The sequence below is a fragment of the Sinohyriopsis cumingii genome, chromosome 4 (assembly GCF_028554795.1).
Source record: "Sinohyriopsis cumingii isolate HCF-2022 chromosome 4, ASM2855479v2, whole genome shotgun sequence".
Lineage (NCBI taxonomy): Eukaryota > Metazoa > Mollusca > Bivalvia > Unionida > Unionidae > Sinohyriopsis > Sinohyriopsis cumingii.
In genome coordinates, this window is record NC_142964.1 from 60,533,704 (window position 1) to 60,677,157 (window position 143,454).

General features: G+C 35.8%; 3 protein-coding genes and 1 long non-coding RNA gene across 4 annotated transcripts in view; 1 reads left to right on the forward strand and 3 right to left on the reverse strand.

The window, feature by feature from the left end:
* Positions 1-5,820, forward strand: part of LOC149801263 (uncharacterized) — an 8,010-nt gene extending 2,190 nt beyond the window's left edge. The window contains exons 3-4 of the mRNA XM_089955327.1: positions 5,031-5,100; positions 5,670-5,820. Coding sequence (XP_089811453.1) covers positions 5,031-5,100; positions 5,670-5,721 — 122 coding nt within the window. The 3' untranslated portion in view covers positions 5,722-5,820. The remainder of the gene's footprint in view (positions 1-5,030; positions 5,101-5,669) is intronic.
* Positions 5,821-16,942: 11,122 nt separating this feature from the next.
* On the reverse strand, positions 16,943-23,781 carry LOC149801264 (uncharacterized). The gene is made up of 4 exons (XR_016420624.1): positions 23,589-23,781; positions 22,047-22,097; positions 17,909-17,978; positions 16,943-17,078 (listed from the first exon to the last, which is right to left on the reverse strand). It is a non-coding gene; the product is annotated as an uncharacterized LOC149801264 (long non-coding RNA).
* A 14,481-nt stretch (positions 23,782-38,262) lies between these two features.
* LOC149801265 (uncharacterized) lies at positions 38,263-63,353 on the reverse strand. The gene is made up of 4 exons (XM_089955328.1): positions 63,241-63,353; positions 52,522-52,727; positions 49,361-49,796; positions 38,263-41,298 (listed from the first exon to the last, which is right to left on the reverse strand). The coding sequence occupies exons 1-4, from the start codon at positions 63,328-63,330 to the stop codon at positions 41,233-41,235; spliced, it is 798 nt and encodes a 265-aa protein (XP_089811454.1). The 5' UTR covers positions 63,331-63,353; the 3' UTR covers positions 38,263-41,232.
* An 18,773-nt stretch (positions 63,354-82,126) lies between these two features.
* Positions 82,127-98,397, reverse strand: LOC149801266 (uncharacterized). The gene is made up of 2 exons (XM_089955330.1): positions 98,109-98,397; positions 82,127-88,087 (listed from the first exon to the last, which is right to left on the reverse strand). Exon 2 carries the CDS (start codon positions 88,075-88,077, stop codon positions 86,791-86,793), a length of 1,287 nt encoding a protein of 428 aa, XP_089811456.1. The 5' UTR covers positions 88,078-88,087; positions 98,109-98,397; the 3' UTR covers positions 82,127-86,790.
* Between the last annotated feature and the right edge of the window lie 45,057 nt (positions 98,398-143,454).

Here is a 143,454-nt window from a genome sequence, read left to right on the forward strand (position 1 = left end):
TATAAACATACGCTCATGGTTTCTCATTTGGCGGCGTCGTTAAGGGTAGGGTATCCTCAGATGAAGACCACAATTATTCAGTCGCCTTCCCTCTGGTTTCTGAATGTAAATATCCCAATGACCTGCATCATTATATAACGAGTTCATCCCACCCCCATTGATCGCTCGAATAACTCGTTGCAGAACGACGGAATGCACAAATTCTTTAGAATATATTTTTTCAATAGATACGAAACTGGTGTTGCTACGAGTTAATATGCAGATCATGTTTATAACATACGACTTTGATCCGCTCATGTATCGCTGAATCTACTCCGACACATTTTAACGAAAGTTTCTCCAGCCTTGGATATTGCTTGCATAATTCTGGCATAAATCTCTTAAATAAGGGAACAATGTATCCACCATTTCAGAAAAAGTCAACAACGAGAGAGAGAGAGAGAGGGGGTGATTCTATTCAGACTCGATGCATTTCTCAGGAGAATGTAAACTTTGGTTGGTGGTCTACCCTTTTGGAAAAAGGAGATAGTGAAAATTATCGACAGGACCAGGACCTCTAAGATGTACTAGATTATGATAGTAGAAGCGTCACATTACATAAAGCCTATAAGTGGTTCTTTCGGTCTCCAAGGCTTAATATGTCGACATTTTTTGACGACAAAATAGAAGTCTTTCGTAAAAATAATGATCATTGTAGGAGTCATATGAGCTGCAGTAAAACGGGAAAATAGTTGGAAGAGTTATTTTTTTTTTTTAAAAGAATCCGTAATATATACGTCATGCAAGAAATGTGAAAGATAATTTGCACAATATTGATGAAATGTTTGAACATTCTTATAGGGAATAAGTACGAGTGTTAACAAGCAATTAGATAATGTAAGCAATTGTTCATCTCGATTGAATGATAGAGTGAGAGAAGAATACTCCAGAGATGAGTGAGACCATGAAAGCGGCAACCACTGTGAAAGACCTAACTGCTAAGTGCACAGCTGAATTCATAGTGAGATAAAGTCGTTGACTTCAACAAAGGTGGTAGCATGTCTTTCGCCGTGTCACCGGTACTTATTCTAAAAGAAACCAACATTTCTATTATTCTGATGACTGAACATAATTTCAGTCATTCGATGATCATTGAAAACTTTTCTAAATTTCTCCAAACGTGAATAGATGACTTAGTTATATAGCACAACTAGATCATCATATATTTCGTTTTAATACTCTATGGGAAGACGCTGTATTTATTCGTAGATCTAACGAAGAGTTATTAATGTTGCATATCAGGCCTATGCATAAAGCTTCAAAATATCCCTTATATTATATTATATATATATATATATATATATATATATATATATATATATATATATATATATATATATGTGTGTGTGTGTGTGTGTGTGTGTGTTTTCATTTATCACCCTTTAAATCGATTGAGTACGCTAGGAGCACCATTGCTGCGTCTGCCATTTCATGATTGCGAAGCACCGTAAAAAAACTGAAACTTACACTGAACAGTGAAATCTCTGAAGCGAGATGTTTAACGCTTGATGTATTTTTGCAATATAAATCAAGTGACAGACAACATGAGACAGTGGCCAAATGTCATGAAGACATTTACAACCATTTGATCTCATCGAAAGCAGTAGACGGAAGAAAAGAAAAAAAGAACTTTAAAGATTCCAAAGTTATAACTACTTCCAGATTGGAAATATGATACAATTTTGCACAATACATCGAACTTGGAGAATAAAATTATTACGAAAGGAGAAACACGCTCCTCATAGTCAGTAAACAAAGTAAACGCAGCTTATGTTATTTGTACCATGGAGGGGGCTATTGAGAATGGGCGGTGTACATATATGGCGTGCAAAGGACACTCTTGCAGTCATATCGGTGCTTTGTTGTGGAAAATTGAACATGCTATGAGAAATAATCTTAATGGAGCCAGTTGTACTGATACGACAGCTGAGTGGAAGAGGGGTACGAAGAGAAATGTTGAACCGACACACCTTGTAAATATTAAATTTCAGCAACCCCAAAATTGGTGACAGTCCCATTAATGATGACAAAGAAATAGTGCCTTTGCCCGAAACACACCATTTTTTGGGGAGAAATACAGAGTTTAAAACGGCTGTTGGTAATTCACCACTTAAAGCTTTATTTTAAATTAAAGGAACAACGATGAACACAAGTGAACCTTTGAACAGTACAGGTGATACTTCACTTTATGATCATAACAATCATTAAAGCTTATCTTCCTGTGAGAAATGTGTCTGGATGCAGATCATATTAATAAACTGTAAAAATGAAATGGTCAGCTAGTGTAAATGCCCTTTGTGTAGAGACTCTCGAAAATTATGAATTACAGTTAGAAGTGCACACAAAGTACCAATTAAAGAGACAACTCAATGTATCAGTTTCAAAAGGAATCATTTACATTCAAAATTTATTGGCAGCAAATTTACAATAATGTGAAACACAATGAGGTTAAAGCAAAACAATTTTTAAATTTAAATGTATATGTGCAAGCCATGAATGGATTTTAAATGGAGATACTTTGCTAGAAACTAAATTTCCATTTTTTTGTTCAAAATGGAATGCGTTAGAGCAACTATTTGCTAGTGGCAATGTGATATAACGAGTGAAAATGAAAATGTTGTATTAAAATTTAAAGGAGGCAAAGTATTTCATTTACAAGTTCAATTAACTATGTTTTGCACAGGGTTTAGAAAGTGTAAAGTTTGTAGATGTTCAATATGACGATCACTTTGTGAAATAAACATATTGCACCATTGTGAATTTTATTAAAAGAAGATGATGTCATGTTTAGTGAACTAGAACAGGACCATTTGTAGAGCATTAAAAAAATTCGTGAACCTTTAATTGGGATGAATACTGTCTGCTGATCTTTTGCATGAGAAATAAATGTATCGAAACTTTGAAAATGGATTTCTTTCAGTAGGCCATTCATCTAAAACCGTTCTGAGCAAACAGAAAACCTTTTTTGGTAGCATTTTTCTGTTTGAAGCTTTAGTCCACTCGAGTTTCAGAGGAACTAAACACGCGCATTCACTGGGTTTGTTTGTGTTTCACATAAGGATTTTTTCCATCAAATTTATTTTTCCTGAGGTGTTTGTACATCCATTGACTGCACAGAAGTTCCACTGCCTGTTTTATACTTTGCTTTTATATCCATCATAAAAATACATCAATACATGTACAGTCGAAAAACACTAAATGCAAACATAATGCAGCTGATACTGCGACAAACGAATTGTAGGAGTGTAGTTGCTAATGTATCACTGACAGAGAATGGCAACGCAAAAGAAAATTGGCTAAATGCCAGATAAACCTGTGATAAGCCTTGTCAAAATTACAGCCAATCGTCAGTCTTGCATACGAGGCAAACTTTGTGCGCTAAAATCTACCCAAGTATTTACATTATTATTATTATTATTATTAAAGTTCTTGTCAATTGTCTCGAAACACAATTAATTTATCATCTTTCCTTCAAAAGCTCCTTCCATAACTCTATCAGGAAGTAATTTCTGGCGTCGATCTCTGGCCACGCTTTGTCTGTGACCTTCGTTCGCAACTTAGAATTAGGTCAGACCATACTGCCTGGTTTGTTATGTGATAGACAAAAGAACCCGCTTGTCTGTTATTTCTGCACAGCTTTCTATTATTATAACTCTTACTGTAAATTGCCCCTTGTGATTCTAACGTGTAGGAAACACGGTACTAATTATATCGAAATATGGGAACCAACCTGGAAATGTGTGAGTATAAATGGTTTTGGCTGCCAGAATTGGTTAATAATGTAAGTTATGTTTTAAGCAAAAGAATCCTTTGAGAGCTTTTCCTAGTTGTAAGTGAAAAAATAGACATTGTTTTATTGATGGAATTTCCTTCATTAGCAGCCTTGAGTTCCGAACACTAATTACTAAAATTAGCACCTGATTCTTTGGTGCGGCATTTTTCAAACACATGCAGGTCCAGAAAATGCCGCGGCTCATATCCTTTCCTCTACACAGAAGCTGATATTCAGGTTTCATCTATACTGATAAATATAGGCTTGATCATCAGCACATAATTTTAAGTTATTGAATTTTTAATATCATGGTGTTTGCAAAGGTTTCCTATGGGAACTGAATTAGTACCGTGAGTCCTTTATGAGCCTAGAATTTGTTGCAAGATTTTGTGTTAAGTGTTTGCTTTGTATAAGTTGTTTTTAAAAAATGTCCCCTGACGTAATGATTGCTTAGCCCGATGTGTAAACCTTTTGAATATAAATAATTTGTCAATTCTCGTATAGTAGTAGCATGTTGGATTTTATATGCCTTTCCTAAGCATTCTTTGCACGATCATTTGGATTCACAAATGTCAATTCCATGTAGTCCGTGAGAATGCAATGAAGGTGCAGATGTGAGTGTGGGTCAGAGTGTATGTAACTATGAAAATTTGCATTATGCTAAAAATGTTATGCTATCTTCGTTAACATCTCCTTTAACGAAGAAGTTGATCGTAATCATAACCATCATCATTAACATAATTGATAAAATATGTGATTAATCACTCTGCAACACTTGTATTAACTCGGATTCACGGACACTCGATCACTGAAGCGCATTCGCAATACGGCGTCAAATTAGAGGGCTCTGGCTTGGAAATAAACAGAAACAAAAATCTCGTAAGCTTTAGATTGAGTGCCAATCAAAACTGACTTTATATTTGAAGACGTTTCTGGTTGGTCAAAAGTTTAGGCCGAGGCTTAAGCCCGGAGTTGTTTCATATTCTAATCAGAGATGAATGCCATTATTTAAACACTATGATAATGAAAACCGAAATCTTGGGCAACTACTACAACTGCTACCATTTGTTGTTGTTCTTCTCTTTCTTCTTCTTCTTCTCTTTTATTACTTGTGAATAATTCTACATATAACTGTTTGTATGGCGATAAATAGCCTAACAGTGATGACGCGCCGTAAAAATACAATCAATCACTCTTATTATTATTATTATTATCGTAGGATGCGTGATTGTGAATTGCTTTGCGGACCCTTGTATGTTTAAGCGCTGTCCACCAGGAACCATATGCAGGTAACTCTCTCTCTCTCTCTCTTTCTCTCTCTCTCACTCTCTCTCTCTCTCTCTCTCTCTCTCTCTGAACATCTAATTACACGCAAAATCAAGTCATATACATACAGTAACGTACTTAATTAAGAATGAAAAAAAAAACCGCTTTGACAGTGTTAACATTATCTTGTCTCACCTGCCATGAATATTGCAAAAGGACTGGTTCCGTGAATATAATGTAATGCTATGACCTCATATCGGATTGAATGGCATTTTCTATGATGGACACCCCCAAATGGCGTATTGCCAGACCAAAAGATAGCAGATTTAGTGAAAAGGTATTCTTTACTGAAATAATTTTAAATGAAGCAGAAAAAGAAGTGAATAGACAAAGTAGACAAACAAAGAACAAGTACAATAGAAGCAACATGGAGAAGGCAGAGAGAGAAGACAGATGACGACGATAATGATATTGATGATGATGATTAGTAGTATTAGGTCTTTTTAATTATTACAACTACTATGGATAATATAATTACTAAACAAATCACTACCTATGAGAAATACTAATACAACTACTACTACTATTACAGGGCAAACTACTGTGGCGGATGCAATGCTGATTGTGTACCATCCTATGGTTAAACCGGCGATCGGCTTGCAAAACATTCTGGATAGCACTTTAAAAAAAAACTGCTCATGTAATGTACAGTTTACAAATAAACATACATTTGTTACTGTCAAGGCTTTCTTTTGTTATTGTCTAATTGTCTTTTTTCCAACAACTTGCTGGTCACATATACTCACTGACACACACATACATACACACACACACACACACACACACACACGCATATATATATATATATATATATATATATATATATATATATATATATATATATATATATATATATATATATATATATATATAATCTGTGTATCCCTGGTACTTGAAAAGTATCCCCCTCTTGGGCTACATGGTGGGTGGGGAGCACGGGTGCTGAATTTTAAATAAAGCAACATAGATATTTCCACAACAAAATCAAAACAAACGCACCAAAACTCTATCTGACTCGGATGATGAACCATGTAGTGCGGAGTCATTTCCACGCTTCATGGTCATACAGTCTAAAGATGCCACAACATCACTTGCCTCACTATCTCCATTTGTCATCGAAAAGACTATCACAGTATCGATTGGCACACCAAAAAGTGTTAAAAAGTTGCCTTCTTATTGAGTGTGAGCGACGAGGTCAAACAGAAAACATCAAGAAAATGAAAACTTTCTTCGATATCCCAATGGCCTCGTTCGCTCATACCACACTCATTACGTCCAATGGCGCGATTCGCTGTCGTGACTTGGCTGGAGTCACCGACACAGATATCATTGAAGGGATGAATAACGAAGGTGTCACTGCAGTACGCATAATACATATTAAACGTGATAACAATCTGCAGGACACCAACACCATTGTACTCACCTTCAACAAACCAACTGTACTCAAAGTGGTCAAAGTTGGCTTTTTGCAAGTGAAGGTCGAGATCTATATTCCAAACCCCCTTCGGTGCTACAAGTGTCAGAAATACGGCCATCACGAAGATCGTTGCTCAAAAAGCCAAATATGTGGCCGATGCGGAGACAATTCTCATCATGAATCTGATTGTAGAGCAACTCCGCATTGTGTCAACTGTGGAAAGGAGCATCACGCCAATTGCAAGGATTGTGATACCTGGAAACAGGAGAAGGAAATACAGAGGGTAAAATATACATCTAATATACCCTATCCAGAAGCCAGAAAACTCGTTCAGGACAAAACAGCCCGTCCTGGCCCATCCTTCTCCACTGTAGTGAAAAACAATTCGAAAACAGCAAAGGACGCTCAAACACTAACAGATACACCCGAGTCAACACCAAGCTCTTACGCCCCACCCCGATTACCAACCACAAAAAAAAACACCGCATCTACTCAAACTACTTTCAGTAATACCCAACCACCAAAATCACCAAAGACTAAAAACAAATGTCATGGAAGCAGGCAACAAAAGGGGTCAGATGACCCCATCAAACTCTATAACAGGTTTGGAGACATTGAGAACATGGATGCAGAAGACACTGCTTCATGCGCTCAAGTAGCTCCAGACCTGCAAACAAAAGACCCGTACTTCCTCCAGAGAAATAACCACACAAATTGCCTCCGCGAAAGGTCTAACCTAGCTCCACAATCTTCAAATTAAACATATAATGAAGAACACCATCATGCAATGGAACTGTAGAGGACTTAAAGCCAACTACCATGATATTCTTCTGCTTTTAAACGAACATGATCCTGCAGTACTATGCCTTCAGGAAACATTCTTGAAAAATACAGATCACATCACACTTAAAAACTACTCCCTGTTTAACACCTACTCCCAGAATATTGACAGGGCCTCAGGAGGAGCTTCTGTTATTATAAACAACAGAGCCCCTCATAGCGTAATACATTTAACCTTAAATTTGCAAGCCATTGCTGTAAGAGTCACTCTACATCGAGTGATTATATTTTGCTCTATTTACATACCACCAAACGCTAACCTAGTACCAAACGAATTATACAAGCTTGTTTAACTTCTTCCCGCTCCATTTGTTTTACTCGGGGATTTTAATGCCTATAACTCTTTATGGGGATCGAATCACATAAGTGACAAAGGTCACAAAGTTGAAGACCGAATTGATACTATAAATATCACTCGCATTATAGAGTTCCTGAAACAGTGAATATTTACTCTGAACTCTAACTTTTATGCTATCACCTTGTGCAGTTTTATCCGATATATATACCGTCCCTTTTTAATACCTTTTCATCACTCTTCATTAACATACAACATTTACATCCGCCTTTGATCGGGAAGCTTTATTTTTCACCGTTACCATCTTACCGTTTTAATTTCAACTATTTGTTTTTTATATCGCTGGTCGATATGAGAATTTTTATAATTTTTAAAAGATTATACATATAACAATTTGTTTGGCGCTATTCGCTCCAAACTGGACTATGGTTGCGTTGTGTATGGTTCAGCCAGAAAATCATATCTTAAAATGCTTGATCCAATTCATCATCAGGGAATAAGACTGGCTCTGGGAGCATTTAAAACATCCCCGTGTGAAAGCCTTTTAGCTGAAGCGAACGAACCACGGTTATCACATCGTAGAGAAATGCTTTCCGCACAGTATACTCTCAAATTAAATTCAAGCCCTCTGAACCCTGCCTTTTCGGCTGTTTTTCAACCTAAATACTAAACCTTATACGAAAATAAACCAAATGCCATTCCTTCCTTTGACATTAGAATAGCATCCAGCCTTGACAGTACAAACATAGATCTTTCTAAAATTCAGAAAACGTCCATCCCCGAAACACCACCCTGGCTAATTAAACAACCAAAAGTACTTTTTACGCTACACGATGGAAAAATATCCGAGACAAATCCTTCCATCTTCCACAACTCTTAACATGAACTCCTCGCCGAATTTAAAAAATACACAAGAATTTACACCGATGGATCAAAGGATGAGGAAAAGGCTGTTGCAGCCTTCGTTTGTGGAAATCACACAACGCAAGTTCGCTTACCAAATGGTACATTAATTTTTTTAGCCGAAATCAGAGCAATAGCCCTTGCTCTGCAATATATCGAAAACAAACGTATTTTAAACAGCATCATCTTCTCCGACTCACTATCAGTACTTCAGTCACTACACAATAGAAAACTGGAGAACCCATTGCTGACCAATGTTCTCGTCAAAAGCTGAGTACCTCCCACAATATCGTATACTGCTGGCTACCTAGCCATGTTGGTATTAAAGGTAATGAAAAGGCAGATTGCGCTGCTAAAATAGCCCTATCTCATGAACCATATGATTTTAAAATACCGTATACTGATGTTAAACCTAGTATCAAAGAGACTTTACGTCAGAAGTGGCAGGCATCATGGAATGATGCAGTGAATAATAAACTTCACACCATCAAGCCAACCCTAGGAGAAAGGATTCCTTCCTACAGGATCATGCGTAGGAAGGAGGTAGTCATTGCAAGAATTCGAATTGGTCATACTTATATACCCCATTCCCACATGCTAAAAGGTGAAGACCCACCAGAGTGCGTTTCTTGCAATGACCCATTCATTGTTAATCACTTTATGATAGAGTGTTTCGACCTGCAACCTACGCGCGATCAGTATTACAATGTGCATGACATGAAGGAACTTTCTAATACAATAAACATCACTTGTATTATAGAGTCCCTGAAAGCAGTGAACAGTTACTCTAAACTCTAACTTTTATGCTATCACCTTGTGCAGTTTTATGCGATATACAGTCCCTTTTTAATACCTTTTCATCACTCTTCATTAACATACATCATTTATATTCCCCGTTGATCGGGAAGCTTTTTTTTTTCACGGTTACCATCTTATCGTTTTAATTTCAACTATTTGGTTTTGATATCGCTGGTTGATATGAGACTTTTTATAATTTTTAAAAGATTATACACATAACATTCTGTTTGGCGCTAAACAGCCTAACAGTGCTGATGCGCCGTTATAATACAACCAACCAACCAAAGGAAAACCCGATTACATCTGACAATTTTCTGTATTAGTGTAGCTAGTAATATAATAGATGTTGCCATTGACAGCATATGAGATTAACTACTCCCAATTAATGTTGCCATGGAAATCAGCTCAATCTTAAACTGTTTATTTTAAGTACGGAAAATGCTCAAACAACGAAGTATAATACCAGTGCTAATGGCAATATTGTAATTTCACATAAAGAACTGTAATCTCCGCTATAAAAACAGTGCTCATGGAAGTACTGCACTTTCAGGTAAAGAATTGGAAACCCCACTATAATACCAATTCTCATGGCAATGTTGTAATTCTACATGAAAAGCTTGGAACCGCCACTATAACACCAGTGCTCATGGAAGTATTGCAATTTCACATAAAGAATTGGAAACACCACTTTAATACCAGTGCTCGTAGCAATATTGTAATTCCACTTTTAGAAATTGTAAACTTCAGTTGCAATTTCGAACAGGCTATTACAGAACTTATCGTCCTTTCTGTAGAATTTATATTATTGTTGATGCATTTTCTTGCATGGTCTAGAAATCTTATCTTGAACATGCAGAATGCATGGTTCATGAATAATGCTCTAGGTATTGATGGAAAGCGTGCCTTTGTGGATATTACACTGCAGGGTAAAAGAAGCAAATCAGTTTGGTCTAGCTGAAAAAGTACGAGTTTTGTTGATCAGTCGTTTTTCATGAAACGTGATGAGCATGGGAAATGTACGGTCTGGTGATACTTTTATGCCAAATTCCTTTACCGGGAAGATGAAAGTATAAATGTCTACACTCTGTATTTCTCCTACCCCTCTTGATGAATAATTCACAATTTTAGAACTTTATCTTTAAAATTAGCTGAGTGATCACTATTGTCTTGATGTACCGTTGCACCTAGTTACATACATACTTACATGCAGCCATACGTATATACATACATATGTACGTACATACATACATACATACATACATACATACATGCAAGAATTCAGATCTTAACCGGTCTCGCAACTAACCAAAAGTTATCTAACCACAGCATTTTATGTTATAATATAGCTCTAATGACCTAATGTTTCTTATTATTCCATACAATTCGACTCTAAATAAAATTTGTCCATAGCTAAGTCTACTGTACCAAATCAAATAATGCAGATATCTGATCACAAATATATTGCAGTAAATTTGGAAATCATGCACCCAATAATCATCCCTTCATATGAATATCCATCAGCTGGAATGCTTAGCTGTGAAAGTACCACTCTTTAGGAGGAAACAGTTAAATTGTTGTATACGGCTCGCCTAACCTAACGTGAGTCAACTTTGTGACATCACACAGGTATTTCCAATGTTGAAAACAAAATGTTTTCGGCGTCAGATGTTCTTCTTATTTGAAAGGACGATTGCTCTTTCATTTATAACTGATCAAAGAAATTTACTTTTAACAGCTACTGGTTATAGAATTGCACATTATTAATTCAACTAGTGTCTGTGACTAGTTTTAAGCGCAACAAATGATATGTACATAGTCTTAGCCATAATGAAGGAAATTATTTCTTCTTCTTCCTCTCTAAACTATTTCCATTAAAATAAAAATATGTGGTAAAAATAATTTCATAAGGGTAATAATTTAATATTAAATTAAGGAAACTCTTTATTACCGTTCGAATAATGTGCAGGTTTTGCCCCCTAGGGCTAGCAAAAGATGGATATTATTAAACTCGTTCATAAATTTAACAATATATCATTGCCCATTTAGGATTACTTATGAATCGGGCCTTTTCTGGTTGCAAAAAAATGTATTTTGATAAAAGAGCATACATGAACCTATTAATCGCAATCAGATTTTCAAGGTCAAATTTTCCAATTTCTTTTCTATCCTATTTTAAAAATACCATTTACAATTAGTCTTCGACCCCTGTGTAATTGACTAAAGAAAGAATGAAAGAAAGAAAAAGGAAAGAAGTGAAGAGCTAAAAATGGTGGACTGGACATACATACATACACATAGATAACTAGGTCCCGAAAACAGTTTATCATTTAAAGCAAACAGTTTTCAGCAGATCTTCTTTGCCGTTTCTCAGAGATCCTATAACATGTAGTTTGTAGATATTTTGTCCTTGTCCTTTAGTTAAGATATTTTCATTATCGTTATAGTGAGTGGGGGTGGGGGCGTGTGGTCCAATGCGCTCGCCTTTACCAATCACTGCCATTTTACCTCTGTCCGCATGGGTTTGAGTCTTAGGCATGACAAATGTTATGCGATAAATTTTGCCAGTAGCTTCCCGGCAATGGTTCTTCACCTATATTGGTTCCAGGGTTCTTCCTCCTACATATATACTGACCTCTATGAATAGCCTATGATGTATTATCGTTAAACCCATTAAAAAAAAAAAAAAAAAAAAAAAAAAAAAAAAAAAAAAAAAACAGTATGAGTTAGAGTTGTATTCTCTTTGTCACTTTTTGTGCGCGTTTGCCTCCGGGTTATGTATTTCGTTGTTCCCTGGGAAGAACTTGCTTCAGGTCGAAACGGAAAATTTGTTAGTTTCCCCGCACCGTTCCACGCAATATATATAATAAATGTATAATAAATATGTATTTGATAAATGTGTTTGTTTGTCATCGCAGGATAGAGCTCAAGATAGCAGATATGTATGTTTTGTGTGAATTGATGGATCGATAGATTAATGTATGTATGAATGAAAGACTGTTTTTATTTCCTCTTGAAAAGAGAATACGTTCAGTTATTGTCATTAGTACATACTAGTATTATGAACACGATAGCGACATTAATGAATTTTAATGAATTCACTACACACTAAACACGTAAATATATTTACAAAAGTACAATGAATGCCATTAAGCTCGGTATTATGATTATATTTCCTGCCTCAATTTGGTCAATATCATTTCTAGCATGGAAAGCAAGGGAAATGGAAAAAATATAACTCATCTTACAGGTAAGATTTTTATATTTAGAACATATAAACAATTCAGACGTATGTATGCGGAACAACAGTATATGAAATATATATATATATATATATATATATATATATATATATATATATATATATATATATATATATACACATATATATATGCACACACACACACACACACACATATATATATATATATATATATATATATATATATATATACACACACACATATAAATATACATGTATATATACATATATACACACACACAGATATATATATATATATATATATTAAATTTCAATTATACATTGTATAGACTAGAAATACATGTTAAACATAAGACTATAATATACATGAAACACAAGGACGTTCTAAGTAAGTATTCATGTATGTGTAGATACGTATGTATCTTAATGTATAAGTGAATGCAATCAAAATAAACAGGTACAAGGTAGAAAAATACCCTAAAAATGGAAACAAATTTAGGAGAACGTACATATATAGTCACATGAGTGAAAAATCTCACCTGAAAGGACAATATCAAAGGAATAAAGATAACGAATAGCATGGTAAGGAGAATGCAAACATCTTCCAAGAGAAAATCTACACTTGACTAGTGTCTGAAATAAAATGCAGTTTCTACTTATGTGTCTATCTGACAACATGCTTGTTTATGTTGCTGCAGATATAACTTCTGCAGGTACACACAAGTAAGCGTCTCATAATGAGGGGAAATCTTGTATTACCGTGTGTGAAAATGTAAGGATAAATGTTTTACACGTACAAACAAAGAAATGAAAAGATATGAATATTATTTCGCCAATGAAATTTTAAATTGTATGATTAAGAAAGTAATTAAAGGCAAAGAGGAAAAGTAAAATTAAAGCACACATTTCTATTTATCAAATACAATATTAATTAATTTTTGATGTCTTTTGTGTGTGCTTTTATTAACAGAAAATAATACCAACTTTTGCATGAAAAGGTGCTAGAAGAAACTAACGTACATACTCCCTTTGTATGTGATTGCAAAGGAAATACCCCTCTCTTTGTGCATGTGTGACTGTATATTGATGTGTATGAAAACAAAATAAACCAAACCATCTTGAATTTCTGTATGATTGCTTGCATGAAAACATTATCGACTCTACTACCCCTTGTATACGATTAAAGGATTATCATGTTTATTTCATCTTGAACTTTGCTAACACACTATATATTAATGAGTCATTTTGTTCGTATAGAATCCAGCATCTGGAGTCAATTTGTATTCGTTGTAACAGTATACTGTTTCCCACAGACATACTTATGGGTCAAGGTTTTGACTTTGAATGACAGAACTGGGGTTGTGATAAAAAACTGAATTGAACCTTATAGCGAATATTTGATTCTGAACCTGCTTACTTCAACAACGAGAACAATTGGCAATATACCCTTTGTGCGTCACGAGTTGTGTTTTCAGGAGATTCACATTCTGAGGAATTCTGAGGAGATATTGCTCGGTAAAGTAAGCCAAATAAAATACGTTCGTAATTACTCCTAAAAGTTTTATAACATTTGTTTTCAGTTTCCTTTAATATGACGTGTTTTGTAATTATTTTTAAAATATGATTCCCGATAAGACGTCTTAAAGAGTCACATTTCGAAGGATGAGAATGGATGGGAATTATAGTTGAATAATAATAATAATAATGAAAATAATACAAAATTAATAATAAAAAGATGATCTGCAAACAAGAAACCTGGCGGTGTATCCAAACAAAGTGCTTATTTGTGTGATAACTATTATTCAAGTCAAAAATGAAATTGTTTAGAAAGTGACACGTGTACCACGCAGTCTCCTTGACAAGTCAAAATGTTATACCACTGAGGGTTTTGATTGTAATACTAGTGACTCCATGGTTGACGTAAATGCAAACAGTGTATTTGGTTGATGTTATGTTTTCATTCACTCAAACTCTTAAATAGAACGAACGTTGTTCACTTTCTACTTTGATCATAAATAATTCGGGACGGTAATATTCCACGGATAACAGGACACAAAAAACAACAAAACAACAACAACAAAAAAGAAATAAATTTAAAAAAGTATAGACATTGCGCGATATTGTCACTAGTTGTGTAAACTAGTGTTGCAGAATCCAGGGTAGAATAAGAGGGGCACGGCTGATTTTGAAGAAGAAAAAAAAAAAAAGAGTACAAAAACGCCATTTGCTTTGCTGTTTTATTGTTTAATGCTCTATATTTCTCCCTTTTGATAAATCGATTTCAGAAACAATAACGCTGTGTCATGCGACACATAAACAAAAGGGCAAATTTATAACCTTGTTTTGACAACGTACATGAATGCTGAGCGGACCGTTACATTTTAGCTAATCCAAATGTGGTTCATATCTGTAATTATTCTGCAGTATTAAATTTTCATAATGTCCAATAGCACAATGACCCTTTTTAACATGGATTTCTCATAATATTTCATAACGACCCAACCGTAATGCTAAATTCTGGTATATATCTTCTTTATCAACGAAGCTTTAGATCTCCTCTAGTACCTTTTTGTCTTGATTTGGACAACATTCACTAAAATCTAATTTGAAATTGACTTTCATATTTTAGGTTTAAATGTTGTACACGTAAAAGGTAGAGAATTTATTGTACATTAAAATGAGGGGGGGGGGGAAGGTGCAACCTAAATAAAATTCATCACTTATTTTGTAAACAAAAACAACACACATGGGGCTGCAAAGAAGGGTAACGGAGTGGACTGGAACAGAATGAATTACGAAACATGTTTTGCACTGCTGCCTCTGATGCTTATTCATAACTCGGTGAGCAGATGGAACCACTTGGGTGTCTGTGACTCTCTGCATTTAATTTTCATTTTAGGAAACGGTATGTGCTTGGACACCTATACAACAAAATCATTTTGCTTTGTAAGCGTATGTGTGTTTGCATGTATAAACAAATTACGCATATTGGATTGTATTGAGATGTGTTCAAAAATATATTCACCATAACACTAGTCATCAATGTACAGTGTACAGCACATCGAAGACGTCTACAGGACCAAAGAGCCATGCATCCACAGCGATGATGCCTACAGGTCGAAAACATTATTCGTGTACATGTTTGCAAACATGACAACCAACGGTTAATACGTGTGTATGCCAACACATATTGGTGAGTATGGAGTGACTGAGATGTATACACATACGGATAAATATTATAGATACCAGTTTTGCGCATTTTTCAGATCCATATCTCTACTATAGCAGCATCCAGGAGTTCAAAGATGAACTCCAGTCATGGTTAAGACCACATATTTATCATCCAGCATTTACTCCAAGCGCCTTGAAAACTAAGCCATCACATCGTCGCACTCTGATATGCGTTAGCAGCTTTTTGGAGATTCCTCCTAAATGGCACTTCTTCTCGGTCCATACTAGCTTTCCTAGGTAAATGTTCATAGTTTCGTTACAAGACTTGTTAATACTGTTACAGTCGCAATTGCTGCTTCTAACCAAATGTGCATCAACAATGCACGAGAGGAACAGGTCGTACACGATGTATTGGAGAGGTCATGGCCGACATCAATATCATGAAAGTTCCTCTCCAACCCAGCCTGGGTAAGCTATCGTCGTATCTCCTTGAGCAAGGTACTTTACTTCAATTGCCTCGGCACTAAGAAACCCATTTGTACAGGAGTACCTTAATGTATCAAACAAAGCGGAATCCTCTGTAACAGATCAATATAAACTAACGATAGCTATATGAACTTCTGATAGTATAATTATTACATGGAATATAATTAGCCTTTAATAGCGGTTATAATTCTTCTAACAATATGTAAATGATCCGAGGTGAAATCATATGCTCTCGCACGTCGGAGACAAGGCTGGAAGTCCGTGTCACTACATGCTGCACTACAGACATGCCGTGGTTCTTACGGTAATGGATCTGTTTTAAAAAATAAATGCACACTGCCTCCTTTTTGTATATTTATTTTAATAATTAAATGTATTTGTATGTATGTGTGCATATATATATATATATATATATATATATATATATATATATATATATATATATATATATATATATATGCCAGTTAGTCAGTCAGTATGTATGTATGCATGGGAGTATATATGTACGTCAGTATGTATGTATGTATTTATGCATATATCTAAGCATGCATGTATGTATATGTTATGTGTGTAGATATGCATGTTGTAGGTAATAAGGTAGGTAGTCAGATAATTATGTATGATGGGATATGCGTGGCATGCATGGTGTTTAAATGGTTAATGAACTAGATCAAATTTAACAAATACGTCTTTATTTGTGAAAAGTGAACAAATGAAATCATGGAAACTTTTCCCTTCTCGGTCCAAAGTTTTTTACCACCATATTCCTCCCGGAATACATTCAGCGTTGCACCCATTGCAGTAATTGGCCCTGTAATAATAACAGTAGTAATATCAGTAATCAGTCTGATTAAAATCGGATGTCCGCCTCAACGATGGTAAGACGGACACCGATTCGAGGTCATGTTCTGTTGACCTTTTAAATCATCAATCAAACTGGAGCTTTCACGATTATGAAAGTGAAAAAGACGTCATTCGGTACATGTCGCTTCTAACGGTGGCCCTTCCTAACACGAAATATTTTATTAAGCACAATGCTAAAATGAATGCACTGGGAATTCCAAACTTCGGCAGAATATGAACCTTTATCAGTGATTGTCAGATCTATATATCATAAGTAGATCTTGACCGCAATCAGACAGTGAGGTGATATTAATAAAAATAATAATGTTTTATTATGTTCTTTTTCATTCCCATGTAATAATAACGCTGGTTTCTCTTTTACCTTGACGAGTCATTTACTGGCCTTCTTATCACTAGGGAAATTTTAATATTTGCATCAAATTTAAAGTCCGAGTACAATCAACTTTTTCAAGCACTACAAAAAACTAGTACTGAAAAGATTTGGAAGTCAATCCTATTACGACTCTCAAAAGAGTACCACATTCAGTGCATGCGAGAGATAAGAATGAGGTTGAATATGAAGATAACTACAAAGGCCTTGATGATAATAACGTATTGCCATCAATCTCTCGCTATATTCTCAAATCTGGAAGTACTTTGTGGGATTATCTTATCGGTTAAGTCAGGCAACGGAAATATTTCTAAACCTCTTTGTAATAGTTTTGTACGTGTATTGAGGTTGTATTTAGTCTTATGCTGTAGAGAGAGAGAGAGAGAGAGAGAGAGAGAGATTAATACCTGCATGTCGTCCCACTAGGGCACAACGCTGTTATGCAAGGGTTAACGAAACATTGCACTAAAACACATCCTGTAATAATAATAATAATAATAATAATAACAACAACAACAACAATAGATAACAACACAGACATGTATATCTATTTCCACACCTCGGTCATATTGCCGAAAAATCCGAGCATGAATCATCCAAATATTCTACTTTACCAAAGTAGTAATACATTTTGACAACCATTCAACAAAATCAAACCCCTTATGTATGTATATATGCTAATCATTGATTATACACACAATTTATAGTAACACATATTTTATAATTAATTCCCGCGTTGACCATATTTCCGGAATTTCACACATACAGCACTATTAAACTAACGACTGTTTAAGGCAAATAAAAAAGTATGAGTGACTTTGGTTGCCCGATCGATCCTATTTTTCCTGTTGACCCTACAGTTTTGAGAGAAAAAATGGAGGAAAAAAAGAAAATATAACAAAGATATGTAACTACGATCGAAGTTAAATTCAGGATACAAATGACGCTTATTTTCTAATTTATATTTCATTTAAATCTGTTCAAAAAGCAACCCAAAAAGGTTATACCGACCTACCTACCCTAACTGTATTTTCCCTAATGTATCCAGAGCAACACATATATTGATATTTGAACTTAATGTACTTAACTTTAATAAAACAAATGCCTGCCATCTCAAGCAATCGATGGAAGATTCTCTTTGAGATTCTTTAATTCAAATTCACCACCGTTTAAAAAATATATCTTGAAATGTAATGAAAAAGAAACTCTGATTCTTACGCACATCTTCATTTCCTCTGTGGTGCTATCAAGCTTAACCAGTGTCTTCTAGTAAAATAATAACTGTGATGATAGTTTTTAGATGAAATTCAGCTTGATGTTTAGCAATGGTAAAAATGAACAAAATAGGGGACATCTTTTTTCAACCATGTCGTGAAAAATGATTAAATCACTTGTAAAGCACACTTTGTATAAAGGAATTCAGTTCACCTTTGACGTTGATTAATTATTTGAACTCCTATAGGTGTAATTAAAACTTATGTCACACGATCACTTAACTGGTCGTTAGGATGTGTAAGAGGTAGACACAATAAAAAATTCAACAGTGTTTACAAAGGAGATAATTAATGTTATTGGTTGAAAATAACGAATATTCGAGGTACATTAACTAAAGAAAATATTGACAAAAGCCCTCTTTTCAATTTATGAGCATTCTTGATCGCTGCTGTTATGTAAGAAAAAAATATTTTTTTATCCAGATGACATTATTTTAGAAATTAAAAATCAAATGTTAGTCCATATATAATTTTAAAAACCAGTACTAATTATAAAAATATTGCAAGGAAATGTCTATGAGACAAGGACAAACATAATACCGAGAAATTATGTGAAGCGAAATTCAGAAATGGTTGAAAATAATTAAAGTTTTTAAAGAAAGCATCTTGTCTTAAACGGCAATATTTCAATGTCACCTTTTGCTCATTATTTCAGTCCGATTAATAACCCTTTGGATTGGTTTTATACTCGTGATGATGATAGTATTGATTGTAACAAACGCTCTTTAAAGGGTAAGTTCCAAATCACGTGTGATGAATTAGATACCGAGTTATCTCATGGTTAAATTACGAAAGCAATACATAATCCATGTTATGTATATTTAATTTAACTGATATTTAATTTAATTGTTTGTTTGATAGTTTTATTTTTTTAAATTCCATTATATGTTAAAGTAATGTAATTTGATTTGCTGGAATTTGACATTTTCCAGAAGTTAGTTTTACCTGTTTTTCTTAAACAACTATTAATATAACTTTGTATCTTTATGCTGACCTAGTTCCTGACCTTGTATCAAAATTGGTAACGGTTGAAGTAAACAACTTCTTTTTTAATTTTGTTGCTTCATCCCTAGTGTAGAATTTTAGGGTGGAATTGAGGATGTACTGGGTGTAAGTGATCTTTTACATGCAATAGCCTCTATTTCGAAATTCTGGTTTTACCGGAATTGCGAAGTAGTCGGGTTTAATACCGTTGTTTTGAGAAATAATCTCAGTTGGGCTTTAAAACGATTCGACGTCAAGGTGGTGTTTTTTTGTTGTTGTTGTTGTGACCAGTTGGAGTTAAATTTTAATTTTTCTTCAACTATTTTAATTCTAAGAGATTAATTCTTTTCCCTGGGGATATTTGAGTGCTCATACAGAATTCTTGGACAAAGACGTTTATTGAACTTTTGTTCGGAATTCAAAATTCGAATATTATTTGCTGTGGTTGATCAAAGAACTGTAGACACATCAGTACTATACTGGTTAGAGTATACGTCATTGCCTTCCATTTTGGATTTTCGTCGGGGCTTGAACTCAAATTCATTAGAACATTTTATTAATAGGACTTCTAACTTTTAATTCTTGGATTATTCTTAGATTATTTTTGGACTTGATTCTTAAAACTGTAAGTACTTTTAAAGTTTACTTTATCAAAGGATTGTGAGGTTACAAGAGCAAAATCTTCACTCTACTCAATCAAAAATGAAATTTAGATATGATACAGACTCAAAGGAAATGAGTTTTCAGCCTGGTGATAGAGTTCTGGCTCTCTTGCCAATACCACAAAATCCTCTTCAGGCAAAGTAGTATGGTCCCTACACAGTTGACAGGAAAGTAAATGATTTAAATTACATAATATATACTCTCTGGACCATTGTAGCAAGATATGGGCTAAAATCCATGAAATGCGAACTTGAGAGGATTTTCGTTTGTGTCGTCTCACGATATCTCCGGACTTATGACTGATGGTAAAGTTTAAGTCAAACCGACCAAAGGATGGATGGATGGATGGATGGATGGATGCATACATACATACATACATACATACATACATACAGAGAGAGAGAGAGAGAGAGAGAGAGAGAGAGAGAGAGAGAGAGAGAGAGAGAGTTGTAAAGTCAAACCGACCAGAGAGAGAGAGAGAGAGAGAGAGAGAGAGATTATGTTCGGTGGTACTGTTACTAAGACATAATAATGACTTAGATCAGCTGTAAATATATTAAAATATTTTAGTTACCTCTTGTTGATTCTTCATTTAGCTTAGCTTCTATTCCACATTAATTTCCATGACCCGGTAGGCGAATAGCTTAGCGTTCATGTGAATGGAATAGCTGACCAAGTGTTTGTAGTGCTCTACTTTTATTGTTAAAACAATATTTCATGTTTAAATCACAGTGTGTATTACATTGATTTAAGCAGTGGGAAGAAAAATAGAAACTATAAAAAGAAAACAATCAACTCATCAATATGCAAAGGTGATTTTTAATAGCTACAAAAGGCATATAACTACATTTTGTGGCGGACACACTTGGGGATGTGAAGAGTTCATTCCTCGGTCAATACATAGCTGTCTATTGTAAATCTTAACTCCGTTCAAAAGGCAAATATATGTATTTGTACGTATTCGTATAGTATGTATGCTGTATTAATGATATACCACTCGTTGTTTAAATTTGTCATTAAATGAAACTCGACAAGCCTGGTTTCCTATTCATAAACTTTTTATACATCTCGCGGTATATCGTTGATACAGCGTACATACTATACTATACTATACTATACTATACTATACTATACTATACTATACTATACATACATACATACATACGTGTGCTCTGATCGTGGTACTCTAAGTATGATCCGAGCAGCTGTGTTTTGAACTTTTTGAAGTTTCTGGAGTAGATATTGAGATGAACCAGACATAATTGCGTTACGATAGTCCAGTCTTGAAAGTACTAATGAACACACAAGTGTTTTAGTGGCATCAACTGAAAGATATTTGCGAATGGAGCTGATGCGTATGAAAACTTTTCCATTCACTGGCAGGCAGAGAGATGTACGGACAATCAGGACTATCATATATCTGCCTTTAACTTAGAGAACTCGATCACTCATATTTTGCTATTTTTAATGTCTTCGCATCGACCAGAACATTACAAATCAAATTAAATGTACAGACTAGAACAACATGTGGCACTCTGGAACTCTAACGATAGTATATTCCTAATACATTATTCAAATATGTATATAGGAGAGAGAGAGAGAGAGAGAGAGAGAGAGAGAGAACCTGGGCGAGAGATTCTGAAACTTGGGGTAGCCTCAACAGGTTTTTCAAAAACTGAAAAAGAAGGAAATGTTTTGAGCACTTGCAAAATCGGGCAACATAGAGGATTTTATATACTTTGTTATCGCATAGTTGGTACATTTTACATACAGAATGTGGAGTTTTATAATTTGATATGATAAGATTTTAATATATCACTTTATATGATTGTAAGCCCGTGAAATTCATGCGCAATATTCCCTTTACCGATTTTTCTTACACTGCTTTCTGACACTTTTTTTAAAACTATTACTATCAACGTTATGGCGGCCACTCTTCGAATCATTTGTCCAAAGTGCATTGAGGGAATAATGTCACATCTATCGGAGTGTGGACAGTTGGCTCCGTAGGGGCTAGTTACAAATAAAACAAAGGGTGTCGGTCTATATGTAGAGGGCTGTTGGGTTCGATACCTGCAACACTGTATCCACCTTATGACAAACGCACTACTGTTTAGCGAAGAATGCAGCTATTAACCGGTCTCCCAACTAACCGAAAGTTATCTAACCACAACATGTTATGTTATAATATAGCTCTAATGACCTAATGTTTCTTATTATTCGATACAATTCCGACTCTAAATAAAATTTGTCTTTATCTAAGTCTACTGTACCAAATCAAATAATGCAGATATCTGATCACAAATACATTGCAGTAAATCTGGAATTTCTGCACTCAGTAATCATCCCTTCATACGAATATCCATCAACTGGAATGCTCAGTTGTGAAAGTACCACTCTATAGGAGGAAACAGTTAAATTGATGTATACGGCTCACCTACCCTAACGTGAGTCAACTTTGTGACATCACACAGGTATTTCCAATGTTGAAAACAAAATGTTTTCGGCGTCAAATGTTCTTCTTATTTGAAAGGACGATTGCTCTTTCATTTATAACTGGTCAAAGAAATTTACTTTTAACAGCTACTGGTTATAGAATTGCACATTATTAATTCAACTAGTGTCTGGGACTAGTTTTAAGCGCAACAAATGATATGTACATAGTCTTAGCCAGAATGAAGGAATTATTTCTTCTTCTTTCTCTCTATTTCCATTAAAATAAAAATATGTGGTGAACAGAATTTCATAAGGGTAATGATTTAATATTAAATTTAAGAAACTCTTTATTACCTTTCGAATAATGTGCAGGTTTTGCCCCCTACGGCTAGCAAAAGATGGATATTATTAAACTCGTTGCATAAATTTAACATTACATCATCGCCCATTTAGGATTATTTGTGAATCGGGCCTTTTCTGGTTGCAAAAAAACATGTATTTTGATAAAACAGCATACGTGAACCTATTAATCGCAATCAGATTTTCAAGGTCAAATTTTCCGATTCCTTTTCTATCCTTTTTTAAAAAATGCCATTGCCAATCAGTCTTCGACTCCTGTGTAATTGACAAAAGAAAGAATGAGAGAAAGAAAAAGGAAAGAAGTGAAGAGCTAAAGAATGGTGGACTGGACATATATACATACATACATACACACATGTATTGTACTTACATGCCATTGCCACAATTAGCATAAACCAAATCAAGTGTGCACTTTTCATTTCTTCGTAGAGACGTTATAGTAACCACTGTATTGTCTGTCTATTGTTCCCTGACCTTTTTTAAAGCAAACACAAGCCAGTTTATATTCGAGTGCTGAACAGTCACGTGTCCTTGAACTGGATTAAACCTCTTTCTGTTGACACGGTCTGAAGAGACACAGCCATTAACGAATGTATTTGCTCTTATCTCACCTGTCTGTTGTTAGCCCTGAACTGGCGACAGTGTTCTGGTCTGGTCAGTTGTGTTCATTGATTGGCCTTAAAATTCATTTTTCATCCAGCTTTGAAATGAGAGACGATGGTAAACCAAAACATTGTCCAAGATGTTCATGTTCAAACTTCTCTATAAATTCTTTGAAGAATTTAAAATAAATGGATTTAACTTGTATATATTACTGTCATTATTTACAAGTGATAGCTCTGGGGAATAAACATACATATGGAATACAGCATGTTTAGTTAAAAAGAAATAATAATAATAATAATAATAATAATAATAATACTTTTATTCAAAGCCAGGTGCTAGGAAATCCCGTGTTATACATTGCGATTTTAAATGTTCGCATTACAAAGACAAATGCATGCAAGAGACATGTGATGACAAGCGTGGCAAACCTGAACATAACACTGTTTGCTCAAACGTAATTTTATTATCTTCTGTCGTCACAAGATACATCGAAAGATTAGAAACGTATAATGTGAACTGGTCATTTTTTGTTTTGAGGTCTCCTTGTTGCAACATCTTTACCTGTGGTATCTTTATAATTTACCCACTTTGCTTCCCGATGAGGTCACTCTGCCATTTTTACCTGGACGACGGGCAACCTGGCAGTTTCTCCTATAGCCGATTACCAAAATTTACCATTTTTAACAAGGCACACTGAAGCAAGGTCAACTTATCAATCACTAATATAGATGCTAACAGAAAGCCTGATTCACGTTCTGTTTATTTATGTAATTTTCATAAAAGTATCGAGAGATTCAATGAAGTTATTTCAACTTCCAAACACCATATAAAGTCAACGGTCAATCTGCCAAATGACCGCACATATGGCGGCTGATGACTTCATCCGGGAACTATCTATTGACGAAAAACAACCAAATATCAGCAAATTCTCATTACATACAAAAGTCTCATATATATATATATATATATATATATATATATATATATATATATATATATATATATATATATATATATATATCATCATCATCATTGGCGACTCGGTCTCGAAAGACCATGCGAATAGCGCCCTTGGGGTGTTGTCTGTCTCTGTTGGCAACGTCTGCTGTGGCTGTGCAGGCCTATACGTGAGTGACAGTCCCTACTGCAGTTGGTGCAGACATACTGGGAAGTCTGCGTTACTGTGGTTGTTGTTGCGTTCTTCTTTCTCTTACGTTTCTCTGCCGCCAACTGGCCTCTCCTCGCATCAGCGACTGATATGCCATTGTTTACCATCAGTCTCCAGGTGCCTCGGTCCTCAGCCAGCTCTTCCCAGCCATCGGGTGAAATGTTGCATGCCTTCATGTCCCTCTTGCACACATCTTTGAAACGGAGTGACTCTTCTCATGCCAGTGGCCAGCTGTCCATATAAGATGTCCTTTGGCAGCCTTCCATCCTCCATGCGTCGGACGTGACCCAGCCATCGAAGGCGGTGTTTAATTAGCAGGGAGTACATGCTGGGGGTACTTGCACGCTGCAGGATCTCGCTGTGTGGAACACGGTCTTGGCAGCTGATTTTCAGGATGCGTTTTAGGCACCGTATATGGAAGGAGTTGAGCCGGCGTTCTTGCCTCATGTAGGTACTCCACGTCTCACTTCCATATAGAAGGGTGCTGCGAACGCAGGCCTGGTAGACTCGGACCTTGGTGTGCTCTGTCAGCGCGTTGTTTTCCCAAACCCTCTTTGTTAATCGAGCCATGATGGTGTTTGCCTTTCCAAGCCTTCTGTCCAGCTCCATATCAATCGAGAGAGTGTTGCTGATGGTTGACCCTAGGTAGGTAAAGTTGTTGACTGCTTCCAGGGTGACACCGCTGATTTTGATTGAAGGGGCAATGGTGGTATCTTGCACGCTGACATTTGTTTTTTCCAAGCTGATTGTGAGACCAAACTGCGTGCAGGCAACAGCAAAACGGTCTCCCAGTCTCTGGAGGGCTTCCTCGGTGTGGGCCACAAGAGCTGCGTCATCTGCAAAAAGCATCTCCCTGATGAGCACAGCTCTCACTTTGGTCTTTGAGCGCAGTCGTGCCAGGTTGAACAGCCTCCCATCAGACCTGGTGTGTAGATATATGCCATCCGTGGACGTGTCGAAGGCGTAGGACAGGAGCAGGGAGAAGAAGATCCCAAAAAGTGTTGGTGCCAGCACACAGCCCTGCTTCACACCACTGTTAATTGGGAAGGAAGTTGAGGATGATCCATCATACAGGACTGTTCCCTTCATATCTGCATGGAAAGAGATTATCATGCTGAGGAGTTTTGGGGGGCAACCGATCTTACTCAGAAGTTCAAAAAGGCCCTTCCTGCTGACCAAGTCAAAGGCCTTGGTGAGGTCGATGAACATCATGTAGAGTGGTTGACCTTGCTCTCTGCTCTTCTCTTGGAGTTGTCGTAGGGAGAAGATCATGTCTGTCGTCGACCTGCCTGCTCTGAAGCCGCACTGTGATTCCGGGTACACACGGTCTGCCAGCAACTGCAGCCTGTTGAGTATGATGCGGGCATACACTTTACCAACAATACTCAAGAGCGAGATCCCTCTGTAATTATTACAGTCACTGCGGTCGCCCTTGTTTTTGTAAAGGGTCACAATTGTGGCATCACGCATGTCTTGGGGGACTACTCCTTCCTCCCAGCAGCGGCAAAGTAGGTCGTGCAGTGGTTTAATCAATGCTGGTTTTCCACGTTTGATAGCTTCGGGCGGGATGCTGTCACTACCTGGTGCTTTGTCGTTTGGAAGGCAGTCGATTGCTTTGCTGAGCTCCTCTAAGGTTGGCACTTTGTCGAGCTCTTCCATGGTGGGCAGATTCTTTATGCTGCTGAGGGCTGCATCAGTGACTGACGTTTCTCGGGAGTATAGTTCTGAGTAGTGCTCCACCCATCTGGCCATCTGTTGCCCACGGTCTGTGATCTTCTCTCCCGTCAGGGATTTCAGGGGAGCGACCCCTTTCACTGTAGGGCCTAGAGCCTTCTTGATGCCACTGTACATGCCTTGGATGTGTCCGGACTCGGCACTGCGCTGGATTCCTTCACACAGTTGTTGCCAGTACTCGTTCACACACTGTCTAGCAATGCGTTGGGTGTTACTTCGGGCACTTCTGAGAGCAGCAAGCGTCCGTTCATTAGGGCATTTTTTGTAAGCTATGAAGGCTTTTCGTTTCTCCTCGATTTGTGGTTCCATCCTTGATAGGTGTGCATTGAACCAGTCCTGGCTGGGTCGTTCCTTCTTGCCAAACGTTGACATAGCTGTACTGTAGATGGCACCCTTCATGGCGTTCCACTTGGCTGTAGCGTCATACTCAGGCAGGTCCTAGAGAGCCTTGTTCAGGGCAGACACATACTCCTCCACCTTGGCAGGGACTGACATCTGTGCAGTGTTTATGCGAGGACGTCCTTTTGGTTTTGAGCGGTGTAGCGCGTGTGGCTGTAGTCGCACTCTGCTGCTCACATGGGCATGGTCGGAGTCACAGTCTGCACTGTGGTAGGTTCTGGTGGAGAGGACGCTGTTAAGGGCAGAGCGCCTGGTGATGACCAAGTCGAGTTGGTGCCAGTGATGAGATCTGGGGTGTTTCCATGACACTTTGTGTTGTGGCTTACACTTGAAGAAGGTGTTTGTGATGCACAGGCCATGGTAGGTGCATAGCTCCAGCAGTCTCTGGCCGTTTTCGTTGGTCTTTCCAGTGCCATGATATCCGAGGCAGGTAGGCCAGGACTCCTGGTCCGCACCTACTCTGGCATTAAAGTCGCCGAGGAGGAATAGTGGTTCATTTTTGGGGCATCCTTTGATCTGTTCGTCCAGCTGCCCATAGAACTGATCCTTCACGTCTTCTGATGACGTGTGGGTTGGGGCGTAGACACTGATGATGTTGACAGGACCTGAAGTAGTGGTGAGGCGGATGGACAAGAGACGCTCAGTGCCCCCTGTTGGAGGTTCAACCGAGGCCAGGAGATTGTTTTTGATGGCAAAGCCCACTCCGTGCTGACGGGGCTCCTCAGGTTCTCGACCCTTCCAGAAGAAGGTGTAGTTTTCCTCTCTGAGGGAGCCACTAGAGGCGAGCCTGGTTTCCTGGAGGGCAGCTATGCTGATATTTAGTCTGGTGAGTTCTCTATCGATGATGGCCGTCTTCCTGGTGTCGTCCACTTCTCTGAGGTCGTCGGAGATGCCTGTACACATGGTGCGCACATTCCAGCTTGCAAATCGAAGAGCTGGAGTCTTCTTTATTGGTTTCTTGTTTCTTTTGTCTGGTGTGGAATTACCGTCTGCTTGTCATGCTGAACAAAACACTGAGCTCCAGACACCCACTGGAGCAGGCAGACGATGGCGGGTCAACACCTTATTGACCGGGGGCTGCCCGGTTTGAGGCGGGCGATAGTTGGCCAGTGGGACACGATGATCCCTCCCACCGTCAAAGCTGACCCGTGGCGCCCCTTCCCTACGCCAATCGGGTGGGACTTATAACCCGTAAACTGTCAGCTTCCGTGTTGTTTCCTCACTCAGTAGCGAGACTGGAGTGTCCTCTCCAGGGCGCAAGCCTGGGCGTGGAGTATGGAGATCCTGGGCTGCCCAGACGTCAGGATCCCCCTCTGGTCCTTGCTGGTGGGGTCCAAAGGAATGCTGAGAATGACATTTGGCACCAGTTTGGATGCAGGAGCTGCCGGAAGGAGGTCGTAGTCGACCCCCAGCCGCCTTAGGGGCTCCACTCCTGATTTTCTGTCTGGGTTTACTCCCATAGCCTTTCCTTCTCCCGAAGATATCCACAAGGCAGTGGAGCCATAATCCAATGGATGGGACTTCGTTGGTTTTGAATCAGAGTTTCCTTCTCCTAGATGAACTGCCTGACAAGGCTAACGAGCTTCATCTGCCCGGGTTTGGGGTCAGAGTTTCCCTTCTCTTAGACTGGTTGCCTGCCAAGGCTAATGAGCCCAGTCTGCCCACCCAGTTATACCGCCGGGTACTCGGTCGCGCCACACAGCAGGCTCTGTTAAAAACAGGTGGCACCGCGTGAAGGTGCTGCTGTGGACACAATAGTGTAGGAGAGGCCATATGCAAGTAACCTCCTGCCCCGCAGAGCGAGACAGTGGTCCTGCGGCGATCACTACACCTGGGAAGGAGAGGCTATGAGAGACGCTTCACTTTCCTTTGGCAAGCGGGACGTCAGGCCCAGGCCACGCACCCCCAATATATATATATCGGAGAGGGGCGGGGGGGGGGGGAACAAGTGGTGTAAAGCGCTCGCCTTTACTTCTTACTCTGCCCGTTGGGTGAGAAAACTTGACACTGGATTCCCATGGGTCGGATGTTCTTTCTTGGATTTTACCGGGTTCTTCTTTCAACAACATTACTGGCCGCCATATATAACCTATCATGTGCTGAATAACGGTGCTAAACCCACAACAAGAGCAATACTTTTTGTATGTGGACCAACAGTTTCGTTATTTGTCAGTCTCTGAATTGAACCTTTATTCCTGACGTTGGCTAAGGATCATCCTAGCACATCACCATGATTTCTTTATGCCTAACGTTGGCTGAGGATCATCCTAGCATATCACCATGATTTCTTTATGCCTGACGTTGGCTGAGGATCATCTTAGCATATCACCATGCTTTCTTTATGCCTGACGTTGGCTGAGGATCATCCTAGCATATCACCATGATTTCTTTAGCTTCATCAACATCTCGCAAAAAGTGTATATTGCATCAATTACTGTTTACCTAATTCTGTGTATGATAAAGGCATTTTATTTTCAAACTTTACTGTACTTTGTGCAATCTTAAAAACATATGGGCCAGTTTATGGTAGGTCGAGTGAAAATCTGTTGTCCGGTGCTAAATTATATTGGAACGATCGCATAATTGCAGTCTCGTATATTAAAATAAGTGAATACTAACAGAGTGGCGCTTTGTCCATCTTCCCATATTACGGTAATTTGAAAGAATAAATAAAATAGTTATTCCTGACCTCAGGATATCAAAATTACATTTCGTGAAAGATTTTGGTAAGAACGATATTTGGAAGAGTTCTTGGTAGTTGAACTCTATCTTGAAATTGTCGCTTCATTGCCTGCTCGCCTCGGTGGAAACACTGCCTGCATGTAAACGTGGATCACGTTTTGTGAATGTGCAAATGTCATTATTGTCCGTTCTTAATGTCCTATTGAAAGTTTATCCTATTTGACTCCTTCTAAAATGTTAGCATGTGATAGTGACGTTGCTTACTGCCTGCCTTAGCGTGTTTTGGTGTCTTTTTGAATCATGTTTCACTTTGAATTTTGAGGCACTTGTATTTTGAAGGAAGCCTTGCACGACATAAAAAATAGCTATTATAAATTACCATCCAGTTTAAGTGAGTTCTAGCGGGATTCACGTCAGGGTTGAAATCGCTCGATAAAGAAACCCCTTTGGTTCGTTACAGTAATATTTTAAGCACTTATATCGTGTATAGAAAATTAACAGCAATTATGTCCAGCAAATTTTAAAATTTCAGTGTGAATAAAGGTGGTCTACATCGATTTAATAAATATGTACTTAAGTGTGCAAATATGTAAACAAATACGACGAAGTATAATCATTTTCGAAAATCTTATATCGTACTCTTGTTTTGTTTTTGCATTTTAAGCCGACCACACAAATGGTATACACCGCTCCGGTGGCCTAGTGGTTAGAGCGTCCGCCTCGGATGCTGGAGGTTGTGAGTTCGATATCCGGCCGAGTCATACCAAAGACTTACAAAATGGTACTAACAGCTTCCTCGCTTGGAGCTCAGCATTAATAGGTTAGTGTTAGGACTGGTCAGCCTGGTGTCAGGATAATGTGACTGGGTGGGACATCATGCTACATGTCTGCGACATGATGCCCCAGTGCTAGACATCGCTATAAACTGCCACACTGCAGGCATCGTAGCGATATGACTGAACAATTGTTAAATCTACGTTAAAAATCCAATTCACACATACAAACAAATGGCATAAAATTCGAATGAAACACATTTCTCGATAACACAGATCTGAAATATTTTGCAGTTTAAGTTCTTTATCTCCAGAAGTCTGACGGAAACGAGGAAAAGTATTGCTACCTGTCACCCTAACTGACATGCGTTAAAATCACGAATGACTTTAATGAGTAGTGTAGTTACCTAGAGACATGTGTAATCTATTACAATTCTTGACAAGTGCGGCATAAATTAGTACAGTTGCCTGGTATTAAAAAAGCCATGAACTATTACAAGATTTAATTTACTGCATTTATCTGAAGATAATATATAGAAAACAATGTTAATGGCTGCAACTCTGACATCTTGCATTAATTAATTAATATTATTTGTTTGTTCGATGGACATATGCCATTGCTCGACATATATGTCTATTTTTATGTAATAAAAAAAAAAATGACGCGCCTATCTAACAATGAAATGGAAAATAAACTTGTAGATTAAAGAACCACATTCATACAGGTAAATAAGGTGAAAATTAGGCTAGGTGAAAGTCCGTTGGAAAAACATTTATATATAAACATCCCAAGTACTGTCTATCCCAGTGCTGTCCAACCCGCAGTCCGCGGGCTGATTTTAAATGGCCCGCCAGAGCTCGAGCAGCGATGTAGTCGTTGCTTGTAAGTTTTCTGCTGCGGTCCTCGGCTTCAAGAAAAACATTTTTCAGTGGTCCATGGTGTCAAAAAGGTTGGACAGCACTGGTCTATCAATATCATATATATATATATATATATATATATATATATATATATATATATATATATATACACACACACACACCGTAACAACTTGCATGGTTGTGCATAGACTTACAAACACGTGCACGAGTGTATATCAATAGTCCAGTTTCCAATACCATCTTGAAGGATGTTCCATAATTTCGCATTTAGTTTATAAGACATCTAAGTCATTACAAGCGTGTAGTATCTAGACCTTGATCCATTGTATGTGTAGTTTACAGAGGTTTAAAACGATAGAGTTCAATTTCACTTACATTCCATTGAAATATGCAAGGGTGCAAAAGAACGAAATCATTATCAATCAAATATTTCTCGTGTTCTTGAAAATTATGTTAGTCACCAGCACCTCGTGAAGCCACGGGATCCATTAAAAGGCACACACACACACACACACACACACACACACACACACACACACACATATATATATATATATATATATATATATATATATATATATATATATATATACACACACACATATATATGTGTGTGTGTGTCAGATTTTGGTTCTTGAGATTGCTTATATGCTTGGTGCTAACGAACTCTTAGCATACCCCTATTCTCACTTCCTTTCCTAAAGGTATCTGTTTGTCATGCTTGGTCTGGTAAAACCATATTGAATATATTTTGCTGACAGCATGGAGTCTTGTACTTGTTAACAAGCTGATTCCGACACTAAAGACGAAGTGCAAAGTAGCCCTACTAAACTTAAAAACTAGGCCACATTTACCACCATATAACGGGTCATCGAACCTCAAGGCATCTAGCTATACAGTTAGGGCAAATGCAAAAAACAGTGCAAACTCCCACCGGGTTAGCACAATGTCGCTCCGTGTCATTAAAAGTTCGATCAAGCTATCGAAAATCTAAGCACGTCATAGAATTTCCCGTGGCATTTGTATACCAAATTATGCCAGGTTTGGTCAACCCATGTCGAAGATAGATATCCATACACAAACGGTTCCGTATAAAAATGTTCTATAGTAGGCATGATAGATATGTATGAACAAGGCCGACAGTGATTCCAGGAAAATGGTCGCAATATCAGAAATAGAAAGTATCGTTGAGGCTGCTTGAATTAATTTTGTGGAGGGGAGGGGGCAAACATGTAGTGGTCAGCTATTAAGTTTACGGATGTAGGCTAAAACACGTTTAGAGGTGAAATCGGGGTGAGGATAGGGCAGGTGCTTCCCCCCCCCCCCCCGCCCTTATGTGCGGGCGCCCTTGAAATCAAATACTCATGTTTTCCGCAGTGACATTATTTCAATCAATATAACAGACGTATCAAACATAATTTTCATTTTTATGTTCGTTTTAGAATTCTGAATGTGTCCCAAACTTTACGAAAATTTGCATGTCGCTAGGCATACAGACTTCCTAAAAGACCGTGAATTCATTGTTATTCCAGATTTCACCCGAAACAAAGGTGGTTCTGAGAGTGGATAAGGCTGATATTTTGTAGGAGAAAGGCGAATATTAAATATATCCATACCTACTTCGTCTACGGTGGCTTGTTTAATGTCGCCAAATAACATCTAACCTACATAACAAATATTTACATTTGCTCAAAATAATGCAAAAATATAATAAAGACAAGGAATTTAATATCATTAAATCACTTATATATCGTAGTTAGCTCAATATTATCGAAAATTAGTGACAAGCAAAACCCGACACATCGACTCAGTACTGTATGTCTAGTTTTGCCATTTCTCATTTAAGAATCTAACCTAGATAGCAGTGTTTTCTCCGGAAAATAATTTACTCAAATGCTACATTGACAAGATAATTTCCTCCTATTCTAAAAACAAATCTCCTTAAATTTTCGCATCTATTGCTTCTTTTACAAATAATTCTAACCAAAGTATCACCATCCGTAACGCCCAAAATGTCATACTGGATTCCCGGTAGATACTTGTATGCGGTTTTGTAGCTTATACCAACACTGTTTATATGAAAAATGTTATGAGTCACTCGTCAATCACATGAATTGTTTAAGAAATTATGTCCAAGGACATAACCTCCGTAACGGAACGTAACGTAATGTAACATCTATAATATATTAAACACAGCATAACTCAACAAATAACATTTGTGTAAAAATTAAAATTGGGATGGAAAATGCGTTTCTGAGTAATAGTAATTGATTGTGTATCATAAATTCGATACTTATATTTTGTTCTTTTTTGTAACCTTAATTGTAAACCATTTTCCTGGAATGACTGTCGACTGACGTGTTATATTTTGTATTGTCTTTGGTAAGGTAGATTTTAATGGAAAACGTTTATGTTACCAGTCAGTAAAAACCGCCATAATGGCATTGTTCTAATCAGAGCATCTGGTTTTCTCTTTATTGATTTAAAGAAACGTAAATGATTAATGTTTTATTTACGACGTCTGTTATGGAATGTGTATTTGATCAAATAGTAATACCTTATCATAAATGATTCACAAATCGTATACTTGTGTGCATATAATGCGGTCAGCTTTTTCTCTCATGAGGGAAGACCACTGCGGTAACCGAAGGACAGGAGTCATCCTTAATGGCGGCAAATGCGAATGATGTTTTTCTCCGTCCTATTTTCATTTTTTTGATAGCTGGACAACAAATTTTTACAAAAGTCATGTTACTGAAATAAAATTAGTCAATTCTTATCAATTTTTATGTGCTGAACACGAATATGACAGTCAAATTGCAAAATTGGCTCTAGTTTTTTTGTAATCTGCAAGAAATTAATGTTTACATAACGAAATGCATTCCAATAGTAAAAGGTCAACTGTAATAGCCTACCTATAAAAAATCAAGTCATTGACTACATCTTAGATTTCTTCGCCTGTCTCTTGTACAGCTGTTCGGGAGCATCTCTGAGGAGTGTCCAGCAGTAGTCAGCCAGCATTGTAGTGGACCATTTTCCCTGGTATCTTTGTTCCATTGTTGCAATATCTTGATGAAAACGTTCGCCGTGTTCATCACTAACAATACCACAGTTGCTAGGAAAGAAATCCAAATGGGAATGAAGGAAGTGAATCTTTAGAGACATATTGCAGCCATGTTTCTTATACTTCATCAACATGTCTTCTACTAGTTCCTTATAGTTTTCTGCCCTAACATTTCCGAGGAAGTTTGTAGAAACTAGGCGAAAAGCATTCCATGCTTGTTTCGCGTCACCTTCCAGCAAGTTGTTGAACCGGTCATCTTTGAAAAGCTCTCGAATCTGAGGACCCACAAAAACTCCCTCTTTAATCTTTGCTTCGCTGAGTCGAGGGAATTTTTCATGCAGGTATCGGAATGCTGGCAAAGTCCGGTCAGTGGCTTTCACGAAGTTCTTCATCAAACCTAGTTTGATGTGAAGGGGTGGTAGCAAGATTTTCTGAGCCTCAACCAGAGCTGGGTGTTGGATATTCTTCTCTCCAATGGCTACATTCTGCCTGTGAGTCCATTCCTTCCTCATGTAGTGCATTTCCCTTGCTCGGCTATCCCACTCGCATAAGAAACACATGTATTTTGTATATCCTTGCTGCAGTCCCATTAAAAGGGCAACTACCTTCAAATCACCACAGAGGTGCCAGCTGTACTTGTTATACTCAATGGAATTCAGTAGCTGCCTTAAGTTATCGTATGTCTCTTTCATGTGGACAGCATACGCTACTGGAATAGATGGAAGAATGTTTCCATTGTGCAAAAGCACAGCCTTGAGACTCAGTTTCGAAGAGTCCACAAATAGTCTCCATTCTTGTGGGTCATGAGTGATTTTTAAAGCATTCATGAGGCCCTCAATATCGGAACAGAATATCAGATTACTTTCCTTTCTGAAGAAAGGCTCCAATTGCTGGTGGCGCTTTCGATATGCAGTAATTGTGACATCTTCTTCTAGAAGATTCCATTGTTGGAGTCTTGATCCTAGCAATTCTGCCTTGTTCTTTGATAAGTCCAAATCACGAATCAGGTCATTTAGTTCTTCCTGTGTTATTCTGTGTGGGGTTGATGATGCACCACAGTGAAAATCTGGATCACTGCATGCTGATGGACCAGGAGAAGAACAGGTCGACTCACCTTTGTCTTCGTCAGATGAATCAAGAGAATATTCTGCTGGAGGTTCTGGAATAGGAAGTCCCTCACCAAGTGGAACTGGTCTCAATGCAGACGGAATGTTTGGGTAGACTATTCTCGACTTCTTTCGCTTCGTTATTCCGCCGGAAAGAGGAGGAACCAAGCAGAAGTAACAGTCATTTAGGTGGTTGCTTGGCTCTCTCCACACCATTGGGACTGCAAACGGCATTGATGACCTTTTGCAATTCAACCACTGTGAAAGCTGTGTTGTACATGTAGCACAGCATATATGCGGAGCCCAAGGCTTGTCTTGGTCACCAACCTTGCATCCGAAGTAAAGATGATATGCCTTCTTCACTTGAGAATTGATACTTTTCTTCTGGTTGGCAAATGTCACTTCCCCACAAATATAGCAAAAATTGTCCGCGGTATTAACACACTTTCGAGGCATTACTGTTCTTTATTGTACGTAAATGGATAAAATAATAAGTTTTATGTAACAGTAGCTTGAACTGTCTCGCACAACGTCTAAAATATTTTAAATGCTGAACCTATCTGATTGGGCTTTATATAGTACACTGCTTACGTCAGCTTCAGCAGCCGCCTGGCATTAGTATAATAGGCCTACACATGTATAGTACACTGCTGACGTCAACTTACTTCAGCAGCCGCATGGCATTAGTATTGCATTGCATCAGAAAATGATGCAATCAACTGTGGATGATGTGAGCATGATGGTATTATGCAATGTTACATCATTATTCCGGATGTTGCTGCAGTCCTACTGGAGAAATTTACACAGTGAAACATAGAAAATGAGGTATATGAATATCTTCAAAACGAGAGCCAATACAAATTTTTCACGGTTATATTCGTGTTCGGCACACCAAAATACTACAGATTAGGGCCTTTTCAAGTCAGTAATGATTTCACTGTTGACCAGTGTAGATGTTTCATTCTTATGTGAAGCAACTGAACAATGATTGTTAAAAGTTCATCTTTATTTAACTCAGCATGTATCTGTTATTTTCATGCTCCTTTACAAACCCGTATTGGGGCCGCGAGTGTCCGAATGGTTTAAAGCACTCACCGTTACAGATCACTGCGATCTCACCTCTGTCTGCGTGGGTTTGAGTCTCGAACTCAACCAATGTGGTGCGAGAGAAAGCTTGCCAGTAGCTTCTCGTGGGTCGGTGGTTCTTTCTGAGGTTTTCCCGGGTTCTTCCTCCACCATTTATAATGGCCACCATGTATAACCTATCTTGTGCTCAATAATGGCGTTAAACCCCATCACAACAAACGCCTATAAGTGGCCATCCATTTAGTATGAACGCAAAAATCTGGCAAAGCCTGACCCCCCCCCCCCGCCGGACACATGCATACTTTTTTACACCCCCCACCACCTGCGTAAGTATGCTTCACGTACACCTACCACCGAATTCTGTAGAATGGCCAATATTTAATCCAGGCAGAATCGATCATACACTAATAATATTAATGCATATAATAAAACAGACAGTACACCGACAGTGAATGTCTGGCTGCATCGAAGAAATAAGCAACGTAACTTTAAAAAGTTTGTCCACTAAAATTCAAACGTCGACTGAACCTTTGATATTATCATGCATCATTTTTCTTTTCCTTATAACAATTAAACGTTCATTGTGCATTTTCACTAGTGCACTCCTTTACATGTAACTGGCTGACGTATAAACAGTAATTCAAATATGTAAAAAGGTTTAGTCTACTCAGGTACCAAAAGACCCACAGATGACACCAAAGCTTAATGAAAAATTAACGTAACCTACTTTTCGGCATTAGAAATGAAATATGTGGTGGAGTGGTAGCATGGCATTGCTCAATTCATTACTGGGAGATTCAAAGTCACTTACACCGCTCCAGTGGCCTAGTGGTTAGAGCGTCCGCATCGGATGCGGGAGGTCGTGGGTTCGATCCCCGGCCGAGTCATACCAAAGACTTACAAAAATGGTACTAACAGCTGCCTCGCTTGGCGCTCAGCATTAAGAGGTTAGTGTTAGGACTGGTCGGCCCGGTGTCATGATAATGGGACTGGGTGGGACATCATGCTACATGTCTGCGGCATGATGCCCCAGAGCTAGACATCACTATAAACTGCAACATTGCAGACATCGTAGCGATATGACTGAAAAATTGTTAAAGCTACGTTAAAAATCCAAATCACAACACAAATCACAAAGTCACTTACCTTGGTCAACCTTCTTCAATTATTGTGCTGCATCATTCATTCTATATGAACTGTACTCATACTGTCAAAAGCTGTCTTGCCTTTTAGGAGACACATGCAAGACAAATCAGTAATGATGCTGTTTGTGTTCTTTTAATGTTATAAGTTATGTGCAAGACTGTAACTCTGTGAAGGCATAACAGCATTTTTTGACCATGACATCTCTAATTAGCAGTATGCATGACCAAGTCATGTGACCTTACCTCAAACATTTCGAAGTCACTACATAGAGAAAGTGACTTGAAATGAGCAGAAGCTTATGAATTGCATGATAATTTTGCCCTGTTTAATGTATTAATTTTTTCAAACTACAATTTCTCACATGAATCTGTGAGAGTCAGTTACAAAGAAAAACTAAGTTTCATTTTCATGATTTATTAAATAAACTCTCTCTAGTATCAAATATTTGAAATGATTATGAATGTGACACATAACATTATTTGAAATTCCAGTGTAATTGCATTTGATGCCATAAGTTTAACTGTTCATTATGTTTATCCAGATAATGAACAACAAATAAATAACTAATTATCTATGACCATATTTAAATCAAACATATCCCTACCGTACCCCTACTGGACCTCATAAAAAAGACACATCTTGTTCATCTAAGTTAAATACATTAAACGTTTCTCTTGTTTCCTATGATGTACATGTAAATCCTGGAAAATAATAAAAATTCATGAGGATTTAAATAATTATATTCAAGTCACCTTTATGATGTACATATATGGATTGTTACAATAAAAGGCACCAAAATATTCTGTTAATTAAAAACTATTACATAATCGTATTGATATTGAATTTAATGTTGATATTCATTAATCACTGCTCTAAAGCAACCAAAAATTCAGGTATAGCATTTGACAAAGAAGCCACATCCAATGTACAAGATCCAAAGGATAACAACCAATCAAAACCAACCAAACAAAGCAAGGTACAGTAAACTGTAACTTCTGAGAAGGGAATTTACAAATTTACGAAGGTCAAACCTTCTCCAGGATATTAACAATCAAATATAAAAACTGAATTATACATTTTGAATTAAAATAAGTGTTATGGCTGCAAAATATGGCAGTATTGTATTTCCTGAAATAGTCAAGAAATGTTGATGCATATTTTATTTCAAACCAATACTAAAGACATAACACGTATATATCTAACTGACTACTAGCAAAATATATTAAAACTAAAAATTTAAAGCAAAATGTTAAAGGCACTCTGAAGTCTAATCAAGTCTGCAATGATTAAATGCCATCAAATGCCCAGCTGTTTAATAAAAACAACTGTCAATGGCATTAAATTAACAGAGAAAGGATAACTATATACATTTGAAATTATGCAGAGATCTTCAGAAGAAAACACACTGTAACATTATTTTTTACCATGTTACATCCACAAAAATCTGATTCATTTTATGCTGATCTCTTAAGTTTTTGGCCATTTCAGACCCTGCAAGTAAAGTAAATGTGTTGACCTAATTCATGACAGAAGTTGTAAAAAGACCAATAGATCCTTGGAATTTTATAAACTGACTTTGTGTCAGAATTTTACATCTCATATTGATATGAAATATTGGCAGCACTGGAAAAATAGTTCACATTGTCTGCATCAGCAGAGTTTATGTTACAATAGTGATATTGCTACCTAACAATGACAGCTTGATATCCCTCATAGCACATGCCAATTTGTTAAGGGGTAGATGAAAGACTACTATGCCTACTTTCTCACTACAGTCACATCTATGTAATATGTACAGAATTATTATTCCATAAAAATGGAAATTAATATAAATAACATAAAGTAGTGAACAAATTGAATTTACATTATATTTTGCTTTAAAATAATGCAGAAACAGTCTGTGTGTCACAACACATTATCAAGAAGTTTATTTTTTCTAGTTTCTATTCCTGCTGGATAACCAGTTTCGATTCATGTGCACTGTTATGTACTCATTAGATTTCAAGTTTAAATAACAATTTTCATGCTGGATCAAGGGTGATTTCATAACAGTAATTCTGTTTATAAAAAGGACAATTGTCATGTTCAATCAATACAAATAAAAACATTATGTTTTGGTATAATGGATAACCACAATGTAACATGTACTCCACTGTCCCCAGAACATGGAGTGATCATGTGTAAGTGGGTTTGACATAATATTTCTTCTAAAATAAACAACAATATAATGGTAATTGACTTATGTTGAAATAACAGAAAATGGAGACAAAAATGACCAATCATACACTGTTTGTATTAGCCGATGTAATAAGAATATGTGTGATTCAGTAAAACAGTTCAGAAAAATCCTTTAAAAAGCGAAAATTTAAATTACCAAAATTTAATTATTAACTAAAAAAACACCTGCAAAACAAGTAAAGTTATGCTGTCAAATGAAATGTTTCAAGCTAACGGTGGTTCATTTGGAAAGCCCTCTAATGTTTATCATAATATTTGGTGAAAAAGTAAAAATTATGCCCTGTTGAATCTCCAATGACTGTTTTCCTAATGTTCATTATAATACGAAAGACCATTTCTTTGGTGTCTCTCTTATCACCCAACTACAACATCAGCTGGATATTTTTAATGATGTTGAGAATATTGTTGGACAGATTCCATTATATATTATACATCTTTTCATGAGTTACATTTTTATACAATACCTATGAGGAACTGTCGCCATTAGTATGGAAATAAATTGGACCTAATCTGGCATTTTAGAATTAAGTAACATGGGAAACTTAAAAGAAGCAGGATATTTTTGGATTTCTCCATACTAGTTCTAGATCTTCCTCATATTCACTGATATTCACTTGACTTGTGTGAAGTGTTATGGGAATTTTAAGCCACAAAACCCTGTAAGAGTCAAACAATTACAAAAGTAATTGAGTGCATTTATTTCTCAGGTATTACAGTTGTTTATAAACTTCAGGAACCCTGAAAATTAAGCCATTCTTAAAATCTCAAAGACAATACTACACAAGGTAGGTTCATGAAAATAAGTTACCCGCCATTCCTATATATGAGCGTGACTGGTCTTAGAACATAAAGAAACTTTAGCAGTATTATGAAACAAAACTAACAGTATGTTTTTGTTGCACACCTCTGATGGGAACAGAATATTTCCGGTTTCATAATTTCTAGTAGTGATTTTGAACTCTGTTATCAAAACTTACCTTCAATTTTAAGAAATACTTGATAAAAATTATAAATGAAAAGGTTCTAAAATGAGGGTTGTACTTGAAGTATTCAAGAAATTCCCACCAATTCCAGTCAGATCATGTGTTTAATATAAACCTTCAAATGAAGAGCCTTAAAATCATCAAAAGCTATGGCCAGGAGATTTTACTCATCTTGAACTTTTTCTTTGGGCTGCTTGCATCATCTTCCTTCTCCTATAAATGAAAAGAAATTCAAACAATTAATATTTTCAACTCCATGGACATTTAATTTTATGTAATTGCATAATAATTTGAAATATACTCAAACATGTCCTAACAGTCACCTGAGTTTGGCAGTCACCTGGTCAAAATGGCCACTTTAATGTTCCCATGGCAAATTGTCTATAAAAATGTAATGTAATCAGCAGTCAACTGTCTTCTACCGTCAGTAGACATGTGTTTCTTAAGCAAGGAGTGGTTTCACCCTGCCTTCTGCAGTCAATGGAGCATATCAGGAGTAAGTGTTTTAAGCACACAAATTAAACTTATTTTGCTTTGAGCAAGGCATGGTATATATGAGGGTATACATGTATTATGTGAATCAATGTTTAAATGTTTCATTTTTCGATTGTACTTACCATAATCCTGTGAAACTCAAAGGAGTCTGACCAAGCCAGATTCATCAAACAGAAAGTACATGTCTACATGGCAGTCATGTGATACAACAAAGCCATCATGGACACATGCTCTATTCTTGATGAGTCTGACTTCTCAAAGTTGCTGGGACAGCGACAGCTTTCTGGTCATTGTTCTTGTAAAATATGTTGAGAATTATGTCTCCTTTCATTCTTTATAAACAGTACATGACTTTCATTTATCATTTTTGTACAACAACATTAGAAAGGGGCTGACAACACACATCTAATGTACCTCTAATGTCACTGACGTGTTGGTTGTGACATTAGTGTAGTCATGTAACTAGAAATGCAAATGGTGAGTATCAGGTCAAATTTCATCAACAATGTAATTTTTCATCTCAACTGTCAGCAGATTAAAGACATAACAATTGTAACAGGCAATCAGCTCAGACCTTATACTCCAACATACATGTCAAAGTAGCAGCAGAGGGGGCGAATCCGACATTTTGTCCAATCGTCATTTGGCTTAATTAATACTTTCTGCACTCAGCGGATCCGGTGTCGTCAGCGCCTGGTAAAAAAAAACGAAGTTGTCGTCGGGGGGATCGTCCAAACATAATTTAGTTTAATTAAACGATTACATAACGGCACTGATCCCCACACATGATTACCGCTGTATTCGCGAGCAGCAACCAATCAAGAAACATTTGTAAAACATCTAACGAAACAGTACATATTTCGTCCCAGATGATAACCTCAGGAATAAATTTTTCACCCATTCGATCAGGAGTCCACTCACCACCGCTGTATCGAAAAAAGCTGTGATAAGTAACGGCGTCAACATTTCGTTGTTTTATCTCTCGCGCTAGTCTATGGGTCGGTGTAAGCACGATTATACTTGCCCGCGTTCGAAATAATTCAATTGCCCGAGTCGTCTTTCCTGACCCGCCACAGCCGTGTGAAGCGTTTATCGAAATTGAGGGAGAACTCGTGACAAATGCTGCCGATAATGCACCATACGCAGATGACAATCGTGTTCGAGTTGGCTTTGTCAACACGGGTATCATGGCGTTATTTGAGAGCGCCAGATATCTTATTGACGGGCGAGAAATTGAATCAATAGAACGCGAGGTTGATGTTGCAACGACGATAATTGGGTTAGCGAGATACTCGGATGATTACACAAGATCGGCGGGCCCATCTATGATGTTTGCGAAGGACTCCACCGATAACGCTGATCATCTTCAGTACGTTAACGTGCTGGCGAAAAAAGATACCGCAGGTGATCAGGCTGAAGCAGCCAATCCAGACCGCAGAGCAAAACCGGGCGATGATTTCAATATTATAAAAAGTCTTAACGATAATTACAATATGGGATTCGCAGCACGAGTAGGGATGTTGCAAAGACCACGCCGAAAACATTGATGCCGACGAGGAATATATCGTCGTTTTTTTTTACCAGGCGCTGACGACACCGGATCCGCTGAGTGCAGAAAGTATTAATTAAGCCAAATGACGATTGGACAAAATGTCGGATTCGCCCCCTCTGCTGCTAAAGTATCAAAAATGGGGTGGGAAGGGTCAGTGGAAACTTGAACTAACAGTCTATTTAACTAACAATAATTGCACCAGGGAGCATATGTTCATTATCAAATCATCAAAGGTCACAAACAAAAGCCAATTGTCTTTTCATCTCGGTCATTTTGAGTAACTGCTTAATCCATCAACTGTTTGAAGTGTGAACACTTGTTTTCAAGCCAAATTATACCAACTGCCATAACAAAAAGTTAGTCATGTGTTTTACAATGATAGGTAAGCTATTGATTATTAATTTTATTTAGCAGCCATTTCTACTGATAATAAGATAAGTGTTTGTGTGTGTGCATGCAAGTGAGAGAAAGTTGTTGTTTTAGGGTTTAACACCATTTTTCAGCACAAGATATGCTATACATGGCAGCCAGTATAACTGGTGGAGGAAGTACCCTGGAAAACCCAGGGAAGAACCACCGACCCGCGAGAAGCTACTGGCAGGCTTTCCCACGTACCCACGCTCGCCGAGTGAGAGAAAGACATAAAAAAGTGTACAAGTACATGTACACAGTTGTTGTTGTTGTAGGGTTTAACTCCATTTTTCGGCACACAATAGGCTACACATGGCGGCCAGTATAAAATGGTGGAGGATGAACCCAAGAAATCCCTGGAAAGAACCACCGACCCTCGAGAAGCTACTGGCAAGCTTTCTCACATACCCACATTGGCAGAATCGAAGACTCGAACCCATGCAGACAGAGGTGAGATGGCAGTGATCCATAATGGAGAGCGCTTTAGACCTCTCCGCCACTTGGGGGCCTCCATGTACACAGTAGTAGTCTTCTTGATTTGAAGGGGGGGTGTATTTATTGCTCTTGTTGTTATTGAAGGGTTCAATGCCATTTTTCAGCAAAAGATAGGCTATACATGGTAGCCAGTATTAACAGTGAGGAAGAACCTGGGAAAACTTGGGGAAAAAACAGTTGACCCACTAAAAGCTACTGGCAAGCTTTCTCACATACCCACTTTGGCTGAAACAGAGACTCGAACCCTTGCAGACACAGTTCAGATGGCACTGATTCGTAACAGTGAGCACTTTAGACCATTTGGGGCCCTAGAGGTGTATCTAAATTATCTGATTGGATTTATAACATATTAAATGACAGTCAGATTCTAGTACTAATGTATGCAAACCTCATTATTTCTCTACAGAGGAGAAGATGACACCTCTTCTCATTGGCAAGTTTAAAAAAAAACACCGACCAAAAAAGCGAGGATACAGTATCCTTATGTTGAACCTATTTTCTTTAATTTTGTTATTTTTCTTTTAGCTAAATAGCTGAAATAAATACACATATCTTGGTAGTATATAACTACTGCTAAAAATAATACTCGTGAAATAAAAATAATGATAGAACTAATAAAAATGCTAATGCCAATGTTATTTGGTTCATGGCATATAAGAGTGTCCTGAATGAAGTTTGAGAGTTAAACCTGTCTTGAGAGGTCACCTGTCTAAAAAGGCCAATTGTGCCTTTTCCCATGGGTGGCTGTTGTAGACATGCTACATAAATAAAAAAAATTTGCTGGCATAATCATGAGCTTAAACATAAAAGTTTTGGTGGAACTCAATATCACATGCATTATTTTTTTCCACTTAAGTCTGCACTCATAGCTGGGTTACATCTTTTGATCACACAAACACCCCTATACTTATTACATTCCTAATACATATCCTTCAATTAACTATATTATTTATGACATTCAGTGCATTAATTAGAAGTTCTCAGGGATCGTCCTAAGCTTTGCCAATGTCGCAAATTGCGATTTTTCCCCCCTATTGGCGACAAAATATACCATCTGGCAATTTTTTGGGCAACAGCATTTTTGGCTGTTTATTTGTACATACAGTCATGGAAATGGAGTGGGGAAATTCAAAGGGATCACAAAAGAAAGCCACAAACTTGGATACACAATGCACTGGAATCTATCTGTTACATAAACAAATCCTTTGTACGTATTGACAAACCCATCTTTGTTGTGCATTGTTATAACATAATCCATTTATGTTGACATCTGGCCTTAGCACTGTATGCTGTGATACACTCAGTCATGTTACCGGACTATACCTACAATTGACTGACCTCTAAAGATGCGGACAGAAACAGCTACAATTAACTGAATGGTGGCTAATCCTTGTTGTTTTTAAATGTACCAATAAAATAGTTTTGCTGAAACTTCAGAGAAAACTGATTACCTTTAAAGTACAAATTGCTGTGTATAAATACAAAGCTAATGGAAAAAATCTCAATCAGAATTATATACTGTCAACAGTGCAACTTTATCATGGGTAAACATAAGTTAGACGTTGTGTGTTCATCGTCTCATCCTAAGAGTAAGTTAACAAAATTAACAGCATTTGAATTTAGTGCAAATTTATCAGTCACTGAACCTGATGTTATACCTGACAGTCCAACATCATCTACATGTAGTGATGGTAGTAATGCTTCATATGCAACACCACATCATGATGAATGGGTCAAAAGATCCCAAAAAATTTGTTGACAGCTGGAAACTTGGGCATCCGTGCCAGAGATATGATACAAAATTAAAGCAGATGTTCTGTAATATATGAATCCAGGCACAAGTCATCAATTCATTTACTACTGGCTATGATATTTTAAAGAAGATGTGTGTCACCAAGCATGAATCCTGGTGGGGTAAGTAATATATGTTAATTCTGCTCATTGATCTTTTACTTTTGCCATTAATCTCATGTTACGACTCGAGGTACTTAAACTACGCAACAAGAAATAGCAAAACAAACAAGTTTTGCATAAAGAAAATAATTTATTTCTCAAAATACAGGAGTGAAAGAATTAAATTAAGTTACAGTGTGGTGAATGAATTCCTATTTCCTTAAAGTCTTTTCATTTCCAATAGTTCAAGAAATCTGAATACGTTCCAATGAAAAATGCCTTCTGTGTTGAAGTTTCAAATGTACAGAAAGATTTCCAAAGAATTCATAAAGTCGCTGAATAAATTTAGTTAAAACTACAGTTTCTCCCTGTGGAGTGCATTATTTCCCACCCCCTAACGTGCCCCCATTTCATATTCTGGTCAGCTGTTCCCAAACTCCACAATAACTAAGGGTTAGACTCGAGCCTCTTCGACATACTTCAAAAAACTGCCTGTTCTACAGTGAGTGAAAGCAGCAGCAATTGATGGACAAATAAAAAATGCCCTTTTTTGTTATAACTAACAATGCTTTAAATGGGTGTAAATTTATGCTAACAGTTCAAATGTGGTCTCAAGCTATCATACAGGTGATATATATTTCCCACATTTTATAACCCACCTTAATTCCTTATTGTTAACTCATATATGCATATAACACTGCTTACTAAATAACATATTTATTCCAAATTAGTTTTTTGGTGGCACATATGCTCTGTGATATTTTTCTTCATTCCTTCTTTTAATTTAATGATGGCAATTCCTGCTTATATATATGGTACATTAATGCCAGGTGTTGACTCGTGTAAGTTTCATTTGTGGGAATGGAGACCACAGTTTGCCTGTCCAGAAAAAATCTACAGTATTCAGTGATCATTCTTATGGAGCAATTCACTGCAAGCAAAGCATTAAGGCATAGCAAAAATACATTTCTGAACTCCTGATTAACGGAGATGTATTTTGTGAAGCTAGCCATAAAGGGGGGAGGGGTAATTCCTGAATGCACCATATCAGTCACTTATCTTAAAGTGCAAAGTTCAATCAGGGTTTTAATATTAAAATGTTTTTAACTAAAATTCCTTACAAAACTATTATTTGGAAAATAATATACATAATATAGATTTGCTTAATACCTGATGTTTCTATTCAAAAAATGAGATAGAGACTGTACATGTCAGAAAAGGAGATATTTTAGATTTGATAATGTATTTATTTCAGGTGACAACAGCCATACCTATGCACTAATGGTGATGCGGGATGCAAATACCATGGAAATAGTGCAAAACAGTCATGTAATGATTTATTTGTAATATTATGGCTGTATTGCTTGTTGTCAATAAAGTAATAACTATCCCATCTTTTTTTCAATTTTCATTGCCTATTACATTAATAGACTTGCAAAAATATTCAGTACTTGTTCTGGCAACATTTTGTGAAAATTGGTGACAAAATATCGAGGTTGACAATTTTTTTGGCGACAACTTTTTAAAAGCCAGGACCATCCCTGAGTTCTGATGTAGTGGTAGTCCGTAAAATATTAAATGTTGGTCACAGGTGAACTAAATGTAATGTTTTTACATTTGTTTACATTAAATAATGTAAATTGCAGAAATTAATACAGCTATGACCGTGATCATCATATGCCTTTCATACTGTCATATGCCTTTCATACTGTCATATGCCTTTCATACTGGGATTTGACTTTCTCATACACAAGTAACTATAACCATCTAGAATTTATTATGGAAATTTAAATTTAGACTTTTCTCTCCTAGTACACTACTATGAGCATAAATGCAGTACTGTTTTTGCATAAAATCTGAGCTTTTCGTCTTTAAGTTTATATCAACGATCTAAGAGTATGTTATTTTGGCACTCAAGACATTTTTTGTCAGCAACTTGAACAAACTGCCTAGATCTTCTATGGAAATGAGCACACTATTCAATAAGCTTGGTATGTACTCAGTTCAGTCTAAATGGGCCCTTATTTATCTTTATTTTCTTTGGTCTTTTTTACGTGCCCTAATGGCAAGATAGAGGGAACTTTTTACACCAAAGAGGACACATAATGGTCACTGATGAAAGAGCAGACTAGAATGAATGTTGGCCCCTAACTTGTTAGAAAATATCAAAGGGCCATTGGCCCCATATTTCTGAATCCTAGATTGAACCCAGCTCTCTCTCTGTACCAGAAGTTTTTTATTTCTGAAAGGCCATACTGTCTGTCTGCATCGTTTTCTACTAGATAAGTAACTTGCCTACTGAAAAGGTGCATGCAAATTTGGTCACATGAATTTTCTGAATGTTTATACAGCAAGGTGCATCAACTTAAGAGCAAAAATATTGGAGACTCTGAACTAAATTTCATGAAGTTATTTCAAACAGTTCAGAAGACACTGTGAATTCACTATTTTACAGGGGGTACAAAGTTTCTACGATGTCATCATTGATGCAAACTACATAGCAAAAGGTAAATGGAACAATGATCTCTCTGAAAATTAAAGGACCCCAATCCAGGAATTTAGGTATAAATGCAAATGTCATCTATTGCAAAATCAAAACAAACGATACCCAAGAAAAGAAATAAATGTGCAGTATTAACTATCAAGAATGTGAGACTGACGGACTCGACAATTTAAAAAATGGGACTAACTCTCAAAATGTTCATTAGACAGAGATCATTCTTTTATAAAACACATCGGCTAATCATGATGTAAAAGCATACAAAGTTTCATGAAGACACCTCAAATGGTTATTGACAAACGATGTATAAATAAAATGTTCCCAGGGAGATAACTCCAAAAGTATAAATCTGAGAAATCTAATCTTCTATATGACATGAACTTACCATGATACAAATGCATATGAAATTCCCTAAAGATATCTTAAATGGTCCAGGAGATACTGATTAGTAAAGAGATGGTTGGATGGTCACAATCTTTAATAATAATAAGGATAATTCATCAAGCTGACATCACTTGTTTTTAAAGGGCAAAATGTCTAGTCTTGATACAAAATGATATCAAGTTTCATGAAATTTCGCAAAGAGTAAAGGAGTTATTAAGTAAAAATACACCTGACACTTCTGTACATACATACTTATAAACACATTACAAAGGGGAATACTCTGAAAACGCTTACCAGAATTCAATTCTTGAATGGGCACGGTATCTAGTCCGGAATAAAAAGCACACTCAGTTCAAAGAAAATATCTCCAAGATTTCAGGAGTAATTAGGAGCAGAAGATAGATGGAGAGACAAACAGGCTTTAGTATAGACCCCACAAAGGCATAATAATAATAAAAGATAATGTATCAAAAACAGTGGCAAAAAACTAAAACAGCAAGCATGTTTAACACAGGAAGTGTGAATATGCATAAGATAAATTTTACCTGATTTTTATTGCATAATACAGCCACTGAAGTATCCATTTTGGTCTCTGATTCTAGTGAAGATGGAGATTTTTCTGAAACATGATTCTGCTCTTCTATTTTACACTTTCCTTTTCCTGTAGTTGAAGATGTCAGGTGCTTGTTGATAAGGCTTATCGTTTTATTTAAATTTGCCTTAGTGTCTGAGTTTGAAATACTAACTGGTTTAATTGTTTTCTTCCTTTCTTTTGTATCTTCAATTTCGTTCTTTGAACTATCTGAAGTCAATTTTATGTTTGAAACTGAGGAAGAAAGTGATGTTGTTGTTGAAAGATCTTTCTTGCTGGAGCTTAATTTAATAGTTTTTCTCTCCAAGTTGATGCAAGTTACAGGAGCCTTGATGCATTCACTACTGCTACCTCCCAAGTCAAAAGAATTCAAAAGTCCACTTGATTTCCTGGGAAGAAAATACAGGGATAAATGATGCTAAATTATTTTCATCAACTATTAATCTTTGAGAAGTTCTTTCATAAATCAACTAGAAGAACTGTTATTGCCAATGAAAACAGGTCTTTACATGACAAATACTGGCATCCTGTGACACTGACGATTGAGCCAGAGAACACAGTACCTTGCTGGGTGAAAAAAACAGAACTGTAACAGTGATGTTTCCCAGGCTTGAAAGTCAGAAGGTTGAGGTTATATTTTTGTGTGCCATGAAATATTCAATTCTACGCACAAAATGTTACTAACCAACTTTCTGAGTCAAAATCAAAGGATCCTGGTCAGATATGCATATACATATCCTATTAAATCAGGCCTGGTCCTACAATAATATACTGTACACATCCAGATATGCATATACATATACTATTAAATCAGGCCTGGTCCTACAATAATATACTGTGCTCATCCATATATGCATATACATATACTATTATGTCAGGTCAGGTCCTACAATAATATACTGTACACATCCAGATATGCATATACATATACTATTAAATCAGGCCTGGTCCTACAATAATATACTGTACACATCCAGATATGCATATACATATACTATTAAATCAGGCCTGGTCCTACAATAATATACTGTACACATCCAGATATGCATATACATATACTATTAAATCAGGCCTGGTCCTACAATAATATACTGTACACATCCAGATATGCATATACATATCCTATTAAATCAGGCCTGGTCCTACAATAATATACTGTACACATCCAGATATGCATATACATATACTATTAAATCAGGCCTGGTCTTACAATAATATACTGTGCTCATCCAGATATGCATATACATATACTATTAAATCAGGCCTGGTCCTACAATAATATACTGTGCTCATCCAGATATGCATATACATATACTATTAGGTCAGGTCTGGTCCAACAATAATATACATCCAGTTTATCAGCGGATGCCTTTCTTTGACTCAAAATGTTGCTCTACAGATTATGACCAAAACCTAATCAGGTCTGGAATCCTCTCAAAACACCAATGTATCTTACCAGGTCTGACTTTGGTCCTGAATTTCCATAAATAACCTGCTTTCCTACTCAATGGTTGATGGATGGGCATCCCTGAGATAGAATGTTACCATGTGGCCCTGAAAACATGGTCAAGATCAAAGAAATTACTAAGCTCTTTGGATTCTGGGTTAGAGCAACAGTTCCCAAGATATCCTGCTCACACGCTCAGTTAAGCAGGCAGAAGAAAACACATACAGCGTATGAAACCTATGTCTCCCTTCCATAAAGTGGAAAATGGGAGGTCAGGTGAGACATAATTATCCAGAAGAGTATCAAATGTGTTCTGAAGTAATAAATGAATGTAACATAACTTAAGAGAATTATGCCTCTCCAGTGATTTTGTTTTCAATTGTGATAGCTAATAACAACGCTGTCAGAGAAAAGTCCAATTAAATTTTCAACATAGAGTTGGTGAAGTATTTTCAACTTAAAATTGAATTTAATTGCTTGTTCCCAACTGAGTATAAGGGAACTGACAAAGGTTCCTCTTTAATACTGAATTTAACTGCTTGTTGAAAACGGAGTGTTATGGAGTTGATAAAGGTATTTCTCACTCAAAACTGAATTGGGGCCCCGAGTGGCCTAAAGCGCTCTCCGTTACGAATCACTGCCATCTCACATCTGTCTGCGTGGGTTCGAGTATAGGATTCGGCTAATGTGGGTATGTGAGAAAGCTTGCCAGTACTTCTCGTGGGTCGGTGGTTCTTCCTGGGGTTTTCCCTCCACCATTAATACTGGCCGCCATGCATAGCCTATCGTGTGCTGAAAAATGGCGTTAAACCCCACAACAAACAAACAAACAAAACTGAATTTAACTGCTTGTTCCCAATGGAGTGTTAAGGAGTTGCTGAGGGAAACGTTTACTTTAAAACTGAATTTAATTGCTTATGCCTGTTATTTAGTGTCTTTATCTGGGTTTGAAAAACATATTGCTGTTAAGTTTTATACAAGTATAGCAACTTGAAATGCAAGTTTAGTTTAAACATCTGTTTTGATTTCAGGCTATCCCAGAATTAACTGTTCACTTGTTCATAAATTCTTTCAAACAAATTTCTATTTGGCTAGTAAACACATAATAACTAGAAGGGTCTCAATAACACCAAGCAATGAAGCTTAATTAGAGGAGGGTTTTCACCTATCTCCCCATACCAGTAACTCTGTAATAACCCTGAGATTCATCTAGGACCAGTTTCCTGATAAATACCATCAACAGATACAGGTACCAAAAGGAAGACAAGACTGGATCATGATATATAGCTTTAACTTTTGTCTGTAATCAGAACTATACTGTCAAGCTGATAGAACCGTAACTGCCATGTAACATATGGCCAATCACCTAAAATTCAATAAATTTCAAGAACCATTGCTGATTATTTTTGTTATAACTTGTGTCTAGTGTACACAGAATTATCAATGATTAAGAATCCTTTCTAACATGACTGGCAATGGAATCTGAATCTGGATCAATCATTTTGGGCAGAACTTGGATCAGGGCTAAATTGCAGAACATAGACATTTTTATGACTGTAGTTGAGTTCCATCTAAATTATATTTGAGACCATTTTTGCACCAAGGGATCCCAGAAAGATCCCAGATATGTTATTGTGAGACCTTATTTCATTAACATTTCTTCTCACTTTTTAATAACTGGTTCTCCCTCATCTTGTGTAGTGGTAATGGACAGTTTCCGTTTCTTAGCTAACTGTATCTGGTTCTTCGTCATCAATCTCCCTCGTCGGTTAAGGCGATATTTTCTCTGTGGAAGGGGCAGGATATATTTATAGAACAGCTCCACCAATTTGTGCTTTTCCAGTTGCTCCAGTCCATCTATCTTAATGCACCTCTGAAAAGTAAAGTAAACAAAAACAAACATAACATATCGGGAAACACTGAAATCTGCACAAAGCTTATTTAGCAATTAAGTCACAAATGAATTCCTCTACATGTGCTAAATGAAAGACCCTTGCTGGCTGATGCTACAAATTAGTCAGCTAATTGTTTAAATTCCATGGCAAATTCCCTGGCCTGTTTTTTTTTATACAAACTACCTCTTTAATGCCTAAAACCTGACAACCCCCACCCCCCGGGGTCTGTCAGACTCAATGGTATTCTGTTATGTAATTTATGTATGCATGTGTTCGTGTATGCATATATATGTATGTATGTATGTATGTATGTATGTATTAGGTTTAACTCTACATCAGCACACTACTAGCTAGAGAGTGCAGGGCAAAAGCTCTTCTGCAACACTGGCAATCAAAACTCACAAGGAAAACAACACCATAAGAAAATAGATAAAATGATATAGATGTAAAACCCAGACTTTCAAAATGGTGCAAAAAAACAATGACAGAGATACAAATTAGCAAAATACTTCAAATATACGGTAAACATTTTTCTGTATAAACTGCAGTATGTTCCTTCTTTAGCAAGAAAGTGGCCATGAAAGAGGGGAAGCCTTGCTAAAGGGGAAAAACACAGATGTGAGTAATTACAACATATATACAGTGGTACCTCGGGTTACGAACTTAATTTGTTCCAGAACTCGGTTCGTAACCCGAAACGTTCGTAACCCGAAACATTGAAATCAATGAAATAGAGACAATCCGTTTCAAGATGAAAGAATCGTTCTTTTTTATTAACATCCGGTTGTTTACCTGACAAAACGCAAAGAATACGTGTACTTCACGTATTAAATAAAGAGAAAGAAAACAACCAAATAAATTAAATGTAAAATAAAAAAAGATTTAGTCCATCTTTCTTACCAAGAAAACGATCATGGGAAATTTGTCACTTTGTTTGCTATTCTGAATCATTAGTTTCAGGAGTTTCTTGTCGCTGTTTCTTGGCAGCCACCTTGAATGCTTCTGCTTCTTTCTCATTAGAACTTGCAGCCTCTCCATGCCTAATTACACTATGAATGCCCAGGGATCGTCCTGGGCTTCGCCAATGTCGCAAATTGCGATTTTTTTTTCTTATTGGCGACAAAAATATCCCATCTGGCGATCTTTTTGGCGACATACTTTTTGGTTATTTAATTTGTACATACAATCATGGATTTGGACTGGATAAATTAAAAGGGAGAACGAAAGGAAGCCACAAACTTGACTAAGCAATGCATTGGAATCAATCTGTTACACAAACGATGCTTTGTTCATATTGACGACCCCATCTTTACTGTGCATTGTTACATCATAATCTGCTTATGCTGACATCTGGGCTGAGTGCTGTATGCTGCGATAGTCAATCATGCTACCGCACTATACCTACAACTGACCAACTTCTGAAGATGCGAATAGAACAGATACAATTAATTGTATGGCTAATCCTTCTGTGTTTTTTTTTGTTTTTTTTTTACATATGCCAATACAATAGTTTCGCTGAACCTTTATAGAAAACTGATAACGTTTGAAGTACCCACTGTGTATAAATACAAAGCAAATGGAAAAAATCTCAATCACAATTATATCTGTCACCAGTGCAGCATTTTACTCATTGATCTTTTCCTTTTGCCATCAATTCCGTGTTACGGCTGCAGAGACTTAAACTCCACAACAAGAAATAGCACAAAAAAAAAAACAGTTTTGCATAATTAATAATAATTATTTATTTCTCAAAATACAGGAGTGAAAGAATCCCTAAATTGGGTGTGAATTTATGCTGATATATACTGTCCAATATTGCCAGGTGTTGACCCGTGTAAGTTTCATTCGTGGGAATGGAGATCCTATTTTGCTTCTCGAGAAAATTTATACATCATTCAGTGATCATTCTTGGGATTTAGGAAGCAATTCACTACAAGCTTTGTGAAGCTAGCCATAAAGGGGTGGGGGGTGGGGTGGGGCTGCTGAGAGACTACTGGTGTCACCTGTCAGCACTGTAGCCTGTGAACGTGGATTCAGTAAGATGAACCTCATAAAAACTGACATCAGAAATAAGCTCTGCGTCTCATCTCTCGAGAATTTAATGAGAATCAGCATGTACAGATGTGAAAAATTAGACTTTGAAACTGCATTCAACAAGTGGGCAGCCCTAAAATCGCGACAGATCTTCATGTAACACTTTGTAACATTTTGTTAATGCTTGTTGTAATTAAAGTATTAACTAACCCATCTTTTGTAATTTTCATTGCCTGTTACATTAATAGACTAAATTAACACTTGGAAAAATGTACACTACTTGTTTTGGCGACACTTTTTGAAAATTGGCGACAAAATATTGAGGTTGGCGATTTTTTTGGCGACAGCTTTCTAAAAGCCAGGACCATCCCTGAATGCCACTTCTTTTTTTGAACTTTTCAAACCAGCCTCTGCTGGCTTTAAAATCGTCAGTCTCAGCACTTGTACCAAGCAATTTCGACAATAAATCACTGTGCAACAGCTTTGCCTTTTCACATATTATTGCCTTACTAACACTGTCTCCTGCAAGTTGCTTTTCATTGATCCAGATCAAGAGAAAATTTTCAACTTTCTCTAAAATTTGAGGTCTTTGCTTCTGCAGCTTAGTTACGCCTTTAGCCACATCAACTGATTTGAGTAACTCTTTGTTCTTTATGAAGGTGGAGACAGTTGATTTTGCCATGCTGTACTCATTAGCGATGTCACACACACGAACGCCATTTTCAAGTTTCATAATTATTTCTTTCTTTACCTCCACCGTTATACGTTTCTGCTTCCTAGTAGCACCACTACCGTTCTTTGAACTCATAATTGATGGGGTTAACAAGGAAAATAATGAAAGAGATAAACTGAACACAGTGCCACTGCTAAGAAATCTTTTACTGCTGTGTAGTAAGGCCAATGAAAGCGAGGCTGTGCACGCGTGCAAAACTAGGCTACTAGGCTAGCGCTAAGCGATGTTAGTACTGCGTGGCCTTCGTTTGTACTGTACACGATCGTTTGTCTCCAACGTTAAACCTTGCTCTCTCTCTCTCTCGCCTTCGTTCGTAACCCGAGGCACTGTTTGTTACCCGAGACAAAAAATTTTCGAAGTTGTTGTTCGTAACCCGAAATGGTTCGTGACCTGAGGTGTTCATAACCCGAGGTACCGCTGTAGTATGAATGACATTACTAATTGTTAACTATTTAACACTTTCTTTACAAATCACAGGAATATTATCATGTTATGGAACAAAATGTGGTAGTTGTTGCTGATGTTTTCTGGTTCAACACTATTTCTCAGCACAAGATAGGCTATACATAGTCTCCAGCATGACTGGTGGAGGAAGAACCCAGGAAAATGTTCGTAAGAACCGCCGACCCAGGGGACACTACTGACAGGCTTTCATACATACCCATTTAAAAAAGAATATCATTAATTTAAAGTTCACACATACAGAGCTATTGATCATAACAACAGAATATGTTACTTGACAGCGTGTGACCTCTACACACTGTATTAGACCAACCCAATAGAACAATGTCACAAAAATAGTACATGTAGTAGGTTAGGTTTGTAACCACTACCACAATGCATGATCAGTATGAGACATGTTGAATGATTTGAGCTGGCCATCACCTGAAATAAATAAGAGTCTTAACAAGATTCATTATAATTTATAAAATTCAAAATCATATGATACTTATGCTATAAATCAGCTAACACCAGCAGTCACCAGACCTAGACACTATAAACCAAAACTGTTTCATTATTACTGAATCTAATAAAGTTCATATTCCCTACTGAAAATATGGAATTCACCAAAACCAAGCATGGTGCAAAAGGTAGAAAGTGCTGCCTGATAGGATGCAGAGGCATTCCATTACATCTGCTGGGGAGGTCTAGTCACCCCAGGTCCCTGACTGATTTTGTTATCTTTGTAACTCATCAGAGTGATTTGGTCTTGTTGATTCATTTTTTCAACTGTTCCAAGGTAGTTTCTTCACACATGCAATAGCAAAATTGAACCATATGAAAACCTACTGGCCAGAAATCATTAGGTAAAACTGTATCACCCCATTCATTATAACTAAAACATATTCATCCATTTAATAAACCAATGAACAATCCACATTTACAGCACTCACATTTCCAACACTGCATGCTTATTTTATCCAAAAATCTTGTGGCATATATTTTACTTAATGCAACATGTCCAAGTATGATGTGATAAAAAGCAACATGTACAGAGAGAAAAGGCCAAATGCATGCTGATGCCAAGATTTGGTGATCATGTGACTCTGAATGTATGGTCAAACATTCATAAACACAGGATAATCAGCTCATTCATGTATGTCTGCTTATTAAAGGCTAACCTATGCAAAACAGCTGCCTAATTAAATTATGCTTTCACATGGTTTCAATATTTTTGATAGAGAATGCACCCAGATCGCCAACCCCTACATAACAATCTAAATATCTACTGTATGTACTCAGTTATAAGTCAAGTCAAACTGTAAACAACAATGATCATGATCTGCCTTAGCATAATGTGCCTGCAGATCTGGGTCTATGTTGTTGATTCTACTGATAACACATATCAAACTGCATAGATTCACATATGCTGGCACATTATGCAGTTGGACTCAACTTATAAGCAAGTATTTACAGTAATATTGGGTGTGAAAGGCCAGGGAAATTCTCTGTAACTTATTTTCCCAATGTGCCAATTTTATACCATCATTCATTTGAAATAAAAGGCATAAATTATATCTCCAGCAAAGGTCTCATTTCAACTCAGATCATTTGTCAGACTGTCTCCTCAAAGCTACCACAAACCTGCAAACTTGATAATTACAATGCTCAAAATAATGAAAGAAGTATGTTCTGAGTGAAGACAGATTCTGTAAAAGCCATTTAATACATGGCCCATTTTAACACATGGCCCTTCAATAAATACATAACAAGAGACTTAATTACATCCAGACCCAGCAACAAATTAGATGCTACATTTGTTCATTCACTCGTTTGAAAGTTTTGTTTGCTCTGGTCATGAAATCTGAAATGGTTACAATAGGCAGGGTTGAGTTTTTCCATTTGGATTTACAACCTGACAATGATAGAATTTGATCCAGAAATATATTCTGTACATATCGCAAGGCCCCTTGAACTGTCCATAACTCAAGTAGTGCAAGAAATATCAGAGAGTGTCTAAAATGTACTCAAATGTGCTGCAGACAGATTTGTCTGCATCAATTAAATAATTTTATGAAGTAAGCTCAGACCTCACATGTTCCATAAGTATCAGTGCAGGTTTGTGGGATGATTTAGCAGACTATTATTTTATTCATATTTCTTGTTAAAATATTCCATGTGGTGAAAAATGGTGTTAAACCCATAACAACTTACTCAATCAATTTATTTACAGCCCAAAGCTCAAACTAAAGACACATGCTACATAAATAATAAATTGATCAACACAATGAACAAGACTAACAAGTGAAACAAGGTGAACAGAGGATGAGATCTATGACCATTGCACATTCAGTGATGTGTGTGGGTTTGTAATAGTAGTAACAGAGATAAAGTAACAAAGAATACAAATATATCTTTACAATAATGAAAGGAATTATATTTAAAAAGCAAATATCTTATTACAAAAACAGCAAAGATGTCATTAATCTCAGCTGTCATGAATTATTAACTAAACATTAAACTGATTTACCTCAGTACTTATTGTAATACATTCAAGGTGGGGTTACAAGATCTCCCTTAATGTGGGCTTTCACAACAGATATACAAATAATATCAACATCTGAAATAAAAGTCTCCACGATTGATGATTGACAATTATTTTAAAGATGGAATGGTAAATCGTATTAACAAACATGCAACTTCAAAAAAAAATAAAATGGGTGAGGTTTGCCTCCTAGAAAAGGTCACAAGAAGCTAAGAGTAAATCAATTGTGTCAAGGTATGTGAAATTTCAAATGTTTGTACTATGCTGTTTCCCTCTTTTGTTTTTAACTAAGTCTTATTAATATTACTAAAAATTGTCACAGATAGGAGAAAAATATCTTCTGTAACAAAATATACTTATTTTTTAAAGTTTCACAATTTTCTCATTTGCAAAAGTCTTCAACATTCTCTGCCTTTCATGTTACTTTCAGACAGCCTAAAAAATGCAATATGTGTGCGTGTATGATGAATGTTTCAGTCATATCGCTATGATGTCTAGCACTGGGGCATCGTGCCGCAGACATGTAGCATGATATCCCACCCAGTCACATTATCCTGACACCAGTCCTAACACTAAACTCTTAATGTTGAGTGCCAAGCGAGGCAGCTGTTAGTACCATTTTTGTAAGTCTGTGGTATGACTCAGCTGGGAATCGAACCCACGATCTCCCACATCAAAGGCTGACCCTCTAACTGCTAGGTCACCAGAGCGGTTCAGTGTGCAATATAAAAATATGACTGATTTTTGTGTGCATGCTGACCGAAATTTCCTTATATTTCAATATAAAATCATTAGCCCTATGACAAGAACAATTTTCAGGAATCTCTTTTTTCATGAACCATAACATGTCTGTATTATGGATTTTGATGATCATGGCACTACAATGGCAGTTTGTAATGTCCTCAGTAAAGATGTGAATGGGTACCCAGGTTCTCACCTATTTATAATAACCTGGGTAATACAATAGCAGATCAGGTTTCAGGAGCAAGAAAGACACAGAATAATGAGCACAGTTTGAGGCTTGAATCATGGGACTATTAGCTTCTGTGCATTTATTCATCATTAGACCTTCTTCTAATTTCCTTATTTTTTATTTATAGTAACTGTACTTGAAGCAGTTTTTGAAAAAAGACAGGTTTCTTGAATGTGAAACCAGGAATCACAGATTCATTCTTTTTTATGCACAAATATGTAGCAGGCCAGTCTAAATTGAAGGGAAAAAAATGGTACCAGATATTAAAAGAAAAGGGCTTTACCGATGTGAACCATGGATGTTAAATGACTGAAAAATGTTAGAGGAGAGGAATTTTGTTGAACTTAAAAACATGTTGCATCTGGAAAAAGACAAATCAAAAGCAATTTACAAATTTTTAAAGAACAATTCGACAGTGATGTAATACAGCATTCATCATTTATGGACTTCATCACCATTTGCTAAAGTTAGACCTGTATACTTGTTAAAGTGGGTGTTATGCATAAATAATTTCTAAATTTATTTTGTGTCTATGCTCTCATACTAACTACAAATCAACATAGATTTAGCCGATTTGTGACAAGAATTTCAACTGCAGATGCAGAACTCAACAGCATTTTTCATGGTTTTCTGCAATTATGGCATGTAATATGTAGATTGCTCTTCCTATGCTCAGATCATGTCTTTTTGCCACTTATATTAGTAACAATTACGCTTGTACCTCTCTTGTGGGTTGGCATGTATGAAAGCACAACAAAGCAATTCAGGTTCACATTTAATACAATTTACCTTTGAACGGGTACCCAGGCAACCAATGTTAGGATCAATGGGTACCCAGTGGAAGTTTCCCAAAGAAATTGACTTCTCTAGTGCGCAAGTCTGGTTTATGGTCTGAAGCAACAGCATACAACTTGGCCTTGCAATGTTAAAGACTTAAGTAACCAGACTAAACTATTTCTTTCCTCTTGTCTGAGGGGCCCCGAGTGGCCAAGTGGTCTAAAGCGCTCTTCGTTACGGATCACTGCCATCTCACCTCTGTCTGCGTAGGTTTAAGTCTCAGACTCAGTCAATGTGGGTATGTGAGAAAGCTTGCCAGTAGCTTCTTGAGGGTTGGTGGTTCTTTCCGGGGTTTTCCCAGGTTCTTCTTCCACCATTAATACTGGCCACCATATATAGTCTATCGTGTGTTGAAAAAATGGCGTTAAACCCTACAACAACAATAAATCCTCTTGTCTGTGATATTCCCTGTTCAAAATTATCTGCACTACACTTACAATCTCTACTCAGTAGTTGTGGTTACAAAAGATTAAAAAAAGTGTATGATTTATATCTGGTTTTAAAATATGGTCATTTACTACAGTGTTGAAACATATTTTGCCAAAGAATGCAATGGCCACCAGGTTGCATTAAGCAGGTGGGTTCTCAAACCAGTACATTCATAAAGTAAAATCTATTTATATGCACTATGATTTTAGTCATAAATGACAGGTGCTTGCTCAAATAAGGTTTAACTGTACTCATATCAAAATGCTAATGGCAACTGAAAGTGTTGTTTATTTGTTGGGTAACAGACTTTAATGATTGTACCACCTGCAATAAGTCATTTAGAGATACAGAAATAATCCACACACTGGGCAAGCAGAATTCACTCTTAAAGTGGAAATGAGTGAAAGTTACACATGGAATGAGAATTACCACAAGATGCGTGATACAACAAAACCATCACTGACATGAGGTCTTTTCTTGATGAATCTGACTTTCTCCAAGTTACTGCAAAACTTTTCGATAGGTATTAACTCTGACCTTACACCTCAACATAAATGACCACATATCAATAATATGATGTCAAGGGGCAGAGGAAACTTGGACTAGGAGTGTGAATGGTCTGAGGTAACTATAGTCCTACAATGTAAGACATATCACATGTTATTTATGTTTTAGTGCTATGTCTTACTATCCAAATAGCGAGCTTATATAGCATGTTTCGCTGTCACTTGAAATCGGAATGAGTAGTCAAACTTTCAGGAATATCTCACACACTTGGCAGCCCATATCAACACTCTTCCACAAACTGATATGTAATTAATATACTTACTGTGCTGTTTTTATCCTGGTAGATCAAAATCTGACACTAGCAAATGGATGCATTTTTATGTTCTGTTGACATCCAATTGAATTTGTTGAAATGCGACGGTAGTTGAGGTATGCCTAAGTATGTTCAAGTAAGTTCATGTGGGGGATATTATTCTTGAAAGAAATGAAATGTTACTTACAGTTCCAATAGGCAAATATATTTCTGTTCATTTTGTTCAAGAATAATGCTTCAACAACCTGATTTTGGCAATCCCCGCTTTGATCGCTTTCCAGCCAACTGAACTGTAGGCCAACAAAACTTGAAAACAGGTCCATTTCTTTTGTGAGAATTTAAATTTATTAGAGAAAAGTCATCAGAGTTAGTAAAGTCTGACTAAAATATTGACTTTACATAGTAGAAAAGCGTCGTTACTGGTTGCCAGTTGTGACATATTCCTGAAAATCTGACTTTCTTTACGATTTTAGTCAACATCAAAACACGCTACACAGCACCGTTAGTTAGGCTGTAAGACCCAGACGCCCAAAACATAAACATCAGCGTCGAGGTCTTACACATGTAGGGCTAAAGTAACTAGGACTACCGTAGCTACGATGTCGTAGCCTCAACTTGATTTGTTGTGGTTGAGGCTACGAACTGATCCCATATCATGTAATGGAGCAAAAAAAATCATCACTAAAGTGAGAAAAACAAACAGTGTAGAAATCAACTACATAATTATAATCATGTTGTGAAAGAAGTTTGGCTTATTTTGAATTGATTAAGCCCGTACACGATAAAATAAATTGGCATGGTTACACTAACCTCATTCTGTCCGCCATGACAGATAACGCGAGACTCTCACCGTTACCTCTTTTCTACGTAAAGCTTGCCAGACCATATTTTGGACATTCTACGCTATATTATTATCAATCAAGTGCGAATAATCGCTTCTTGGTGATAATTTCAAAGTTGCCGATAAACCGTATTTACTTTTAATGCGCAGAATTTCTGACCCAAACGGCGCCAAATTTTTACTACGATTTGTTTACATTTCCAAATAAGGCGTCAGTGTCCTTATATGGCACACAAACAAACGAGGCTGAGAACGGAAGTAATCATTATTTGAAATAATATGGCAGACATCTAAACGAAAATATCGGCTAAAAAAGGTAAACGAGATTTTACAACTATTTCTACAATGATTTTCGATACTTCCTGTATTAAATAAGAGGACTACTCAATTTATTGGATTATATACGAGGAATATGTTTAAAGTGTTATTATTAGGCTAAAAGAGCGCCGGGTGTAAATCACACCCGGCTTGCTCCATTAATACGTATATGCTCATGTTAGTACCCTGTCCACGAGGAACGAGTAAGGGTACTAATATTAGTACTAGGACTACCGCAGACAGTATCTTTATCAAAGAGGTTCAATAATTTCAAGAGATCGGAACCCGCTGTCTTCACTCAGGCCAAAATATTTTCATGATTCTGACCAAGTTAGTATCAAGTATGCATCCGGTACCTATGTGAAGTCCATGTTAAAATGCCGGTGCACGGAAACTCACCAGTATCATGTATCAATCGGTCAATTTTACTACGTAGCGTGATGTAAATGTGAATCTGCCAGTGTTTGCAATGGTCATAACATATATTATATTATATATAACACAAATTTTTGCTCTTTACTTGTTTAAGAAGGTTAACGATGTCACTATGTGATAGAATTTCAGGGTACAGAAGATCACACGAGGGACTTTTGCTTTCTTTTTCCTCCATGTTGTATAGCTATAACTTCCGGGATAATACAAGATGTTGTGATCCGATACCGAGCTAAATTTTGTACATGTCACACCGGTCTCCGATCTTCCTATCTTTCATTATCAACACTACTACTACTGCTACTACTACTACTACTACTACTACTACTGCTACTACTACTACTACTACTACTACTACTAATTATTATTATTATTATTATTATTATTATTATTATTATTGACTGATGACACGTTACTCTCGGGACAAGATGGATCAAGGTCCTTGACAACATGTGAGACCCAGGCCCCGATTTTACAAAAATTTCCAAACTTTCTCCTGAGATTGATATTTTATATTTTCTTCCATATGATACCTCGGATGTTATCAACATTTTGTTTTCAGAGGAAGAGATAATGGCAAAGATGCAAAACCACAACTGTTACCAGGCTACTGTTCCCCATACGGGGCATTCTCCATCCATCGACCCGACCTCTGTAAGGGGGCGCTCACCAGTTATTATGTACTTTTGAAAGAGTGACGTATGTAAGGTGAAGTTGTTTGTATTTAAAACATGCACAGTGGAGAGAATGTTGGCATACCTCTAGGCTACTTTTATATAATAGGGCTGAAATTTCTTTGGATATTGTACTTTTGGAAATTGTACATGATCTAAGCACACTGCTAACTAAAATGACTGCTCCCTTGTGCTAAAAAAAATCAGCTTGAATTAGTCTAAAATACACTATCCATAGCAGCTATTAAAATAGGGAAAATGAATTTAACCAGACTAGACAATGCCAGCTTCTGAAAGTGCAATGAATGAATTACCAAATATATAAGATGTAAAAAAGTTATCACCTCTTTTTTATACAATTGACCTCTTAAGTTCAGGAAGTGAAAATGAAGCTAGCACTTTTTTGAAAGGTGCACATCTAGTAAGGCCAAGCTGTATACTTTATAACCCGTATTACACCGATCAATCATACATCAAAATAAAGGAAATCAAAGCTTCTTTGAACTATACCTAAGATATACAAGGTCTTTTTTAAATAGCCAGTATAACCAGTGAGGAAAGCCTGAAACCTCTTTTCATTTAAAATGCAAAATACGAAACTGTAGAGCGCCACCTAACTGGTAAACAGACAAGAAAATAACAGCTGATATGCTTTGATATCTTTGTCTTCATTCTGTATATACAAGACTCAACTAAAAAATGTGCAAACAAATCTTAAAAATCTTGTGAGCAAATGCTGTTCTTTTCTAGAGGGACTCTTGTCCATTTTATAATCTGAACCTTTAAAACTTATACTAAATGTTGAGGGAGACAAGGTTAGAAGTGCCTAAAATTTTAATGTTACTGTTGCTTGCCAACATGATAATGCCCTCCAATGGTATTTCCGTCAACACGTACAGCTTTAAAACATGTTTATTTTTAATCACCAACGAATAATTATAACAATAATTTCCTCAGTATTTATTATAACTGAAAACATATTGAGTGTGAAGAAAAAAAAAACAACACAAACACAAATAGCTGTTATTTTTCAGCCATTGTTGACGCTGCATATGATAACTTTGTCGGTTGACACGACTAATTACCATTTAATATTATCTTATATAAGCGACGTAATCTTATTCGCTCGCTATGTGTTGGGTATATGTGTCCATGGAGTCAGTAGCACCGCGGTCAGAGTACGCAACTAGGACAAAATTCCGGCGGGGGGAGGGGGGAGAGGCACTACAGTCAGGGAGCCCACCGCCGTTAGAACTTGTAACTCATAAGGGTATAACGGAGAATTTATCCCTGGGCTAAAATATCCTGTCCGCGACCCTTGGCGTCTGGAAAATACAGCACCATCTTGAGTGTTTTGAGGCAAACTTAAAGCCACAGACATATATAACATAAGTCGTAACTTTTATCTTTTAGAGAATAATAGTTAATTCCTTATACAAATGTGTGGATTTTCACATATGAGTAATTACTCTGAAACGCAATGTAAATTTGACAGGACAGACCAAATAAAACAAAATATGCAAAAGTATGTCTTTCTATTTGTCAAACAAGGATTATGTTTAACATACTATGAATAAGCTGACCTGGCTTCAGGTTAAAGTAATAAGATCCACTTGACTCGAAATGTCTTAACAGGTGTTTTTTTCGTTGCAAAGATAATACGAAAGACAAAGATACATTGGAAGATAATACGGACGATGACACACATCTCATTTGAATATTGGTGATATTGCGACAGATCTCATCTAAATGATAAATCTGTTGCTGGTTTTGTTTTGTTTGTTCTGTTCTGTTTATTTTAGCTAATGATACAAAGACGTAAATTAAAACAAAACATGCTTCATCACTGTCATAACGTCGTGATCAAGGTATGGTTCACGCATTTTGAAATAAAACCAGCAGTTTATATACCATCTGTACTCGATTTTAAGTCCAACCCAACTACTGAAAAACATGGACCTGGTCTGCCGTCGCAGATCGGGTGAATATTATTTGTTCTACTGGTTTATCCCTACCAAAATTATAGACTTGGATATGCCAGCGCACAATAAAAGAGCAGATTTGTGTCTATGCAGATTGCAGATGAATTGTTTTTATACACGAATGCAGACGGTAAACTCGCTAATGGAGTCGATATTTCAATAATTTGTACGGTTTTTCCTTTTACCACAGTGCTAATTACTATGATTATTTTGTGACTGATAGCTTTCAAAGCGGGTATAGCTGCAAAGAATAGTTCGTGGACTTTGTATTATGTATAGAGCTAAAACATTTGTGTGTGCTTAAGTAAGACTGTGGGGCAAAATGGTTGTTTATCTGTCTACTTACTGTATTTGTCTATTGCATATTTGTTTATAGTTATTTAATTTTCTTCAAAGCAACGAATGGTAATAGCACGCGACATTTTTCTCAAATCACGATCTTACTAACCGCAGATTTTCTTTCTTTGTGACTTTGTTGACAGATTATATGAAAAGAGAAATTGAAATAAAATATGTCATGTGACTTTATTAAGTTAGAGTAAATGGTGTTGCTTACTGTTATTATAATTATATCTTATTTACCTGTTTGCAAGTTTTAGTATTTCTGTTTAAAGATCATTATATGTCAAAATAATGTAGGTATGTTTGTTAGGAACTTAATATTTTTTTTCGAAAATAGTTTGACATTGACTGTTCAGTTTAGTAAACACCGGGTGTTGACCTAGATCTTGACCTTGATTCAAAATTAGCAGCATCCGCGTAATTAAGTTCTATTTTAAGTTTAAAATGATTGGATGTTTTCGAGGTCATGATGGGACTACATATTTTAAGATGTAAATAATTTTTTAAAACTTTATTTCTTAAAGTAAAATGATGAGTATTCTTTAACTCATAAAGTTCCTTTTGTAAATAAGAGTTCTACTCAACAGTCTTCTGGCAGAATATTAATTCAGCCTAATATAAGCAATTCTAAAACTCAAACTGGCACAACTTCTAAAAATCAAACTTCAGAGAAGTTTGATTCAAGATCCTTGTCTCTTCCTACGTGGACATACTGCGAGAAAAAGGACACGTTATTTCTGATTGCTACAAATCGAAAACTAGGCATCAGAATCAAGACGGACTTATTCCAAATGTTCTTGATTCTAAGAGGTCAAGGCCACAGTCATGTATTGAAAGCAATACATTTGCTGGGTCTAATAAACCCCAGTCTGATTTTATGATGGAAAATGAAGTACCATTCATATTGAAGATTTCTATATCACTCTTGGGTGATTCGGCCAATCCTATCCCTATTAAAATTTAAGGGACACGGGAGCATTTTATTGTTAGGTACTTTGCATTTTTCTGAGAAGTCTTCTTCTTCTAATGATAGTGTTTTTATTCAGGCAATAGAGCGTGGTTTTGTTAATGTTCCTCTCCATTGTGTAAATTTGTCATCAGACTTAGTCTCAGGACTCGTGACAGTTGGAACAGTGTATGTTTTACCCGTTGAGGGGCGTAATTTATTACTAGACAACGACCTAGCTGGACACAAGGTTGTGGTTAATCCACTTGTAACTGACAATCCTTGCTTGGATCAGAAAGTATATCCCAATGAAAAATAATTCCCTGATTTATTTCCAGTTTGTGCAGTTACCAGAGCTATGGCAAAGAAAGGTTTTGAGAATGATGTAGATAAGGAAAGTATTCCTTTAACTGATACATGTATTGGTCAGGCCTTTGATGAGGTCACTTTCAATCCTTTTTGGATCAATCAGAAGGTATTGATCACAGTGATCATCTTTTAACGACTCATTCACTTTATTCTAATCAGGGTGATAAACGACACTCTAATCGTCGAACATGAAAACGATCATGAGATCTCATGTTTGTTTTAGAAGGCCGTTAGTGAAACTGAAGCTACTGATGTTCCTGTCTGTTATTTCATTAAAAATGGAATTCTTATGAGAAAATGTAGACCTCCCGAAGTACCTGCTGATCACGAATGGTCAGTGAGCTATCAAATTGTAGTTCCAAAGCCTTACAGACAGAAAATACTTAGTCTGGCCCATATAACTCCATTGGCTGGTCATTTAGGGAACAATAAAACTTATCACAAATTCTTAACTTAGTTCTATTGGCCAAAAATCAAAGGTGATGTTGGTAAATACTGTAGATCTTATCATACCTGTCAAATTATAGTAAAACAAATCAGAAAATACCTAAGGCTCATCTACAACCTATTCCTGCCTTCGACGAACCATTTGTTAGAATTGTGGTAGATTGTGTTGGTCCCTTACCTAAGACCAAGTGAGGTAACCAATACCTGTTGACTATTATATGTGCGTCAACAAGGTTTCTGGATGCAATTCCTTTGAGGAATATTAAAACTTTGATAAAGATCCTTACGCAATTTGGCCTTCTCAAGTCTGTCCAGTATGCTTAAGGCTCAGGTTTCATGTCTGGTATTTTCCAGCAAGTTATGTACGAATTTGGCGTCCAACAATTCAAATCTTCTTCCTATCACCCTGAAAGCCATGGGGCATTAGAACGGTTCCTTTGATACAGGTAAAGATTGGGATGAAGGCATTCATTTACTATTGTTTTTTTTGTTAGGGAATCAGTTCAAGAATATGTAGGTTTCGGTCCCTTTGAACTGGTTTTTGGACACACTGTGCGCTGACCATTGAAGTTATTGAAAGAAAAACTTCTTTCTAACGAAGATTGTGAAAGGAAATTCTTTATTATGTTTCTAATTTTAAGTATAATTTGTCAAAGGCTTCTGAGATAGCAAGAGCAAATCTGCACTCTACTCAATCCAAAATGAAGTCAAGATATGATAACAACTCGAAGAAAGGAGATTTCAGCCTGATGATAGAGTCCTGGCTCTTTTGCCCATACCACAAAATCCTCTTCAGGCCAAGCATTATGGTCCCTACACAGTTGACAGGAATATAAATGATTTAATTACATCATAAATACTCCTGGGAGGCGAAAACAAAAACAGCTCCGTCACATAAACATGCATAAAGAGTATATTGAAAGAGATAGCCAGGTTAAACATGCAATAAATTTAGTTGTACCTGTCCCACTAAGTGAAGATTTATGTGAAGGAATATCATCGGATTCTACTGATATTGGAGTGACAAATCTTCGGAATTCAGAAATTATGAAAGATCTGGACTAGAATCTTTCACATTTGCAAGAGTAAGAAAGAAACGAACTCAAACAGTTATTATTTGAATATGAACACTTATTTCCAGATGTTCTTACAACAACCAATACAATTTTCCATGACGATGAAATTGTATATTATAAATCTGACAAACAACACCCGTACAGAATGAATCCTCTCAAACAGGAATACTTGAAGAAAGAAATTCAATATTCGCTGGAGAATGATTTTATAAAGCCCAGTAAAAATGATTATAGGAAGGTGAATAGTGTGACAAAACAGATTCATTCCCATTACTTAGATGACTTTATTGAGAAGATCAGGAATGCCAAGTTTGTTACCAAATTTGACCTTCTGAAAGGATTTTCGAAATTCCACTAACGGAAATAGCAAATGAAATTTCGGTATTCGTTTCTCCATATGAACTTTACCAATATAAAGTAATGTCGTTAAGGATGAAACGGTCGACAAGTGCATTTCAACGTCTCATGAATATGAATATGATTACTTCTGGTCTAGACAATTGTGATGCTTACATCGATGACGCCATCATCTACAACGACACCTGGCAAGAACAACAATTCGGAAATTCTTTGACAGACTCACAGATGCATGTTTTACAATTAATTTATCTAAAAGTGAGTTTACCGTGCTAGTGTAATTTTTATACGACTCATCGTGGGACATGGGCAAGTTAAAACCTATAGATGCTTAGGTCAAGGCTATCTCTGAATTTCCCGTGCCAGTTAATAAAAAGCAACTGATGCGATTTTTATGTATGGCCGGATAGTATCGAAAACTTTGATCCAATTTTTTTATAACTGCTGAACCTCTGGCAAAATTATTGAGTAAGGAAAACAAGTTCCTCTGGACTGAAAAAATGTCAGGAGGCTTTTGACAAGATAAAAGCCATACTTAAATGCGCCAGTTCGTACAGCTCCACATTTCAGCCAATCGTTTCAATTGCCTGTTGATGCAAATGATGTTGGGGTTGGAGCAGGTTTGATTCAAGAAGATGAAAATGGTATTGATCATCCACTGTGCAATTTTTCTAAGAAATTAAATAAGCACCAAAGAATTTATTCAACAATCGAGAAAGAATGTTTGGCTTTGATATTGGCATTACAACAGTCTGAAGTTTACCTAAGTTCAGCCCCTTCTTCGATTATAATGTTTAGTGACCACAACCTTCATACTTTTATCGGCAAGATGAAAAATAAAAATCAAAGACTACTTAGGTGAAGTTGGTTGTTCCAGGAATATAATCTTGACATCAGGCACATCAAGGGAAAATATAATTGTTTAGCAAATGCACTTTACCGTGTATAACAATGCATTGTTTCATTTATACTGTGTGCAATTTATATAAGTTCTTTTTAACTTCATGTATAATTAGTATGTGGTAGAAAGAAAGCTTTATCATATAAATCTTTCTTTTCTTTATGGGGGAAGTGTTAAGTATGTATGTTTTAATAATATCTGATTTAAATGTTTTTAAATAAGTTATATTTTTAGTTTAAAATGGTTGGTTGTTGTCGAGGTCATGATAGGGCTACGTGGTTTAAAATGTAAAGATTTTTTTAATGTATATTTTATTCCTTAAAGTAAACTGATTGGTTTTTGTCTGTGCCACACTGGGTGTACGTGATTTTTAACAAGTAAATAATTTCGACGAAGTTCTGAAACATGATCACGTGACGCACCTTTTGCGTTGTAGAATACGATAAACCTTTGCTTTGGAGAAATAATCTAATTTGGGCTTTTTCTTTACACTGGAAAGTGTTGTGCCGTTTGGAGTTATTTTAAATTACTTGGATTCAAAAGGATTAATTATTTTTTCCTGGAAAATACGTGTGCTCATATGAAATTGTTCAACAAGGACAGCGTTTATAAAAAATTATTCAGATTTCGAAATCCGGAGTGATATTTCTTGTTTCTACAAGGAACTGTAGACTTCAACACTATAGATTACATCATTGAATTCTTCGTCGGGACACGAACTTTAAATCATTGGAACATTTTATTATTAGAATTTGTAAAATATTATTTGTGGATTATTCTTTGATTATTTTTGGAATTGATTCTTAAAACCATAAGTTCATATTTTTTCATTTTTGTACACAATTTTTAAAGGGAAATATATTCTTTTATTTTTTCAAAACTTGTTGTTTTCACTCTTTTTTGTGTTACTGTTTATTCGAGCTTAAACACGTAACACTTATAAAGCTTGAAATAAACGCATCATATAGCATAAACGTGAGCGAAGTTCGCTGAAATTAATTTGAACTGTTTAGGTTTCTTTTCTTTTTGCCTTTCATCCGAAATAATAATTGCTATATTTATTTTATGCTCACAAACCTTGAAAGTTGCTCTTAGCTATAAAATATTTGGTGAACTTCGATATATAATTAAACCATTTGTACGTGCTTTATGTAACATTGTTGAGCGAATAGGTCACATTCAATGTTGATTTATTTATTTAGTGTCGTTGCTGTATCTTATCTCTAATATTATTTGATTTGATTTCTTGCAAACAGGTAATGGAAAATGCACGTGGACTAATTTCCGTTGACTGCAAATCTTTTTTGTTTGGAATCAAACATTTCAGAGTAAAAAGTAGACTCAACAATCTGTGTTGGTAACAATCAACAGATGTTATAGAAGTCGCTACATAATTATGAGCTGATGGTCGCTGCATGTGACAACAACGAAGTAGCAACAACTGTTCGACGCAGTGCTACTGGTGTTTTTGCTAAGATGGTCATTGAGAATCTACTGGTAAGAAATGGCGTACCGAATTTGCGACGCTCCTAAAATTGTATAGGTGGTGGTGTGTAAGTCTGTATGTATGATTGTTGGAGAGTGTGGGTCCTGTAGACACAATATTCATTTCTTTCAGACCAGATTGAAGCTCAATCTGAAAATAATTGTCGTTGAAAGTTGCGTGTGTACAAGAAAAAAAAAGATAACGTACTTGGAAGCACTACAAGAAATAAATTGTTTAAAGATGTTGTGGAATGAGCAATCATTGCAAACACGATGCGTTGTCCTCTGGCTGTTAACTTCCCTTTTCGTCTTCTCAGACAACTAATTTTCACAGTGTTTGATGGAAACGTTCAATAGTATGGGCGATGACGATGAAGTATTCATGCTGGATTTATTCCAGATAATATGAACGCAAAACACTTTAAATGGGACTTGTCCATCATTATGACTACCTTAGGTAAAGCTGAGATTGACGTAGTTCAATGTGAGACATAACTGCCAGACTTTTTGCTCAAGGCACTTTATTTATTATACTATGTATAACCTTCTTTGTTCTATTTTGTACAACACAAACACAGATTATCTTATAAAACACATTGCAAATGAAATTTGTAGCCATTTTTTCCAATATTGTCTTGCTTTATCCCATTTCAGTCTGCAAGTAATGATTACTTATTTTATTCGCCAAATACAAATGGCAAATTCTTTGCTTTAACAGAGCAATAAATATCCAATATTCTTCCAAAATAAATTTAAATGATTCAAAAGCAAATCTCTTATTTTATGGACTTTTATTTGCAATATTTTGGGGTAACGAATATGATGTGTCTCAAGACAAGGATTGAAAAAAATATAAATTCCGTTCTTATTGCTTACTCTGAGTTTGATTTGTACACGGGGTCTCTATTGTACCTTTACTGATTTTTTTCCATTAGAAAGTAGACAATATGGCCACCTTTGTACAGTCAGAGTAACAAGAATAAGACAGCTGCTTTCCTAGTCAAATATTAGTTGCAGCCTTTTGTATAAATGTTTGTTTTTCCTTTTCTTTTTACATTCCGTGTTTGAGTTTTTCCGTTTTTTAGTTCTATAGTATCATAAGACAAGATGAAACTATAACCTTGGTTCTTTGATAAATGTTGTCCAATCAGAATGATAACTACGCAGGATTAGAGTTTAGGTTGCTGACTTGACAGTCACCGATAATTTACGGATGCTAAGGCTAGGCTGTTGATTTGACAATGACATATAATTTACGAATTCCTTTCTTTGAAAGTCGACTGAAATCAATAATTGCTACATTTTCTAAGCCAAAGTCAATACTGAACTCTAATCAACACACCTGACACAAAAACCTCATCGTAAGCCGTTTCCATAGAAACGGATCATTGCGCCGAGTTAGGATGGATGTAACGTTTGTTCAAAATATTGATTGAGTTGATTAGTGCTGTTTCTGATCAAGGTGAAAATTCTTCTTTCAAAGATATAAATGGCCTTATGCATTTCCTGTGTACATCGTTCTTCCGTCCACCTACGTTGCCAGATAGTTATAGATAGATTGATTGGAATATAGGCAGACGGAAACCTTTCTATCTAGAACTCTGATATGTATGTATGTATGTATGTATGTATGTATGCATGCATGCATGCATGGATGTGTGTGTGTGTGTGTGTGTGTGTGTGTGTGTGTAAGTACGTACGTACGTACGTTTATACGTATGTATGAATAAATGTATGTACGTACGAATGTAAACATAACTTGCTATGGATCTCACCATTATCCACGGTGTCTATTGAGCATATACGGAGGTGATACAAATTGATAATATGGATAAAATCAGAAAAAAAATCAATTCTTTTATTATTTCGTTAACATTTCAATTTTCATATTTTCTTCTAGTTCATAAATTCGATTCAAATATAACTCATATTTGATTTTTAATGAATATTTTTCCATAAATTACTCATTTAAATCGGAGATGAAATGACAATAGATTATATCTTAACTCATTAGATCTCCCAATTACACACAAGAGCTTTCCCATTTTAAAGTTCCTTTGAATTCTGATTCATTAAACGAAAATTCCATCGATGTAAATCGGTCCCGTATGCGTTTTGCTGAATGAGTAGTTTTAGATGGCTTCAAAAAATGTCATTTTCAAGCGGATTGTACATATCATCATTATGGATGCACATTTCAGCTGCCAATCCAGCGATCCAACCCAGCCTCCATGAACGGAGAAAAGGGGTGGTATAGAAAAAGATCTAATACATCAAAGCTGAAAACTTTGCCATGATTTATGTAAATATACTGGAGTGATTTCTTCGGGGTATTTATAATTGCCTTAAACTCAACGTGGGACAGTTTTTGGTGTTAATATGCTAAAGAAAATTAAAATTAGACATTGAAGACAATTTTCCTCCACAGAAAATATACTTTTTTCCAAATAAGTGACCATATTTACTCAAATAAAACACTCACCTGGTACGAATATTAAATAGAACATGATGTCCATCAAGGGCGGTCCAGAGGCAGAGTAAATTTTTATTTTGCAAGATCCAGTATATAGGTAACCCTAGACAGGATGAGGCATGGTTAATATACACTTTTCATCAATTTCCTGAAACTCAAAGAATTATTCAATCATATATGATGTTTTTTTTACTCATTATAACTTCTATAATAACTATATTATTATTATTATTATTACATAATGCACTCCCTACTATTCAGTGTTCCACTTCATCTTATCTCATGTCTTCAAACTGTTAACAGCAAATGGTAGTGAGGTTAAAATGGCAATATACTTTTTCAGCCTGGGACTTCTCGACGTTTCAATTATGGACAAGTGCCTTTTAAAAGCTAATGCACGATATCCAAGGAAACAAGCTAGTTTATTTTTGAAAAAATTACGGTATAAATGAAGCGATTGCATCCTATATAGGGTTCAGACACATATGTAATAATGATGAAAATAATAAATATAACCATTTTTACATGGGGAATGCAAAACTAAGACAATTAAGGAATGTCATCTTTGTTGTTGTCGCTTATGTAACCTGTTATTGTTGTTGGCGTCGTTGTAGCTAATCTTGGAACTCGATTTTCAGTGTCATTGCAAAACAAATCCTGATTGAAATGTATGAATTAGAGCGGACGTCTTCTAATTTCAACAATGAAATGTTCAAACCACTTTTGGTGGCTATGATCGCGTACTGAGCGATTATCAGACATTTGGTTGTGCCAACATGTTTAAAAGTGTTACATAAAGTATGTACATTTTATACTTGTATTATCAGTTGATATTGAAAATCTCTGCCTTCGCTTAACAGGCTTGAGGCAGCTGCTCTGCGCGTTTTGTATTTGAATGATATATGTCTTTCGTTGACTCTCTTAGCCGACGTTTTGTGTTCATCATGCATTGGCCGTTCTGTCAAAATGTATTATTTTTTTCTCAGAAATCCTGCCCTAATGCTGAAATAGCCATTATTGTTCAACATACCGCCATCGCGTGATACTGGACAGTCTTCCAGTTTATGCTATGACAGTCCCTCATTCATTGCATTAAATAACCACTTCTCTGTACTCTAAACATCATCGTGTGATAGACTAAATGAATACCGACTACATACATCAGCAATGAAATGTAAACGGCTGCCAGAAAAGAAACGTTGTTTTCAAGCCGGCAAGCGAATAATAGGACGAAGGATTCTAGTTATCTTCATTTCGCCATTTCCTTCACCACGATCAGCAAACGCGGCATATAGATGCAACAACTTTGTTCCGAATAATAGATTCCAGCTAATGGACGATATCCAAGGAAACAAGCAAGGTTGCTATGTTCAACAGCTGAAAAACTGGACATGTGCTTGCGTTCGTTACTTGATACGTATGCCTAGCAACCCAATGCAGAACATTGGTTCAGACATGTTATCCTTAGTATAACAGTATTTGGGACCATTTTTGCACCGCTAAAAGAGAATGACTAAGGTTGAGTGGCTTTGGCTACCATCCCGTCTTAATATTCATAAGCAACGTCATAAAGCTTCTAAGAAGGATGTGATAAACATAGTTCATGCGGTCAAATCCGCCTCATTTAGTACTAAAATTACTTAATGCTCCAACTGAAAAGACCTCTTTGAAATTATTAACAAGCCACAGTCAGGGAACAAAAATGTGCACCACTTCCAACGACCTTCTCTTTATTCAATCTTACAGGGTCTCTCGCAAATTTCTAAATAAAGCGCATACCATTAGATACTAACTTGAAAGCATAATGTCAATTGACCGATCCTAACTAAACAGTTATGAAACAAAATTTCAACGGTTCTCTTTAGCAGCATTTGAGGTTGTTTCTACGGAAATGGTACTTAAAATCCTGACGAAGAGTGCAACAGAGTCACGCGAACGTTATCTGATTCATACATCAATGCAGCTAGAGTGCTTCGATTCTATATCACTGTCACTAAATGATGTTATTGACACTTTTCTCTTATCTGGATATTCCCGTTGTTTTCCAAAATTTCAGTTTTAAATCTGCAGTTATAAACAACAACGCTTGACCCTAATAATTTAGAAAAAGAAACTACCGTCAGTTTCGAAAATCTCATTTATGTTAAAAATCTTGGAAAAGGTTGCTTTGTCTCAGCTTGTTTTCTATATGAATTTCAAAGTCTTTCCAGCAATTTTCAGTCCGCATATAGATCTTGTCACAGTACCAAACTGTCGTTTCTGAAATTAGTTAATGATCTTCCCCCTCTTTTTGGGTAGTGGAAAGATTTCAGCTCTCCTGCTAGACTTATCTGTAACATTTGACACAACAGAACATAAAATACTACTTCACTGTATCCGGCATGTATTTGTTTTATTCATGATACAACTTTACTCTGGTTTGAATCATACTGCGACTAAAGGACACATATTGTGTGTTTAAATGGAAAACGTTCTAGTCTAGCTTCTCCGAGATTTTGCGTTCCATGGGATTCTGTTCTCAGACCAGTTCTCTTCATTCCGTACACTCAAACGTTTTCAAATGTAATACATTATTGTCTCACTAAATATATGCCGATGACACTCAAATATGCAAAGACAGTCACCAAAGAAAGTCGATACCACCTTCAGAGGCGTAGAGAAGTACATTTCTGATGTGAAGTCGTGGATGACCTGTAACAAGCTGCAGCTGAATAATGATAAAACTGTAGCTATTATGGTCATGCCACGAAGACGTATTCATTCCAATAATTTACCTGTAATAATGAGTATCGGAACACCAACATTACATTCGAACAGTCAATTCGAAAACCTAGGTGTCACTCTTCACAATTTTATCACATTCCACCAACACGTCATGACTACATACTAGGGTGTATTCCTAGGGACTGAGACGCATCAATTCCATTCGTAATTTTCTTCATGTTGATGCTATTAAAACACTGGGTGTTTTTTTTAGTACTTTATGTACACGTCTATTATAATTCCATTCTAACTGGCCTGTGTTTATACCTGCATCAGAAACGTTTAAAGTTTAAAAAAAAACTGCTTCTGAGATCGCCGTAGAGCACCACGAACCGATTACTCATCCCCCACCTCCGCTCGGTATCATCCACTGGGTACCCGTTCGCTCCAGAGTCAAACACAAAGTCTCTTATTTCTACTATATTTCGTTGCCTGCCAACTATCCGAATGGCTTCTCAGACCTTACATACGTATATACTCATTCCAGAAACGTGTATTGACATGTCTCTTCTTGGTATTCTCAGTTAAAACTAAGTCCTATGGACAGCGGTTTTGTTTTGCATACCAGAACCCAGCTATCTGGAGCGGAATACCTGTTGTACAATGTACCAATGTCACAGTGACCTAATTCAAGAGCCTCGAAAATCATCTCTTTCAGAGTTAATAACAGACTTTACAAAACTTAACAATGCTTTTTTACCCTTATTTCTTTTCACCATGCTTTGTGTGTAATTCCACGGTGTAGTGTTGTTCTTCAATACACACACACACACACACACACACACACACACATATATATATATATATATATATATATATATATATATATATATATATATATATATATATATATATATATATATATTTGTGTGTGTGTGTGTGTGTGTGTGTCCTTATGTATTAAGAATTTAAAGTGTTTAGAGGTTTAAAGAGTAAGTCCTGTACTAAGTCATTATTGTTAACATTAGTATAATAATTATTATTTAAACGACAGAACAATGTTACAAATTTGACTGACAAAAACAACGGCAATTCGGAGAACATGATCGGATCGTAACATGGATATAAACCTTGGGATGCATCAAATTAGTTTAAATAAATGGATGTTATTTGCTTTGGTGGGATGGTTTATTTCTGTTCTTGTTATTGTTTTTGTTCTTTCTATTGTTTTTTTGTGTGTTGTTGTTGTTGATTCCTCAGCGCCTGAGGCAATTTACAATGGTGAATCAATTTATTTGTAAAATAAGAATGATCGTGAAGAACTGAATAAGAAAATTTACAGTTACGACAAAAATGTACGAATATAATAAATCGTACGGGGACTCGCAATGTCTAGTCATTGAAATATGGCTAGTTGATGTTTGTTTAAATACTGTCTAATGATTAAGTATTTTGATTTATTGTCCTTTTAAGTCGGTAAAGATACTGCAAACGCTTGAAACGGCTAATTAATATAAATTTGTGCCGCCTTGAGTATAAAACCTACTTGAATAATTTCCACATACGTTGCTTTGCAAAATATGGAACTTACGCATTTTTCATGAAACAAGGCACATAGTCGATTGTTTTAGACCCGAAACCTATAGTCAGCTGTTTGATACGAGTCCAGCGAATAACTCCTTTAAATCAAAATGCATCTGGTCCTGATGTAGAGACTGGTTAAATATGTCCAAGACACATAGCTCTTACTGAATGTAAAGTTCTAAGATTGCACAACGTTTAAAGTTAAACTGGAAAACTATCCAGTCATAAATATTCATATTGTTTAAATATTTGTCTGCTTTTTGTTATTTTATTTAACACATACCTGTCGTCATCCTCGATTTAGCATTCATTGTCGAGTAACATCATGTGCGTTCACCATGACATGGCATTTATTGCTTTTTATTTCTTGTCTCCATTTGACATATATCTTCTATCCCATTCCAAACAGCTAACTAATTAATGCTTTCTTCCCTATCATCGATCTTTTGATACAAGCCGCCTAATTTTTCATTCAAATTTTAAATTGAGTCCAAATGAAATCGTACCTGTATTCTTTTGAAATGTTCTTGTTAGGTTTAGCTGTAGGTTCTTGTACAACATGGTTTTGTTTTGTAAATCTCAAACTGTTCTTGACCGATGTATTCTGTTGCTGTTAATGCTTGAAAAGGTCTTTGCAGTAGTTCCTCTATAAATTAATTCATTCTACGTTACTTACTTTGTACATGCGTGACTAAATTCCATATATCCGTTACCTTGTGATATGAATGTTGTTTAGGCATTAATGCCCTGTTGAGTTGCTGAAAAGCATGTACTAAATCGTACCCATATTTAATTTACTAATTGTTCAATAATTTTAACTTAATGTACTAATAGTAGCGAATTGTGAATATTTTATTCGCCGGAGAAAGCATCAGAAATGCACGTACCTGGATACTTTAGCACTAGAATTAATTAATTTTTATAAATTGTTGTATAATACATATGTAATGTTTGATGTTACAATTTATTATCTCTCTGGTGAAAACCCCATTTGAAATGTGTTGGAAATGCAGTGTAAAAGTGTAATTAGATTGAATTTCCTTATGAATTCCAGAAACGAAATGATGGCTGAAGGTGAGGTAAAATTTGTGCAGAAAAGGAAAGCTGTACAATGCTTAAAGAAACTAACGCACATGGATGTCACGAAGAAGTACAATGTGAATATGAAACATTTATGAGAGATGATCCTGAATCTTTGATCTACAAAATGATAACACTAACTTCACCGTTGCTTGAAGAATCTCTTTCACACCCTATAAGCAGAGCTGTCAAGGAACATGTATCACACTGGTATGGATATAGACGTACTACAAAGTATTAGAATTGTATGGTTTATTTATCACTGGCTAGAATGTGAATCATTTAATTGATTCTTAAGAGGGATTGCTAGTCACTAATTTAACTTAAAATTTAAATCTGAGAAAGTCACTGCTTTGTTGATTCTCAAACTGTCTGGTTGTGAATCACATTGCTTAGCAAGGAAGAGGTACTGCAAGAACCTGATTATAATATAAGTATCTCTAACGCTGTTTAAAGATACAATTCATGCAGTGAAAACTGTACTTGACATTCTTAAGAAGAAAGCTCAATAAATTACTATAAAACGAACGATTAGTCTCAGTGGGGCGATCTCTTGATCAATCATCATCATCATTATCATCATCATCATCATCATGAGTCTCTTGACCTAGTGTGGTCGTCGAGGCGCTGTGCTGCTGAACATATGATCAGTTCCTTCCACTTGCCTCGATCATGTGCCAATGCCTGTATATCCGCAAAACCTTTCCTGGTCCGATTCCTGGTCCATTCTGTGATGTTGTCAGTCCACTTTTGTCTCTGTCTACCTCTCTGGCCTGATGGACTGTTGTAGACTGTTGGCTCTAGTGACATGGTCATACCGTTTCAGCTTTCTCTCTTTGACGGTGGTGAGGAGGTCTTCATATTGGCCTACTTTGCGCCTGATACGCACTTCTTCATTTGTGATGTGGTCCATGTAAGAGATGCCAAGGATGGTTCTGTATAACTCATTTCAAGTGCATGGATTCTTCGTTGTACTTCTGCTGTCAGGGTCCAGGCCTCACATGAATAGAAAACAATTGAGATGACTAGTGCTCGCAATAGTCTGATTTTAGTTATCAGACATATATTCTTGTCTCTCCAGATGGGTCTGAGCTTTGACATAGCTGCCGTTGTTTGTGCAGCTCGTGACAAAATGTTAGCTCTTGACCCCTCTTCGATGATTATGGAACCAAGATATTTGAACTGGCTCACTGTTTCCAGTTCCTGTCCTCTGACTTTAATCTTGGCTGAGATTTGTTTGCCACTATTTGTCATCAGCTTTTATTTCTCAGCGTTTAACTCCATGTCAGATCTGGCAGATGTTTCATCCAGGTTCTTCACTAAAGTGGTACGCTCCTCTTCACTGCCTGCCAGCCCATCAATGTCGTTTACAAAGCGGAGGTTGGTGATGTTACGCCCTCTAATGCTGACTGTCCCACAGTTATTTTCTAGGGCTTCGCTCATGATGTGCTCTAAGTAGATGTTGAAAAGCGTGGGTGACAGGAGACAGCCTTGACGTACTCCGACTGTTGTCTGGAACCAGTTCCCCACATAACCTTGGGCAATTACTGCACTGTTAGCCTTGGCGTACAGCTGCTTGATGGTATTGATCAGTTTTTGACCCATGTTGTACTTCTTCATTGTGGCCCACAATGCCTCATAACACACTCTGTCAAAGGCCTTTTTGAAATCAATGAACACATGATAGAGGACTTGTTGATGTTGCGGGTACATTTCACACAGAACCCTGAGATTGAATATTGCTTCTTCCACTCCGGAACCCGGCCTGTTCTTCAGCGATTATTTCTTCTGCTTGTGGTTTCAGTCTGTTCAAGATGACCTTCAGCATCACCTTACTAGCATGGCTGATCAAACTGATTGTTCTGTAATTTTGGCACAGCTGGAGATTGCCTTGTTTGGGAGTGTTATAATCAGTGAGTGGGTCCACTGTCTTGGCCATTCACCTGTCTGCCACATCTTGTTGCAGATTTTTGTTAGTAGCTCTATCACTGATTCCCCCTCTCCCATTCTTGATACGTTCAGCTGGGATGTTGTCTACTCCAGCTGCCTTCCCATTCTTCAGTGCTCTTATTGCTGACTCCACCTCTTCTTTGAGAATGAGGAAATCATCATCATTTGAAGAGTTTGTAACTTCAAGCACCTTTGGGTCTCCTGTGGAATGATGGTTGTAGAGTTCTTTGCAATATTCAGTCCATCTTTTTGCAATGTCACTCGGTTCTGTGAGGCATTTTTCATTTTCGTCTTGAGTGATACCGACTCTTGGTTGCTTCTATCTAGTGAGGTCTTTCACAATTTAGAATGCCTTTTTGCTGTTATTCTATATCAGACTGTTCTCTATTTCTGTACACTTTTGTCCAATCCATTCTTCTTTTGCTTTATTCAAGCTTTTCTGATATTCTTGTTTATTTCTCGGTACTCCATTGCCCCTGTTGTGTGTCTTGATGAATACATGACATAAAATGTACAAAGAGAAGTTTTGGAGACATGTTGAATAATGAAAGGGCATTTTTCCTTATGAAAACTTGGATAGGTTTGATCAATTCAATGTGACATAATTGTTATCTTTTGATAAATTTTATTGGTCAAAAATCAATTCAGATATTTCAAAAGATGACTTTCAAGACGTCCAAGACGTCAAAACATGCAATGTGATACTTCATAATAAACACATTGTGTGGACGTCAAAACTATTACGTTTAAATGGACATAATATATGTGACATATTAGAGGAGTTTCCTAACGTCTTTATAAAACACTACAACTCAGATCCTGTACATTACTACATCGATTCATGATAAGAGGGAAGTTTAAAAGTATTTGGTGAAAATCGGTAATTATTAATCCATTGTGATATGTACATGATAAGTGGGATTACCGATGACAATGATTATCTCCCCTACAATAATACTTATTTGAAGAGAAAAAGCAACTAAACTTACCTTCTTTTGTTGTCGCATACATTTAATACAAAGCAATAGATTAATGAATTACGGAACCGTAAAGCTATAAATGGATTGGATGTGCTATATGAAAATAAAGCCGGGTAGTTTATTTCAGTCCAAAATGCGTGGGTGAAATTCTGCATTGAACGGAATGCAACAATAGGCGACCAGTAATAATTTGAGAAAGAATTCCTTTGAATTGATCAACAATGCACTGTTTGGTAAACGGATGCAGAATGCAGTGAAAATATGTAGATATGAAAATAATCTTTCCGAGATGCACAAACATGTAATTCTTAAGCAAAACCATCATAAATGAAGACTTGGTACTTGTGAGTATAAACAATGAGAAGTCAAAACTCACCAAGCCTAGCTACGGTCAGTTTACAGCTGTTGAACTCTCCAGATGGCTTTTGTACACTTTTTACTACAACAACATTAAAATATTTCTGATGACAGGTAACCATTCATTATATTTCAATGTTGAAACAAACAGTTTATATGATGATACGAAGGAAAATACTAATTTCGTTGAAGCAAGCCACTATATCAAGGTTACTACACATATGTACAAATTTCCTCAAGTCAACAAATATAATTGGGTTTTTTCAAAGATAACATAATTAGTTCACCAATAAATTAGTCTGATGTTAAGAAGACTAAACTCTATTCAATGAAGACTGATCATGGTGAGATGGAAGTCTACGAAGGAATAAAGAAATGTGTGAGCAAATAAAACGTAAGATCTGACATGTGCTGCTAATATACATGCATATTAAATCACACGACAATCGCCAATAAATGACAATGCCCATACTATCATGACATGCATGCAGCATAAGTACACTAACTTATGGATATCATAGTACACGGCCTAGTGATGATTAGTCTATGGTTGTATATTTCCTACCCTTCGCTGATAGATCTAAAGGAGCATGCTGCGCCAATCTTCGGTTCTAACGGTTTAATGTAATCTTCGCGATGTAGAGTATCTTTGATTCTAGAGTATTAACTGTCTAAAAATCCTGATCTATCAACAAAAGGTGTGAGCATGCATGCTTATATCATTAAATCTGCACACAACTTTATTGTTCAATTAAACTATCTAAAATAAACTGTGTTTTTAAATCGAAATATTGATTTATGACGTAGATTCGTCCACTGTAAACGAAATGTTCTGGAATAGTATACATCTAATCCATTATCTTAAACACTTAACTATTTTAATGATGTCTTTAGTATTTTAGGTGGAAAAGATCAAACTATACGAAAAACAAGCAACAGTGTGGGTGTACGTAAGAACACTTACTACAATTTCATGAAGCTTTTTTTGGCACACCATCTCTGATTAGGTACCAACCTATAGGAATAAATTAAGTTCCTAATAAAAATCGTTATTCTCTAGGTTTACTTTGTTAGAAGTGTGAACTACGACACATGCCGACAAGCGAATTGCAATTAAGTACGATGTCTGATACATTATTTATATGCACAAAGAATATTTCGTTGGTAACTTTAGTTTTGAAATATTTAAAATGCTGTGAAGAAGAACAGCTAATAATGAGGTTGTATCTGAACAACCATCCTATATTATAGAAGGAGGCCGAAGTGAGTACACATACAACTTAAATAATGATGATAACTCGAAGATCATTGACGTAATTGAAAGTCAAGCGAATATTAAATCATGAATAAGTAAGCTTGTGAGTGCGAATGTATTGTTTCAAATTCTCTGGGAAAGGTATGATTCAAATAAATACATTTAATCTAATCCACGTACAAAAAATTAAAAATCTATTCAATGATTGAATTTCAAGCCTTCCTTTAAAAGCTTAGATGTGAAATTATAGGTGATTTATTGTCTCTTTTGAAATGATTGACAAACTGGAGTGTGAATTAGCACCACACAGCAACAAATGGATCACATTAGGTTGCATGATCGAAGTACTGTTGAGAAAATGCTTTGTTTTAACCGTACAGAAACGTTAAGAAAACAATACATGAAAGATGTGAAAGTGGTGTTTTAAGATAAACAAAGAAGAGCCTAACAGAAAACAGTTCATAGAAAAGTGTTTAATTTATATCTTAAAATGATTGTCCTGTGCAATATCAATCGACAGTAAGGAGTGAAGAGTTGTATACAGTTCAGTTTCATTTCAAATAAGTGAATGCATTTGTTATCAATCACAAATGTCAGAGACTGGCATAGAAAACTTGTTGACATAAGACAGCAAAACTTTGCATTTTAAGATACAACAGATCAAGCATGGTTGTTTTGTTGCTAAAATTGTTTGCATTACATTTGTTTACTTGGACAGCAACGGCAGACTCCTTTAGACTACTTCTGTCCCTTAAAATACTTATTTTAAATGAGCCATTCACAACCTTTAACATCTTCATTTTAAAATTTATCAATTTCTATTTCATTAATATTAGAATTTATACGCCCTATCGTAAGTAATAGCTTTCAATATGTTTTCCAGAATGACTTTAACTTCTGTGTTTACTCTTTTCAAAGAGATTAATGCATGTAGACATTTTGAACACCTCATGCACCCATGTTGGCTTTTTGAATGTCATGTTTAAACCTTTTTCTCATGCAACACTCTGCATATATTTAAAGTATTAATGCAATCAATACATTTAAAAGCTCCATCTGTCAGATAATTAAATTCATTGTAACATTTGTCTTTATGATAATTTTCAATTCCATAGAACCCGTTTTTTGTAACCATTGCACACAAACATAAAATCTAAGATCTGATAAATTTCATATTAGTTTATTCATACCCTCCAATATTTCTTTTTCATCGTGTTTCCTTTTATACACTTTAAATAGCCTGCTCTCGTCCATTTGATAATATAAGTTATTCTACTTTAGCATTTCCTATTTAATCCTAATATGTTTGACACATTGTTTGTTATCTTATTTTCCGCATGTAGTACATGCTTAAAATGTTGCGTTGTATTGTTGACACACCACACTTGTGGAGCTGTCTGCACCAGTACCTTCGTCTAGCAGTACTGGAACATCATTAGATCGATCAATTTATTGGTATATGAACCATATGATCAACAAGTGGTCAAGACACCAACATTCATGACATCATGCGATTGGTTTTAATTTATAAATTAAAAGAAATCCGATCCCATGCTGTCCACTAACCCGGATGTCTATACTATAGTCATCGAACTTGGATAATAAATGAATAAAATGTACTGCAATTTGGCGTGATGTAGTATATGTAAAACATCAAAACATTGTGTATTTTCAAAAATTGTTAACCGTAAATTATCTTTATTTCGCCATAAACGAAATTTAACATTTAGCATTCTCCATACGTAATTGCTACTGACACTTTGAATTCGTTCTTTCCAAGCAAACTCCGTCTTATATTCTGAACACTAAAAATAGCTTCAATGTCAAATCTTTTGGTATCCATCTTGTTTCGTTCTTGCAATAAATATACGGTATGATTGCGATGCTTCTTGCTTTAAAGATCTTAAAATAAGATGAACAACATAAGCAAAAAACAACAACAAACAGGACCCACAAAAGAGCACTTTAGCATAATTTTTCCAAAACTAAGTACAATCAAATAGTGTTGTAGGTGGCTACATGACAGCAACACTTGGAGAGCCATACATAACTTCAGTACAGTATTTCTACAACAGTGTAACACCTTTTACAATAAATTTAACAGTCAGCTTTCATTTTACAATCCTATTGCCATGAGATAACAAAGTCGGATAAGATAGATAACAATTTGTTTTATAATGAATTACTGATATTACTTTTTAATTAATTCATTTTTTAAATTTTAGTTCAATTTAATTTAATTTAATTTAACTTAATTTAGTTTAATTTAATTTAATTTAATTTAATTTAATTTAATTTAATATTCAGAAATTACTATCGAATCTATACTTTCCCCATTTGTTGAGGGGAAAAAAATGAAAAACGTTTTTATGTTATTTGGTTGAGATTTGCGCCATGAAAGGATGTACGCATCACATATAATGCCGACAAATTTCCCATCTGCAGCATGGTTGGTTTACATTTAAGACTTAGACACTTAGCAGTAAAGTGGCAAGAACCGTGTAGTTTTTTGCTGAGTATGGAAGATGAATGATAACTGCAATCAAAGTGGTACGTATCGATTACTATGGCAAATCCTGCAATCAAAGTGGTACGTATCGATTACTATGGCAAATGAGTATAGATAAATTGCAACTGGCTTTTATGTAGCCGGGTAGGCTGTAAAATTTCATCATTTTCAGCAATCTATCCAAGCACACTTAATAGCCTGTGGATCGGCAACATTTAGATATTCATTACAAATGTTTACAGAATGTTTTGCCTCAGGGAACAGTGACTTCTCTAGCTGTTCTAGAGTCTTTAGAAAACCAGGATTAATTGAAACGCATGGCCTTTGCTTTTTGACAAGGTTAAACACCTGTCGAAGAAGGAGTCCTTCATAAGACATTAAATACTGCATAGCGAACCCTGGAGCCCTTGACTTTCCTTCATAGCTGTACAACAAGACCTTTTTACCACATCTCCTTGCTCCTTCAATAAATCGGCAAACTTCTTCAAAGTAGGGTTCGATGTTTTCCTTTTCATCGTCTTCTACAGAGATAATAAGTCTGGATCTGAAATGTTTGTATTCAGTCTGGCAGAGACAAGGGCACTGTGTCCTTTTGTGAGAAGGTATCTGCATCTCACTTCTATTACTGATGTCCACCAGAGACTCAATTTCTAATCGACACAAAAGGCGTTCATTGTATGCTGATTCGATGCTTCCAATGAACAAATAATCAGTTAACTGGGCGATAAACTCATTCCGGAACATTCTAGATGGCGATATGACAGACATGTTGACTTCTGAGCGGTCTGGCTTGGGCAATGAGACTGTCCTTTTTACTTCACAGTGTTCAGACCTTACGCTTTGATGAATGTTATTCAGACTTCTCCTAGTAGATTCACTAGCGTGATTCGTGTCAGCAGAAGTTTGTTTTGTTTTAGAATGGGTGTATGAAGTTATGAAGAGTTCTGGGACAGTAAGTTGATTTTTGTTTGGAGATAATGAACGAGAAGATGATGGGGTTAATGAGTTATCCGTCAGAAACTTTTTCCTTCGAAGAAGTTCGCTATCACTGGCACGTAGACCGAGTCGTTTATCTTTTCCCTGCTGGATGTCGGGTGTCACAAGATTGGGACAAGAGTTTCGGGTTATGAGTTGAGACTCTTCAGTTTGTCCTTGGCGATAGCCTGCAACTGCGAAAATTGAAATTATGTGTGCATTTACAGATTCAGGAAACTCTGGCTTGGGTTTATTATCAGATATTTCTTGCACGTCAGTTGATTCGCTCAGGTTTCTGTGTAGACGTTCCTTCTGTTCTTTGCGAACTAGTCCTCTGGAGTGAAGTCTTATGTGAAAGTCTGGTTGGTCGGGAGAGATGTCTTCAGCTTGGATTTGGTGGTAGTTTTTTGTGTGTTTGTCCGACAGACGTAGCTTGCTTAAGATGAAGACTTCATGTGAATCTTCCCCGTCTTTTGACATTATCAATCATCTGAAAAACAAAAATCCATTCTGTAATTTAAAAAATAGAAACATACGTCATAAATAAATTTTTAAGCGATTGCTTCGGACAGTTCTTGTCATAGCTCTCAAATAGCACAAATATTAAAATTTAAATTACTTGTTCGATTTCTTAGCATTTTAGTGGTTTTCAAAGTAGACCTGAAGAACAGCTATCAACGTTGCTTAATACATGCGTCTATTCAAAGAGCTGATCTAAATTGCAATGATTCCATTGTGTATATGTTCATTTGAAGGGGAAGCACGCGTTGAATTTGCGCGTGCACAGGACGAGATACATAAGAGGAAATAAGCGTAGACCATTGTTTTACTGCATGTACATGTTGTCGATAGGTCAATAAATACACACCTTAAACACGCAAAATTAATGAATGGGAACTTATGCGTAGTAACAGCATTTCTTCATTGGATAACAACGACTTAACGTTGCTTCTAGATCTCCCTGCTTGTGGAAAATATGGAGGGCATATACTACAAGTTGCAATGTAACTTCGAGATCAAATGAGCATGTAAGAATGAAGAATATATTTTTCAGGAAAATGAAATTTTTTCAAACAAATAAAAGCTTCACTGATTACAAAATGGTCATTTTAAGAAGACATTTAGAAATCTGCATCCTGGAAATTGAGTTGCTCTATTCCCGTATGCCTCCATTATAGCCAGCTCTGAACAATTTATCATCAATCGTCAAAGTCGTCTTGCTTTAAAGCATCTACGTATTTATTTTATTATTATCTGAAATGTACTTAGATTAAGGATTCGGTTGAAATTGTTGAAAATTGTGACATATAGATCAATTAAAACCATAAAGCCAAATGCAACCACCAGCTTCATTTCAACGTGTCAATCACTTTCGAAATTTATGGATATTAGCAATGCGATATCATTTACAACTCAATACTGTAAGAACGGTTTGACGGTTAATTATTGCATCCCACATAAATTATACTCAAAAGATCAATATAATCTGTCAAGATTCTGAATAATCTCAGTGTGCTGTGGAAGCCGACTGATCTCTACATTTGATTTCAAAACATTATTTTTAAAAAAAGACAGGGAATGGAAAATAAGAATTTTCAATATTGAATTTTAGTGAAACACCGTAGATTGTACATTATTTGTGTTTGGCTGAAAGTTATTATAAAAACAATTCAAAATATGAAATAGTTATAAAATAGACTAATGCCAGTTCGATATCTATCAACATTTAATTAAGTTAGAATAGTGCCCAGATGAGCATCACAACTATTACAGCTATGAAAGCTGATATAGCTAGTGTCAAAAGTATGACATGGGATCCGACTGCTCTGAAAATGTGAAAGTTCCTGTCTCTCTACCGGTCAATAATCGCGAAGCAAACGGCGATAAGGCACAATACTGATAAAACACCTGCACAGTAGTATATCATTGTTTCTTAGTTTTAGGGAAAATATTTTCCAGCAAAGTTCATCAGTAAAAATGTTTTAATACAATTTTACTGAGCAGATATAAGGGTGGACAATAGTAATATTAAAAGAACGGTGGGCAATATTATTTAAAATGTGCTACAATGCTGACGATAAAGTCATACACTGTCATAGAAAGAGAATGTGCTTTGCTTCTAACATGAACACGCGCTAATCGCATTTCCCAAAATCTTTGGCATTATCAAAGATAAGTATAATCCATTTTGTTTTTCTTGTAAACCAAACTAATTTTTAGAGTATTTCCGAAAGAGACAAAAATGACTTTCTGCTAAGCTCAACAGTAGATCTACGTATTAGGTGGCGTCTATACTCGCTTATAAGTCGAGTCCAAATGTAAATTGCATGGGCGCAGATTTACTGTCGTATAATGCGCTGGTAGATCTGGGTCAGGCTTGTTAGGGGAAATTAATCAAAACAACAGTCGCTGACATCAGAAGAGTTTTCCTAAATGAGCAAATACGGCAAATACGTTACCTCTCATTGCCTACTGACTACACATCACGCAACTCTAGTTTCACATTTGCATTGATTTTTATTGCTTCACATTTATAAGACCGAATATTAAGCCTCTCCAAGCCCGAGATTAGTATTTTGTGTCAAGCACCAATAAACACAATCCAAATACCTAACACAAACAATTATTCCAGTATCAAATTACTAGATACTTAGACGTTAGAATATCTTCACAGGACCTTATGGTAAGAAATTAGGATGGTCTCATTTAACGAAACTAATCCATTCTACCATAAAGATTCTTGAATACTGTACATTATGACATCTAATCCATTCTACCATAAAGACTCTTTAATACTGTACATTATGACATGTAATCCATTTTACCATAAAGACTCTTGAATACTGTACATTATGACATCTAATCCATTTTACCATAAAGACTCTTGAATACTGTACATTATGACATCTAATCCATTTTACCATAAAGACTCTTGAATACTGTACATTATGACATCTAATCCATTCTACCATAAAGATTCTTGAAACTGTACATTATGACATCTAATCCAAGCCATTGGCTAATTACTCATTTTGAGACATATCTTCTCAACACAGACTCCCAATAATCATCAAATAATAAGTAAAATCCAACAAAGCTATAAACGAGGACATAATTATAAATAGCACACACCCTAGGTTTATTACATTATTAATTCGGAGCTCTGCTGGTTGCATCATACAAATCACAAATATACAACTATAAACACGAGGTCTAATGACACAATTAGTTCCTTATTGAAATGAACATTTTGTTATTTACGTATTTAAATTTCACAAATCTAAAAATGCAGTTCGAATATTGAATTCCACTTCTTTTGTCATCTCTGGAAAAAGATTCGACGCTGCAATTTCTCGATGGACTATGCACGGTAGTTCTCTCTCACTCGTAAACACACACACACACACACACACAGATACATACATACATACATACATACATACATACATACATACATACATACATATATATATATATATATATATATATATATATATATATATATATATATATATATATATATATATATATATATATAGATAGATAGATAGATAGATAGATAGATAGATAGATAGATACATACATACATACATACACGAAAATTTTCTTGCATTTTTTATCAGTTATAATATCTTCAGGAAAAAAGCTGCGCCGAATCTTTACATTTAGAAATACTGTTGGGAGATACAATTACAAACGATAATAATGAGCGGCATAATCACATAATTATATTTTGTATATCTGATGCGTAAGAACGAGAAATGTCCATTTTAAATGGCCGCCCAGTGTCGTCTAAATTACCAAGAGGCTGGTGGCAGCAGCCCACTCTCATTTATGGTATTAAAACTGTGATCAATACGCCACAGTTAGTAATTGGTCTAATGGATAGATGAAAGCAATGACACAAATCAAATTCCATAAATTGCTTCTATTTCAAACTTAAAATTGCTAATCTGAAACGATTGCTAAAATAATCAATAACTGTTGTTGACTAATCATCAAAGTTGCTCCAGGTAACTATTGATTTGTTTTTATAGCTTTAATCAGGGAAAATATTATTTCGTTATCATGTCATATATGCTGACCTGAATCTGGAAACTTCATCATTGAAATTGACTACCATGATTGGTAAGTGTTTGTTTCCATCCCGACGAAGGTATTTTATCTTTTAAACATGCATTCACAGAAACAGAACTGCAAAAGCATCTTAGTCCACTTTAGATCAATATGAAACGTCAATGTCAGAATAAGATCTACTTCCTACCTGCACTCAAACGTTCGAGTGAACAGTACCTACTTATCTGAGCATTTAAGTTCACATGTACAGACATTGCATCCAACTGTAGTCCCTAATATATTTCTTTTTTGTATTGACTGGTCCAAGAGAGTTGCTAACCAGTGAAGAATGATATTTACATTCTACCGAAAGTAGCGCTAGGCCGTAAACATACAATAACCTCTTAGATCTTGCCTTGGATGACAAACGAGATAGTGTGTTATTCATCCGGTTAATGGAAGGTCACACATAGGATGAGAAGTGAAATGGTGTGCTTTGACCGGTTAATGTAACGCCGCTTGCTCTAAATCACGGTCGTTTTATTAAAATGCTGCTAGCATAATGTCATCATTTTGTGCATAACATGATATATAAGGACTTGCACGTGCAAGTGTAGAAACGGTTAATTTTGTTGTGAGGTACCGATATTTATGAGACCTAAGGATTCAACATTGCCATTATTTTTTCTTTTACTACAGTACACAATGGAGTAAGTAAGTATCCATTAAGAGTATTGTTTAATGTCGTTCCAAGAATTGTTTTTATTAGCATTACGTTTTATATCACTTGCAGGACTGAGGACATAAACAGTCCCTGACGTGCAATGATTTGGTGAAGAAGCAGTCAAATAGTGAAGATGCAGTTCATTTGGATCATCCTGGTTTTCCAACATACATGAATAGAGCGGATCCGTGTTAAACAAATTAGCGCTCTCTCACAAGGAAGTGTAAACCTCCTAATAATACGTATGCATTCATTTACTTTCAAAACGAAAACAACACCCCTCCGTATTAAAATGAACCCAGCCAAAACAAAAAGCTTGCACTTTGTAATAATTTGTATTGTACATGTGTGTGTGTGTGTGTGTGTGTGTGTGTGTGTGTGTGTGTGTTATTTTGATTTTTTAACATAGCTTTAACAATTATTCAGTCCTATCGCTACGATGTCTGCAGTGTGACAGTTTATAGTGATGTCTAGAACTGGGGCATCAAGCCGCAAACATGTAGCAAGATGTCCCACCCAGTCACACCATCCTGACACCATACCGACCAGTCTTAAAACTAACCTCTCAATGCTGAACGCAAAGCGAGGCAGCTGGTAGTACCATTTTTATAAGTCTTTGTTATGACTCAGCCGGCGATCGAACCCACGACCTCCCGCATCCGAGGCGGACGCTCAAACAACTAGGCCACCGGAGCGGTCCTATACTGTAAATGATTGGAGCATGCAACAGTCAAGATCACTAGATCAGTTTTAGTTGTGTGTGTAAGTGTACGTCTGCTATCAATGAGATCACAGTTAGTCTCTGTCATTCAAATCATAATTAGCAAGGATTGAAATAAAGAGCATTTTTTTTTCTTGGAAAATTCATTAACAATTTTTTTAAAATTTGCTGTTGACTTCTGGAAAGACTGAATTAATTTGTGATATGATTATAAGGCTGAATTAATTTGTGACATGATTGTTTAATTTTTGTAAGGAAACCTTAAATATCTACCGATGATTTCTGATTTTGCTTTGACTTTGTTGATATATGTGCATTACCATCCCTGTTCAGTGACAATCATGGGTTGAGATTTTCATACTAGCAAGATATTCTTTGAGCATTTGACACGTCATCTTTGAAATCGCATGAGTCTGGTTCCCCTTAAGAAAATTGGTTTAATTTTAAAGCATTGCAAATGCATTCCTTGAAAAATGAACCGCATTCTTCTTTTCCCGCTCAAACTGGTACCCAATTTCGGCCCGTCTAATTATCGTCTTCTTTTCCATTGTCAGGTGAATGTAATATTAACATGGCAGGAGCAGTGTCTGAAGATTTGTTTATGGGGGGCGCTCACCAGTTAATATGTACTTTTGAGAGAGTGACGTATGTATGGTGAAGTAGTTTGCATTTAAAACATGCACAGTGGAGAGAATGTTGGCATACCTCTATGCTACATTAATGTAATGTGGATGATATTTCTTTGGATATTGTACTTTTGGAAATTTTACATGATTTAAGCACACTGCTAAGTATAATGACTGCTCCCTTGCGTTAAAAAAGTCAAACTGAATTAGTCTAAAGTACACTATACATAGCAGCTATTAAAATAGGGAAAATGAATTTTGCCAGACTAGACAATACCAGCATCTGAAAGTGCAATGAATGAATTACCAAATATATAAAATGTAAAAAAACAAAAACGTTATCGGCTCTTTTTTTATACAATTTACCTCTGAAGTTCAGGAAGTGAAAATGACCAAGTGGAGCTAGCACTTTTTTGAAAGGTGCACATCTGAAGTAAGACCAAGCTGTATACTCTATAACCCATAGTACACCCATCAATCATACACCAAAATAAAGGGAATTAAAGGTTCTTTGAATTATGCCTAAGATATACTAAGGTCTTTTTTAAATAGCCAGCATAACCAGTGAGGAATGCCGGGGAAATTATTTTTCTTTAAAATCCTAACCTATGCAAAGTACGAAACTGTAGAGCGCCACCATATGTGTTAACTCGTACAGCGACAATATCATGTTGGTGTTTAAATTTGATTTATATCGTATCAAGCACATAGTCACATGATTTTGTCCATTTTATGCTGAAATTTATGATATTTGAAAAATATACGTGAGATTAGAGTACAATAATACAAATAAACGCATCTTATGTTGACATTAATTTTGCGTTTTATTTTTTTTTCAGCAGCAATTGATTCAAGAAAATGGCGCACGCTCTGCTGATCAGAGCTAGGGACAGAAACAGGTAATCTATACTGAATCTGCAATGCAGAATACTTATGTCGCAAACCTGAGTAGATAAAACATAGAAAATGTTACTATCCAGTGCCAGACAATTTGCGTTAAGCTAGCATACTTGCACTGCCTGCCGCAATTCCGCAGCCTTGAGTGTTCACAACGAAAATGTTTCCGAATGCGGGAGGTAGCGGGTTCGAAGCCTGGCCGAGTCATACCAAAGAATTATACAAATGGTGCTAACAGCTGCCTCGCTATTCGCTCAGCATTAAGAGGATAGAGTTACGACAGGCCAGCCTGGTGTCCCAGTGCTAGACATCACTATAAACTGTCACACTGCAGACATCGTAACAATATGACTGAAAAATTGTTAAAGATACGTTAAAAATCCAAATCACACACAAAACACACACACGCACACACACATGAAAATGTTTCAGAATCAACTGCCACAGCAGGAATATCCTCTCCCGAAAGGTACACAGATGGCACAATCTCTTTGACGTGCAAACTGGACAATCAGCTACAGGACATACATGAACCATCACTAATAGCAAAAGACTTCAAGGTGTACATCAAGAGAATGATTAATTTCTACCCTCGACAGCCTCGCCATGCAAAACGAATTCCTTCCAAGCTTCTGTCACCCATAAGACACACTTGGTTTTGCCAAGCTATCAATTTATGCCAGCGTACCAATCAAGTTTATAGAAAAAAAATCTGGGCGGGAGAATATGTGGAATTGTCCATATCACATGACGATGCTGAGGTCGTAACCCAAAACGCTATAATTAGCAAGGATATTTCAATTATTTCAAGCTAAAAATGACACACGACCGTAATCTTATATTCATCTATATATAGGTTCAAATATCCTGATGAGTTGGATGAAAGTCGTCCCCCACGGGCCTTATCAGACGTATTGCAGACTACAATGGTAATTGTTATCATCATGATATCACATTCTTCCTGTTCAGAGATATCATGAAATCACATCCAAAAAGCATCCCCGATTTGCAATCCTTTATAGGAAACATCCCATGCGTGCTTTGAAAACAATCTCTGCATATAATTCTGTCATACATACGCTTGATCCCACTTCTTTGTTGTAAACAAACTGATAAAGGTCTAGATGCGGGGGGGGGGGGGGGTCGTGCGGTCGAGATGGCATCTGTTGCTTGAGAATATTTTAATGGGATTTATGTTTGCCTATTGCAGGGCAAACCCGAAATCGCTTGATTTTCTAATTTAGGTTTTAAAAAATGTGATCCTTTTGAATGAATCCTTCTTCAGTCCATTTTTTTGTTGTTGTATTTCATGTGTTTGCGCGAATTGTAGAAAGTTCGTCGACAACAAAAAGCATTTGCCGAAGCAGTTTTCAACATTTATTGAAGACATCAGTCTGCTAGTGTTACTTACCGTAAATTCGTGCACATTAAAAATGGTCAGCCTAGCTGTATTACTTTTATTTATGGCCTAACTCAGGTTTCAGAATTGAAGCATTAATTGAGTACGTGTCAAAACTCGGAAACCAATTGATAGCTGAACTGATTGTCTAAGTTTTTCGGTCGTATAGTTTTTGTTCATGGCATGTTATTCAGTTTAGCTAAGAATCACTTGCAATAAAGTTTAACTTACTGAGTAGGTGGTTCGTTCGTTATAGTGACACAATACAGCATCCGCTGTCCAATTAAGTTGTATATACTGCATCGTATATTAACACATGATTATTATTTAGCTTTACTTTATTAGCATCCTGAAGACATGTCAGATACTGGTATGCCACAAAGTGATATAACACACAGAAAAGCCACTTTGTAATATAACAGAGTAAAGTATTTGGCAGAATGTTAAAGTGGCATTCACTTAGAATGAATGTTCATAAAACTCGATGAATAATGCGATATGCCTATCGCTGCAAGCAACTCATAGCCTTTTACATTACTGTCATGAAATTCAGAACCAATGAATAGTCGTGTAAAATCCTTCATAAACCTCAAGTAAATTTCAGCTGATCAGCGTGCGTCGAAAATAAGATATTGCAACCATCATTACTTTTTAAGTGCATGGAGAATTAAGTTATGACTCCCACCCACCCTACCTTCGAAACATAGTTTCAATAGCAATAATATGTTGGCAATTTATTATTCACTCCAATTTTTATAAGACTTCAGGTGTTTGTTAATTCGTTCTTCTACGGTGAAGAAATTCAGCAAACGCATAGTGATCAGCTTACAATCTTATTTCGCAAGAACGTTTTTTTTTATTACACTTTAGTTTTCATTCAAAAAGGGGACATCAGCTGGACTGATATATTTGATTGCGAGGTATATTTTGTTTCTAGACTTTCTATATCTCTTTCTATCAGATCAACGAGACTATTACGTACCATTCGTCATATTGTACAAATTTCATTATAAAATTTGTAGACTGGTTCATTGCTGTCTTCGCAATATTCTTAACGCAGGTACACGTGCTACTGATACATAGGTACATAACTTGGTCTGTCCAGGTTATGTACCTATGTATCAGTAATTTGAAGTATATTTTTTATCTGGATTGACATAAAACCTGAGGTTGGTCTAAATTTTACCCCGATAACTTTTTCTGTAGCTGAACAATACCTATTTGAGGTTTCGTTTATTTCAGTGTTTTACTGCATTGCAGCAAAAGTTGATTATTTGATGCCGAGGCAAATAGAGTCAAGTGCCATGTCCAAGGACACACCACGGTAGCCGACATCGGCTAATCCGAGCGTAGGATTTGAATACTCGCCCTCCTACAGATGTAAATCCAAATCGCCATCCAATGAACCACTTTGAAAAACTACAATTTTACAAAATGTTGGTCTTTTGTGTTAAGGATCTATTGCCGTTTTCGTTTTTGGATCCGACCAATCAATATAATTGTTCTACCATTTCAGGCAATATATCACAAGAAGACAATTTGGTTATTTCAAAAAGTAAGAGTTGGGATTTTTTGTGTGCAAAAATACCTACACAAAATCACTAAAGCAATGAACATATTTTCATCAGCTTTGGAATAAAGTCATCCATTTACATGTGACCTTCACTCTAATCTATATTTAATGTTATGATCCGCTAGAACAAACTAGGTCCTTAACAAGGTTTTGGGAAGCCTGGGATACCTGAGAAAGATGGCTAATTATTTTTACAAATACGATCTGAAAGCAGTCCTTAATATGCATTTAATTATTATAGCTATAATATGCTAAATATGAGAAGAGTTAAACTTCTATATTTTTATTTAAACGCATGTAAACGCATGGAGGTTTACAGCACCCCACCCATTTTAAGCAGGCTCTGGGATAACAACACATACTTTATTTTAGAAAATTATAGATTGTTATACCTCAGATCTGTTATCAACCTTGGCAGACAAAAACAATCAACAACGCCCACTAACTTTCCGTCAAACACGTAGACCGGATAATGTTAACTTAGTAACGATGATATCTGGAAAGAAAAGAATTACCTTTGCTTTTCTGTAAAATTTCTGATTCTGTTAGGATTATTATCCTCTTCGTATCTGGACTGTGATGTGTTAATTATGGAGTTTATAAGATAAGTCCAAGCGTCCAAGAAAACTCCAATAATCAAAATATCCTCGGGTGCTTAGCGATAACGTCTTGTTGCGACGTGAGCGCTATCATGTCTGTAAAAGCATATTGTGAGACTGCGTAGAGGAAGCAACACTAGATGACCGTATTATTCTCTCAGATACAGAACGACGCATGCCATTCAATACGATGCAGCTCTGCACATTATTTAACATAAAGACAAATCGCCTTAATGGTTGGAGTCAAGTTATGGTTGAATAAAAAAGAAGCTCATTATAGGTGTAATAAGTTATGACCATGCGTTGTACGAAGTTCTCTGTTTCATTTTACAGACAATAAAAACGACCTATTATCAGGCGCTGATGGAAATAATCTATTAGCCGGTTCTTAAAGGCTAATGCATAATTTCCGCCCGACAGTTGATTAAGGATAACGATAGAAATATGGCAATGGGAAAAAGAACAGACAGGTAGATACATGTATAAATCATCTACAGTATTATCAGAAAAGTCAATTATACCCTGATGCGCCCGGCAGTCCTATTTTATTTAGGACACCAAAACGTCCGAAGTTGCCTAAGGCATCTTTGTATGAAAATAGCCTAAGTATAAGGAATTTACCGTATGGGTAAAATCCCTGTTTCCGGTAGGTGGAAACATTCGGATTACTCGGACCTTATAAACAGTTTCATATTGTTATTCTAAGCTCATTTATTCCTGCATTTATATGTCGACAATCATCTCATCAGCTATAGACCAAAGATTATTCTTATTGTTGAATGTCAAGAACAGATCTGCCGTTAGAGAATGCAAACATGATCAGAAAAAAGGGTCGAAATCCATTTATAAGCACTTCTACTCATTTGTTACGTTTTTAGGCTCTTACAAAAATAACAAAAAAGAGTGAAAACAACAAGCTTCGTAAAATTTAACAAATATGTTATTTCCCTAGAAAAACAAGTTAAAATTTAGAAAAAAAACCTTACGATTTTACGAATCAAATCCAAAAATAATCCAAGAATAATCCAAGAATTAAAAAATAGAATTCCTAGTAATAAAATGGTCATAAGGAAACTGACTTCGAATCCCGATGAAATCCATAATGGAAGGCTATGACGTATGCTGTAGTCAGCCTCGTACTGATGTGTCAACAGTTCTTTGTTGAATCACAGAAAATAATATTTTTATTTGAATTGTGTATAAATTTCGACAACTGTCTTTGTCCAAGAATTAATTTAGAGCTCAAGTATTTTCAAGGAAAATAATCTCGTGGAATCCAAATAATTTGATGAAAAATGTAATAATTAGCATCCAAACTGGTCACAACATTAAACACCTGGACGTCTCCAGTGTTAAGGCAAGTAATGACTATTCTTTCTCAAAACATCGATAATAATTCTAGCTTCGACGCAAAACAGATGCCCGGATGTGGGTCAGTCCACTGGAAAAACGTATTTGATACATGTTATTTGTCACGTATGGCCACGATTTCACTTTATAAATCTTAGTCTGAGAACGAATAAAAAAGTTGTTTTCTTCATCTCTTACTGGTTCTGAATCAAGGTCATTAACTAAGTCAGCACTAGATATCAAGTTTATATTATTAGTTGTTTACGAAAAACAGTCAGGTCAAACAGAACTGAAATGAATATCTGGACAATATCAAATCCAGTAAATAAAGTTACATTACAAAAGCATTTAATGGATTTAAAATTTTTTTAACACGAACAAATAAACAGTTAAATTAAATCAAATATACATAACATATTATATACCATTAATAATGACTAGAAACTCGGTCTTAACTATTTTCTTGTCCCTGTTGTGGAGAAAACCAAATTCACAAAACTATAGCGCATATCCCCCCTCCAATCATTCTGCATATTACATACATCATGGGACAAAAGTAATAATGTTCCGGATTTAATACAAGTTCTTACAAGCATAGTTTTGGAAAGCAGACTCGAAGATCTTTGTTCAGGTTATGCAGGACTTTCGTAAGATCTTAACTTGAGTATGGCTCTATTGTGTATATGTTTGCAAGAAGAGTCTTACCTGGAGTTGTTTGATCCGATACAAATTCAAGGATATAGACTTTACTTGGAAGCATTTAGAACTTTCCCTTCAAGAAACTTCTATGCAGAGGTGAATGAACCATCTCGTTATCGCAGACGAACTATAATGGCTAGTCATTATTTTACAAAAAAGGTTTTAATCGATCAAATGCAATGTGATATCGTCTTTAAAACCTCGCACGAAACCCTTTGTGATCCGAAACCAAACTTAATTTAACTATTTAGCAAACCATTTATACCTCATCTACAAGCAGGAAAATATGAATTTTGACAATGCTACAAACTTCTCTCTAATCAAGTTACCACATATGTTATTAGGCCAACTTAAAACAATATTGGATCATAGACAAGACAAAAAGTGTTAAATAAACATAATTTACATGAAGTGCGGAACGTAGTGTTTACTGCTGGATGCCTAGTCACTTTGGTATTTATGTGAAATGAAAGACAAGTTCAAGTACCCAAAGCTTGTCCATGTCACCCGTTTCCAAATAAATGTTTCTATATAGTGCCTTCCAATATAACATAAATCGGCATGTTCTATATATTTGGCAAGATATGGTGAATGAAAACTCTTCAAATCACAGAGCTGAGGGAGAAGTGTGCGGCTACAAAAACCTTACCCAAGCATACCACGTGAAACGTCAATCTTGACTGGAGTGATTTCCTTGTTAGTGTCTACTGGCTATGGTACAAATTTTTGTCCTGTGAATCGATTTCAGCCCTGTGATACTGAGAGTTTAAGATCTGAACTCAGTAAAGAATTGTTTAGCGATATACACCAAAGACGACCGCGAATATTTTAATAGAATACACAAATTATTATATATCTTTAAAGGAATATTAACATCATAGCTTTTATCCGGTAGAGATGTATTTTAGGTTTATTATTAAAGATTGTTTTCTTCCTCAAGGTTTTCCAATTTTAACACTACATTATCTTCATATGAACTCTTTACCGTCACTACATAGTCAGGGTTGTAGTGACGTGCCTTTAAACCTTGCCGATTTACTTTAAATAGAGTACTGCAAATAAAGAATATTAATGTTATAAAGAGTTGCAGACTGAAAATTTCTCTCCACTCCTCCACAGAAACCAGAATGGCTTTAGTATCTTTTGGTCCCTAACATTAGAGACTATATTGACATAAATACTGTGCTACCTCTTCAAAAGAGAAAATATCGATTATAGTTTGGTTTGTTACAGTGTAAAGAGATTATGACGCTGATGGTAATATAATGGTTTCATTTATCGATCACGGTGAATATTATCATGAAATTAATTTGCAGTGTGTGTACACAATGACTAATGAAGTCCGCCATATTATATGGTAATAAAAAACATTAATTATGAGTGACAATCGAAATAAAAGGCGGGATGCCAGATTTGCTGTAATATATCTAAATAAACGTTTAGGAGTATATTTTCCTCAGTAGCTGAGATAATAAATATATATTTTTCATAGTTGGTATTGAGAGCATCGAGCTCTGTAATCTGTCTGTCAGTAATTCGATACCATCGTAAACCTCAGAGTGGAGATTACCATACGTTATACATAGAATGTCCATGCGATAGCCATCTGCAAAGGGGGTCTCAGTGAAGGCAACAATGGTCAAATACATGAACACAACAATTACAGTTCAGGTTGTAATTTTATGTTATTTTAATTGAACTTAATCATGCAGCAGTTTCCATTATTAGTATATGCAAGTAGGCAGTATTCAACAGTTGTTGTTGAGTTTAATTATAGTGGCGTGTGCACAATTGTGCGTGTGCCACTTTTTTTAAGGAAATAGAGAATAATGTAATGTATCAGGTGAATAAAGGATATATTTCATGGAGTGGGTGAAAATACAGAAATGATTTTTACCACTATTCACGAGACAACATTTTCGCACTAATTCCCGTTTTTCCAGCCTAAACAAATGTATTTCTATTGTGTCTCCCTCCCATCCCCCCCCCCCCCGAGATATTGATATGTACCTGTATGCGCAAAATAATCAATGACATCACAAAAGGAGGTACATGCTACCATATACTGTGTTGTTTCTTTCTTTCTTCTCGAAATGTGTGATGTTGCCTGGAGAAAAGGCTTGTTATTCGCAGAAGGGACGTAATCAGAAGGGACGTCTCAAAGCAGAAGGGACGTAATAATCTCATGCCTTTCCCCTGCGTTCCGCAGGATAGATTTTCGTACACGTTGGCTGCTGTCTGATCAATGTAAAACATAATTAATGATGGCTTTCTCTTGTGCAGAAATGTATAGATTTAAATATTTTATAAGTTTTAAAAAATATGTTATCTTGTTTGAAAAGCTATGTACGAACACGAAATGGACAAACTAATATTTTAACTGCATTGTTGGAACAAGATAAGGATGTGTTCTAAGCCCAGTTCTATTTGTCTTGCAATTGATGATTTGGTTCAAAAGTTACAAGCAAAGCATAACAGGTGTATTTTCATCACAGATTATCTGGATTAAATGTTTGCCGTATAGTATGCAGGTGATGTTGCTAATTGTGCTGAAGCTATAGGATTATTGCAACAACAAATTTATGCCACATATAAATTCTGTTTGGAAAAGGAATCGAAAACAATCAAGCAAAAACAAAAAGAAACTGCCTCTCTCTTTCTACATGGTGGCTTTCTAAGACATTATGACCATTGGTATTAAAGGGGCAAAGCTATTGAAACAGTGCCATTGTATAAATATATGGGTAACGCTTTCACATCGAGGTTGAGATGGACTAATGGAAACAATATGTTGGGATCAAAAGCTTTTAAAGCAGTAGCTAGACGTTTTAGGATTTCATCAAATAGTTGAAAGATTGCATGTACAGGATATCTTAAAATATTTGATGCTATGGTGAAACTAATATTATGTTACAGTTGTGAAATATGGATGTATGATGAATATTCGCAGAAATATAAGCAATTCAACACAGAGTTTGTAAAGGTATCTTAACGTACCAAATACTGTGAATAATTATGTCAGTTTTTGTGTTTGTGGACGATACCATTCTAGGACAGCTTTAAATGATCAAATGTGTAAAATACTGGATTAACACTATATGCCGGCAAGAAGAGATCCTTTTCAATGTTATACTATGTAAAAGAAGCGAGATGATGCCGGCAAAAGCACATGGGCTAGCGAAGTTAAAAATGGAGGACATAAACTGTTGTTTAAGTATCTTCAGACCACTTCTATTTGATAACTAGTTACAGATCTCGCCAAGCAGAGGAAAATATCAGACGTGTAGAGGACAAACGCTATATATATATATATATATATATATATATATATATATATATATATATATATATTCTCATACCAATTTAAGATCAAAATATCTCGATGTGCTGTATTATATAAAAAAATCAGAAGATACATTTTCCAATTTCTTGTCCACTCAGAAAATAAGCCTTATTAGAAGTAATTTAAAATTTTGTATGCTGCTTTTAAAGTGAAAGGTGAGCTGTTAAAATGTATAAATAACAACCAATAGACAAGTGTATTTTACTATACCGTGTATGTACTATACTCTGTTTATTATATTATGTTTTATACGCTGGATTCTAAAGTTCTGAAATTTTATTTGTTCTGTTCTGGTCTATACGATGACAGTGGCTCCAAACTGACTACCAACCGGCTCGCCAAAAATCAAGTTTACCAAGACGGGAGGCACACCGATCCATCTCAAACAATTCGCTGTTGGCTCTCTGAGTCACTGAGCGCCATCTAACCGTATAAGCCACACCCGGCTGGTCCACAATCGTTTGGTCCTAAAACTCGTACAATTTGCATATATGGCCTCCGCGAGCTACCAAATCAGTCAAAATTATTCCAATAGGACAATAACTCTTCTTTCTATACCACTAATGATTCAATGATTGTTGTAAAGAAGACCAATTTTGATGGCAGATTGACAATATTTGTACAAATTTTAAATGCCTTAATACCCGAATACTTTATTTCCAGTTTGTTTCAATTCTGTTCAGCAGCTTCTATGATGAATCCATTTAACGTTTATTTTGTTTAGTTAGAATCGGTGGTCTTATTGTTGTCGGATTTACATTATTTGTTAAAACTCTAATCAAAGTTTTCTGAAACGATGCCGTTTTTGTCCCTTAACATATGGAAACAATGGCCATACGTGATGGCGTATCGGCGTCATTTATAAAAGCTTAAATGTTTTTTCTATGGCAGAATCCTTTCTGTAAAGTTTTTGGTCGAATTTTATTTAGCCCTTCTAAAGAAAATGTTATCAACAATATTTCTACATTTACATCAGACTTTATGCTGTGATGGGCCAAAGATGGACTACGTGTTGGGATCAGATATCCGTCAGCAGGTATGTCTACTAGTCTTAACATTTTTGGTCAGATGAACTCTAGCGACTCGCACTGAGGATAATCTAACATGGCTCTGTCTGAGCTTGTGTTTCTATATCGCATCATAGTGTATCTAGAAGCCCTTCTCCGAACCGTCTCTACTTTGTTTATTTTGTCCTGGCAATGCTGGTTCCACACAGTTCTTCATCACTCAAGGCTAGGCCGCACGAGTAAGAAGTATGCCAAGCATTTGACCTCCTCTTGTTGAGTGCTGTTCCCTTTTTAACCATCTTGACTATATGTCATTTTCAAAAGAAATGTTTTACAGAGTTCAACCCCAAGATACTTTATTGCATCCTCAGAGTCTCGGACAGGATTGGAGACTTCTTCTTGTAGACGTTAAGGATGTTACATTTCTCTGAGAGGAAGGACATCCGCCAGTTTTTTTCCCCAAAACTATTAGTCGATCAAGGTCTTTTTGTACGATCTCACAGTCTTTGGCACGTGTCGTCGTCTGCAATTAGCCTCTTGGTGGATTTGACCCTATATGGTAGGTGATTGATGAACAACTGGAAGAATATGGGACCCAAAGCACTCCCATGAGGCACTCCGCATACAACAGGTTCTGGGTCAGAGGGTGCTCTATTTACGATAATCTTCTTTGATATGTATGTCAGATAATCTCTGATCTAATTCAGAGCATTATCTCTGATGACATTCAAAAGGAGCCGTTCATGTTGGACAGGGTCAACATAGTTACTAAAGTCAGAGACTGCAAGATCACTCTGCATTCCACTGTCTAGCGATCTGTCAGTCATCAGATTCATGTAACGGAGACAGATCGAAGTAGATGGCTCTGAATCTTTCTCTTTTTGATCATGGCTGTGACATGTGCTATTGTCTATACACCGTTGCATTTATATAGTCATGCACAAGGCCTATGCTGATTATTTAAGACACCATGTTACAGGAAATTAATCAAAATATATTTTTGCACTAAAAAAAATGAAAGTAAAAAGACGGTTGAGTTTGGTGTTGACACAGTTGCACAAATATTTATCTTGAATAATTTACAATCTGACAAACATGATTTCCGCAAAAATCATTGGTCAGTTTATATTTCTATCTTTAATGTAGCATTGTTCTCAATTTTCAACAATCTGTTGTAGTCCGATGAATATTCACCAAAAACAACCGCACATTGAGACCGTAATTAAGAAACTGTGTCACATATTTCAGCCTCCTCAAATATCATAAGTAATTTCCTCATTACCTCTGTGATTGACCTGACGTACTAAAATATTATAAACACATACTTACTGAAGATGTTATAGTCATAGAATAAAGTAGAAGAAGGGAGCTAACTGGACAACGTCATAGTTACGCTGAGACAGTTATCACCCATTCTGCCAATGAACAACTAAACCTTTCACAATAAAACGTGCAGCGTTCAATGTATTTCTGAACCTTACTAGATTGCCCTGGAATGTGATACATATGGAATTAAAAAAAACAAATTTGATATTTGTAAAGAATAAAATATCAAGTTAGTACTGGTATTCTTGTCTCAATGTACTTATTTCATGAAGGTCTCTTTGCTTTTATCTTGTAGACATCAAGGTCATGGATAGCATATTTGCGAGAAGAAGAAAAAAATGGTACTACCAGCTGCAAGATCTTGTTATATTTCTTTTTGATTCAGCTGCATCAGTTACTTTGTATGAATCTTCAACAGTAAGGGTATGACAAATGTCCCTTACTAAGTGTTGTATTCATGCATCCAGTGTTCAATAGCAAGGTATGGCCAATGTCCCTTACTAAGTGTTGTATTCATGCATCCAGTGTTCAATAGCAAGGTATGGCCAATGTCCCTTAATAAGTGTTGCATTCATGCATCCAGTGTTCAACAGTAAGGTATGACAAATGTCCCTTTCTAAGTGTTGTATTCATGAATTCAGTGTTCAATAGTAAGGTATGACAAATGTCCCATGCTAAGTGTTGTATTCATGCATCCAGAGTTCAATAGTAAGGTATGACAAATGTCCCTTTCTAAGTGTTGTATTCATGAATCCAGTGTTCAACGGTAAGGTACAACAAATGTCCCTTTCTAAGTTTTGTATTCTTGAATTCAGTGTTCAACAGTAAGGTATGACAAATGTCCCTTTCTAAGTGTTGTATTCTTGAATTCAGTTTTTAATAGTAAGGTATGACAAATGTCCCTTTCTAAGTGTTGTATTCATGCATCCAGTGTTCATCAGTAAGGTATGACAAATATGCCTTTCTAAGTGTTGTGGTCATGAATCCAGTATTCAATAGTAAGGTATGACAACTGTCACTCACTAGGTGTTGTATTCATGAATCCAGTGTTCAACAGTAAGGCTTGACAAATGTCACTGTCTAATTGTTGTATTCGTGAATCCAGTGTTCAACAGTAAGGTACGACTAATGTCCCTTTCTAAGTGTTGTATTCATGCATCCAGTGTTCAATAGTAAGGTATGACAAATGTCCCTCACTTAGTGTTATATTCATGCATCCAGTGTTCAATAGTACGGTATGACACATGTCTTTTTCTAAGTGTTGTATTCATGAATCCAGTGTTCAACAGTAAGGCTTGACAAATGTCACTGTCTAATTGTTGTATTCGTGAATCCAGTGTTCAACAGTAAGGTACGACTAATGTCCCTTTCTAATTGTTGTATTCATGCATCCAGTGTTCAATAGTAAGGTATGACAAATATCCCTTTCTAAGTGTTGTATTTATGCATCCAGTGTTCAGTAGTAAGGTATGAAAAATGTCCTTTTCTAAGTGTTGTATTCATGAATCCAGTGTTCAACAGTAAGGTATGACAAAAGTCCCTTAATAAGTGTTGTATTCATGCATCCAGTGTTCAACAGTAAGGTATGACAAATATCCCTTTCTAAGTGTTGTATTCATGAATCCAGTGTTCAACAGTAAGGTATGACAAATATCCCTTTCTAAGTGTTGTATTCATGAATCCATTGTTCAATAGTAAGGTATGACAAATATCCCTTTCTAAGTGTTGTATTCATGAATTCAGTGTTCAAAAGTAAGGTATGACAAATGTCCCTTTCTAAGTGTTGTATTCATGAATTCATTGTTTAACAGTAAGGTAAGACAAATGACCTTTCCTAGTGTTGTATTCATGAATTCAGTGTTCAAAAGTAAGGTAAGACAAATGACCTTTCCTAGTGTTGTATTCATGAATTCAGTGTTCAAAAGTAAGGTAAGACAAATGACCTTTCCTAGTGTTGTATTCATGAATCTAGTGAACGAATGCTGATCAGTGTATGTATAATCTGCTTTATGTTGTTTTCTTTTTTGTTGTTGTTGGAACTCTTCAGTGTATACATTTCTTGCACAATTACTTTGAAATAACTAAACTCCTTTTACATGTTTTACTTACTAAAATTTGAGATTGCTGAAAGAAGTTTGGCTTTTCGCTTTCTAATTAATAGAATTAGGCGCAAACATTACTTGGTGTACAAAACAATTCGATCTGAAAATTGTTATTTCCAATTTGTTCAAATTGACACACTTGTATGTAGATGTTCAAGATCTAACTGGATTGTTTAGTAATTTGATCTCCTCCACTAAACACACATATTTTTAATGTACAGGGAATATCCTACCTATTATGAGCCTTTTAATGAAAAAAAAAATACTTAGAAACATAATCTCCAATATGGTTTACATTTACTCAGAGGAGGCTTGATTTGACTGCTTTTTGACTGCAGGCCACATTTATAATAGCATTGGACATCAAATGCATGACTTGGGCTGCAAATTATCAGTTCCAGGAGCTTGTACTAAAACTCAGTAACTTTGAATTTAATGAAGAAATCTGCCTCCAAATTAATAGAACTGCAATTGGTACAAAAATGGACCCTTCGTATGATAATATGTGTATGGGAAAACTGGAGGTTCAATTTTTAGCATCGGTTGAATTTATACATACCAGTCAGTACGCTTTATCGATAATATAAAAATGAAGTGGCAACATGGCAGAGAAGGTCTGGATAATATCATATCAAAAGCAAACAGCTTCCATCCCTCAATAAAATTCATGACAGAAGTCTTCTAATGAAACCACGTTTTCCTGAACACAACAACCAGACTGGTAGAAAAAAAACTTCATTCAGACATCTACTCGAAACCAACCGACAAACACCAGTATCTCCTCCCAAGCAGCTGTCATCCAAAACACTGCATTAGGAACATCCCATATAGCCGGGTACTGAAACATTCCTCAAAAGATCTGAAGAGCTATCTAAACATTTAACCTACCGAGGCTACGACAAAGACTTGATTAAGGAGGCAACCTAAAGGGTTAAACAAACAAACCGCGATGACCTACGAAAATATAGAAAGAAGGAAAAGGGTGATAAGATACCATTTATCCTGACGTAAAATCCAGACAACCCCAAAATATGTAAAATCACCGGAAAACACTGGTACGTCTTGGAATCGTCGGACGCACTAAAGTTAATCCTCCCTAACAAACCTGTATTAGCCTACCGGAGACCAAAAATCCTGTTGTTGTTGTTGTTGTTGTACTATTTAACGCCATTTTTCAGCACACGATTGGCTCTACATGGCCGCCAGTATTAAAGGTGGAGGAAAAACCCGGGAAAACCCCAGAAAGAACCACCGACCCACGAGAAGCTACTGGCAAGCAAGCTTTCTCACATACCCACATTGGCCGAATCCTAGACCCGAACCCACGCAGACAGAGGTGAGATGGCAGTGATCCATAACGGAGAGCGCTTTAGACCACTAGGCCACTCGGGGCCCCCCAAAAAACCTGATTGACATCCTAAACAGGGCGAAGCTAACGCCAATCACTAATCAAGACCACCCTAGTCAATCTGGCCCCTGTGGCGATAAAAGGTGCAAAACCTGTTAACATATGATAGAGACCAGGACATTTTCTAGCACAGTGACTAGAGTAAACATACATGGTCCAAATAAAACGTGGAAAACAGAATGTAATTTATCTCATCACATGTAAGATCTGTAGCCTTCATTTTGTCGGAGAAACTGAAATCTTACATAAAAAGATCAACCTTCATAGATCTGATTGGATGACAAAGAAGCGGTGCAGAAGCCCAGTAGCAAACACTTCTCCTCCCCTGGCCACACCTTCAGTGAAATAACAATTATTGCAATTGCTCACGACCCCAACTGGAGTTCCCAAACCAGGAAAGAAATGGAATCTTACGCCGCCTTAGAACATTGAAACCAAGCGGTTCAAACCAAAAAGACTAGAAAAAGAAAGCCATGCACAAATAACATTATCTTTTGTAGCCGACACATTTTCTTTCAAATAATTGTCTAAATTTGCTTAATAACCTATAATGACTACTATAACAATGAAATATTCGGGATACAATTTGTGTTTACATAAATCTACATAAAATAACAGATGTCGTTATGGCTCATCGATTTCTAGGCCAATTCATATATTTTACAGTATCAGCAACAGGTTGAAATAAACTAGTTGAAACATAATAAAGTTAAAGGTTTATTTCCTGTATAAATAGCCTTGTAAAGTTTTGCAAACATAACCGTAGTTTTCTGTTTTATTTGTTTGTCTTGTCTATGTTTTGTATTTGCCTTTGAAAAAGACTCACTAAAGAGTCAAAAGCGCTCAGGCTAGTTAGATACTAGTTTTGTCGGTGGTTCTTCCCTGGGTTTTCCAGGGTTCTTCCTCCTAATACTGGCCGCCATGTATAGCCTATCTTGTGCTATTGTCCTGAAAAATGGCGTTAAACCCTAGAACAACAATAACAAAAAGTTTCGCACTGTTGCTGGATCCAGTGCACTTGAAAGGATTGTTATTCACCATATGATTATTATTATCATTATTATTATTATTATTATATATATATATATATATATATATATATATATATATATATATATATATATATATATATATATATATATATATATACGGAATCGTAAATTATGATATGGAATGACATTTTATGTCTAAACTGTTTTCAGAAATTCAGCTCTGTCTCTCAATTGTTGAAAGCGGACTAACTGGGATGAGAATAATTTCCTTTGATCCATCGCACCGCGCTTACCACGCCCATTTATAACATGTGGGATTGCTATATTACCTTATAACCTTGTGTCTGCACACGAGATGGCAGGAACCGTGCTTAGTTAGCTGATCCTGTAATAAGGTATTGACCCAATATACTAAATTATATACATACCTGTAATGTAATGGCGTCAAACAAAATAAATGTTCGTGATCAATGAACCTTGCGACCTAGAAATTAGCTTTGCAAAGCGCCTCGATACATATTTAGGGGATACAAGTGCCCACTAGTCAGGGACTAAACCCGAGCTACTTAAAAGAACAAAAGACGTGGCAGATTTGGAAATGACGACGTTGAGATAACTACATGTACAAAACCAAGTAAATGAGGCAGATCGAACCATGGAAAAATGATGACATCATTTGTGGAGAAAGTACCTGATCAGTAATAAACTTCATGATAATTGTAATGTTGAAGATATACTAGATGTTAGTGAAAATGACTTGTATTATCATCTGGTGAGGAACAGGAGGCGTACATATGACCCGGAAAGTATGAATGTCAAACGACAGGTGAAGGCTCTTGTCTTATATGCAGACCGTCATGTATACACTGTTTAATTCCATCCCTTAAAGGAAGACTTTACCCGTGAACTTGTGAAGTAAAATAATAATCTTTCCCTACCCACTTTAACGGAAATCCAGAAACCTGACTATCATGTTTGGGTTTTGTTAACCTCGAAAACCAGGAACTGATCACTCAGTAAGTCATACTTTAAGTTCGAGGTAAGAATATTTCCATTTTAATAAATAGAAATAATTAAAAGTAATTGAAAGTTTCTATATTGCCCCCTCTCTCTGCAGCAACAAGAGAAACAAACACTTCTTTCAAATAAGCTATGTTGTATTCCATAGGATGTTAAGTGTAATGTACCCACAGTATTGCGGTTTGTTTACATGTACTTCCATATTTCTTTCCTATGAACTCATTTTAAGTTATCAGGCATTACGTGGTCGAAATTTCGTAACGAATTTCGTACTCAAATGACATGTATTGTAATAAATATATGTATTTTATAACCTACATCCCGTGAATCAGAAAAGATATCATCAGAATCACTGGTGTCATAATCTTCTAAATTAACTTGATAAAATTGGAGTGCATATTTGGAGTGACACAATCTGGCAGATTGCTGCATCAGAATTAAAATGTTGTATTGGCCTAGATAATACTGCATCTCCCATAATCAGCATTTCATAATAATAACATTTAAAAATAATTTCCAGAGAAGGAGAGTCGTGCAGTCATACTTTTACGCTACTTTATGTTGTGGTTGACATATCTTCCAAAACGTAAGATGGCTTCCACGCAAAAAAATCTGATACTTGCCAGTGGAACAATTGAAGAAATAGTCGATTGCCTGATTGCACTGTAATGGACGTCATATGATATATTCAGTCTCACAGTGAAAGTGTACGATTGAGTAAATCATGCGAGACAGCAGCAAAACGCCTGTATAGATAAAATCCAAAGAAATCAACTCTTACATTATTGTAAGAGTGAATGGACTATAGGTGGATTAGGCATATCCTCATCTGCGTAGAAGTCTTGATGGTTTGGTGGCCTACTGATATTGTGAGGAACCATTAAGGCTTTCAGAAGTAAAATGCTCATTTAAATTTGGAAATGTGCCAACAATGGAATCAGTCAAAGACGCCATCTTTATCTTGCCAGGTGATTGGTGCTAAACGTAAACCTAAACACGGTCATAACTATTATCAAGTACAAGGTCAGATGGGATTTTGTAACCAAAAATGGTGTGATTTTGTGAACTGGACTCTTAGGCGATACAATGTGGAAATAATTTTCTTTGAAGAAAGATTCTGAATAATGAGGCATGAGAAAATGAATTCGTTTTATTTACCGGCAATTATACCAGAACTCTTCTCTGAACCTATCAAGCCTAACTATCCTTGTATAATCAACAGAGACTTATGAGATATGAAATTCAGCATATGTGCACCAGTCGGCTTTTTATATCAAATTAAGTTTTACACACCCAAAAATTAGTTTCATTTAAGAGGCCATAATTCTATATGAATGTATAGTATATTCAAGAACACACAAATAGCACACAGCACTGATAACTGAGATCACGTAATTTGCATATAATAATCACCGATTGTAATCAATTTTGACAGTGAAGTATGTAACCTATCAAGTTTCTCCTTTAAACGAAGAATTTGCATTGGCCACTGTGGATTATATTCCAACCCTTTAGTAGAAATAAACATCATCTTAAACAGAGTGCATGAGAAAAATATAATCAATTTTTACAATGTCGGCTTGGATTTTGAAAAGTACGAATGATAAGATTTGATCATAATATATCAGATAAACAAATTCAGAATTGTTAGAATGATGTTATTTTCACTGAATATCTGGAAACTTTTTATCCCCCGTATCCTACAGTAATATTGTTAACACATGACCAACACACTGATGAATAAATACTCAGCCAATGAAATCAATCATCATGAACTAGTGGTTGCTGGAGATTAGCCACGATGATACAAAGTTTCCAAACTTTGCTCGCCTGTTGTGTGTATTCACCCTTGATTTTCTTGACAGCTCTAGGAATAGTAGTTCAATACAGTAAGCAATGTGCATAGTCCTGCTTGTCAAAGATTACATTTGTAAATATTACATTATATTGCAAGTTCATCTTAACCTAAAGACCAATGGTGCATTTCAGGCAACATTTAAATATTTAAGAAAATAAGAAATAATATTTGTAAAAAGCTGTCTAATAAGAATAATCTTTTATAATATTACCATTTATAGCTCTTCAATTTAATGCTGAAATATGTTACCAGCCTTATCATGTTATGGAATTAATGAGTAAAAGGTCAAGGTGATCATCTATATGTTCATGTATTATTACAGAGAAAGAGATTTAAATCGCCAAAAAATTACCTAACATTCCCCCCAGAAGACATATAATTGAAAACTAAAGTAAAGTAGACATAAGTCCATTAGAATGCAAAATACTAACTTTCAAAACATTCACTGAAAGAAATTAGTGGAATGCAAAGTCGTGAGAGGTCTTCACCATTAAGCTTGGTGGAAAAGAACTCAGTGATCATATCTGAATCATTATGTTTCAAAACACAACTAGGAAATATCATATTGCTTACTTTAATTACTCTATAAATGGTAAATTGTATAAATTTTATATATGCATCACTTAGATATAAACCAAATCGCTAAACATTCCACCTAACATAGTCAAATAAACACACTGTTCCACCCCCACCCCCCTTCTTGGCAACAGTTGATATATTTGAATATGCATTTAATATCCTACTTAAAGTCACTCTGTGCTTTACAAAATGTGTTAATATTGCTTGTTACCCACAAACAGAACCATGTGATTGCATTTTTAGTAAAGTAAATTGCACTTGCATATGTGGAGTCACTGTGCACTGATGATGTTGTCTATAGCACTCACGGTATTAATTCACTTCCCATAGTAAATCTCTGCAAACACCATGATATTAAAAATTCAATAACTTAACATTTTTGAGTGCTCATGATCAAACCTATATTTATCAGTATAGATGAAATCGGGATGTCATCTTTTGTGTAGAGGAAAGGATATGAGCCGCCGCTTTTTCTGGACCTGCATGTGTTTGAAACATGTGCTTTCAATTCCGCACCTAAGAGTCAGGTGCTAATTTTAGTAATGAGTGTTCCAAACTCAAGACTGATAAAGGACTGAAATAAACAATATCTCTGTTTTTTCACTTACAACTAGGATAAGCTCTCAAAAGATTCTTTTTTCATAACTTACATTATTAACCAATCCTGGTCAGCGAAACCTATATATACTCTATTTTATGTGCACCCGCTTCCAGGCTAGTTCCCATTTTTCCATAGCATTAGTACCGTGTGTCATATAGGGTTAGACGTGATGCCTGCACAACGTGAAAGTTATTGACCTTCTGAATAGCTCTTTCTATGTATATTTTTAAATTTACTATTTTTTTCGTTTCTTCAACCTGAGGGTTATTTAAACTTTGAATGGTATTGGCAAGCTGATCAGTTTGATTCCTCCTGGACTAGTTAGGTCAGAAATACGAAAACTCTTATCAGTCATAATTGCATCTCCTGGTTTGTAGTTTTCATCGTTAACAAATAATATCCACTAGACGGCTCAGATCTTGGAGAAAATTCGCTTGAAGGCGATATCCACCTATTAATCGAACAATCCATCCAGTTAAGTTTCTCGTACAAACAGCATGCCATTGGTGCAATATGACGGTGAGGAAATACAAATTGAATCTTGAAGAATAGATAATGTACCATTTTTAAAAATTGCAATATTTTCATTAAAGAAGGAAAATATGTTTTCATCTTTTGCTTCAAAAAGTCTTAAAAAAGATCCAAGATTTAAAATCTAACAATTGAGGTTTTACATATTTTTACTTTTTATTTTTATTTGTTTATTTATCTCCTTTTCAATAAATCACTAGAAATATGTAAATGTGAGTCTATGGACACAATGTGCCAAGCTGTGGCTGCTAATAATGCATGATCAACAAAGGTTTCATTTCGTCGCCACACATATTCCAGACATGTTCATCTTTACATCTTATTTTCAAGTTCTCTTTTCTAGTTTTGTTCTCAGCTGATCAAATTGTACTTTTGTCCCAACAAACGTGTGGTAACTGCCATCAATTGTGTCCATGCTCAGCTGCTGGTGAGGGCGATCACTAAGCTTTATCCATCCAGAAAGGAATAAATCTAACTCGTACATTTAGACGATCTGGATATCAAATGTTGAGTTATAAAGGTCACATTGACTAATTTTGACAATTATCGATCGACAAAACGACGAACCATTGCAACATGTGTGAATATTTAAAATAACCAATTCATTATCGCGACAATCAGTTTGAGGGAGGAAAATGGCCGACGTAAATGATCCCTACAGGTGTGTCTCATTTACACTCGTTGAATGGTTACTCGAACAATGTTAGTTACAAGTGACAACAGGTCAATTGTCGTATTGATATGTGGCGATAAGTCAATTGTCGTACCACCTCTTTCTTCCGATTAGTGAAATGACTTAATCAGCTATCAGTCTAAGACGCGTGATCCTGATTTAATGCATCGCATGTTGACTAAACAGTTTCAATATCAATCTAGAACCCGCTTTAATTATTATGATGAAATTTGAAGATCCAGATGCTTGAAACTTGCAAACGTAGTCCAAGTATTTAAAACGAAAAGAAACCAAATGTTTTAAATCAATATTCAACATTATAATCCAATATCTCTGTGGTGCATTTTGTCCAAAATATTTAAAAGGTGGGTTTTTTTTGTTTTTTTAAATATTTGCATAATTATATTGTTTAGCATAATTTGATTGTACCAAATCAAGCAGGCTTAAAATCAAGTGACTCACCAACACGTGAATATCTCGATATTTATTATAATGCTTCCTTAGCTATGGATCAGTAAAAGGAAGTTATACTCTGTTAATATAAGTGTTTAGCAATCGGGATTGACTGTTGATTTACAAATAATGACATTAAATTTAATTGATTTTCAATTTTAGACAGTTATTTATCATTGTTAAAGAAGCTGGTTATCCTGGATTCCTTTCAAATTTCTAAAATATTTGTACAGGAGTCTGTCAGTCGAGGAATGGCCCGATGTCCATTATGCGTGTCGCATACACAGCTATGGTTCAAGCAAAGAAACCTTGGTTGAGAAACATATTTAGTATTTTAAATAATGATGTCTTTTTAAAAGGTTTTCCCATCATCAGGTACTTTCACGTGGGCCAATCACAATGGCTGAAATATTTATATTTTAATATAAAAAATATAATGACTTTAGACATCGTCTGCTATTCACGTAACCTTAGCGACTTGCAATTACGACACTATTTTTCAATAGTTCCCTATAATCCGATGAAATTATTACACGCACATTTTGGATATGTGCAAACCTTAATAAAGCCATTAATACGCTTTTTGAATCAACCTATAATTTTTTGACATTTCCGCCTTCACAAGAATTACATATACTATAGGGTCCCCGAGTGGCCGAGTGGTTTAAAGCTCTCTCCGTTACGGATCACTGCCATCTCACCTCTGTCTGCGTGGGTTCGAGTCTAGGATTCGGCCAGTGAGGGTATGTGAGAAAGCTTGCCAGTAGCTTCTCGTCGGTCGGTGGTTCTTCCCGGGGTTTTCCCGGGTTCTTCCTCCACCATTATTACTGGCCTCCATACATAGCCTATCGTGTGCTGAAAAATGGCATTAAACCCCACAGCAACAACAACATATACTATAATTAGGTGTATATGTATATATGATAGTAATCTATCTGCCTTAAGTCGTAATACAATATTGATTATAATTTCTTTGTAAGGTGAATAAACCTTGTTTAATATGAGTTCAGGTACTGAATGTCCAGAGATTACCATTGTTCAAATTATATGTGATGATATATTCTTGAATAAGTATTGCATCATATACGCCATCAAACAAAAAGAGGAAAAATTATATAAAATCAGAGCGACCGCTCCGGTGGTCTAATGGTTAGAGCGTCCTCGTCGGATGCAGGACGTCGCAGGATCGAACCCCGGCTGAATCATGCAAAAGACATAAAAATGGTGCTAATAGCTTCCTCGCTCAGCATTAAGAGGTTAGTGTTTCGACTTGTCGGCCTGGTGTCAAGATAATGTGATGTGTGGGACATCATGCTACATATCTGCGACATGATGACCCAGTGCTAGACATCACTATAAACTGTCACACTGCAGACATCGTAGTGATATGACTGAAAACTTGTCAAAGTTACGTTAATAATCCAGATCTGACACGCGCACACAGACATACACACACACACGTAAAATCAGAGCAGACATGACATATTTGAAACACATGGCATACAAATTATCAACATGTGAATTTTGTGTATTTTAAAGACAATTTTTCCAAACTATGGTAACGTTTGCATTGTGAATATTTTTATATTGTTAGATCATGAAAGTGAATTAACATAAACAATGCTGCCAATATTTTGAAATACGTCACGCCTTGTTGAGATATGTCATCTGGAAAACTAGAAAACCTTATTACTTTGTTTAAAATGTGCAGCCTTGTTTATCTTATGTACCATATAGCAGCTTGGGTCGGTTACCGAGGTGTGTCGGTTACCGAGGTGTGTCCTTGAGCATGATACTTTGCTCCTATTGTCTGGACACTAATTGACCTACCTGTGTCGATATGCCGTCAAAAAACAAAAGAAGCCAAAGATAATTGTAACATAGCATTGTAATAGGATAAAGTTAATTGCTAGATATCAGTTATAATGATATGACTCAACTCTTTCATTTATGTCACAATATGGACTTTATGTAAGCAGACCTTACTTTAAATGTTCGAAAATATTCTGGTATTCATAATATTTTTCCATCACTATTTCACACACACGTTGCGCACACAGTCATCTCTCAATTGCGAGAGAGAGAGAGAGAGAGAGAGAGAGAGACAGAGAGAGAGAGAGAGAGAGACAAAGATAGAGAGAGAAACAGAGAGAGAATAAGATGAATGTTGGGAAACAAATTTCTCCGAAAAATCAAGACCATGTAGTGACACAACAGTCGAAAATAAATGAATTCTTGCTTAAGCTAAAATAAAAAAGATATTCTATAATCTATATCCTCTCATTATATTCGGTTTAACTCATCAAAATGATAGGTACATGTGATTAATGCTTGAAGAAAACTATCAAAGTTTCAGATTTGTATCTAATTTAAGAACATTTCATGTATGCACGTGTGTGTGTGTGTGTGTGTGTGTGTGTGTGCGCGACGGTTTCTGCATGTGACTTCGGCTGGGATAGTTTAGGTACATCCACGTAAACTTTACTATATAACATAAAAATCCTGGCATTATTATTGATATCAATTCTTATGAACAAGCTCACGCTATTATTTTTGTTTCTATTTTGTTTGTTTTTTCATTCACTAAACGTCTTTTTAATTTATATAAATGTTATGATGCATCCATATCTTTGCTGTCTTATAAAAGCACGCTAAAAAGCGGTCAATCTCTGCATGTGTAAAATGGCATTTGTTGGATAATTGCATACCTTTCTAGGATACCAAACGAAGCCATCTACTGCAGCATTTATACTAAGTGCACGCGTCTTTATTTACAGGTGATTATATGCGCAATAAGGGCCTTCCTACCCGTTCTACATGATAATTGAACAATCTCTTTGTTTTTTTATTTTTAACGTAAATCATTGGTTTATCTGATTTAAACCGATTCCAAACTGCCACCAGATCATGAATGTTCATTTGAATCATAGAATAATCCCCATTCACTGACATTTTGAATAGTCTCAGTTGAGGTCAAATTCCATGAGATAAACAAGTATGTCATCCGTACTAAAGAAAATAAGAAAGAATACACAGGTCAATTTTGTTGGGAGACATAAATAAGTAGATTTTTATGGACTAATGGATCGATATAGCTACAGATCCAAGATGAGGTGACCATTTTCGTTATCATAAACATCCTATCATTGTAAGATATATTAATTAAAAAGACGAGCTGTAATGCGATAATTCAACCACTCTTCTTTACATACAAAGCGTTTCGAGAAAGCAATTATTTTCATTCTGTAATTTTGTTGGTCTGTTAATTAATTAAAACGAAAACTTGCACTGTCATAAAAACCTATTGTATCGTTGATACAGTTAAAGAGGAAAAAAAATGTTATGCATATCTGGTCTAGTGATGATAGCACCAAAAGATGGTTATGTGATGATAACACCAAAAAATGGTCTAGTGATGGTCTAGTGATGATAGCACCAAAAGAGCGCTCAGTGCATGTTGACTGATCCACGCACTGACTGATAAGACGAGTAAGTGCAGATTTACTATCATAATCAATACCCGCCTAAACCACGAGATGCAATGCAAAGTCTTGCTTCCTTAAAATTGATTTAGGGCCACTATAGCACAATTGCAAGAGCCAAGGGTCGCGGATTCGATACTAACCCAAGATAGCGATGGGCCGCTGCTTGTTTTTTTTTTCTCCCCGGGCCAATGCATTTAGGTCCAATTCTATCGGATGATGTAGCCACTTATTTAAATAACCAAGCAAAGTTAAAAGATAACATCCAAGCAGAAATAATATCTACACTATATTTGATTTTCAAGTACTGGTCCAAACTGCATATCGACCAAAATGATATATTAACGATTTTTCTTTCTCGGATATATAACTATGAATAAATGTGTTGCAATTCAATTATATTGCTTGTGATAATAAGCCGCTTTCATTGAAAATTACCACCTTTCACAAGCAAACAAAAAAAAAAAAAAAATATTAAAAGATACCCACAACAATAAACAATTCTCGTATTGGGAATTAACTAAAACAATCAACGTTGTCCATCACTATAATTTTTGTGTGACATGCCATCATCTTACTGAAAGTAGAGGTAGTTTTATGTTCTTAATTTTGCTGTAGGATTTCGTTGAAGTATACATTGTGGGAAAGTGTGTTTCTATTCACATTACTGATCAACAATAACAGTGTACGTCAATCTGGTCATGTGGACATATTACATTAAATATTAATTGTTGTAATAAATGAATTTCAAAATAGTTAAACCAAATTCTGTTCAATTGGATTCTTGAATGCTCTGCATATTAAACGACCCTCCCTCCCCCCCCCCAAAAAAAAAAAAAAAGAAAAAGAAAAAAGAAATTTATTGATCATTTTTGACTTTTAGAATTGCTAGGTATTAAACGAGGTCAACAGCATAACCAGTAAAATTAAAATAAAAGGCACGAAACTACAGGGACAAAATTATATGAATTATAAATATGTATCTGGTATTGATCTCATTATTGTAAACACGTGCATTATTCCTATGAACTCAATGTTATGCGTTATAAATGTACGATGAGCCACAGTGGCATATTGCTTAGCATGTCAGACTCGCGACAAGAAATTCCCCAAAATATAACTTTATAACTTTGTCTCTATCTTTTTCATTTACAACTAGGATAAACTCTATACAGCTATTACTGTACTTATTTCACTCTCCCAATTAAAGATTTTGTCATCGTCATGTCTGTGTAAAGCGTTTAAATCCTCTATTCGTGCACATCTTTTCAATTTCCTTACATAGTAAAAAATCCTTATTCGAATGCACTAAAACAAGAAAATGTTACCCGCGCCATTGAATATACATTTAATATAAATACGTAGGGTATTACCATGTACAGCAAGTGGAATGTCTGAGTAGATTGGACATGATTAGTCTGACCTAACTGTTCCTGTCTGTTACCTACAAAACTGGAGGTTATACCAAGGTAAACCAATGAATCGACGCTGGCCACGCCCCCTACACCCAATCATCCGCACTTAACTGTTCTGAAACTAGTCGTGTCTCTCAATATAATGTACCGGTCACAATTAGCTCCATTTGTGTAACTATGTATTGATATATGGGAACTAGCCATGCGATTTGACAACCGTTAATAGGATTTACGAAACAAACGGACTGACAAATAGAGGCAGAGAGACGATAGACGGAATCTGTCCTTTTCTCATTTGCATGATATGTTACACTTTTAGCTGGCAAGTAATTTTGCATTTGGATATCATATTGACTGCTATTATTAGAAACAGTGAATAATTCTTTGGTGCATAGATGCATTCAGCTAATTCGAAATCGTAAATTAATTGATTTTCCTTATGCTTATTGGGAACAAATATGACGACATATTCCGATTTCTAACTCAGTGTCCCTACAAAATTGTTCATTTTTTATTTTTCTGTACTAACTGATTAATGTCAGTTTTATAATGTCATCGGCAATTGTAAATATTAAATAAAGGGGATTCAGTTAGACCAGTATACCAGGAAGATAATAGGGGAAACTATTGTTGGTACTGTTGTTATCCATATTCTTATCCTTATATGTGGCTCTTCTTCCATAAATGGAGAAATAAGGACGACAAACCTTTGCATCGTTAGTGTCACTACCCTGCAAATAGAGACTAACGTCCGAATCTCTATATGATGTATAATTCATGCAGTTAATACAGATGAGGACCGGAGAATATAAACACACAATTTCTATTTTCTGTTTTGGACCATGTTTTTCTTTCTCTGTTTGCACAAAACAATTGTATTTAATCCCTGTTGATTGTTAGTAACAACTCAGTTAATTATTAATGACAAAGCCATTTAATGCGGAGGTAGAATGAGAGGAAGAAATAATGCGTTTTAATAATCTCTGAATGACCGTGGTGTATTACGTATTTCTCTAAAGGTATTAAAGGAGGAAGCCTGAGCCATATTGAACACTCTTCCAGTGCTCCAGTACTATATATATGTTGTTTGATAATTCTTTTATTAAGTGTTCATAACGAATATCCAGATGATATCGGGAGTACTACCGGGTTCGTTGCCATAGTGGAAACGTACTCTGGTTCATCTTATCGATTCTGTACAACACTGTATTCATTAGTCATTTTGTCTTTTTCCTTCAACAATGGAAGTATATTGAAGTATTGACAAATACCGAAGAGATATTATGCGGCTTCATACTTTTCTGGGTCAAAATTAGGCCATGACTAAGCTTGAACGGAATTTGAAAGCTATATAATTTCAGGTCTAATCTTACTTAGTGAATGAAAAATATTAAACAAAATTAAATGTGAATATCACAAATCTATGGTTCAAGATTTGGGCAATAGAGGTATTTCATATCATGCAGAGGTGTTTTTACATGCTTTGTATATACATTATTTACTCTTTGTTTGTCACCAAAAATTACGAAGTAGTCAGCATCTTTAAACGATAAGTGACTGAATAAGGTAATTACTCCGAGTGACACCATTTGTGGAGAAAGTACCTGATGAGTAATCAACTTCATGATAATTGCAATGTTGAAGATATATTAGATGCTAGTGAAAATGACTTGTATTATCATCTGGTGAGGAACAGGAGGCGTACATATGACCCGGAAAGTATGAATGTCAAACGACAGGTGAAAGCTCTTGTCTTATATATAGACCGTCATGTATACACTGTTTAATTCCATCCCTTAAAGGAAGACTTTACCCGTGAACTTGTGAAATAAAATAATAATCTTTCCCTACCCACTTTAACGGAAATCCAGAAACCTGACTATCATGTTTGGGTTTTGTTAACCTCGAAAACCAGGAACTGATCACTCAACAAGTCATACTTGCAGTTCGAGGTAAGAATATTTCCATTTTAATAAATAGAAATAATCAAGAGTAATTGAAAGTTTCTATATTGCCCCCTCTCTCTGCAGCAACAAGAGAAACAAACACTTCTTTCAAATAAGCTATGTTGTATTCCATAGGATTTTAAGTGTAATGTACCCACAGTATTGCGGTTTGTTTACATGTACTTCCATATTTCTTTCCTATGAACTCATTTAAGTTATCAGGCATTACGTGGTCGAAACTTCGTAACGAATTTCGTACTCAAATGACATGTATTGTAATAAATATATGTATTTTATAACCTACATCCAGTGAATCAGAAAAGATATCATCAGAATCACTGGTGTCATAATCTTCTAAATTAACTTGATAAAATTGGAGTGCATATTTGGAGTGACACAATCTGGCAGATTGCTGCATCAGAATTAAAACGTTGTATTGGCCTAGATAATACTGCATTTCCCATAATCAGCATTTCATAATAATAACATTTAAAAATAATTTCCAGAGAAGGAGAGTCGAGCAGTCATACTTTTGCGCTACTTTATGTTGTGGTTGACATATCTTCCAAAACGTAAGATGGCTTCCACGCAAAAAAATCTGATACTTGCCAGTGGAACAATTGAAGAAATAGTCGATTGCCTGATTGCACTGTAAGGGAAGTCATATGATATATTCAGTCTCACAGTGAAAGTGTACGATTGAGTAAATCATGCGAGACAGCAGCAAAACGCCTGTATAGATAAAATCCAAAGAAATCAACTCTTACATTATTGTAAGAGTGAATGGACTATAGGTTGATTAGGTTATCCTCATCTGGGTAGAAGTCTTGATGGTTTGGTGGCCTACTGATATTGTGAGGAACCATTAAGGCTTTTAGAAGTAAAATGCTCATTTAAATTTGGAAATTTACCAACAATGGAATCAGTCAAAGACGCCATCTTTATCTTGCCAGGTGATTGGTGCTAAACGTAAACCTAAACACGGTCATAACTATTATCAAGTACAAGGTCAGATGGGATTTTGTAACCAAAAATGGTGTGATTTTGTGAACTGGACTCTTAGGCGATATAATGTGGAAATAATTTTCTTTGAAGAAAGATTCTGAATAATGAGGCATGAGAAAATGAATTCGTTTTATTTACCGGCAATTATACCAGAACTCTTCTCTGAACGTATCAAGCCTAACTATCCTTGCATAATCAACAGAGACTTATGAGATATGAAATATTCAGCATATGTGCACCAGTCGGCTTTTTATATCAAATTAAGTTTTACACACCCAAAAATTAGTTTCATTTAAGAGGCCATAATTCTATATGAATGTATAGTATATTCAAGAACACACAAATAGTACACAGCACTGATAACTGAGATCACGTAATTTGCATATAATAATCACCGATTGTAATCATTTGTGATAGTGAAGTATGTAACCTATCAAGTTTCTCCTTTAAACGAAGAATTTGCATTGGCCACTGTGGATTATATTCCAACCCTTTAGTAGAAATAAACATCATCTTAAACAGTGTGCATGAGAAAAATATAATCAATTTTTACAATGTCGGCTTGGATTTTGAAAAGTACGAATGATAAGATTTGATCATAATATATCAGATAAACAAATTCAGAATTGTTAGAATGATGTTATTTTCACTGAATATCTGGAAACTTTTTATCCCCCGTATCCTACAGTAATATTGTTAACACATGACCAACACACTGATGAATAAAAACTCAGCCAATGAAATCAATCATCATGAACTAGTGGTTGCTGGAGAAAAGCCACGATGATACAAAGTTTCCAAACTTTGCTCGCCTGTTGTGTGTATTCACTCTTGATTTTCTTGACAGCCCTAGGAATAGTAGTTCAATGCAGTAAACAATGTGCATAGTCCTGCTTGTTAAAGATTACATTTGTGAATACTACATTATATTGCAAGTTCATCTTAACCTAAAGACCAATGGTGCATTTCATGCAACATCTAAATATTTAAGAAAATAAGAAATAATATTTGTAAAAAGCTGTCTAATAACAATAATCTTTTATAATATTACCATTTATCGCTCTTCAATTTAATGCTGAAATATGTTACCAGGCTTATCATGTTATGGAATTAATGAGTAAAAGGTCAAGGTGACCATCTATATGTTCATGTATTATTACAGAGAAAGAGATTTAAATCGCCAAAAAATTACCTAACATTCCCCCCAGAAGACATATAATTGAAAACTAAAGTAAAGTAGACATAAGTCCATTAGAATACAAAATACGAACTTTCAAAACATTCACTGAAAGAAATTAGTGGAATGCAAAGTCATGAGAGGTCTTCACCATTAAGCTTGGTGGAAAAGAACTCAGTGATCATATCTGAATCATTATGTTTCAAAACACAACTAGGAAATATCATATTGCTTACTTTAATTACTCTATAAATGGTAAATTGTATAAATTTTATATATGCATCACTAAGATATAAACCAAATCGCTAGACACTCTACCTAACATAGTCAAATAAACACACTGTTCCACCCCCACCCCCCTTCTTGGCAACAGTTGATATATTTGAATATGCATTTAATATCCTACTTAAAGTCACTCTGTGCTTTACAAAATGTATTAATATTGCTTGTTGCCCACAAACAGAACCATGTGATTGCATTTATAGCAAAGTAAATTGCACTTGGATATGTGGAGTCACTGTGCACTGATGATGTTGTCTATAGCACTCACGGTATTAATTCAGTTCCCATAGTAAATCTATGCAAACACCATGATATTAAAAATTCAATAACTTAACATTTTTGAGTGCTCATGATCAAACCTTTATTTATCAGTATAGATGAAATCGGGATGTCATCTTTTGTGTAGAGGAAAGGATATAAGCCGCCGCTTTTTCTGGACCTACATGTGTTTGAAACATGTGCTTTCAATTCCGCACCTAAGAGTCAGGTGCTAATTTTAGTAATGAATGTTCCAAACTCAAGACTGATAAAGGACTGAAATAAACAATGTCTCTATTTTTTCACTTACAACTAGGATAAGCTCTCAAAAGATTCTTTTTTCATAACTTACATTATTAACCAATCCTGGTCAGCCAAACCCATATTTACAATATTTTATGTTCACCCGTTTCCAGGCTAGTTCCCATTTTTCCATATCATTAGTACCGTGTGTCATATAGGGATAGACGTGATGCCTGCACAACGTGAAAGTTATTGACCTTCTGAATAGCTCTTTCTATGTATATTTTTAAATTTACTATTTTTTTCGTTTCTTCAACCTGAGGGTTATTTAAACTTTGAATGGTATTGGCAAGCTGATCAGCTTGATTCCTCCTGGACTAGTTAGGTCAGAAATACGAAAACTCTTATCAGTCATAATTGCATCTCCTGGTTTGTAGTTTTCATCGTTAACAAATAATATCCACTAGACGGCTCAGATCTTGGAGAAATTTCGTTTGAAGGTGATATCCACCTATTAATCGAACAATCCATCCAGTTAAGTTTCAATTACAAACAGCATGCCATCAGTGCAATATGACGGTGAGGAAATACAAGTTGAATCTTGAAGAATAGATAATGTACCATTTTTAAAAATTGCACGATTTTCATTAAAGATGGAAAATATGTTTTCATCTTTTGCTTCAAAAAGTCTAAAACAAAGATCCAAGATTTAAAATCTAACAATTGAGGTTTTACATATTTTTACTTTTTATTTTTATTTGTTTATTTATCTCCTTTTCAATAAATCACTAGAAATATGTAAATGGAAGTCTATGCACACAATGTGCCAAGGCTGTGGCTGTTAATAATGCATGATCAACAAAGGTTTCATTTCGTCGCCACACATATTCTAGACATGTTCATCTTTACATCTTATTTTCAAGTTCTCTTTTCTAGTTTTGTTCTCAGCTGATCAAATTGTACTTTTGTCCCAACAAACGTGTGGTAATTGCCATCAATTGTGTCCATGTTCAGCTGCTGGTGAGGGCGACCACTAAGCTTTATCCATCCAGAAAGGAATAAATCTAACTCGTACATTTAGACGATCTGGATATCAAATGTTGAGTTATAAAGGTCACATTGACTAATTTTGACAATTATCGATCGACAAAACGACGAACCATTGCAGCATGTGTGAATATTTAAAATAACCAATTCATTATCGCGACAATCAGTTTGAGGGAGGAAAATGGCCGACGTAAATGATCCCTACAGGTGTGTCTCATTTACACTCGTTGAATGGTTACTCGAACAATGTTAGTTACAAGTGACAACAGGTCAATTGTCGTATTGATATGTGGCGATAGGTCAATTGTCGTACCACCTCTTTCTTCCGATTAGTGAAATGACTTAATCAGCTATCAGTCTAAGACGCGTGATCCTGATTTAATGCATCGCATGTTGACTAAACAGTTTCAATATCAATCTAGAACCCGCTTTAATTATTATGATGAAATTTGAAGATCCAGATGCTTGAAACTTGCAAACGTAGTCCAAGTATTTAAAACGAAAAGAAACCAAATGTTTTAAATCAATATTCAACATTATAATCCAATATCACTGTGGTGCATTTTGTTTAAAAGGTGGGTTTTTTTTTTTTTTTTTTTTAAATATTTGCATAATTATATTATTTAGCATAATTTGATTGTACCAAATCAAGCAGGCTTAACACAAAGTGACTCACCAACACGTGAATATCTCGATATTTATTATAATGCTTCCTTAGCTATGGATCAGTAAAAGGAAATTATTCTCTGTTAATATAAGTGTTTAGCAATCGGGATTGACTGTTGATTTACAAATAATGACATTAAATTTAATTGATTTTCAATTTTAGACAGTTATTTATCATTGTTAAAGAAGCTGGTTATCCTGGATTCCTTTCAAATTTCTAAAATATTTGTACAGGAGTCTGTCAGTCGAGGAATGGCCCGATGTCCATTATGCGTGTCGCATACACAGCTATGGTTCAAGCAAAGAAACCTCGGTTGAGAAACATATTTAGTATTTTAAATAATGATGTCTTTTTAAAAGGTTTTCCCATCATCAGGTACTTTCACGTGGGCCAATCACAATGGCTGAAATATTTATATTTTAATATAAAAAATATATTGCCGTTAGACATCGTCTGCTATTCACGTAACCTTAGCGACTTACAATTACGACACTATTTTTCAATAGTTCCCTATAATCCGATGAAATTATTACACGTAAATTTTGGATATGTGGAAACCTTAATAAAGGCATTAATACGCTTTTTGAATCAACCTATAATTTTTTGACATTTCCCCCTTCACAAGAATTACATATGCTATAGGGTCCCCGAGTGGCCGAGTGGTTTAAAGCGCTCTCCGTTACGGATCACTGCCATCTCACCTCTGTCTGCGTGGGTTCGAGTCTAGGATTCGGCCAATGAGGGTATGTGAGAAAGCTTGCCAGTAGCTTCTCGTCGGTCGGTGGTTCTTCCCGGGGTTTTCCCGGGTTCTTCCTCCACCATAGCCTATCGTGTGCTGAAAAATGGCATTAAACCCCACAACAACAACAACATGTACTATAATTATGTGCATATGTATATATGATAGTAATCTATCTGCCTTAAGTCGTAATACAATATTGATTATAATTTCTTTGTAAGGTGAATAAACCTTGTTTAATATGAGTTCAGGTACTGAATGTCCAGAGATTACCATTGTTCAAATTATATGTGATGATATATTCTTGAATAAGTATTGCGTCATATACGCCATCAAACAAAAAGAGGAAAAATTATATAAAATCAGAGCGACCGCTCCGGTGGCCTAATGGTTAGAGCGTCCTCGTCGGATGCAGGACGTCGCAGGATCGAACCCCGGCTGAGTCATGCAAAAGACATAAAAATGGTACTAATAGCTTCCTCGCTCAGCATTAAGAAGTTAATGTTTCAACTTGTCGGCCTGGTGTCAGGATAATGTGATGTGTGGGACATCATGCTACATATCTGCGGCATGATGACCCAGTGCTAGACATCACTAGAAACTGTCACACTGCAGACATCGTAGTGATATGACTGAAAACTTGTCAAAGTTACGTTAATAATCCAGATCTGACACGCGCACACAGAAATACACACACACGTAAAATCAGAGCAGACATGACATATTTGAAACACAAGGTATACAAATTATCAACATGTGAATTTTGTGTATTTTAAAGACAATTTTTCCAAACTATGGTAACGTTTGCATTGTGAATATTTTTATATTGTTAGATCATGAAAGTGAATTAACATAAACAATGCTGCCAATATTTTGAAATACGTCACGCCTTGTTGAGATATGTCATCTGGAAAACTAGAAAACCTTATTACTTTGTTTAAAATGTGCAGCCTTGTTTATCTTATGTACCATATAGCAGTTTGGGTCAGTTACCGTGGTGTGTCAGTTACCGAGGTGTGTCGGTTATCGAGGTGTGTCGGTTACCGAGGTGTGTCCTTGAGCATGATACTTTGCTCCTATTGTCTGGACACTAATTGCCCTACCTGTGTCGATATGCCGTCAAACAACAAAAGAAGCCAAAGATAATTGTAACATAGCATTGTAATAGGATAAAGTTAATTGCTAGACATCAGTTATAATGATATGACTCAACTCTTTCATTTATGTTACAATATGGACTTTATGTAAGCAGACCTTACTTTAAATGTTCGAAAATATTCTGGTATTCATAATATTTTCCCTTCACTATTTCACACACACGCTGCACACACAGTCATCTCTCAATTACGAGAGAGAGAGAGAGAGAGAGAGAGAGAGAGAGAGAGAGACAGAGAGAGAGAGAGAGAGAGACAAAGATAGAGAGAGAGACAGAGAGAGAATAAGATGAATGTTGGGAAACAAATTTCTCCGAAAAATCAAGACCATGTAGTGACACAACAGTCGAAAATAAATGAATTCTTGCTTAAGCTAAAATAAAAAAGATATTCTATAATCTATATCCTCTCATTATATTCGGTTAAACACATCAAAATGATAGGTACATGTGATTAATGCTTGAAGAAAACTATCAAAGTTTCAGATTTGTATCTAATTTAAGAACATTTCATGTATGCACGTGTGTGTGTGTGTGTGCGACGGTTTCTGCATGTGACTTCGGCTGGGATAGTTTAGGTACATCCACGTAAACTTTACTATATAACATAAAAATCCTGGCATTATTATTGATATCAATTCTTATGAACAAGCTCACACTATTATTTTTGTTTCTATTTTGTTTGTTTTTTCATTCACTAAACGTCTTTTTAATTTATATAAATGTTATGATGCATCCATATCTTTGCTGTCTTATAAAAGCACGCTAAAAAGCGGTCAATCTCTGCATGTGTAAAATGGCATTTGTTGGATAATTGCATACCTTTCTAGGATACCAAACGAAGCCATCTACTGCAGCATTTATACTAAGTGCACGCGTCTTTATTTACAGGTGATTATATGCACAATAAGGGCCTTCCTACCCGTTCTACATGATAATTGAACAATCTCTTTGTTTTTTTATTTTTAACGTAAATCATTGGTTTATCTGATTTAAATCGATTCCAAACTGCATGCCACCAGATGATGAATGTTCATTTGAATAAAAGAATAATCCCCATTCACTGACATTTTGAATAGTCTCAGTTGAGGTCAAATTCCATGAGATAAACAAGTATGTCATCCGTACTAAAGAAAATAAGAAAGAATACACAAGTCAATTTTGTTGGGAGACATAAATAAGTAGATTTTTATGGACTAATGGATTGATATAGCTACAGATCCAAGATGAGGTGACCATTTTGGTTATCATAAACATCCTATCAATGTAAGATATATTAATCAAAAAGACGAGCTGTAATGTGATAATTCAACCACTCTTCGTTACATACAAAGCGTTTCGAGAAAGCGATTATTTTCATTCTGTAATTTTGTTGGTCTGTTAATTAATTAAAACGAAAACTTGCACTGTCATAAAAACCTATTGTATCGTTGATACAGTTAAAGAGGGAAAAAAGTGTTATGCATATCTGGTCTAGTGATGATAGCACCAAAAGATGGTCTAGTGATGATAACACCAAAAAATGGTCTAGTGATGGTCTAGTGATGATAGCACCAAAAGAGCGCTCAGTGCATGTTGACTGATCCACGCACTGACTGATAAGACGAGTAAGTGCAGATTTACTATCATAATCAATACCCGCCTAAACCACGAGATGCAATGCAAAGTCTTGCTTCCTTAAAATTGATTTAGGGCCACTATAGCACAATTGCAAGAGCCAAGGGTCGCGGATTCGATACTAACCCAAGATAGCGATGGGCCGCTGCTTGTTTTTTTTCTCTCCCCGGGCCAATGCATTTAGGTCCAATTCTATCGGATGATGTAGCCACTTATTTAAATAACCAAGCAAAGTTAAAAGAAAACATCCAAGCAGAAATAATATCTACACTATATTTGATTTTCAAGTACTGGTCCAAATTGCATATCGACCAAAATGATATATTAACGATTTTTCTTTCTCGGATATATAACTATGAACAAATGTGTTGCAATTCAATTATATTGCTTGTGATAATAAGCCGGTTTCATTGAAAATTACCACCTTTCCCAAGCAAAAAAAAAAAAAAAAACACATTAAAAAATACCCACAACAATAAACAATTCTCGTATTGGGAATTAACTAAAACAATCAACGTTGTCCATCACTATAATTTTTGTGTGACATGCCATCATCTTACTGAAAGTAGAGGTAGTTTTTATGTTCTTAATTTTGCTGTAGGATTTCGTTGAAGTATACATTGTGGGAAAGTGTGTTTCTATTCACATTACTGATCAAAAATAACAGTGTACGTCAATCTGGTCATGTGGACATATTACATTAAATATTAATTGTTGTAATAAATGAATTTTCAAAATAGTTAAACCAAATTCTGTTCAATTGGATTCTTGAATGCTCTGCATATTAAACGACCCTCCCCACTCAAAAAAAAAAAAATAAAAATAAAAATAAAAAAGAAATGTGTTGACAATTTTTGACTTTTACAATTGCTAGGTATTAAACGAGGTCAACAGCATAACCAGTAAAATTAAAATAAAAGGCACGAAACTACAGGGACAAAATTATATGAATTATAAATATGTAACTGGTATTGATCTCATTATTGTAAACACGTGCATTATTTCTATGAACTCAATGTTATGCGTTATAAATGTACGATGAGTCACAGTGGCATATTGCTTAGCATGTCAGACTCGCGACAAGAAATTCCCAAAAATATAACTTTGTCTCTATATTTTTCATTTACAACTAGGATAAACTCTATACAACTATTACTGTACTTATTTCACTCTCCCAATTAAAGATTTTGTCATCGTCATATCTGTGTAAAGCGTTTAAATCCTCTATTCGTGCACATCTTTTCAATTTCCTTACATAGTAAAAAATCCTTATTCGAATGCACTAAAACAAGAAAATGTTACCCGCGCCATTGAATATACATTTAATATAAATACATAGGGAATTAACATGTACAGCAAGTGGAATGTCTGAGTAGATTGGACATGATTAGCATGACCTATCTGTTCCTGTCTGTTACCTACAAAACTGGAGGTTATACCAAGGTAAACCAATGAATCGACGCTGGCCACGCCCCCTACACCCAATCATCCGCACTTAACTGTTCTGAAACTAGTCGTGTCTCTCAATATAATGTACCGGTCACAATTAGCTCCATTTGTGTAACTATGTATTGATATATGGGAACTAGCCATGCGATTTGACAACCGTTAATAGGATTTACGAAACAAACGGACTGACAAATAGAGGCAGAGAGACGATAGACGGAATCTGTCCTTTTCTCATTTGCATGATATGTTACACTTTTAGCTGGCAAATAATTTTGCATTTGGATATCATATTGACTGCTATTATTAGAAACAGTGAATAATTCTTTGGTGCATAGATGCATTCAGCTAATTCGAAATCGTAAATTAATTGATTTTCCTTATGCTTATTGGGAACAAATATGACGACATATTCCGATTTCTAACTCAGTGTCCCAACAAAATTGTTCATTTTTTATTTTTCTGTACTAACTGATTAATGTCAGTTTTATAATGTCATCGGCAATTGTAAATATTAAATAAAGGGGATTGAGTTATACCAGTATTCCAGGAAGATAATAGGGGAAACTATTGTTGGTACTGTTGTTATCCATATTCTTATCCTTAAATGTGGCTCTTCTTCCATAAATGGAGAAATAAGGACGACAAACCTTTGCATCGTTAGTGTCACTACCCTGCAAATAGAGACTAACGTCCGAATCTCTATATGATGTATAATTCATGCAGTTAATACAGATGAGGACCGGAGAATATAAACACACAATTTCTATTTTCTGTGTTGGACCATGTTTTTCTTTCTCTGTTTGCACAAAACAATTGTATTTAATCCCTGTTGATTGTTAGTAACAACTCAGTTGATTATTAATGACAATTCCTTTTAATGCGGAGGTAGAATGAGAGGAAGAAATAATGCGTTTTAATAATCTCTGAATGACCGTGGTGTATTACGTATTTCTCTAAAGGTATATAAGGAGGAAACCTGAGCCATATTGAACACTCTTCCAGTGCTCCAGTACTATATATCTGTTGTTTGATAATTCTTTTATTAAGAGTTCATAACGAATATCCAGATGATATCGGGAGTACTACCGGGTTCGTTGCCATAGTGGAAACGTACTCTGGTTCATCTTATCGATTCTGTACAACACTGTATTCCATAGTCATTTTGTCTTTTTCCTTCAACAATGGAAGTATATTGAAGTATTGACAAATACCGAAGAGAAATTATGCGGCTTCATACTTTTCTGGGTCAAAATTAGGCCATGACTAAGCTTGAACGGAATTTGAAAGCTATATAATTTCAGGTCTAATCTTACTTAGTGAATGAAAAATATTAAACAAAATTAAATGTGAATATCACAAATCTATGGTTCAAGATTTGGGCAATAGAGGTATTTCATATCATGCAGAGGTGTTTTTACTTGCTTTGTATATACATTATTTACTGTTTGTTTGTCACCAAAAATTACGAAGTAGTCAGCCCCTTTAAACGAGCAGTGACTGAAAAAGGTAATTACTCCTAGTGACACCATTTGTGGAGAAAGTACCTGATGAGTAATCAACTTCATGATAATTGTAATGTTGAAGATATATTAGATGTTAGTGAAAATGACTTGTATTATCATCTGGTGAGGAACAGGAGGCGTACATATGACCCGGAAAGTATGAATGTCAAACGACAGGTGAAAGCTCTTGTCTTATATGTAGACCGTCATGTATACACTGTTTAATTCCATCCCTTAAAGGAAGACTTTACCCGTGAACTTGTGAAATAAAATAATAATCTTTCCCTACCCACTTTAACGGAAATCCAGAAACCTGACTATCATGTTTGGGTTTTGTTAACCTCGAAAACCAGGAACTGATCACTCAACAAGTCATACTTGCAGTTCGAGGTAAGAATATTTCCATTTTAATAAATAGAAATAATCAAGAGTAATTGAAAGTTTCTATATTGCCCCCTCTCTCTGCAGCAACAAGAGAAACAAACACTTCTTTCAAATAAGCTATGTTGTATTCCATAGGATTTTAAGTGTAATGTACCCACAGTATTGCGGTTTGTTTACATGTACTTCCATATTTCTTTCCTATGAACTCATTTAAGTTATCAGGCATTACGTGGTCGAAACTTCGTAACGAATTTCGTACTCAAATGACATGTATTGTAATAAATATATGTATTTTATAACCTACATCCCGTGAATCAGAAAAGATATCATCAGAATCACTGGTGTCATAATCTTCTAAATTAACTTGATAAAATTGGAGTGCATATTTGGAGTGACACAATCTGGCAGATTGCTGCATCAGAATTAAAATGTTGTATTGGCCTAGATAATACTGCATCTCCCATAATCAGCATTTCATAATAATAACATTTAAAAATAATTTCCAGAGAAGGAGAGTCGTGCAGTCATACTTTTGCGCTACTTTATGTTGTGGTTGACATATCTTCCAAAACGTAAGATGGCTTCCACGCAAAAAAATCTGATACTTGCCAGTGGAACAATTGAAGAAATAGTCGATTGCCTGATTGCACTGTAAGGGAAGTCATATGATATATTCAGTCTCACAGTGAAAGTGTACGATTGAGTAAATCATGCGAGACAGCAGCAAAACGCCTGTATAGATAAAATCCAAAGAAATCAACTCTTACATTATTGTAAGAGTGAATGGACTATAGGTGGATTAGGTTATCCTCATCTGGGTAGAAGTCTAGATGGTTTGGTGGCCTACTGATATTGTGAGGAACCATTAAGGCTTTTAGAAGTAAAATGCTCATTTAAATTTGGAAATTTGCCAACAATGGAATCAGTCAAAGACGCCATCTTTAACTTGCCAGGTGATTGGTGCTAAACGTAAACCTAAACACGGTCATAACTATTATCAAGTACAAGGTCAGATGGGATTTTGTAACCAAAAATGGTGTGATTTTGTGAACTGGACTCTTAGGCGATATAATGTGGAAATAATTTTCTTTGAAGAAAGATTCTGAATAATGAGGCATGAGAAAATGAATTCGTTTTATTTACCGGCAATTATACCAGAACTCTTCTCTGAACGTATCAAGCCTAACTATCCTTGTATAATCAACAGAGACTTATGAGATATGAAATATTATCAAGTTTCTCCTTTAAACGAAGAATTTGCATTAGCCACTGTGGATTATATTCCAACCCTTTAGTAGAAATAAACATCATCTTAAACAGTGTGCATGAGAAAAATATAATCAATTTTTACAATGTCGGCTTGGATTTTGAAAAGTTCGAATGATAAGATTTGATCATAATATATCAGATAAACAAATTCAGAATTGTTAGAATGATGTTATTTTCACTGAATATCTGGAAACTTTTTATCCCCGGTATCCTACAGTAATATTGTTAACACATGACCAACACACTGATGAATAAATACTCAGCCAATGAAATCAATCATCATGAACTAGTGGTTGCTGGAGATTAGCCACGATGATACAAAGTTTCCAAACTTTGCTCGCCTGTTGTGTGTATTCACTCTTGATTTTCTTGACGGCCCTAGGAATAGTAGTTCAATGCAGTAAGCAATGTGCATAGTCCTGCTTGTTAAAGATTACATTTGTGAATATTACATTATATTGCAAGTTCATCTTAACCTAAAGACCAATGGTGCATTTCAGGCAACATCTAAATATTTAAGAAAATAAGAAATAATATTTGTAAAAAGCTGTCTAATAAGAATAATCTTTTATAATATTACCATTTATCGCTCTTCAATTTAATGCTGAAATATGTTACCAGCCTTATCATGTTATGGAATTAATGAGTAAAAGGTCAAGGTGACCATCTATATGTTCATGTATTATTACAGAGAAAGAGATTTAAATCGCCAAAAAGTTACCTAACATTCCCCCCAGAAGACATATAATTGAAAACTAAAGTAAAGTAGACATAAGTCCATTAGAATACAAAATACGAACTTTCAAAACATTCACTGAAAGAAATTAGTGGAATGCAAAGTCATGAGAGGTCTTCACCATTAAGCTTGGTGGAAAAGAACTCAGTGATCATATCTGAATCATTATGTTTCAAAACACAACTAGGAAATATCATATTGCTTACTTTAATTACTCTATAAATGGTAAATTGTATAAATTTTATATATGCATCACTAAGATATAAACCAAATCGCTAAACACTCCACCTAACATAGTCAAATAAACACACTGTTCCACCCCCACCCCCCTTCTTGGCAACAGTTGATATATTTGAATATGCATTTAATATCCTACTTAAAGTCACTCTGTGCTTTACAAAATGTATTAATATTGCTTGTTACCCACAAACAGAACCATGTGATTGCATTTATAGCAAAGTACATTGCACTTGCATATGTGGAGTCACTGTGCACTGCTGATGCTGTCTATAGCACTCACGGTATTAATTCAGTTCCCATAGTAAATCTATGCAAACACCATGATATTAAAAATTCAATAACTTAACATTTTTGAGTGCTCATGATCAAACCTTTATTTATCAGTATAGATGAAACCGGGATGTCATCTTCTGTGTAGAGGAAAGGATATAAGCCGCAGCTTTTTCTGGACCTACATGTGTTTGAAACATGTGCTTTCAATTCCGCACCTAAGAGTCAGGTGCTAATTTTAGTAATGAGTGTTCCAAACTCAAGACTGATAAAGGACTGAAATAAACAATGTCTCTATTTTTTCACTTACAACTAGGATAAGCTCTCAAAAGATTCTTTTTTCATAACTTACATTATTAACCAATCCTGGTCAGCCAAACCCATATTTACAATATTTTATGTTCACCCGTTTCCAGGCTAGTTCCCATTTTTCCATATCATTAGTACCGTGTGTCATATAGGGATAGACGTGATGCCTGCACAACGTGAAAGTTATTGACCTTCTGAATAGCTCTTTCTATGTATATTTTTAAATTTACTATTTTTTTCGTTTCTTCAACCTGAGGGTTATTTAAACTTTGAATGGTATTGGCAAGCTGATCAGCTTGATTCCTCCTGGACTAGTTAGGTCAGAAATACGAAAACTCTTATCAGTCATAATTGCATCTCCTGGTTTGTAGTTTTCATCGTTAACAAATAATATCCACTAGACGGCTCAGATCTTGGAGAAATTTCGCTTGAAGGCGATATCCACCTATTAATCGAACAATCCATCCAGTTAAGTTTCAATTACAAACAGCATGCCATCGGTGCAATATGACGGTGAGGAAATACAAGTTGAATCTTGAAGAATAGATAATGTACCATTTTTAAAAATTGCACGATTTTCATTAAAGATGGAAAATATGTTTTCATCTTTTGCTTCAAAAAGTCTAAAACAAAGATCCAAGATTTAAAATCTAACAATTGAGGTTTTACATATTTTTACTTTTTATTTTTATTTGTTTATTTATCTCCTTTTCAATAAATCACTAGAAATATGTAAATGGAAGTCTATGCACACAATGTGCCAAGGCTGTTAATAATGCATGATCAACAAAGGTTTCATTTCGTCGCCACACATATTCTAGACATGTTCATCTTTACATCTTATTTTCAAGTTCTCTTTTCTAGTTTTGTTCTCAGCTGATCAAATTGTACTTTTGTCCCAACAAACGTGGTAATTGCCATCAATTGTGTCCATGTTCAGCTGCTGGTGAGGGCGATCACTAAGCTTTATCCATCCAGAAAGGAATAAATCTAACTCGTACATTTAGACGATCTGGATATCAAATGTTGAGTTATAAAGGTCACATTGACTAATTTTGACAATTATCGATCGACAAAACGACGAACCATTGCAGCATGTGTGAATATTTAAAATAACCAATTCATTATCGCGACAATCAGTTTGAGGGAGGAAAATGGCCGACGTAAATGATCCCTACAGGTGTGTCTCATTTACACTCGTTGAATGGTTACTCGAACAATGTTAGTTACAAGTGACAACAGGTCAATTGTCGTATTGATATGTGGCGATAGGTCAATTGTCGTACCACCTCTTTCTTCCGATTAGTGAAATGACTTAATCAGCTATCAGTCTAAGACGCGTGATCCTGATTTAATGCATCGCATGTTGACTAAACAGTTTCAATATCAATCTAGAACCCGCTTTAATTATTATGATGAAATTTGAAGATCCAGATGCTTGAAACTTGCAAACGTAGTCCAAGTATTTAAAACGAAAAGAAACCAAATGTTTTAAATCAATATTCAACATTATAATCCAATATCACTGTGGTGCATTTTGTCCAAAATATTTAAAAGGTGGTTTTTTTTTTGTTTTTTTTTAAAAATATTTGCATAATTATATTATTTAGCATAATTTGATTGTACCAAATCAAGCAGGCTTAACACCAAGTGACTCACCAACACGTGAATATCTAGATATTTATTATAATGCTTCCTTAGCTATGGATCAGTAAAAGGAAGTTATACTCTGTTAATATAAGTGTTTAGCAATCGGGATTGACTGTTGATTTACAAATAATGACATTAAATTTAATTGATTTTCAATTTCAGACAGTTATTTATCATTGTTAAAGAAGCTGGTTATCCTGGATTCCTTTCAAATTTCTAAAATATTTGTACAGGAGTCTGTCAGCTGAGGAATGGCCCGATGTCCATTATGCGTGTCGCATTCACAGCTATGGTTCAAGCAAAGAAACCTTGGTTGAGAAACATATTTAGTATTTTAAATAATGATGTCTTTTTAAAAGGTTTTCCCATCATCAGGTACTTTCACGTGGGCCAATCACAATGGCTGAAATATTTATATTTTAATATAAAAAATATATTGCCGTTAGACATCATCTGCTATTCACGTAACCTTAGCGACTTACAATTACGACACTATTTTTCAATAGTTCCCTATAATCCGATGAAATTATTACACGTAAATTTTGGATATGTGGAAACCTTAATAAAGGCATTAATACGCTTTTTGAATCAACCTATAATTTTTTGACATTTCCCCCTTCACAAGAATTACATATGCTATAGGGTCCCCGAGTGGCCGAGTGGTTTAAAGCGCTCTCCGTTACGGATCACTGCCATCTCACCTCTGTCTGCGTGGGTTCGAGTCTAGGATTCGGCCAATGAGGGTATGTGAGAAAGCTTGCCAGTAGCTTCTCGTGGGCCGGTGGTTCTTCCCGGGGTTTTCCCGGGTTCTTCCTCCACCATAGCCTATCGTATGCTGAAATATGGCATTAAACCCCACAACAACAACAACATATACTATAATTATGTGTATATGTATATATGATAGTAATCTATCTGCCTTAAATCGTAATACAATATTGATTATAATTTCTTTGTAAGGTGAATAAACCTTGTTTAATATGAGTTCAGGTACTGAATGTCCAGAGATTACCATTGTTCAAATTATATGTGATGATATATTCTTGAATAAGTATTGCGTCATATACGCCGTCAAACAAAAATAGGAAAAATTATATAAAATCAGAGCGACCGCTCCGGTGGCCTAATGGTTAGAGCGTCCTCGTCGGATGCAGGACGTCGCGGGATCGAACCCTGGCTGAGTCATGCAAAAGACATAAAAATGGTACTAATAGCTTCCTCGCTCAGCATTAAGAGGTTAGTGTTTCAACTTGTCGGCCTGGTGTCAGGATAATGTGATGTGTGGGACATCATGCTACATATCTGCGGCATGATGACCCAGTGCTAGACATCACTAGAAACTGTCACACTGCAGACATCGTAGTGATATGACTGAAAACTTGTCAAAGTTACGTTAATAATCCAGATCTGACACGCGCACACAGAAATACACACACACGTAAAATCAGAGCAGACATGACATATTTGAAACACAAGGTATACAAATTATCAACATGTGAATTTTGTGTATTTTAAAGACAATTTTTCCAAACTATGGTAACGTTTGCATTGTGAATATTTTTATATTGTTAGATCACGAAAGTGAATTAACATAAACAATGCTGCCAATATTTTGAAATACGTCACGCCTTGTTGAGATACGTCATCTGGAAAACTAGAAAACCTTATTACTTTGTTTAAAATGTGCAGCCTTGTTTATCTTATGTACCATATAGCAGTTTGGGTCAGTTACCGTGGTGTGTCAGTTACCGAGGTGTGTCGGTTACCGAGGTGTGTCCTTGAGCATGATACTTTGCTCCTATTGTCTGGACACTAATTGCCCTACCTGTGTCGATATGCCGTCAAACAACAAAAGAAGCCAAAGATAATTGTAACATAGCATTGTAATAGGATAAAGTTAATTGCTAGACATCAGTTATAATGATATGACTCAACTCTTTCATTTATGTCACAATATGGACTTTATGTAAGCAGACCTTACTTTAAATGTTCGAAAATATTCTGGTATTCATAATATTTTCCCTTCACTATTTCACACACACGCTGCACACACAGTCATCTCTCAATTACGAGAGAGAGAGATAGAAAGACAAAGAGAGAGAGAGAGAGAGAGAGAGAGAATAAGATAAATGTTGGGAAACAAATTTCTCCGAAAAATCAAGACCATGTAGTGACACAACAGCTTAAGCTAAAATAAAAAAGATATTCTATAATCTATATCCTCTCATTATATTCGGTTAAACGCATCAAAATGATAGGTACATGTGATTAATGCTTGAAGAAAACTATCAAAGTTTCAGATTTGTATCTAATTTAAGAACATTTCATGTATGCACGTGTGTGTGTGTGTGTGCGACGGTTTCTGCATGTGACTTCGGCTGGGATAGTTTAGGTACATCCACGTAAACTTTACTATATAACATAAAAATCCTGGCATTATTATTGATATCAATTCTTATGAACAAGCTCACACAATTATTTTTGTTTCTTGTTTGTTTGTTTTTTCATTCACTAAACGTCTTTTTAATTTATATAAATGTTATGATGCATCCATATCTTTGCTGTCTTATAAAAGCACGCTAAAAAGCGGTCAATCTCTGCATGTGTAAAATGGCATTTGTTGGATAATTGCATACCTTTCTAGGATACCAAACGAAGCCATCTACTGCAGCATTTATACTAAGTGCACGCGTCTTTATTTACAGGTGATTATATGCACAATAAGGGCCTTCCTACCCGTTCTACATGATAATTGAACAATCTCTTTGTTTTGTTTTTTTTTAACGTAAATCATTGGTTTATCTGATTTAAACCGATTCCAAACTGCATGCCACCAGATGATGAATGTTCATTTGAATAAAAGAATAATCCCCATTCACTGACATTTTGAATAGTCTCAGTTGAGGTCAAATTCCATGAGATAAACAAGTATGTCATCCGTACTAAAGAAAATAAGAAAGAATACACAGGTCAATTTTGTTGGGAGACATAAATAAGTAGATTTTTATGGACTAATGGATCGATATAGCTACAGATCCAAGATGAGGTAACCATTTTGGTTATCATAAATATCCTATCAATGTAAGATATATTAATCAAAAAGACGAGCTGTAATGTGATAATTCAACCGCTCTTCGTTACATACAAAGCGTTTCGAGAAAGCGATTATTTTCATTCTGTAATTTTGTTGGTCTGTTAATTAATTAAAACGAAAACTTGCACTGTCATAAAAACCTATTGTATCGTTGACACAGTTAAAGAGGGAAAAAAGTGTTATGCATATCTGGTCTAGTGATGATAGCACCAAAAGATGGTCTAGTGATGATAACACCAAAAAATGGTCTAGTGATGGTCTAGTGATGATAGCACCAAAAGAGCGCTCAGTGCATGTTGACTGATCCACGCACTGACTGATAAGACGAGTAAGTGCAGATTTACTATCATAATCAATACCCGCCTAAACCACGAGATGCAATGCAAAGTCTTGCTTCCTTAAAATTGATTTAGGGCCACTATAGCACAATTGCAAGAGCCAAGGGTCGCGGATTCGATACTAACCCAAGATAGCGATGGGCCGCTGCTTGTTTTTTTTTTCTCCCCGGGCCAATGCATTTAGGTCCAATTCTATCGGATGATGTAGCCACTTATTTAAATAACCAAGCAAAGTTAAAAGAAAACATCCAAGCAGAAATAATATCTACACTATATTTGATTTTCAAGTACTGGTCCAAATTGCATATCGACCAAAATGATATATTAACGATTTTTCTTTCTCGGATATATAACTATGAATAAATGTGTTGCAATTCAATTATATTGCTTGTGATAATAAGCCGGTTTCATTGAAAATTACCACCTTTCCCAGCAAAAAAAAAAAAAAAAAAAACACATTAAAAAATACCCACAACAATAAACAATTCTCGTATTGGGAATTAACTAAAACAATCAACGTTGTCCATCACTATAATTTTTGTGTGACATGCCATCATCTTACTGAAAGTAGAGGTAGTTTTTATGTTCTTAATTTTGCTGTAGGATTTCGTTGAAGTATACATTGTGGGAAAGTGTGTTTCTATTCACATTACTGATCAAAAATAACAGTGTACGTCAATCTGGTCATGTGGACATATTACATTAAATATTAATTGTTGTAATAAATGAATTTTCAAAATAGTTAAACCAAATTCTGTTCAATTGGATTCTTGAATGCTCTGCATATTAAACGACCCTTCCCACCCAAAAAAAAAATAAAAATAAAAATAAAAAAGAAATGTATTGGCCATTTTTGACTTTTACAATTGCTAGGTATTAAACGAGGTCAACAGCATAACCAGTAAAATTAAAATAAAAGGCACGAAACTACAGGGACAAAATTATATGAATTATAAATATGTAACTGGTATTGATCTCATTATTGTAAACACGTGCATTATTTCTATGAACTCAATGTTATGCGTTATAAATGTACGATGAGTCACAG

Bases quoted from the DNA above. Each gene is read 5' to 3' on its own strand.
- LOC149801265 (XM_089955328.1), bottom strand. From the start codon at position 63,330: ATGGAGGAAAAAGAAAGCAAAAGTCCCTCGTGTGATCTTCTGTACCCT. The intron at 52,728-63,240 runs GTAAAGAGCAAA...TTTACTTTTCAG, and splicing joins TCGTTAACCTTCTTAAACAA to AGGTGCATTAAGATAGATGG. The intron at 41,299-49,360 runs GTAAAATTTATC...TTTCATTTATAG, and splicing joins TATTATGCAATAAAAATCAG to GAGAAGGAAGATGATGCAAG.
- LOC149801266 (XM_089955330.1), bottom strand. From the start codon at position 88,077: ATGTCAAAAGACGGGGAAGATTCACATGAAGTCTTCATCTTAAGCAAG.